Source organism: Pipistrellus hanaki, assembly GCF_964339955.1.
Source record: "Pipistrellus hanaki genome assembly, chromosome: 2".
NCBI classification, from domain to species: Eukaryota; Metazoa; Chordata; class Mammalia; order Chiroptera; family Vespertilionidae; genus Pipistrellus; species Pipistrellus hanaki.
In genome coordinates this window covers 30,073,967-30,218,145 of record NC_140504.1, presented here as the reverse complement: position 1 = coordinate 30,218,145, position 144,179 = coordinate 30,073,967, and the positions used below count along the sequence as shown (strand labels likewise).

The 144,179-nt window shown below is 40.1% G+C and overlaps 2 protein-coding genes across 9 annotated transcripts in view; one reads left to right on the top strand and one right to left on the bottom strand.

The window, feature by feature from the left end:
• ECT2 (epithelial cell transforming 2) overlaps window positions 1-49,555 on the bottom strand; it is a 54,383-nt gene extending 4,828 nt beyond the window's left edge. For 2 of the 8 annotated variants that reach the window (XM_084873336.1, XM_084873332.1), the window contains exons 1-24: window positions 49,434-49,555; window positions 47,170-47,318; window positions 46,410-46,489; window positions 46,213-46,305; window positions 44,221-44,403; window positions 43,050-43,139; window positions 41,393-41,500; window positions 39,433-39,506; window positions 36,399-36,529; window positions 35,913-36,028; window positions 35,752-35,814; window positions 33,578-33,800; window positions 30,499-30,635; window positions 25,879-25,998; window positions 24,883-24,951; window positions 21,853-21,963; window positions 21,183-21,279; window positions 19,285-19,366; window positions 15,758-15,836; window positions 15,475-15,594; window positions 11,496-11,634; window positions 10,259-10,413; window positions 3,080-3,187; window positions 1,797-1,943 (exon numbers count right to left, since the gene is read on the bottom strand). In XM_084873336.1, coding sequence (XP_084729462.1) covers window positions 1,797-1,943; window positions 3,080-3,187; window positions 10,259-10,413; window positions 11,496-11,634; window positions 15,475-15,594; window positions 15,758-15,836; window positions 19,285-19,366; window positions 21,183-21,279; window positions 21,853-21,963; window positions 24,883-24,951; window positions 25,879-25,998; window positions 30,499-30,635; window positions 33,578-33,800; window positions 35,752-35,814; window positions 35,913-36,028; window positions 36,399-36,529; window positions 39,433-39,506; window positions 41,393-41,500; window positions 43,050-43,139; window positions 44,221-44,403; window positions 46,213-46,305; window positions 46,410-46,489; window positions 47,170-47,296 — 2,652 coding nt within the window. In that variant the 5' untranslated portion in view covers window positions 47,297-47,318; window positions 49,434-49,555. The remainder of the gene's footprint in view (window positions 1-1,796; window positions 1,944-3,079; window positions 3,188-10,258; window positions 10,414-11,495; window positions 11,635-15,474; window positions 15,595-15,757; window positions 15,837-19,284; window positions 19,367-21,182; window positions 21,280-21,852; window positions 21,964-24,882; window positions 24,952-25,878; window positions 25,999-30,498; window positions 30,636-33,577; window positions 33,801-35,751; window positions 35,815-35,912; window positions 36,029-36,398; window positions 36,530-39,432; window positions 39,507-41,392; window positions 41,501-43,049; window positions 43,140-44,220; window positions 44,404-46,212; window positions 46,306-46,409; window positions 46,490-47,169; window positions 47,319-49,433) is intronic. The other 6 variants (XM_084873337.1, XM_084873333.1, XM_084873338.1 and 3 more) reach the window with 3 other exon arrangements.
• A 21,414-nt stretch (window positions 49,556-70,969) lies between these two features.
• On the top strand, window positions 70,970-141,170 carry NCEH1 (neutral cholesterol ester hydrolase 1). Its single transcript, XM_084874170.1, has 5 exons — window positions 70,970-71,246; window positions 115,926-116,154; window positions 118,511-118,580; window positions 130,872-131,043; window positions 136,014-141,170. The coding sequence occupies exons 1-5, from the start codon at window positions 71,109-71,111 to the stop codon at window positions 136,629-136,631; spliced, it is 1,227 nt and encodes a 408-aa protein (XP_084730296.1). The 5' UTR covers window positions 70,970-71,108; the 3' UTR covers window positions 136,632-141,170.
• The last annotated feature ends 3,009 nt before the right edge of the window (window positions 141,171-144,179 follow it).

The window sequence follows — 144,179 nt, the reverse complement described above, 5'->3', positions numbered from 1 at the left end:
AAGAGTTTTTTAAGGAAAGCAAGAAAGCCAATGTGGCTGAAATAGGGGGTGTGTGTGGCAGGGAGAGACATGCATTAAAGGAAAGGGTGGAGGAACAGAGTATGCCTGCCTTGGAGAGGTCTGATAGTCTAAGGATGTGGGGAGATAAATGAGGGCTGGGAACAACATGGGTTCTCTCTAACAGCCATGGGTAGGGTGAAAGAGGATGGGATGAAGGAAGCAAAATAAAAATTAAAAAATACTAGAGCTCACACTGTGTGCCAAGGACTAATCAAAGCACTTTGTGTAAATTAACTTATTTAATCCTTACAACTGCTACTTTAGATTCATTTTACAGATAGTGAAATTGAAACAGAGAGCTTTAAAAATGTATCAAAAGCCATAGAGCTAGTAAATAGCAGAGTTGGGATATGATCATATGAGTTCTAGAGTTCATGCTCTTAGCTACTACTCAAAATGCCTCTCATTATGTAATCACATCATATAAGAAAATGTATGTGTGTGTGTGTGTACTTAGTCCTTACAATAACACCATAAAGTACTGTTATTAATCTCTTTTCCCTCATCTGCAAAAAAGTGGAGACAAGAGAACAAGAAACTTGCTAAAGGACACATAATTGAGTAACAGTCACTTGCTTTTATTAACTTTAGTAGGTTAATAATTTTATAATTATACATCACTCATATTTCTAATGACAACAATAAATGTTAGAAATGTCCTTAATATTTATTGTCTAACTAGAGGTCCAGTGCATGAAATTTCTGCACAGGAGGGATAGTCCCCTCAGCCCAGCCTGCACCCTCTCCAATCCGGGACCCCTCAAAGCATGTCTGACTACTGGTTTAGGACCAGTCCCTGGGATATCTCTCTAACAATCCTGGACTGCTGGCTCCTAATTGCTCACCAGCCTGTCTGCCTGATCACCCTAACTGCCCCCCTGCCAGCCTGAATGCCCTCAATGCCTCTACATGCTGGCCTGGTTGCCCTTAACTGCTCCCCTCCCCCACCGGCCTGGTCACCCCTTACTACTCCCTCCCCCCACAGCTGGTCTGGTTGCCCCCAACTACACCCCTCCTCCTGGCTTGGTCACCCATAACTGCCTCTCCCCACCAGCCTGGTTGCCCCTCATGGTCCCCTCTGCTGGCCTGATCGCCCCCACGCAGCCTGCTTGTTCAGTCATGTGGTCATCCCTCACTAGCCACCTGCCAACATGGTTTTAGGCAGCCGTCTTATGGGGGTGTCACGGTCAATTTGCATAGTACCTCTTTATTATATAGGATACTTCAGACACCATTGGGAATTCGTATTTTTCAGAACACATTTAAAAATATACATATGAACTCAGAACACATATCATCCTTTGAAGTCTACAGTTTCAGAAATTATATTCTTCTCATCACAGAAGTAAAAAGAATAAAACTCAGTCTATGTTATAACATTGCTGAGACCCATGTGTATAAACAGAACCATTGCTATTTATGTTAGTAAAGTGAGAGGCCAGATTGAAACACGCTTTTTTCTTTAGAGACTTTAGAACATGTCTCAATATGAATAAAATTTATTAAGTAAACTACATATTAAGTTTGTCTCTATAAACTACTTATTAAGTATGTCTCTATTTCTAGTTCATTAAAGTGATGTTTTCTCAGTTATCTTTACCTAACAAAATATGTTAGAAGTTAAGAAGTATTTTAAAAAAAGAGATATTAGATTTCCATCTTTAAAATTGGCAAATACCATACCAACTTCCATAAGTGGGAATAAGTCATTAGTCCATCAAATCAAAGTCACTTACTGCTAATGATGATGTGCTAGACATACGACTCATTACGTGCTTGTCATTGCTAAGAGGACTTCTTCCCTCCACTGAACTTTGGGATGTCATAAGAGCCCTTCGTAGAACTCTTCTTGGAGTTTTGGAGAAAGAGAATGCTCTTGTAACCTAGAATTTTAAGAAGTTACAATTAAGCCTAGAGAAGTTTAATATAACTAATCAGAACAATTATACATAAACAAAGCTAAATACACATCAAAAGTTTTTGTACAAATAGTATTATCATAGATTTAGAATCTCTTTGGACAAAACACTGAGAAAATGTAGTACAGTAATAGTCCTCACTCAACATTGTGGTCCTCAATATGTTCTACAACTTTAAGTGAAATGACATATAATAAAACCAATTTTATCAGAGGCTAATTGATATAAACAAGAGTTAATTTCCTATAGCATTCTCATTAACATTATAATGAAACAATGCTGAACATTATTTAAAGACCTGCTGTATACTCTCATTCTTAGAACAGGACAGTCAAATGGGAGAAAAAAAGTGCAAGGATAAACCTGGCATGGGAGACAAGAAACGTGGCTTTTTGGTGTCTGATTCCACTAAAATTTAGTTGTGAGATCTTTAACCCAAAGCCACTTGAACCTCAATTTCCTTTTTGAAGAAGTGAAGGAGTTAATTTGACTCCCCATTTAACATATTTATTTACCATATATCAAACATGCTAACCGTGGGAGATATAAAGATGACTAAAAAAAGTGCAAAGCTTCCCTTCAAAAGCAAAAACCTGTAAATCTAGCAATAGACTATGGCTGCAAATTTCACCTAGACTATTAATATACCTTCTTTTCTATTTTAAAAAGGCTCAATATTCTTATGTAGTCCTCAATAAGGTAAATAGGGAAGTTATCTCTGATTAAGTAGGGAAGTTATATCCAGCGTTATATTGTGTGGTCAGGGTCTCTGTCGTGTGCCCTTTGCTGAACAATATCTGAGGAGATATTCAAGATGAATGCACACAAACCTACATCTACAACACCATCAATACATTTCTACTGAAGGAGAGTTCATAGAAGTATCACTATAAAAAGAATATGAAGGTAACAGTTTGTTATAATTACTGTGCCAAAGAATTCACTAAACTAAAACTATTATCTCTGTGGGCCATTTCCTAAGCCCTCAAACTAACTTTGTTTGATAGACTACCTTTACACTCGTGTTTCTGGCAATATTTTAATGTAGTCTAAAAAATACTTTTTGGAGATATGTTAAATAATAATGCCAGGGGACTCACCCTTTTTGATGTCTTTTTTATTGCTCTAGATGCTCTACTCAATGTACTATCCATATCTTTTGTATTTACTTCAAAGGTTTCTGGATCAGCAGTGTAAATAAGATTTTCCTGTTCAAAAAATAAACATTTTTATTATTTTTAAAATAAAATTTTAGAAATATACAACTGTTTTTTAAAAAATCAAACCTTTAAGTTCTTATCTTCATATGGGAGTATATATATATAAAAGAACCTACTCAAGGTTTATGACATACTTGACATCATTTCTATTCTAAAATGTATTAATTGAAGGATAGTGAAAAACAAACACTCAGTAAATAAAAAAATCCATTGCAAGGACAATGGAGACCAAACCAACTGGAAATCCTATGTAATAAAGACGAATATGCAAATTGACCGAAGGGCAAAATGGTCACTATGATGCACACTGCCTATAAGGGGTCAGACGCTCAATGCAGGGGCTGCCCCCTGGTGGTCAATGTGCTTCCACAAGGGGAGTGCTGCTCAGCCAGAAACCAGGCTCACAGTTGGCAAGTGCAGTAGTGGTGGCCTCTCCTGCTTCTGCAGCAGCATTAAATATGTCTGACTGACTGCTTATGCCCACTCCTCATGAACCTAAGCCATCAGTCAGATACCCCTTGAGGGTTCCCGAACTGAGAGAGGGCATAGGCCAGGCTGAGGAGCCCCTCCCCATCCACAAGTGCATGAATTATGTGCACCAAGCCTCTAGTATATATATAAAATCTTACTAGCAACCCTAAAACTAGTAAGTTAGAAATTTAGCATAATTTATATGTTTAAGAATAATGTTTGCTATAAAATCTGTATCACAAAAATTAATTTAATTAGAAAAACCAAATCCACCCTGCTTTCTCTATCAGAAAAAAAGACCCTCTCTTTTCAACTCGATCTACTTGCTAAATGACTCAGTTGCTTAATCTAATCATACTCAGGTAATTTATAATTATCAGTATCTTTTAAAAACAATTTTTTTCTGATTTTTTTTTTAATCACATCATAAAATGTTTGGGGGAGAATTTTAAAATAAAATTACCCATAAATACTACTAAACGTCTATTTATATTTTGGTATATTCCTTATAGATAGTTTCCTACATGCATAAAATACTTTATTGTAACAAAATTGGAATCATAGTTTCCTTTAAAATAGGTTTTATTTGTTCCTTATAAGGCTATTCCTAGATTTATACTAAAATTTTCTAAATGTATACCAAATCTTACTGGAAAGGGGGCAAGGATCTTCTTTATTTCCTACTTTCTAGTTGGTTACTGCTGGCAAAGATGAAAACTATTGATATGTATGCATTTATATTTATTTGGCTACTTAACTCTGTTATAAGTGCTAGTAGTTTTCAATTGGTTCTTGCTAATTATATAGATAATCATGTGAAAAATAACTCTGAATAGTTAACACCTCTTGCCAATCCATGAAAAACAAAGCACTCAGGACTATGATTTAAGGTCTGGCTAACTCTGAGTCTCTCAACATCCCCACTCACATACTTCTTCCAGGTTTTGCATTATTAAGATTTCCTATACACAGGAGATGGGATCACATTTCCTAAAATGCTGTACATATGGCATCATAAACTAAGCAAAGCATTAACTTTAGTTTTATGAACTTAATTTTGTTTTCATTTCATTCAATTTTTAAGTTTAATTTCATTTCAATTTGATTTCATCCAATGAATAATATAATGAAAATCTATCTCATAGTAGGGTTTACATGGTCCTAGACATAGACACAAATTCAGAAAAAGTTTTGACACAGAACCATTTTTTTCCATTATGTCTCATTTTTAAACTATAAGGTAATGTACCAATCATTACTCTGAATTGGTCAACAAGTGACATTGTTTTATAACTGATAGCTAAAAAAATCCAATCAAATTGTCAAAAAGCATTTGGAAATAGTAAGAGAATTAATTTAATAAAAATGATGGGTTACAAAATTAACATACATACATCAAATATTTACCCATATAGAAAAACAACAAAAACAGCTAAACTTACTCACTTATGATAGTATCTAGTATCATTGTGTCCCCTTCCTTAGTCTGTGCCACAGGGATTTCCTCAAACTTTGTAATCATGTTTATAGCTTAGAGTATCTGATTTGGTCAAATTAAAATGATACCAATAACAGGCATTTATATTAACAACTTACTATGAATGGCTAATAACCAGCAGAATAATAATAATTTTAAATAGAAGTTATATTAACTCCGGCATAAATATTATTGGCTCAGAAGCAAAAACTCTTCTTGAATGTTATATCTTCAATTTATTCCTCATGTATTTAGAAATTCTAGTTTCATAATATTGAATATTAATATTGAATGAATACTGTTATTAATAAATAATTAATGATAAAAGTACTGAATGGTAGCATAAGACAATTAATTATCAAGTTACTTCTAAGCTATTCAAATTGGGGGAGGGGAATGTATCATTGCTTAAATTCATTACTACCGTAGAAATATACTTTTGACATTAGAGGTTAGAAATCTATAATGGCTTCAGCAAAGCCACCATCCAACCTCAGGTGATATATAAGCCTTAAGAGTATAGTGTGGACAACGAAATTAAAGGTTACATATTGGCAAGAGACTAAAAAGAAATACCTAAATATTCTGAGAAAAAAATTTTCAACAAATTAAAACTTTAACCTTTAAATTTGGAATAATAGAATATGTTATGGGACATGAGAAGAAAAACTATGGAGAGTTTTAACCCAGAATAAGAATACCCAGAATCTAATGTTAACTTTATGCTCTTACCCTTAGTTTTCACATGTAAAATAATGGTATTAGATTACATGTTCTTTCAGCCTGAAAATTTTAATTCTCTTTTTAAATTTAAATTCTTCATTGTTTAAAGTATTATATAAGTTTCCCTGAAAATTTGAAATCTTAAGGCATTTACAAATGGGCATGACAAATGAAATAAGTCTAGAATAAAATAGTTATACTTATTTTACTCTTAATTATTTAAGTTCCAATTATTTAGGGCACCAATGAATACATAATAAATAGAACAGAAACTATTGATTCAAAGAATCAGATATTTTTATTGCTTACATCTTTTGTATACACACACACACACACACAAATATTTAAAAGTACTTTCTCTTCAGCATGGCAAATGTTCTCAAATGGTAACACACTGACTCAGGACTTTTTAAAAATTTACTCTCTGCAGTATTTTAAATGTGAGAAATATCTCAACTGAAGTCAATATGTGAATTTACAGACATATTTCTTAGTAACAAAATGTGACAACTTGAAAAACATTCTCTTTAAGACAGTATAAATCAGTACATAGTTAAATGTTTGCTGCCATCTTGTGGCTAATTTTACTTTATGAAATTTGTTTCATTAGTTGTTTATATACAAACTAGAGGCCTGGTGCACAAAATTCATGCATGGGAGATGGGTATCCCTTCAGCCCAGTCTGCATCCTCTTGCAATCCGGGACCCTTCAGGGGACATCCCTCTCACAATCTGGGATGCTGCATGCACCAGTGACCATACATTTCATACAGGTGAAAGGCATCTTGCTGTTGTATGGGCAGCCACATTTTTTTTGCCCTGATATAAAGTAGTACATAACATGATCTTTCTGAGGCAGTAGTACCATTTTCCCCATTTTATGGGTGGAAAAATTGAAGCAATAAAAATGAATTGGCTTTGTCACACAGTTGTGTCAGAATCGGGGCTGACCACAAAATGTGCAAGCCAGAGTCCATGCATGTCATCGCTGCATCATCTTGTTTTTTCAGTGTTAGAGTAGCCTTGACATGCTTTAATTTTTAAACCTAAGACACTGTTCCTCTAGGCCTAGAAGGCAATCAGGGCAATCTGTGGGGCATCCGACAGGCGGCGGAGTGATCAGGAGGGGCCTCTGCTGGCGCCTGCTTTGGCTGGCAGCCTGGCAATGCCCAATGGCTGGTCCTGCCTCCCAGTTGTAGCTGCTGGTCATCTGCCCCCTGGTAGTGCCTGTCACAGCGACTGCTCATTCTGCTGTTCAATCAATTTGCATATTAGAGTTTTATTATATAAAACTAGAGGCCTGATACACGGATTTGTGCACTGTGTGGTCCCTTGGCCTGGCCTGTGGCCTCTAGCATCTGGGACGCCTCGGGAGATGTCGGATAGCCGGTTTCAGCCTGATCCCCACAGGCCTGATCCAGACAGGAGGGAGCAGATCCTATGAGTTGAGTGTCTGTCCCCCATGGTCAGCGTGCGTCAAAGTGACTGGTCGACTGATCATTCGGTCGCTTAGGCTTTTATATATACTAGAGGCCCAGTGCACGAAATTTGTGCATAGGTAGGGTTCCTAGGTCTGCCGGCAATCAAGGCCAATCGGGGCCTTCCAGCTGCCAACTGGGGCCTTCCTTTGTTCTGTGCCGCCCCTTGGTGATCAGCACACATCATAGTGAGCAAACTGCTGGTTTCCCAGTCAATCTCCCGAAGGGGACATATTACATATTAGCCTTTTATATATACTAGAGGCCCGGTGCACAAAATTACGAGCACTTCGGGGATGGGGGGATCCCTCAGCCGGGCCTGCACCCTCTTGCAGTCCAGGAGCCCTCAGGGGATGTCCAACTGCTGGCTTAGACCCACTCCCTAAGGGAGCAGTTGGACATCCTTAACACTGCCTCGGAGGCAGGAGAGGCTCCCACCATTTGCCAGCCGTGCGTCCAGCTTCTGGCTGAGTGGAGTTCCCCTGTAAGAGTGCACTGACCACAGGGGGCAACTCCTGGTGCATTGAGCATCTTCCCCCTAGTGGTCAGTGTGCGTCATAGCGACCAATCACTCTGCCATTCGGTGGATTTGCATATTTATTATATAGGATAGATTCTAGGATTATTAGCTATCTTGTAGCTGGTAATTCAATAGATTTCAAGAAAATTTTTCCATTAACTGTTAATGCTTCAGTTTTATAGTTATAAATTTAAAAAGGACTGCTTAAGCCATCTACTCTGACATCTTGATAAATGAAAGAGTAATTTCTAAAATAGGCAAGCACAATAAAGCAAGGATACGTATTTTATATGAATACCTAGATCTAAGAAAAAAAATTCTTCCATATAATGAGCGATTTTGTAAACTCTGTAATAAAAACTGTCTCCATCATTTTTCTAGCCAACATTGTTTTATGCATTAACATTGCATTACTTCTATAAACCATTTTGTGGAACAAACATCCTTTATTTGCAACATATTTTTGGCCTATAGAAATGTTCAAAAGCAAAAAATAGTTTATTTACTGTTCTAAACATTTAGGTAGGACTTTCTAGGCATGTATTATCTACTTTATAAACAATAATAATTATACCACAATATCTTTCATAAGAAGACTTAACTATGATAAAATAAACATTTTTCTGTCACAGGAATGTCCAAGCAATGTCAGTTACAGTACTTCTGTACTGAAAAGGGTCATCTATCAATACATTATCTTCGTATCATTTGTATGTGTTTTATAATTTGAGAACATATGCCATGTTGAAGAGAAGGTATTTTTAAATATATATACAAAAGATGCAAAAGACAAAAAAAATCTGATTCTTTGAAACAGTAGTTTCTGTCCTTCTAATATATATTCATTGGTGCCCTAAATAATTGGAGCTTAAATAATTAAGAGTAGAATAAGTATAATTATTTTATTCTAGACTAATTTCATTTGTCATACCCATTTGTAAATGACTTAAGAATTAAAATTTTCAGGCTGAAATAACATTTAATCTATTATCATTATTTTACATGTGAAAACTAAGGCCAAGAGCATAAAGCTAACATTAGATTCCAGGTATCCTTATTCTTGTAACTTTCCATAGTTTTTCTCATTATGGATGTGATGTCTCATGTTCTGTTATTTCAAATTTAAAGATTAAAGTTTTAATTTGTTAAAAAAATTTTTCTCAGAATACTTAGGTATGTATTTTTGGTCTCTTTCCAACTTGTAACCTTTAATTGTGTTGTCCATACTCTTAAGGCTCATACATCACCTGAAGTCAGATGGTAGTTTTGCTGAAACCATTAGATTTTTTTAATCTCCAATATAAAAAATAATTCTATTAACAAATGAATTTTTTTAATTAACATGTTATTTGTGCAAAAATGATGGTCTATATCTATAGCATGTCTCACCATTAATCATGAAGAAAGTAAATTACCTTTTATAGGACCTACATTTTATCCAAGAGCTACTATAGGCTACCTGAATTCTGATAGTTGTCTAACTTTAATAATTTGAATTTCTCATGTATCTTTACATTAATCTATATAGGGTGAAAATAATCACATATTCTATATGTATTTATTCACAATTCACATTTGATTTAAGAGGCTGTACTGAGAAAACTGGATTGGCTACATGCCTGATAGGAAACACAACTTGCTTTATCTCATTATTGCTAGCAGTTAGATAAGGGAACAGCAGAACAGAATACCCTCTATTTTATAAGAGCCAGGCCTAAGAGCTTCCATGAAAATCACAGGGTACAAGTCCCAAAAGTCTCACCCAATCAAAGCCAGAGAAGTTATAAGGTTAAAAGGGCCTTTCCAAATAAAATTGAGTGTTTTATGTATCTATACTTTTAAAATATCTTTTCCAAAACAATTTATTAAGCCAGCTTTCCTTAATACACACAAAACTAAAACTCTCTTATAATCACAATTAGCAATTAACAAGTTATTAGAAATCTACAGCTTTAGCTTGAATGTACTGCCATGGAGTTTTAACTCTTCATAATAAACTAGAGGCCTGGTACATGAAAATTGATGCACTGGACGGGGGAGTTCACATCCCAGCGAGGGAGCCCTCAGGGGCAGGAGGTGACCTAGCAATCAGGGGAAGGCGACGCCCCATGACACTTCTGCTGTTGCCACTGCCAACAGTGCAAGTCTCAGCCGCCCCGGTTACCTGAGCCTCGGGCAGCTCTGGGCAACTAGGAAGCCACCATCCAAAACTTGTCTGCACCTCAGGCTGGCCTTGGGTAGCTAAGGGGCTGAGGAGCCTGGGTGCTGTGGGCACCACCATCTTTGAAGGCAGGGCAGTCAATTAGCATGTTCCCTCCTTATTGGCTGTGGGCACCGCCATCTTTCCAACAGTGTGAGGGTCAATTAGCATATTGGGATTAAGAACTTACAGCATCCGCCTTACAAATGGTGTTGGCTACATGTCGACATAGCATCTTGAGCCAGTTTTCTTTTGGAAGTTCCTCTGATGTCATCTGGAAACTGAGCAGCACATTTGCCTGCTCTGTTGGTGGCCTCACGAGCAAAGCAAAAGCATTATGGCAATCTAGGGTTCCAGAATTAAAAACAATATGTGTTATTCTTGGAAAATGATAGATTTATGCAAGTTTAGGTACCTCAGATCAACAACATTCCAATGAAATGAATGATCTTTTCTCCACCCTTCCCACTCCCTCTATTTTTAATTGGACAAAGATTATCACTGTTTTACAGTGAAACATAAGAAAGAACTGTAACAGTACCATATAAAGAACCAACAATAATAATTTGACATTACATAAACAGTATTTTCCATGATATTTAATATTTTATATGATGGAGTTTTAAACAATTAGAGTGTATAATTACTTAGTATCCTAGAATTTGAGTATTAAAATGAAATGGCATTGTAAGAATAATTTAAAAACTCAACCTATTTAAATCAAGTTTAAAGAAATAAATTTTCAAATATTAAAATTGTTACAAAATGTTTTTTAGAATCTAGTTTAAACAATGAAGTCTTCCATTATTAGAATCCAAAAATATGGAAATATTTTAAATAAATGTAATACATAACCCATAATTCAAATTTGACAATAAAGATAGCAATATAAATTACTATTTAAATTTTCTTTGTTTTTATTAACTCAAAGCCTTTCATCATGAGAGGATGGGATCATTAATGGAACCAGCTTACATTGTAAAAACCATGCCTACCACTCAAAATATGACCATAAAGATATATCACTAGTGCCAGTTAAATGATACTATTTTAAGTATAAACTTTTGGCGATTTCAGGCCTTCAGGGATACCTCCCTTACACTATCCAAGTTGAGGGAGAAGGCTTCCCTTAATACACATTTAACTCCATGCCAAGACTAGCACAGTTACTTAGGATGTATTTACTCATGCACATCATTCCTGGTCATTTCCTAACTGTATCCTTAAGAATGCTGCCAATGGCAACAAGGATACAGAGTACAGATGATTTCTTTTGAATTCTGAAGAAATAAAATATTTTGGTGTGGGAATAGGCTAGATTAGGGAACATAGCACTTTCATTTAAAAAAAATAAATAAGGGAGTTAAACAAATCCGCAATGAGTATGAACTATTTTTATTTAACAAAAGTTTATCCAATAAGCATACCTTCTGTCTCTCTTATGTCCAGCACTTTCTTAATTTGAGAAAGAGGCATTAGATGAATATGCTTAAGAGAAGCTGGGGGTCGGGTCTGACCATGAGGACTCCTAAAAGTGCCAATAACTTTGTGGCGTTTCCTTGCTATCTGATTACAGAAAAACAAAAGTCATTATAAGTAATATGAATAAAAACAAAGACGAAATACTTAAAAATAAAATGCACTAATCACATAAATATATATGCAGCTCATTCCAGAATTACTATGGGATAAAAAATTCATACATATACTTATATAACAGATATGCTCATGTTTATCTAAGAGTTCAAAGATCAGGAAATTTTAGATTTACACAAAAAATCCTAGAGGTATGAAAAAACTTAGAAGCATTGTGAGAACTAATAGGATCAAAGAACTGAGGAATTTTCTTGAGTTAGGAAGGAAAATAGTTACTCTGGGACCTCTATATTAGGTATAAAAGATAACTGATATCAGTTTAAGAGCAGAATTCGTAATTATCTCAGATCCTGGGAATAAATAACACAGAAATGGTTCTGCCTCTCATATTTTCATATCATCAAGAAAGGAGACAGTTAAAAAAGTAACTAAACAAATAAATTAAACAAATGGTACAAATTATAAACTCAAGGTGCTACTTAAGACATAATTTTACCTAAACTGGGGATTCCTGCAAAAGAAAGAGGTAAATAACATTGGAAAAACCAGGGGCAAAATCAGAAAGGACCCTGTAATTCATGAGATACTTGAGTTCTGTGAATTTTATAAGGACTTTAAATTTATTGTTTTCATTTCGACGAAAGCCTGGTATGTTATTTAGCTTTTTTTAAAAGAACATCTCTTTGAGGTAATAATCATCAACTGGAAGACATCCACACAAAATGTCTTAGATTAGGTTACTCAATGAATTGAGGTTAACTGGTCACCATCATGAATATGACAAAGTACGGCTGAAAAATATATCTACTTAAGTGTTAGCTAATTAGAAAAGACGAAAAGGCCGTCAGTACATATTCATACTAAAGCAAAAGTATGACTCAGACCTATATAAAATATTAAGTTAATTTACCTTAATGTAGTGAAAATAAGCAATAAAAACAAATATTTTCACTAATATTTAAATATACATTAAATTAACTTGGTTAAGCAGAATAAATATAATTTTAAGGTTTTTTTAAAAAGGAAAAACAATGACAAGTGTTAATACTTTTTGTTGTTGTTGATCATCACTTGGGGATATTTTTCCATTGATTTTTAGAGAGAGTGGAAGGAAGGAGAAGAGAGAGAGAGAGAAACATTGATACCGTCAATTGGTTGCCTTCTACTTATGCTCCAACCCCGAGGAGACCAAGCCTGAACCAAGGTATGTACCCTTGACAGGAATTGAACCTAGACCCTTCAGTCCAAGGGTCCACGCTCTACCCACTGAACAAAACTACCTAGGGCGCAAGTATTAATATTAATGACACTTATGCTAGTACATAAAGGTAAAAATCTCAAAACAAATAAAATATAAAAAGAAAAGTGTATTCTTAAATACTATATTAATTTAGTTTCAGTAAAACATCAACCATATTTAAGAGAAGTCAATATAGATTTTATCCATTTTAATTGTTTCTAACTTTTATCTTATTCTTCATTCCATATCTGCTAGGAGGTTTGGTTATCTGTTTGTGAATTTGGTTTTTCGGTTAATTTTAGAGGTAGCGGAGAAGAAGCCAGAGAGGGGAGGGAGGGAGGGAGGAAGAGAGAGAAGGAAACATTAATTTGTTGTTCCACTTATTTATGCATTCATTAGTTGATTCTTTTATGTGCCCTGATTGGGGAGGGGGCGTGATAGAGGGGGGAAGAAGAATGGAGTCAAACCACAACCTTGGCATATTGAGATGACAATTTAACCACAGAGCTATCTGGTCAGGACTGTTTGGTGTTTTTTTCAAATAAGCTAAAGAATGGAGAGTTTAGGATTATAAATCTTATAACTCCAAATTTAATGTTAGAAATAGTACTGTTTCAATCACTATGATTCTGAGACAGGAAAGCTAAGAGAGAGTAGAATAAAAAGTCACTGGTGAATGAAATGAGAGGCTAGGGTATATTACATAACCGACCAGAAACTACAGGGAATGACAAATGGCAAGAATTAAAGTGGAAGGTGAGTCAATGAGCCAATTATAGAATACTTCAAGGAATTTGAAGGGGATGTAAGATCAAAATATTAAAGTTAACTACAACTCTCTCAGGATTAAGGGAATAAAACCCAGAATGGGTTAGTTGGGAAGTAAAGATAACCTAACCAATTAGATGAATGGAGCCATTGGCCAGGGGACTTCAATAGGAAAAATCCTAAAAAAAAAAAAAAAAAAAAAAAAAAAAATTTAATAGGACCTAACAGAGAACTGAGCAACTATGGACAGACAGTAAAATTCCATAATGCCTACTGGGTAAAATATGATTTATCTGCCTCATGATTTTTTATTATAACTTTCTCAGTTCTGGGTATGGTCAGTTGTGTATAGTATTTTCAGTGTCGTCATTTTGTGTTTTGTAACATTCCTAAACAAATGAAAATATTATTTTTCACTAATCTCACAACAAAACTCTGCATTTAGCACATTTTGGTGACTGGGCATGATTTATTCTCTAACAGTTTTCTGTGTTTTATAACAATATACATGATACAAGAGCACAACACTAGAAGACACGTAAAAAAGGAAAAAAGGAAGAGATACTGACTTTTTTTTTTTTTTTTTTTTTTAAGGAAACCCATCAAATCACTTTAATGAAAGCAACAGGTAGATACCAAATAACAGAAATGTCAAATTAGTCTTCTGAATTAATATGTTATATCAAAATGAATAGCTTTATCTCCTGAGACAAAGGAAAATACACTCCTTTATATCCCACATTAGGCTATTTTAATGTGTGAAAGTACACTATTAATAGAATGAAAGAAAAGAGTTGAAAAAGCACCCCTAGCTGGTTTGGCTCAGTGGCTAGAGTATCAGCCTGCAGACTGAAGGATCCTTGGTTCAATTCCAGTCAAGGGCACATGCTAGGGTTGTGGGCTCAAGCCCCTGTAGGGGACATGCAGGAGGCAGCCAATCAATGATTCTCCCTCTCCCTTTCTCTCTGAAATCAATAAAAATATGTTTAAAAAAAAAGAAAAAAGCACACAAATATAATTCTGTTTGTCTATAAGAATAATATGGGAGAAAAAAATTTAACTTAGATGAAGATTTTAGAATCAATGCACATCATGTGATATAATGACCACTCATTTAACCCTGATGACTTAAGGAGAATCAGGAAACCATAATTCATGATATTACACAATCAATTTATCTCTTTTCAACAAAATACTTATTTCTTTACTTAAATTTCAAAGTAAACTCATAGCTAGTATGTCATACATCTCTTATAAATATACATAGAAATAAGATGTTCCGCCAAAACCGGTTTAGCTCAGTGGATAGAGCATCGGCCTGTGGACTAAAGGGTCCCAGGTTCGATTCCGGTCAAGGGCATGTACCTTGGTTGCAGGCATATCCCCAGTGGGGGGTATGTAAGAGGCAGCTGATCGATGTTTCTCTCTCATCGATGTTTCTAACTCTCTCTCTCTCTTCCTCTTTGTAAAAAATCAATAAAATATATTTTAAAAAAAGAAAAAGAGAAGAAATAAGATGTTCCTAAAATTCTTTGACTTAGGCATTTATTTGTATGGAAATAAACTAAATTTTTATTCTGACTTAAATTTGAAGTCATGAAAATTTATCATACTTCTTAATATTAGGTCTTCTAAAAGCATTCCATTAATAAAAAGTATTAAATCAACAACCGGTCTTATTAAAAAAGTGTGATTATTTAATTTTAGTTAAAGTTACTTATAATACTTTAATCAAAGCTTGGTTTTAAACATTCCAGGAAGTCATATAAATCAGTATTATATTATATTAAGTACAACTTTACCTCCAGGCAGTCATTGAAGAGAAAGAGGGTTACTTGTTCTCCTCTGTCACAGGGGTGCTCGCCTAGAGAAATTGTTTCAACTCGTTGGATTAAGCTTCGGTGAGAAGATAAAAGATTAGCCTGTGTAGATTGAGAATATTAATAGATCATTTGGGATCAAAGACTTTTTTAAGCTGTAATTTAAAAGAAAGTGGTGTCAAGATTTTTTCTATATTAAAAATTATAGAATCTAAATAACAAGAAAGAGAAAATAAATTTATAATTATCAAAGATGAATACTTACTGGGCACCCATCTACTTCATAAACAACATCAAAAATTTGCTTTTGCGCTTCAGTTTTTCTCTTATCCTCATTAATATGCCTGAAAAATTAATGAGGTTATTTTTAAAACTTTAAAAGCTTAGTGGAACTTAGTTGGTCCCTGGTTAAAAAAACAAAAACAATAACCCAACCGGCAGGGCTCAGTGGTTGTGCATCAACTTATGAAAGAGGAGGTCACGTTTCAATTCTCAGTCAGGGTACATGCCCAAGGTTGCAGGCTAGAACCCATGTGGAGAGTGCAGGAGGCAGCTGATCAATAATTCTCTCTCATCACTGATGTTCTATCCCCCCCTTCCTCTCTGAAATCAATAAAAATATAGTTTTTAAAAAATTCAAAATAAGAAACTTTAAATTTTAAAAAAAGTAGACAAAAGATTTGAATATACATATCACAAAGAAGATAATATGAATGGCAAATAAGCACATAAAAAAATGCTAACCATCATTTGACATTAGGCAATATGCAAGTTAAACCTAAAATAAGATATTTCACTATACATCTATTAGAATTTCACAAATTAAAATAACTACTCATATTGAGCATTGGTAAAAACTTAAAGCCACAGTGTTCAACATACACTGCTGGTGGGAATGCAAAGTAATACAATCACTTTGGAAACAGTTGGGTGAAATTTTTTAAAACTTATATGACCTAGCCATTCCTACTTCTAGGTATTTTTTATCCAGAAGAAATGAAAGTATATGTCCATATAAAAATGTATTCACAGATGTTCATAGCTGCTTTGTTATAGACAAACACTGAAAACAATCAAAATATCCACCAACACATGAACTAATAAATGTGGTATACTCATACAACAGAAAACAATAAAAGAAAATGAACTATTGATATAAGCAACAATAAGGACTAATCTAAAAATAATTATGCTGAATAAAAAAAAGCCTGACTAAAATATAGGCAATTTGATTTTATTTAGATAAAATCCTAGAAAATGCAAATTATACTAATAAAAATAAGAATAGTTGTTGCCTCAGAATGGGCCGGAGAGGGAGGAAAAGGGATTACTATCAAAGGCTATGAATAAACTTAGCAGAAATGTTCCTTAACTTGATTGTAGTGATGGTTTATTGGAATATGAATATATATATATATATATATATATATATATATATATATATAACATTTTTAAAAAAACCTTTATTAAACGTGTATAATTTGCTAAGAAAAATGTACTGAAAACTACTAAAACATAGATCTTTTACAAATTAATGTTTATAAGATAAATATATGTAATTAATGGTGTTAGAATCCAATTTTAGGGTTTTGTTTGTTTGTTTTGCTTAAATAGCAAGGATTAGTTAATTGGTGCTCTCTCATTATTTCCTTTATCTTACAGATTATAGTTGTTTCAATCAACCACAATATTAGTAAGCACTTAATCCCTATGCTAAATATTCAAGAATCCTAAGAATTCAAGTGTGGTTAAATTCTGTAAGGTTTACAAATCAGTATCACAACTCAACATTAAAATTGCAGCTTCTTTAGTTCAATATCTATTGAAAACCTATGAGCAAGCAATTTAGGGTAGTGATATATTAGAAAGATCTGTAAATTCTGAGAAAGCTTAAATAAAATGTTAAAAAAGAAATCTTAATCACCAGTCATCAATTTGGCTCATTATTCCTAAAGCAGCCTACTTTACATTACTCCAAAGGAGGCAACAGGTCAAATGACAAGTCTACTCCTTAGTTAGGTTACTTTATAATCTTTGTTTACCAAAATACATTATATGTAAATACTAAATAGCATATGCTATCATCACTAAACAGGCAAATAGGCCAAGTAACAACCTCTCAGCTTTTCTCTTTTGTGAAAATATGTTAACACTGACTGCCTACTTCAAAGAGTGGTTGAAAGAATCAAGGTAAGTAATGACAGAATTTGTTAAACCATGAAGTGTTTAAAAAACTATCATCCTAGCTGATAAACATATAAAATATGAATGTAAGCAAAAAAAAAAAAAAAATAGCATGCCTAAAACTATCCATAGCAACAGAAACTCTTTAATTTAAGCATTATTTTACTGCTGAGCTCTCACTCTTACAGCTAATAAAGTTCCTTGCTAAGCATGCCTTTGCAAGTTTTGTTTTTTTTTAATATGTTTTTTTCTTATTGTTACTTTAATTTTTTGTAGAGAGACAGGGAGAGAAACATCAGCTGGCTCCTGCAAGACCCCTACTAAGGATCAAGCCCATAACCCAGGCAAGTGCCTTGACTGGGAATTGAAACAGTAACCTCTCAATACATGGGATGACAACCAACCAACTAAGCAAAACTGGCCAGGGTATTTTCAAGTATTTTAAGAAACTACTAGTGGCCCAGTGCACAAAATTCATGCACATTAAAAGGGAATTAGAGGAAATATTTTAATATTGCCGTTTGCCCTTTCTCTATAATACAAGTGTCATAGGTGAAAGAAAATTAGTCAAATGTGTATGAAAATTGAAAATGTCCCTCCTGTAAGAGTCTCGGGCGTGCCACGAGACTGAGCAATTGCCACCCACCCACACATACCTCGAAATCTCATGAGTCCTAGACCCAGCCAGCCCCATCCCCGTCAATCCCCGCAGGGCAAGGGGCGCAACCTCAGGTCCACCCCCTCCCCCCAACAAGTGCCAGGAGGGGGGGTGGGGGGAAGACAGCCTCAGGTCCCCCATCAAGCCCCAAGGGGCAGAGAGTATGGCCTCAGGTCCCATGGTAGAGCCTCAGGTCCCCTAGACCTGGCACAAGGGTATGAGGGTGTGAGGGCATGATGACCATTTGCCTATTACCTCTTTATTATATAGGATTTCAGATTGAAACACCTCATGAAATCTCAGAAATATTTTAATTAAATCTATTAAATATGTTGAAATGTAAAGTCCAAAGAGTTGAAGTGCCCTCACCCTCCATGAGTCAAAGCAATACCAACACAGTTTTAAGTTGTGATCATAACAGTCAGGAAAGATCATTTCTGATCAGAACTATGTCTACAAGTTTAACAATCAAGGCCCCAAGGCAATTTCACTGAGTTTACACTTTTCATACATCTCCAACCAACCCCAATAATTTAATTCCTTAAAATTCAAGGTAAGAAGCCAAAAGCCAAATGTAAAGTGAAAAAAGTATTATAAATCTTTTTTATTTCACCATGGTCAAATTCCCAAGTTACATTTGGGCAATTTATATGAATATGAACACAAAGAACAAACTATGATTAGAGAAAATGGCTATTAGTAAATTATAACATTTTCAAATTTGTAAACCACTGTTACGCTCTGTACATATTAGTTTAATACCCTAAGAAATGTTTTTGATTAATAAATGTATTCTTATAATACTTTCTCATCATTTTAATGTGTAACTACAGTATTAGAAAAATAACAACCAATATTTGTTATTTTTCTCTCCATTTACGATTCTAATTGTTCTATCAATTCTATTCTAAATCCAAGGAACAATAAAAACATGGAAATAATGCACTTACGTCATTACTTCCTTTAGTGATCCAATAGCTTTTTCTAGAGTGTCTTTGTCAGGATTTTCTTCAGCTGTATGTTTCTTAAGATCTGTAATGATAAAATGTTTTTTCCATGATTAACAAAAATTCAATAGTTTTCCATCTAAGATTTAATTAAAAAAAAACACCATCCATCTTAACAGACATAAACTAATAATTTTTAAAGATAATATCCAACCTTTACCTTAAGAGTTCTCTTCCTACACATCTGTTAAGATTCCCACATTTTTTTCTTATTTACTAAACTTCCAGAATAATATGTGACCCATTATTTCACAGCTATCTCAATTTCCTTCTAATAAAGTTTGAGAACTGCTAGATTCCTTAAACTCCCTCCATGAATGAAAACACTTGGTCCTCATTATATAGCTGTATTTCACACTGGAGTCCATGAGTCCATCACAGAGAGCCTTTGATGTCCTTAGAGCAGGTTTTGTTCAACTTACGGGTTAATGAGATACCTAAGCCTTGATTGTTCATACCCAGGTTGCTCATAATGTTCCATATGCTGTATTCACCTAATGATTCCCTAGTACTACACCCACTTTATCTTTAAAATGGATTGATAGAAGAAAATCTTAGAAATCATGATCATTTTATTTATTTACTTATTTTTTTAAATCAAGTTCATTTTAGTCATGACACCATTTAATGGATTTCTATTAAGTATTAATGAAGATAAGCAAAAAAATATTACACTGCTTTGATTGCACATATATTCTCTTTATAATCTATAAAATATGACAGCCTTCAAAGGCTAGAAAATAATTTTATATGCTAGTAATTCTAAACTACATTAGATAAAACAAAAATTTATCATTTTTTCTAGTTACTACTATAATTCATGTTAACTAAAATATTTAAAGAAAAAAATAGCCAGGACCGGGTTTGGCTCAGTGGATAGAGCGTCGGCCTGCGGACTGAAAGGTCCTGGGTTCAATTCCGGTCAGGGGCATGTACCTTGGTTGCGGGCACATCCCCAGTGGGGGGTGTGCAGGAGGCAGCTGGTCGATGTTTCTCTCTCATCGACGTTTCTAACTCTCTGTCCCTCTCAATTCCTCTCTGTGTAAAATCAATACAATATATTAAAAAAAAAAATAGATTAAATAGTAAAAAAAATCAGCTTCCTTGCCAGCTACACATACTACTGTACTTAAGGTTTGAGAATCAAAATGCTTTTTCACAGACTTATTCCTATTAGTAATGTAATTTTCATACATAAATTTTAAAAATAATGTAAAAATTGACACTATCCTAAAAATATTCACTTAAGAGTAAGCTAAATGTAAAGGCATAGCCATAAGCTTATCTTTTACTGCAAGCAAAATTTATTCAAAAAAATTAACTCTTCGCTATAAAACTCCCTTCCATTGATATCTATAGTTTACTTTCCAAAACTAAATGAGTATTTCAAGTGTTCTGCACAATCTAAGAAAAAATTGGACATAAGACCAAATATACCAAATTTTACTAACACTCAAAAAAGAACCAAATAGAGACATAGGAATCATCTCTTGCCTTGGGATTTCTGTGGGTGAATGGTGTGTTTACATGAATGACACACCAAGAAATTAATTGCATTAATGACACACTAAGAAAGTTAAGGAGACTTTTAGTGGAAAGATAAAAAGTTCAATACTAGTCAATATAATTAATATCAGAATAAATAAAGCATTCTAGGCCAGATTAAATTTTTGTAGCAGTAGTGATTAAGATTATCCATAAAGATATTTTCTATGTAAAAGATATAAACTTTAATGTTAAAAATGTAAGAAAATTTGAAAACAAAAAGAGTTTCAAAGTTTTTAAAACAAAACAATTCTATAAAAACACCCAAATGGTCTAAAAAATGATCAGACAAGTACCATTTAAAAGTAACGCAACACTAGGTAACCTCTGTACTGGTCGGATGAGAAGTTCAACAAGGCTTTGCCGTCCACATTCTGGTTTAGCTTGATTGATCTGAAAAGAATTAATTTATTCAACAATTTTTAAAAATGGTTTTGCAAACATTAGACACACTACATTTATCAATTACACCTCATCATTAGTGCCCTAACAGCTAACAGGAAAGCTGGGGTGGCAATGTACTCTGGTAGATTACTGTGGTTGAAATGACCTCCTGGCCAGCCAAGGGTTAATTAACATCTTAACCAGAAAGTGAATTACTCTACACACTACTATATAATCCTTCTTAAATTAATCTTAAAAAAAACTTTAAAATATTGTGTTGATTAGATAAACAGAATAAGGCAGTGGTAAGGCAGGGGTAGGGGGGTGGGGGTAGGGGTGGGGAGGGGACTGCAAGGGAGAGGGGAGGGGGAAGAATCATAAAAGGCAAACAGAATTCCCCTAGAAATAGTTTAGGTATTTGAGAACTGAAACATGTATAACTTTTTTTAAAAAAAACACCATAAACAACATTCTCATTTACTTAGCTGCCTCTTACATTAATTTATTTTTACTAAAAGCATAATTTTAATGAATTCCTTCAGAAATTATTTTCAGATTTTTATTTGAAAGACTGTACATTACCTTCAGAAAAGCATGAAATCTTGGTTTCTGTTTTTCACATTTAATAATTGTTTCCTTGCTCATTTCAAAGAAGTTAACAAAAGGAGGGTAGGTTTTTACTAAGTCTTTTGCCTAGAAAGAAGAAAGAAAAAACACACACATTGATTTGTAATACCTTTCATCCTTAGACAATAAAACTTGAAGTCGAATGATCAAGTCACAATCTGACAGAGTGCAAAAGTGTGTAAGTTTCTTCTCATGTTAAATATAAAAATTTATAAGTGAGTTAACTGCTAAATAAAATGCATCAATTGGTACGCCTGCCTGAAAAGTAAACACCATAAAAAAACAAAAGTATAGCCGGGACCGGTTTGGCTCAGTGGATAGAGCATTGGCCTGCGGACTGAAAGGTCCCGGGTTCGATTCCGGGCAAGGGCATGTACCTTGGTTGCGGGCACATCCCCAGTAGGGGGTGTGCAGGAGGCATCTGATCGATGATTCTCTCTCATCGATGTTTCTAACTCTCTATTCCTCTCTCTTCCTCTCTGTGAAAAATCAATAAAATATATTTAAAAAAAAAAAAAAAAAAAGTATGTTAAAACTTGTACTGATATAAACATAACAAGTTTAAAACCTATAAATTTATTCACGACAAAGGAGGGGAAAAAAAAAAAACAATGGAGAAAGGAGTTTCTGGGAAAACGTGACAGCCACATGGCAAAAGAATGAAACTAGACCATTTTCTTATACACAAAAATTAATTCAAAAAAGACCTGTAACTATAAAATTCCTAGAAGAAAACATAGGAGGTTAAACTCCTTGACAAGGGTCTTAGGAATGTTTTTGAGGATTTGACTCCACAGGCAAGGAAAACAAAAGAAAAGATAAATAAATGGGACTATATCAAACTAAAAGGCTTCTGCACAGTAAAGGAAAACATCATCAAAATGAAAAGGCAACTTACTGAATGGAAGATATTTGACAATAATATATCCAATAAGGGATTAATATCCAAAACGCATAAAAAGACATACAACTCAACATTAAAAAAAAAGAACCTGATTAAAAAAAGGGAGAAGGGGCCACAGGAGGATATGAATACACATTTTCCCAAAAAAAACATACAAAGGCCAACAGGCACATGGAAAGATGTTTAACATTACTAAATATTATGAAGGTGCAAGCCAAAGCTACAATGAGAGATCACCTCACACCTGTTAGAATAATTATTATCAAAAAGATAAGAAATAACAAGTGTTGGAAAGGATGTGAAGAAAAGAGAACTCCATACGCTATCTGTGGAATTAAGTGGTACAGCCACTATAAAAACCAGTATGAAGATTTCTCAAAAAATTAAGACTAGAACTACCATATGATTCAGCAATTCCACTTGTGGGTATTTATCCAAAGAATTCGAAAATACTAATTCAAAAAGATATACATGCCCCTATGTCCACTGCTGCATTATTTACAATAATGAAGATGTGGAAACAACTTGTGTCTATCAATGGATGAATAGATAAAGAAGATGTGTGTATGTGTGTGTGTGTGTGTGTGTGTGTGTATTCCCCCAAAAAAATGTATACACACACTTTGAATAATTATAAGACAGTGTTTATTAAAATACATTTCATTTTCAAAATTCAGCTATTAGCTGTTAAAGTGTGAGACACCCTCTATATATAGTGGAATATTATTCAGCCATTAAAAATGAAATCTTGCCGGGACCGGGTTTGGCTCAGTGGATAGAGCGTCGGCCTGCAGACTAAAAGGTCCCGGGTTCGATTCCGGTCAAGGGCATGTACCTTGGTTGTGGGCACATCCCCAGTAGGGGGTGTGCAAGAGGCAGCTGATCGATGATTCTCTCTCATCGATGATTCTCTCTCATCGATGTTTCTAACTCTCTATCCTCTCTCTCTTCCTCTCTGTGAAAAATCAATAAAATATATTATAAAAAAAAAAAAAAATGAAATCTTACCAATTGTAATAACGAAGATGAAACCTGAGGGTAAAACGCTAAGTGAAATAAGTCAGAATGATAAAGACAACATATGATTTCACTCAAATGTGTAATCTTTTTTAAAAAGAGAGAAATGAACAAAATAAACAAAATCATACATTCAGGGAACAGATCAGTAGTTATCAAAGTGGAAGGGAGTTCAGGGGTGAGTAAAAGAGGGGGAGGGGTCAATTTCATGGTGATATAATAACTAGACTTTTGGTCATCACTCTGTAAGTGTATACAGATGCTAAATTATGTTGTAGACCAGAAACTTATATAATCAAAAAAAGTCTGCAAGTTCAGAATATACTAATTAGAATTGATCTATGCAGAACCTAAGAACATGCTATTATTTATGGAAGGATCTAAACCACCATTAAAAGATTAACTATATTAGCCAAAAATGCAAACAAGGAAAGAAAAAATGCCTTGGTTAATTGAGGAGACTAAAAGGTATCAAAAGGCATGTAGAATAATTTGCATATTTGGAATTCTCAAGCAAGCACACACACAAAAAAAATCTGAGCGATTATATGTTAAGAATGGAAGTTAGAAGGCTTCAGAAAACGAAAGTAAATGTGCCAGAACCCAAGGCACTGAAACTTACAATTATATTCAAAAACACTAAAAAAAAAATGTATAAATCCTATTCATATCCTCTCATTCAAAATGAATTTACTTTATTTTAAAAAACTTAAGTTATTTTAAAAAAAAAGTATTATGTAGAGCAGACAAAATGACAGCAAGTAATATCAACTAAGGAAAAATAAAAATGAAAACTCAGTTCAAGAAAATTTCAGACAAATCATTAATCTATGGCCATTTGTGAAGGGCAAATAACCTGATATATAATAAAATAATTATAGCACAGTACTACAGTGTTCCTAATTATGACCTTGAGCTATTGAAAGTATTAAGTTTTATATTTAACAAACACAATGATGTCAAAGTTTTAAAAGCTCTCACATTTAAGCAGGTAACTCATTTCCTGCCAATCCTTTGTGATATTTAATCTGAAAATTAGGAAAAAAAAGAAATATAATACTTACATATTTAAGAAAGATGTCACCAATGCTTTTGCTTTCATCCCAATTAACAATAAGGTCTTCAAGATCATCCTAAAAAAAAAAAAAATAATACAAATTAAGACATTTAAAATTGCACTTGACAATCTCTTAAATATCTTTTAACATTTTCAAGATAGTCATTTTGAAAAAAAAGATAGTCATTTTGAAGGTACTTTACACAGTATGTTCCCTTGGATATTTCAGTTTCCAATAACTGAAATATCCAAGGATTTTGATAAAATATAAAATAGAAGTATTTGATAAATTGCATTTTATTAACTTATAGATCTTTTATATTTTTATTTATAATGTACAGTAATATCAAAAGTTAATATATTTTCTTGAACCATTTATAATTCAGCTTAATCTTTTTCCTGCAAGATGGGATAAACATTAATATGGGTAATTTTGAGAAAACTGATAAATTCAATTCAAGAACCACACAGAAAATATAAGAAGAAATAAACCTAAACGACTTTTAGAGCTCAGCTAGTCCTCCCCAAACTTACTTTACTATGATTGATTGGTACCTGGAAATCATGGATCCTTCATTTAAAATAAAAAATCATTAAAAAGAAAATAGGATTGTCTTATATGATTTTAGCATTTATCTAACTATAGAGAATTGAATGAAATAAACTCTAAGTCCCTTCCAGTTTCACAGTTTTTCAAACAAACTGAAGCAAAACATAAACATAGAGCAGAGGAACAGTAGAAAAATAACACTAGCAACTACATTTCTCTATCGAAGACTTTATGAGGCCTTAATTCCTTATTTTCAGGATGAATTCAAATTTTTAAAAAATACAAGCAAACAACAAACATTAACAATGCATTGCATCAAAGAACAAATCTGAAGGAATAAGTGAAAAATTTTAGATACAAAATTTATTTAGCTCATCAGAAGTACCTGAAAAATCATAATAAACATATACATAAAAAAAAGAATTATTACAAGCCTAACATATAAAAATTTACCTTTATCTTGGTGTGCACATCAAAAATATCTGGGATACTACCAAAAATAGTCTTAATCTCTTCTGGGGCAAGGATAGGCCCACCACGTTGTCCTTCTTCTTCCAAAGGTACCTGAAATAACTAAAAGGTAAAAAAAAAAAAAATAGTAGTTTCAGTAGAATGTGGGGAGGGGAGAAGGAGTGAAACTAACACAAAGTGATAAAGGGGAGATGAAAAGTTGATGAAAAAGAAAAAAGATATAAAAATACTTCTCTAAATTTGAGGCCTTTTTTCTAACATTTTCTATTCTACTTTATCTTATTTATTTATACGGATTTGTGCACCAGTGGGGTCCCTCAGCCTGGCCTATGGGGATCAGTGGACCTCCGCACCGCCGCAGCCCGGCCTTACCCACCAACTCATCGATCCAGCACAGCAAGTAGTGCACGAAGCAACAGCAGGCGGGGAGGAGCCGGAGCCCGGGCACAGGCGGGACACCATACTGCTCCTGCTCATCCTAGCCCCACTGTGCCTGCCACCGCCGCTCAGTAGGCTTGCTGCCACTCTGCAGCAGTCTCCACGCACCCATCCTGGGGCGATACCAGCACACCCATGACTGTACGGCCTCCACTTGTCATTGCAGCCTTGCTCCTCTTGAGAAAGCCGGCTGGTGCCGAGTCAGTCTGGATGCCCTCCTGACCCCCGTCCAGATGGGGAAGGGCACGCAGGGGGAGTGTCCATGGGAGAGGCTTAAGCCACAGGTGCACTTGCCAGCCATGAGCCCGGCATCAGGCACCAGTAGGTCAGCTGAGGGGTGCTCCCACTGTGGGAGTGTACTGATCACCAGGAAGCAGCTCCTGCATTGAGCATCTGACCCCTGGTGGTCAGTGCACATCATAGTAACCAGTCAATCAGTCCTTTGGTCGCTTAGGCTATTATACAATATATATAGACTAGAGGCCTAATGCACAAATTTGTGCACTAGTGAGATCTGGCCAGCCCCGCCCCCTGGTCCAACTCCCGGTTGAGGGGACAATTTGCATATTATCCTTTTATTATATAGGATCTGTGTATATGTTTATATATGCTCTTGTAATAAAATGTTCTGTTAGCATCTAATAAAACTTTTATCACAAGGATGTGGAGAAAAGGAACTCTCGAACAATGTTGTTGGGAACGCAGACTAGTGCAGCCATTGTGGAGAACAGTATGGAATTTCCTTAAAAAACTAAAAATGAAACTCCCATTTGACCCAGTGATCTCACTTCTAGAAATATAACCCAAGAAACTAAAAACACCAATCAGAAAGGATATATGCATCCCTATGTTCATAGCAGCACAATTTCCTAATTTACAAATAGCTAAGATTTGGAAACAGCTTAAATGCTCATCAGCAGATGAGTAGATTAGAAAACTGGTACATCTACACAATGGAATACTATGTTGCTGTAAAAAGGAAGGAATTCCTACCATTTGCAACAGCATGAATGGAGCTGGAAGTAAAATAAGTCAGTCAGAGAAAGATAAATATCACATGATCTCACTCATTCACAGGTTATAATGAACAACATAAACTGATGAACAAAAACAGATCCAGCCGGGACCGGTTTGGCTCAGTGGATAGAGCGTCGGCTGGGGACTGAAGGGTCCCGGGTTCGATTCCGGTCAGGGGCATGTACCTTGGTTGCGGGCACATCCCCAGTGGGGGGTGTGCAAGAGGCAGCTGATCGATGACTCTCTCTCATCGATGTTTCTGACTCTCTATCTCTCTCTCCCTTCCTCTCTGTACAAAATCAATAAAATATATTTAAAAAAAAAAAAAACTACAGCAAGACATAGGGGAGTATTGTTGATAAAATTAAGAGACAAGAGACAGTAGGATCTGCCACTTAAAAGGTGTTAAGTCAAAAGTAATTTATACTACCTTAAACTCTAATCCCTAGACCAGCGATCCGCAAACCACGGCTCACAAGCCACATGCGGCTTTTTGGCCCCTTGAAGTGTTCTAATGCCACTTCTTCAAAACAGACTCGCCCAGGCCAAAAACCAACTTCTCTGCGCATGGGCCACGAAGTTTCAATTGCTATGTATGCGTGCACCCAATCGTGGTATTTTGTGGAAGAGCCAAACTCAAGGGGCCAAAGAGCCACATGTGGCTGGCAAGCCGTGGTTTGCCAACCACTGCCCTAGACTATTCTCAATACCTTGAACATACATCTTCAATCATCTATATTATTTGCGAAATCTCAAATACACTGCCCACTGATATTCTTTGCATGTCCCAATCAGGCTCATACTTTAAAATTCAACTCAATTTTTTTCTTATGCTTTTTTCAATGTTCAACCTATCAAAAATTCCAACCCAACACTTTCCTAAGCTGGAAGAGGAATAAAACAAACCTCGCAAATCTCCAAATTATCGTAAATATCCCCCCTACACACACCATGATGTATATAACCTCCCGTTTGATATTACATTTTGGTATCTATATTCTATCTTCTCCCCTTTCAGTCTAACTCCTTTAAAATAAAAATGCTCTTTAACTCTTGACACAATATTAACTTATAATTTTATTATTAATTTTTATAATATTCTGGAATAGTTATCTTATTCTATATTATATTATATATTCTGGATATTTACTTAATTTGGAGGCTATGTTAAAATTTACTCCAAATTCAATATCAAAAAACAAAAAAGATTCTGAATACAAGCCAAAAAAAAAAAAAAATACATCAGTCCTAAAATAAAACTTCAAGAAAACACTATCATGAATTTAGATCTTAATATTTTAATATGTTTTTATTGATTTTAGAAAGAGAAAAGGAAAGAGAAAGAAGCACTGATGTGAGAAACATTGATCGGCTGCCTCCTACATGCCTCCTACTGGGAACTGAGCATGCAACCCTGGAATGTGCCCTGACCTGGAATCAAACTTCTGATCTTTTGTAGCTTTGGGCAAAGTTCATCCAACTGAGCCACATAGGCCAGGGCTAGACCATAATCTTTTAAATAAAAGATTAGGTGAGCCCTGACTGGTTTGGCTCAGTGGATAAAGCGCCTGAGATTGAAGGTTCAATTCCAGTCAAGGGCATGCGCCTTGGCTGCGGGCACATCCCCAGTGGGGGTCGTACAGGAGACAGCTGATAGATGTTTCTCTCTCATCGATGTTTCTAATTCTCTATCTCTATCCCTTCCTCTCTGTAAAAAACTCAATAAAATATTTTTTTTTTTTTAAAAAAGATTAGGTGAGTTTATACTAAGCATAGTGGTATGAAATTTTGTATGCAGTTTAATAATTTCAAGGGCTCTTTAAAGAGGAGTTCTGGAAAATGTAATTGATATGCAAATTAGAATTCTGAAACTCCAGTGCATTTACCATGGCTTGAAAGAATTTACATTTCTAGTTAATAAATACTACCACAGTAGAAGGAAAGTGTATGCCAAAAGGATACTCAACTACATTTTGGCTAACAGAAAGTCATCCAGGATGTTATTTCCCTTGCGGAAGAGAAAAGATTACTTAAAACAAGTAAAGTTTAATACAGCTGAGGTCTCATGAAACCATGACTACTACTAAACAAATTAACTGTGAAGGATAATCTCTCCACTACTACACCAAGAAATTTCCATTTCTTATCACTATCATTTTTCTATTCAAAGATAAATTTGATAGTATTAACTTCATTTTCCTGACAAACTATTTCTGTCATTACCTAAAACAAATTTATTCCTTCTTTCTACAGATTCCAAAAAAAGTCCTATTATTATGTCTTCCAGAACCTTGAATTTCAGTTTATTCCTTAATACTTTCTTCAATCTCATATTACAATGATTCATTAGAATTATTTTTTCTACAGAAATAACTTCATAGTACATTTTAATAGTGGTAAGCAAGGAGTTAACATTTATTTATGTCTAACCATTGTGAAGTTTAAGATAATTTAACATATGAAAGGATTTTTTTCTTTAAAGTACTGACATTCAGCCGAAACCAGTTTGGCTCAATGGATAGAGCCTGGGCTTGGGGACTGAGAGGTCCCGGGTTCGATTCTGGTCAAGGGCATGTGCCTTGATTGCGGGCATATCCCTGGTGGGGGGTGTGCAAGAGGCAGCTGATCGATGACTCTCTCTCATTGATGTTTCTAGCTCTCTCTCTCTTTCCCTTCCTCTCTGTACAAAATCAATAAAAATATAATTAAAAAAAAAAAGTATGGACATTCGTATTGTTACACTTTGTTGCTATGGCTTTTTTCCACATATATACAGCACTACTTAAAGCAATGACTCTAAATACACACTTTCAGAAAAAGTTATCTCCAACTTCCAAATATAAACATACAGTATCTTGACAAGGAATCTGCAAAGTTCTGAATTAAACTTGGTCCCTCTATGATCATCTAATCGGGATCCTTCTCTCTTTAAAGTCACTCTAAAATAAGGTGCTATTTCTGCATGAATAAAAATTACCATTACAGTTATGGCATTTCCCTAAGAGCAGTTTTTGTCACACATTTTCATTTTTAATATCTATGTTCAAATTCTATGCCTATGTAATTTTCTTCTAAGAAATAACATCTCTTAGATTTTTTTAATATAGAAACACTGTAACAGAAATCATTTTGCAACCAAACTCTTACCTGAATAATTGTGGCCAATATATTTACATAATTACTTTCAGTCTGATAGAGTTCTTTTGCAACTTGCCACCTGGCTGACTGCTTTGAAGGAACCGGAGTGGAATTTTTAGAAGACTTAGTACAAGATTTAGGTGTGTCTAAGAGGTAAAAAAGGAGGAAAGATTAAAAATGCAGGCCAGATATAAGTATTAAACATTACCTAGATTTAACAGAAAAAGGTAAGCATACTAATTCTTATAAATGCATACTAACTCTTATAAATACACCACCAAATAGATTTTCATTACGGTAAAATTTCCTCATAAGATGAGGCCAGAGGAAAAAAATTGTCAAAAATATCAATGACTCCAAATTGACAGACTTTTTACTAAATAGATGGCCTGTACTCTTAAAAAATGCCAAGGTCATTAAAAACAAAGACTGAGGAACTCTACCAGATTGGAAGATACTAAAGAAATACAACATAACCTGTGATCCCCCGAGACCAGTTTGGCTCAATGGATAGAGTGTCGGCTTGAGGTCTGAAGGGTTCCGGGTTCGATTCCAGTCAAGGGCATGTACCTTGGTTGCGGGCATATCCCCAGTAGGGGGTGTGCAAGAGGCAGCTGATCGATGACTCTCTCTCATCGATGTTTCTAACTCTCTATCTCTCTCCCTTCTTCTCTGTACAAAATCAATAAAATAAATTAAAAAAAAAAAAAAAAAAAAACATAACCTGTGATCCTGGAATAGATCCTAGACCAGAAAACAACAAAAAAAAGATCTCTTTTGCTAAAAAGATATTAATGGAACAACTGATAAAAATTGAAGGTCTGTGGGATAGATCAGTGTTTTTCAACCTTTTTTGGGCAAAGGCACACTTGTTTCATGAAAAAAATCACGAGGCACACCACCATTAGAAAATGTTAAAAAATTTAACTCTGTGCCTATATTGACTATATATAAAGTAATTCTCTTGAATAGGAATCAAATAAACACAAAGAAAGTATTTTATAATTACTTTATTATGAAATATTAAGTAAACAAAATAGTGAAAAATTATAAAATTCTTGTCTTTGTCTGCACCTACGGCACACCAGGCAACATCTCGCGGCACACTAGTGGTTGAAAAACGCTGGGATAGATCATAGCATTAAGGTTAATTTCCTAATTACAAAATACAAAAAAATCTCCCTATATTTTAAGAAATATAAATTTAAGTGTTAGACATAAAGGCACAACATATCTGCCATGTGCTCTCAAACATTAAAAATATGTGTGGAGACAGACAGAAAGAGAGAATGAATGAGTGAATATTAAAGCAAATATAGCAGAATATTTCCATGAGAAATTTGAGTAGAAAATATATGGGAATGTTTATAGTATATTTGCAATATTTTTGAAATTATTTCAAAATAAAAAGCTTAAATAATAAAATAAAAAGCAACATATAGAAACATTTAAGTTAAAAAAGGAGGAAAAGGTTATGATTACACTCTTCATATATATGTAAAAAGCCTCCCTCAAAAAATACCCAACATCAACTGCAAATTCATCGTTAGTTCAAAGTATCTTAATATAAAACATCTAGTCTAACCCAAAGTGCAGGGAGGATGCATTCATATATTTTATATGTATTTCAAGAAAAATTAAAATAAACTTTATAAAAGCTTAAAATACATTTTCTTACTATCATGATTAGAATATTTCAACAGTATATACAGAATCTCCTAAAAGAAAGTAGAATGTTCCTCAGCTATGGATGTAGTAAAAATATTCAAAGAACAACAAAGATAGTGTGACTGAAGCTTAAAGAGTATCACTGGAAAGCATGATATCACATGAGGTCTGAGGTAGATAAGGAAGGATTACATAGGAACTTGAGTTATAGTAATACAAAGCCACTCAATGAGTTTAAGCAGAGTGGCATAATCTAATTCAGCAATTAGAAAGGTTGGCGTCTGCTGATCTAATTTATATAATTTTAGAGACCACTGTTAAATGCTAATGTAGAAAGAAAAAATGGATATAAAGAGACCACTGCAGTTGTCTCACAGAGATCTTTTCTACAGAAAAAGTTGACAAAATATGGCAAAGTAATAGTGTTGAGAATGGTAAAGAGAATCAAAGTTCTAATTTTATAATGTTATGTTTAAGATGCGGACAAGGAGGCATGAAGTAGGCAGTTGGAGAGGGAAGACAACAAATTTTGGGGTCATCAACATATAAATGTTGTTAAAGCCATGGAATTAAATGAGATCGTTTAGGAAAAACAAAAAGAAAAGAAACATCATAGGCATAACACTCAACATCCAGAGTGAGAGTGAAGCTGGGCAAAGGAGAATGAGAAATGTACATAAGCCAAGATTAAAAAAAAAAAAAAAAAAAAAATGAGTCCAGAATCGAATACTATTGATTGTATAGAAACTGTCATCTCTCTAGCAAGATCCAATGTCACAGTAGAGAGGCTGACGTTAAACTGGAATGGGTTGAAAAGACCATGAAAAGCAGGAAATAAGATAGTGTTGATTAAGGTAATTATTTGAAGAGTACTCATGTGAAAGGAAAGAGAAAAAGGGACTAATAAATGGAGAGTGCCACAAGATCAAGGGGAGGTTTTGATTGTTATCAACTCTAGAAGACACAACATTATAGTAAGCTGACTAAAAAATAAAAATTGATGATCAGCAGAGAACTCATTGTAGCTTTCCTATATCAGTTGAGAACAAAGTAAACTCAGCCTCCTCTGACTTCATTATACCCATTTTCCCCATAATACACATATAATTTTATTTAGCTAGTGCTAAGAATGCTCTTTGAATGGTTCCATCACTTTCTGTGTGACCCTTAATGAGTTATTTCTCTGACCTCAGCCTAGTCATCCATAAAATAGGATAAATGAAATCTATCTTATAAATACAAAAAATATACAAAAGCAGTTAGCATATAGTAAACAATCATTAAATAGAAGCATTTTCATGTGCCTTTTCTCAATTAGAACAAAAAGTAATTAAAGGCAGAGCCTTTCATATTCAATATAAGCAAAGATTTAACTATAGCTTAACAATATTTTTAAAGATAAATTTTAAATGTGAATTACCTCCATAGTTAATGCTAGACTCTGGTGTGTTGGAGATATCTAGAAGTGACCCTATAGAAAGGGAATGTTCAGCTGATGGGCGCTTACGGGGAGGGAAAGGTGACAAGTCTGTGTCTCTTGAAAGCTGAGCAAGCGTCTCTTTTAAACGACGTCTTTTGCGATTGCTGTTTGGAGTACTTAGAGAAAGCAGTGACACTGATTTCTTGAGCTCAGGTGTATTAGCCTGCAACCAAAAGCACAAAATCTCAATTTCACTTCCATGGCTCTTTACTGAGACAGGAACAAAAGAAAAATATATTTTAGTCTGACAAAACCTGGATTTTGCACAATAATTTTACAACTATATACTCTGTCAGGCAATTCAGAAGCTTCATAAAACATAATAGTCAAGGGACACTGTAATTGTCTAAGCCCTAGCACCTCATTCCTTTTCTTCACAGCTCTATCACCATTACATATTCGTCTGTAACCTTGTTTACTATCTATTCCCCATTAGGCCATAAACTCCAGGAGAGCAGGTGCTATTCACATTTTGTGCACTGTATCTCTAGCATTTAGCACAGTGCTGGACATAGAGCTCTCCAACATTTGTCAAACACCACGAGATTTTAAAAGCTCTCTCTCAGTATCTAAAGCATTTTAACTTTATGTTAAGAACCTAACATTGAGAAGAGAACACAACATAGTATTTACCTGTTTAAACCCATACCACATCTTCAGTATTCTATTCAAAATTATTAACTCCCAAACTGAAGTAAATCTTCCTGTAAAACCTCTTCTATAGCTTTATGCCACATTTTGGTGAATGATACCACTCTTCACCAAGATCCAGCATGGAGGCTGGATTTTCCTTGCCTACATTCTACTACTACAATCACTGTTTTTAACAACATCTTCCCCCTTAATGTTAAATGTCTCCCAATATTTATAGGAGTGATTTTCAACTGGTGTGCTGCAAGAATTTTTAAACACACAATACCCATCTATTTAGTCTGGGGCACTGGCCTCATTTCCTTTACTGTCCAATAAAAAAATGACTACAGTCAACATAAGAATAGCATCCAGTGGGAATGAATGAAAATTATAAGTACTTTTTGTCAGATTGGCAAAAAATATATTTTCTTATATATTGCAGAATTTTAGTAATTAGTTCACGTGTGCCATGAAGTAAAAAAGGTTAAAAGTTGCTGACTTATAGGATAAAATTTAAACCTCTTCAATATATTAAAAACTTCTTAATTCTGCCTACCGTGTAAGCTTCATCTGTTGGCCTTCTTTCTCACATTTTTTTTCTAAAGCCATACTACGATACGTGCCATTTTAACATATTGTACTTCCAAGCTTTCATACCACTCCCGCCTGTGTTCTAGCTTGACTGTCCTTACCAGGTTAGCCTAGTAAATTGGCTGAACACTTCTTTGCTCTTTTCAATCCTACCCAAGTTCCTCAGAATGAGGCTAGCTAAATACATTATTCAATTATGGCATATATAATCATGTACTATAACTGTTTGCATATCTATCTTTCCCTTACAGTTCTAAGTTTCTAAAGATAGGGATATTAGTGTTCATAATAATACCACCAATTATTAGTACAGAATCCTACATAATAAAGGCTAATATGCAAATTGACCAAGCAGTGGAACAACCAGTCGTTATGATGCGCATTGACCACCAGGAGGCAGACACTCAAAGTAAGAGCTGCCCCCTGGTGGCCAGTGCGCTCCCACAGGCGGAGCGCTGCTCAGCGGGAAGGCAGGCTCATGGCTGATGAGTGCAGCGGCAGTAGCAAGAGCCTCTCCCTCCTCTTCAGCAGTGCTAAGGATATCTAACTAAGGATGGGGATGCGCGCCTAAGCCGTCAGGCGGACATCCACTGAGGGCTCCTGGACTGTGAGAGGGCACAGGTTGGGCTGAAGACAACCCCCACCGAAGTGAAAGAATTTTGTGCACTGGGCCTCTAGTGACATAAGATTTCAACAATATACATTACAATGAGTGGTTTTACCTAAATAGACATAGACAACTACTCCAATTGTTCTCAAACTCCTAAACATGATGTAACAGATGACTTGTATGCTAATTATACCATGCTCTTTTTGGATAGAAAGTGCCATCTTTATAAAATCAAATTCAAAGAACAAATAACTAAGACACATTTTTTTAGAAAACATACCTTTTCATATAAATACATAGTTTCTCCAGCCCGGGCATCCATTTGAATGCTTCCCCAGAACCACTAGGTGAGAAAAAGAACATTTTAATTAAGAATTCACATTATCAGAAATGCCAATTGTAATAGTTTTAGAAAACCAATCGCATTTTTTAATTACTTGCCTCTTGCTTGACAACATAAAGTTTCTTTGAAGGTTCAAATGGAAGTTCTTTTACTGTACTCTCTTCAACTATAAGGTGAGTGCACCTTTCATCTCCAACCTCTAAATAGCCACCTCCTAAAGAAAAAAAGCATACAAACATATAAATAAGGCAAACTACCTTCAAACACAAATCAATTTTCTTTCTTAGAGAGAGGAAGGGAGAAAAAGAGGAAGAAGAGGAAGAAGAGGAAGAGAGAAAGAGAAAAACATCAACTGGTTATCTCCCATACCCACCCCAATTGGGGACAGAATACAAAACTTCAGCATATTTCCTGACCAGGAATCTAACCCATGACACTGAAGCAGAATGATGCTCCAACCAATGGAACCACTCTGCGAGGCCAAACCCAAAAAATTTTTAAGAGGTATATTCACCAGGAAGTCATTAGGCAGGAGTGGGGAATAAAATATATATGTAAAGCTTTTAAATTATGCCAAATTCTACCTTGCATTTCAGTCATTTCTTCCATATTGGTTTTCTCTTCATCTGAAAATCCCAAGAAACTTAAAATGCAATCCTGAAATGGAGGAACTTTAAATTCATTTCTAAAGTCATCAGCTGATGCACAGAAATCCCTAAAAAAGAAAGAATCAAGTCAAAGATTTGGAATACAAAGAGTCAAAGGACACTCCTCTGGAGAAGCAAGAAGAGATTCCAAAAAGTTGAAGATAATGTAAGAAGTCTCTGAGACAACTTCAAGCATACCAACATCAGAATTATGGGGGTGCTAGAAGAAGAGAGAAAGCAAGACACTGAAAACTTATTTGAAGAAATACTGACCGAAAACTTCCCCCACCTGGTGAAAGAAATAGACTTATAAGTCCAAGAAGCACAAAGAACCCCAAACAAAAGGAATCCAAAGAGGACCACACCAAGACACATCTAATTAAAATGACAAAAGAAAAAGACAAAGAGAGAATCTTACAAGCAGCAAGAGAAAAACAGTTTACCTACAAGGGGCACCCATACTATTATCAGCTGATTTCTCAACAGAAACTATGCAGGCCAGATGGGAGTGGCAAGAAATATTTAAAATGATGAATAGCAAGAACCTACAACCAAGATTAATTACCCAGCAAAGTTCTCATTCAGAATTGAAGGGCAGATAAAGAGCTTCACAGATAAGAAAAAGCTAAGAGTTCATCACCACCAAAACAGTATTATACGAAATGCTGAAAGGTATTCTGTAAGAAGAGGAAGAAGAAAAAAGTAAAGATAAAAATTATGAACAACAAATACATATCTATCAACAAGTGAATCTAAAAGTCAAGTGAATTAGAAAAAGCAACCAATATAATACCTTAATAAAAAAAATGAAAAAAAAATTATTAAAAAATTTTACAAAAAAAAAAGTCAAGTGAATTAAATATCTGAGGAACAGAAAAAACTGGTGAATATAACAGAATCAGGGCATAGATGGGAGTGGATTGATAATTCTCAGGTGTCTGTATGGGGGGTACGGGAAGAGACAGGTCAAAAATCGTACATCTATGAATGAGGAGGGGGGAGAGATAAGGGCAGAGGATGGGATAGGAACCTAGTGGTAGGGAGCTATGGGGGAGAAACAATTATAATAATCTGAACAATAAAAATTTATTGTTAAAAAATAAATTTAGAAAAAGTAATTACATAATAATGAACAAAATATATATATATACACATATATATTCTTCTAAAACAGCTTAACTTAAATTCAACAAATTAGATACATGAATATCTAATGCTCAAGGTTTTAGCATAATCCATTTATTGAAAATATTTTACATCAGATCCTGAAATATTAACAAAACTTTAACATTTTAATAACAAAAGCTAAAAAATATATTTTTATGTGTCCTCGTGTTATCCTGAATTAAATTCTGACAAAATTTGATCATGGGTAATTTTTACAAGATTCAAATTCCTGCTCTGTACATGAAATTTTGTGTGTGCTAGGGGTTCTAATTTCATTAAATATTAAGTAATAAAGAAGCACAACAGCAAGGAATTACAAGGTTGTAAAGCTTAAAAAGATTATGAATTGCAATTACCACTTAAAATGTACTCAGAAAAACATAAAATAAGGAAAAACACGATCTAAATATCCATTAAGCTATCCTATATAATTCCTATATAATAAAAAAATAATATGCAAATTGACCATCACTCCAACACACAAGATGGCCAACCCCATGTGGACACAATATGCCACAAGATGGCCTGCAGCGAAGGGCACTTGGGAGAGACTGCAAGGGAGGGCAGTTAGGGGTGACCGGGCTGGCAGGAGAAGACAGTTGGGGGCGACGAGGCCCTCAGGGGAGGGAAGTTGGGGTGAACCAGGCCTACAGGGGAGGGAAGTGGGAGGAATAAGGCCTGCAGGGGAGGACAGTTGGGGGGAGACCAGGCCAATAGGGGAGGGCAGTTAGGGGTGTCTGGGTCAGCGGGGGGGGGGGGAGCAGTTAGGGGCAACCAGGCCAGCAAAAGAGGGCAGTTAGGGGTGAACAGGCTGACAAGGGAGGGCAGTTAGGGGAGACCGGGCCACCAAGCAAGGGCAGTTGGAGGTGACCAGGCCTGCAGGGGAGGACAGTTATGGATGACCAGGTCAGCAGAAGAGGGCAGTTAGGGGTGACAAGGCCAGCAGGAAAGGGCAGTTGGAGGCAACCAGGACTGCAGGGGAGGACAGTTGGGCAATCAGGCTGGCAGGGGAGAATAGCAGGGGAGCTGTTAGGCATTGATCAGGCTGGCAGGGGAGTAGTTATGAGGTGATCAGGTTGGCAGGCAGAAGCAGTTAGGGGCAATCAGGCAGGCCAGCAGGTGAGCGGTTGGGAGCCAGTAGTCCTGGATTGTGTGAGGGATGTCCGACTGCCCGTTTATGCCTGATCCCTGCTGGGAACGAGCCTAAACGGGCAGTTGGACATCCCTCAAGGGGTCCCAGATTGGAGAGGGTGCAGGCTGGGCTCAGGGAAAGACACACACACACCTGTGCACGAATTTCGTGCACTGGGCCTCTAGTTACCTAATAATTTTAAAATATTTATGATAATCAAAATCATTTCTCAGATGTCTTCCAATTTTCAATATTTCATAATTTTTAAAATATATTTATATTGATTTCAGAGAGAGGGAGAAAGGGAAAGAGAGAATATTTCAGAGAAAGGGAGAGAGAGAATATCAATGATAACAGAAAGTCATTGATTGGCTGCCTCCTGCATGCCCCTTTACTGGGGATCAAGCCCACAACCTGGGCATGTGCCCTGACCAGGAATCATACCATGTCACTCTTGTTCATTGGTTGACTCTGAACAATTGAGCCACACTAGCCAGCCATAACTTTTTTTTTTTTTTATAACTTCACTCTCCCTAACCTTTATTCCCCAAGCTACCCCAAGACTGAGTTCGTTTTCTTCTATATTAGTTATGAATTTAGGGTTGAAGCACATGGGATTACCTTTATAACATTTAATTCACATAATGAACTACTGAATTTTTAAACACTTACTGTTCATTCCGCCTTTCCCAAGCTCTATAAATCCATTCTGGCTTCATAATTGGAGTACCCAGGCTCACAGCAATCTAAAAATATAACATTAAACTATCAATTTTTACTTAAAATAACTGCATTCACGGAAGTTCCAAGCAATTACATGCATACTTTTTTGCAGTTTTAGATCATTGTTCATCTACTTTGTAACATAATATAAAGAAAAATTAACAGAAAAAAAACTCAATCATACAACTTAGGTTAAAACAAATCCCATGATGTGCAAACCATTTCCTTATTTTACTAGTACTTTAAATAAATGTGTCTCTGAAGTTGATGAAATTCACCTTTATTATAGTTCATTTCTCCTTTCATGTTTACTTCTTTCAAGAACTGACCCCCAAGACAGCATTACAGAAGAAAACATCTGTTTAACTAAAAACTTCAGTAGGAATTAGAAAGTAGGAATTCCCTGGAATTAACTGAAATTAACACTTGCTACATAAATAATAAATACACTGATGGAGGGTTGGAACAGAGATAACATCTCACTAACATAGATATTAAAGTATAATCTCAACTAAGATTTTAATCCTGCCGAAACTGGTTTGGCTCAGTGGTAGAGCGTTGGTCTGCGGACTGAAAGGTCCCAGGTTCGATTCCGGTCAAGGGCATGTACATTGGTAGGGGGTGTGCGAGAGGCAGCTGGTCAATGTTTCTCTCTCGACATTTCTAGCTCTCTATCTCTCTCCCTTCCTCTCTGTAAAAAATCAATAAAATGTATTTTTTTAAAAAGATTTTAATCCTAATAAAGATACTTTCTCGTTTTAATATTAAATCTTAGGAGCATTTTATAAAAACACTCGAGGCCAGGCACACAAAACTCTGCATGGGTATGATCCTTAGGGGTGGCCTGTGACCAGGGCCATCTTCCCTGGCCGCCCGCAGCCAGCCCCAGCCCTGGACCCCACTGCCACCCACCCCAGTTCCCCATTCACCATCGGGCAGTCGGAACCGATGGCCAGCAGAAAAGGATGAGAGGTCGGACATTCCCACTTGCTCGCCAGCCTCACCCCCACCACAGCAGGTGGCCCTGTGTATGTGGGCGACTGGAAGGACAGGTGTCTTGGCCTGGCATCACCTGTGTCCCCTGCCACCCACCCCCAGTTCCATTAGGCAATCGGAGCCTGCCAGCCGGGGAAAGGGACCAAAAGGTGGATCAATGTGCCTCATAGTGACTGGTCAAGCGGTCATTCTGGTCATTCAGCCATTAGGGTCAATATGCATATTATCCTTTTATTATATAGGATAGCTCTGCTCTGTTCTTATAAAGATCACTTCGGTAAGAGTGAAATATGTATATATCTCTCTCCTCACTTCCCAACTTCCCTCATTTACTAATGCTCATAGTAACCTTTGCAAATAGGATTCATCTGCCTAAAATATTACCCATCAACAAACCTCCAAAATCCCACTCATCTTTGAGTTCCATTGCCACCTTAAAACCTGAGAGTATACTTCTATGATTTAAAATTTTGTGTTCTAGCCAGTTCAGTGCTGAGCATCAACTCCAGAACCAAAGGGTCAGGGGTTCTATTCCAGGTCAAGGACACATACCTGGGTTGCAGGTTCGATTCCTGGCCCTGTTGGGGCTCACGCAGCAAACAAATGATATGTCTTTTCCTATCCCCTCTACTCTCTCTAAAAATCAATGGAAAATTATCCTCTACTGAGAATTAAAAATAAATATATAAAAAAATAAAATGCTTAAAAAAAGAAAGGAAAAAAATATCCTCGGTGAGGATTAACAACAAAACACAGGGTTTGAAAAAAGAAAAAATGTTACTACAAGTACATAAAGCAAAAATTAAATTTCTAAACTTCAATAAATTATAGAACATAGATGGCACTGTTGTTATCAAATCTAATCCTGAATCATGCAATCCTGAAATACACAAAAATACCCAAGTTTACATACCCTGAATTTTTCTCCTTGTGTACAATTTGCCACCAAATGTGTTACTTTGGAATTAAAGTCTTTTCGAATAACTCCACCCATGTGATGGACCAATGTTACCAATCTGACCTCAAAAGAAAAATTAAGCAACATTAGCTTTATAATTAATTTAAATAAAATTTTAAACTATGTTTACAACTTATTGAGCAATAACTGAATACTTTATTTCATAATGTACATATAGGAATATTTATAAAGGTATAAACTTTACAACAAAAAAATTAAAAGATTGATGTTTTACTGGCACAAAACTATATAATGACTAGAGGCCCAATGCATGAATTGGTGCACCAGTGGGGTCCCTCAGTCTGGCCTGCAGGATCGGGCCGAAACCGGCTCTCGGACATCCCCTAAGGGATTCTGGATTACGAGGGCGAAGGCCAGTTTGAGGGCTCCAGGGTGTGTCCAGCCCATCTCATTTAGTCCCAATCAGCCAAACCTCAGCAGCAAGCTAACCTACCAGTTGGAGCTTCTGACCCTGGTGGTTAGTGCACATCATAGTGGCTGGTCGACAAGTCGACTATTTGCCCCCTGGTAGTCACGCCAGTCATAGTGAGAGGGTGAGCAGCCTTAGCATATCATTAGCATATTATGCTTTGATTATTTGAACAGCCAACCAGAGGACCAGACACTTAGCTTCTTAGGCTTTTATTATATAAAATAAGCTAATAAAGATGATCACACAAAACTTAGTTAATTAAGCTTTCACAGCTAAAAATATTGCATTTTTTATAACACGAGGTTATATCATACCAAGATTCTTCCCACAAAATTAGAGTAATCCTCCGTTACCTCCAGCATAGAAACTTACAAATCAAAGAAGCTTCTATGATCTTGGCTATTGTGCTTCAGTAGTTAAGTGTTGACCTATGAACCAAGAGGTCAGGGCACGTGCCTGGGTTGCAGGCTCAATCCCCAGTAGAGAGCATGCAGAAAGCAGCCAATCAATGATTCTCTCTCATCATTGATATTTCTATCTTTCTCTCCCTCTCCCTTCCTCTCTGAAATCAATTATTTCCTTTTTTTGAAAGAAAAAAAAAAAAAAAAGCCCTATCCAGTTTGGCTCAGTGGATAGAAGATCCCAGGTTTGATTCTGGTCAAGGGCTTGATCCCTGATCCCCAATACATATGGTTGGGAGGCATGGGTGGGAGGCAACCAATCAATGTTTCTCTCTCCTTGTCTCTCTCCCTCCCTTCCACTTTCTCTAGAAATCAATGGAAAAGTAGCCTCAGGTGAGTATTAACAAAACAAATTTAAAAAAAAAAGAAAAAGTTTCTGTGTATTCTTCAGGGCAGTAAGAATACTTTAAGGCTGAATTTGTGTAACATCAACAACAAAAAAAATTGCACTATGTGCACAAAAATTTCAAATAATGTGGCCAATAGGATACTGAAAAGACAGTTTAAACTGATTAGACAGTTACTAATTTTTCTGTTAATTCATACGCTAGCCATCCTAGACAAAATATTTGGGATTTTTTTTACAAGGCTCTTCAGAATATTTCTTCATAAAATTTGAAACTGGTATAGACATAGTAATTTCTCCTCCAAAACTTTGAAAATAAAACCAGAATACATTATCAAAAAGTACCAATTTAGAACATTTTGAAATACTTACTAGTTCTTCTTTCTTCCTGAATCCAGTAAAGCATAGTACTAGATTCATCATGCTTGTACAATAGAGTGGACGACATGAAAATGGCAAAGGCTGAAGAATAATTTTAAATCTGTGAGCTTTCTTTATAGTAGAAATGGAATATATCTTTCTCAAGTTAAACATATCTGCCCTCTTATCAATCAACTATCCCAATCCAAAGATTTAGCTGCATTTTTCAATATGTAATAAAAATAGCAAAAAAATTGCTAGTTTCAAAATAAAATTTCCTCAATTTCCAAATCATAATTGATACACATAATCTAAGCACACTTTATGATTTGCAAATTAAACACAAATATATTCAAACCTTTAGTTAAATGTACTTTGTCACATATAAAATGTTATCAATAAACAAAATTTCTGACCCCATACAATACTGTAAATGCTTCCAATTAAAGTTAAAACAAGTCAAATATTTATAAATACTAGGTATATAACATATAATTGAGCCAAATATGCTTCCAATTTTTGAGCTACAAACATGGAGGTAATCAGTAAATATTTTAACCAATTTAAACATATATATATATGTGTGTGTATATATATATATATATACACACACACAGACACACAGACACACACACACACACACATATATATACGTCAGAATAAGAATATACAGATATTTAACAGTTAATGTGTGTATATTTAATTTTGGGCTCTAAAATTTTTATTACGCTTCTGCAAGCAACATTTCTCAACCAAAACAGAGAATTAAAGATTGCCATATGCTTCATACTAGTATCTATAACAAAAACGCAATGACTTAAGCAATTTTAAGCTAATAAGACAAGTTTTAGAATGGCAAAACATAGCAATAAAACAAAATAGGGACTAACTCTGCTACAACTCTTATACATATATCATATATATATATATATATATATATATATATATATATATATATATAGGGTTTTTATTGCCTAACTTGCAAAAGTCTTAAATTTTCACTACTGAAAATTACAATAGAAAAAAAACAAACAAACAAAAGGACTATATACTAGCTACTACTATTCCTATTCTAAATATTTCATACTTTCAACAATTAACCGAATTTCCTACTTCACCATTTTCGCAACATTCATTAATAAAAATTTAACCTGGAAAAGTCATAATAAATGTATATTCTTACCTCTCCTTTTTGTGCACAGTTTAATACTACTGGTGGTCCAATAACTCTACAATCAGTCTTGTATAACTCAGTAAAGACAGGATCCTGGAAGTCCATGACTATAAATACATTTTCAAATTCTGGAGAATCCAAACTTTCATATTCTTCTACTGATTCCATCTTTACAAAGGGCACTTTAATTTCCTTGATTTTTTTTCATGTAGTTATAGAAATAAAACGTATTATAAAATTAATTCATATAACTCTCTAATGGTACAAATTCAATACCAAAACTTTAATTTTATATTTGTTGAAAACTTGTTTTAAATCATACCATAATGAACATTATATTCAAGAGTGAACAGTCATTTCTTTAGTTGCTGACTTGCATTTGTGTATGTGTATATATATATATATATATATATATATATACATCTACATTAAGATCTTAAATTTTGAAGATTTCTCTTATAAAGACCTAAGTTTTGACTTAACTTAATAGTTATTATAAATCATCTTATATGCATATAAAATAAAAATGAAATTAAACACACATTTTGACAGTAGGATGCATTAAGATATCCACTACTGTTTTTTCTTCTAACCAAGAAAATGATGTCATACATATGGTTCCTTCTTGTACAAATAAGTCTTTAGAAAAAATAGAAAACTTGAGATCTTCCAAAAGGGTATAGATTAACGTAAGCATTTCAGTATATATGAGGAAAATAAGAGAAAGATGTGAACTATGTAGGCAGTTACAGCATGGCAAGGAGGTATAAAGAAGCAAGTTACTGTTTACCACTTTATGTACATCTATAAAAAAGAATGAAGATATTTAAGTACCTATATGACTCCCATGTAACAAAACAAAAAAAGAGAGAACCATTTAAAGGAAAATTCTGAATGGTTAAATGATGTGAGCTTTCTTTTGCAGTTTGGTATAATGGGTTGAATCATGTATCCCCAAGATTCATGTTGAAACTAACCTCCTTATACCCTAAAATGTGAATGTATATTTGATGAAAGGGTCTTTTAAGAGATAATTAAGGTAGCCAAAACCGGTTTGGCTCTATGGATAGAGCATCGGCCTGGGGACTGAAAGGTCCCAGGTTTGATTCCGGTCAAGGGCATGTACCTTAGTCGCAGGCACATCCCCGGTGGGGGGTGTGCAAGAGGCAGCTGATTGATGATTCTCTCTCATCAATGTTTCTAACTCTCTATCCCTCTCTCTTCCTCTCTGTGAAAAACTAATAAAATATATATTAAAAAAAAAAAAGAGAGAGAGATAATTAAGGAAAAATGAGGTAAATGGGTGAGCCCTAATCCAATCTGTCTTGTGTCCTTATAAGAGGAGAAAATCTGGTGGGGCACACAACAGAGACAGCAGGGATGTGCATACACAGAAGAAAGGTTATGTGAAGACAGCAAGAAAGTGGCGGCTGCCTCCAAGGCAAGGAGGAAGGCCTCAATAGAAGCCAAATCCACTAATACCTTGCTCTTGGGTTCCTAGACCTAGGAACTATGAGAAAATATGTTTCTGTTGTTTAAGCCACCCAGTGTGTGGTATTTTGTATGGCAGCCCTCACAAACTATTACAGATGGTACAGAGAATTAAATATATTTCATACGCTGAGGCGAAGTCCCTAATGACTGTCAATAATTATTATTTATAATTTGGAAATAAAGCAAGAATTTAGAATAAATATCAAGCTAATGAGAAAAAAGATAAAAGAATTTAGAGAAAAGTATCCAGATCTTTGGAAATTCATGATATGCCATTTAAATTTACAATGACAAATTATAAGGATTCCATTATTTGCAATAGATGCAATAGTTTGGGGTTTCAGAAACACCAAAATTTTAGAAATAAATTTAAAATGGTTTCTATTTATCTAGTTTCAGAGTGCACAATATACCCTGCACCTAATTTAGGTCGTCACCATACGTGAAATATAAGAATACAATCAAGGGAAGTGCAGCATGCCACATGCAATGAAATGCTGAACCTACCATATTAACAACACTTTTTATTAATTTTTCATCCGATTTTCCAGGGCAACTTTCTTTTATCTTTATAACTGGTACATCCATTATTTTAATAGTCTGTGGAAAAGAGACTTAAGTATGAGATTAAAACTAAAAATTACTTATATCCTAATGGAAGAAAAACAGCCTTTTTAAAAAGTTAAAAACTTAAAACTCCATACCTTTAAGGCTTTTATAAGTTCTTCTTGTTTTCCAGCTTCTTGAACCAATACCACTCTTGTTTCAACCTGAGGCATTTCTTCTATTAAAATTAAAATGTTTAAATATATTTATCAGGAATTAACATCAAAATCCGTAGTTCCTATTCCCATTTTTTGTTATATCTACTATATTTCCCATCTTTCTGATCATAATATTCTCTAAAATTGAAATTACTTATTCCCAGCTTATTAAAAAATATTTTGACCACATTCCATTTTAAGGAAGAGAACATATATACAAACATCTACACTCCTCCTAACCAAAGAAAGCATTCCGTATCTTGTACAATCATCTTCATCAACAGTGCACTCAAATTTAGGAAAGACTCATTTACATAGTGAGGTAAGGGAAGAAGTCTTTTCACCTAACCAGACATAACTGAATACAATCTAGCTAACACTGTTGCAGCTGGATGGCCCTCACATACAGAAAAAGCCGTATCCAATATGACTTCCCCTTCAAGGTTGGGAAGCATTAATCCATACAATAAAAAGTGTAAGGGGGGGGGGGGGTTACTGAGGGTTAGGGGACAGGAGAGATCTATAATACTTTCAACAATAAAGGTAATTTTTTTTAAATCTATGTAGTGTAAAGATTGTCAACAAATGTTTACTGAATACATGTACTCTAACTTAGCAGTGTTACAGTTAAATGATAACAAGTCTCTAGTCAATAAGGTTAGTATTAAAATAGTGATTTGCAGTTTTAAAGCACATTTACCTTCAACATACAAAGTTGGTCCATTAAGTAAGTTGTCCTTAGAAGTTTCAGTGACTTTAGAATCAAAAATGGAAGAGTCTGCCAAGCTTGTCCTCCCAGCACACGTTAGTACACTATTGTCAGCCATTGCTTGTACTCTTCTAAGTTCACTAAAAAAGAATAAATTCGAATAAGGATACATGAAACAAACAGGATCTTTGGGCAAACTCTGCTTTTATACTAGTGTTTATAAAAAGCATCAGCAAAAGGAAAAAAAAAAAGTTTTTAAGTAAATAAAAATAGCCCTAACTGGTTTGGCTCAGTGGATAGAGCGTCGGCCTGCGGACTAAAAGGTCCTGAGTTTGATTCCAGTCACGGGCATGTATCTTGGTTGCCTGGCTGCTGGTGCATCCCCAGTAGGAGGTGTGCAAGAGGCAGCTGATGGATATTTCTCTCTCATCGATGTTTCTAGCTCTCTATCCCTCTCTCTTCCTCTCTGTAAAAAATCAATAAAAAATATTTTCAAAAAAAATAATAAAAAATAAAAGGATAAAAAGCATCAGCACCCATTTTTCTTAATAATATATTGAACCAAAGAAAGTTCACTCAACGAATCTGAACCTCTGTTCTCCTCTTCTATAACATAAATACACCAGTACCTGACTCAGTAGACTATGTTACAAATAATCAAAAGTACCAGGGGGGTCAAGGTTTGATTCCAGCACATGCACTATACCAGCAGGGGGCGCTGCAAGAAGCAGCCGATTCTCATCAGTGATGTTTTTCTCTCCCTTCTTCTCAGAAAACAATAAAAATATGTATTTTGCCAAAACCAGCTTGGCTCAGTGGATAGAGCGTCAGCCTGCGGACTGAAAGGTCCCAGGTTCGATTCAAGTCAAGGGCATGTACCTTGGTTGCAGGCACATCCCCAGTAGGGGGTGTGCAAGAGGCAGCTGATTGATGATTCTCTCATCGATGTTTCTAACTCTCTATCCCTCTCTTCCCTTCTGTAAAAAAAAAAAAAAAAAAAAAAAAAAAAAAAAAAAAAAAATCAATAAAATATATTAAAAATAATAAATAAATAAAATTGCTCTAAAAATAATTTTTTTAAAAAAAATGTTATTTTTTTTTAAATTGTCGTTTAACCAAAATATTCACTTTCGGTTTCTTTTTCGTATTGAGGCAATCATCTTTCCGGGTGGGGGAGCTAAATGCAATACCGGGGTATGTCATTGGTGTAACTGGCAACTTTAATAATACTGAGACCATTACAGAACACATCATGATGAACAAGGTTTATTTAACCCTTAAATGTGTGGCAGGCAGTGCTCTAACGCCTTTTTGCTTGTGTTTATTTAGTATGGACAACAATCCCAAGAGGCGGGTACGGTTATTGTTTCCAGCTGATAAAGAAGCCTAGAACAACAAAAAAAGAAACCCATAACAGAAAGGTTAAGTAACTTCCCCACCCCCCCCCCAGGTCACAACGTTAGTGGTAAACCTGGGGTTCAAAGCCGGGCTCACCCGAGACTGCGCTCTTAACCACTGAGCCACACACATCTGCCCCGAAGAGGACCAGGTTGGGGTTGGGGTTGGGGATGGGGGCGCGGTAGAGGGGAGGCGGATGGGGCGGGATGGGGGGCTGGCGTTTTCTGCAGAAACTAAACTGCCCACCGATGGGCCGGCCATGCACTATATACCAGTAGGGGGCGCTGCAAGAAGCAGCCGATCAATGATTCTCATCAGTGATGTTTCTCTTTCTCCCTTCCTCTCTGAAAACAATAAAAATATAGTATATGTATTTTTTTTTAAATTGTCATGGAACCAGAATATTCACTTTCGGTTTCTTTTTTTGTTTTGAGGCAATCATCTTTTTTTTTTTGGAGGAATCCTGGAGCGAAACCACTGCGTCCGAGATGAGAGCACCGAGGGGGGAGGGCCGGGCCCGCCGCCGCCGCGGAGGCCGGGGAGCCCGGCCACGGCCCCTTCCCACCCCGCTCCCTCCCTCCCTGCCTCCCTCCCTCCCCCCACGGGCTCTCCGGGGAGAAACAGCCGGCCTGGGGAGCGGCGGCGAAGACACAGCCACCCGGCGGGCCTCGGCTCCCACCCCCGCGCCCGCCCGCCCGCCCGGCGCCGGGAGAGCGGCGGTGCAGGTCCCCGACCCGGACCCGGGACCCGGCAGCGGCGCCCGGAACTGGCGGTCCCGGGGCGGGGCCGCCGGACCTCTGCCCACGGCTCCGGGCCGCGAGCGCACGCCCACTCCCCGCTCACACCGGAGGCCTCACCGCTCTCACAAAGCGCCCTCCTGCCGGCGCCGCTGCTTCACACGCCGGCTCCGTCCACCGTTACCGCCATTCCTCCTCGCAGGAGGCAGCCACTGCCGATTCAAAAAGCGAGCCGCTCTCTCCCTAAAAGCCATGCCGATTGGCGCGTGGTGTCAGCCCCTTCCCCATAGGCTGGCGCCTCCGGAGGGGCGGGGGTTGGCCGCGGCCCTCCGCCCCTGATTGGTGGAGCCTGTGTTTCAAATGAACCCAACGTCTCCGACGCCGCCGGGGGACGTCAGAGGTTTTGGAGAGAAGTGCCCGGATGTGGCCAGCAGGTGGCGGTGGTGCGTCCTGGGCGCCTTGGGGAGTAGCAGGTGTGTCTGTGGCAACAGCTTTGTTTACTCTGTAAACAGCCGGTTTCCTGGGGAAAGTTAGAGCGTTTCTGCCTCTCCTACAGCTTTTTTTTTCCTCCTAGAGCCACCAAATCCTCTAAAGCAGTGGTCAGCAAACTGCGGCTCAAGAGCCACATGCGGCTCTTTGGCCCCTTGAGTGTGGCTCATCCACAAAATACCACGGCCTGGGCGTTAGATGTTTAAGTTTAAAAAAATGTGGCTCTCAAAAGAAATTTCAGTCATTGTACTGTTGATATTTGGCTCTGATGACTAATGAGTTTGCCGACCACTGCGGAGTCTAAAGGAAATCAGTGCTTCCATAGGTGCGCCCCCTCCCCCCCAACCCCACCCCCACCCCCACCCCTCTACCCGGACTGATGGTGATAGTCTGGAAGTTTTCTGCCCGAAGGCTTTCTGCTCTGGCTGTTGGGCTGAAAGTGCGTGCAGCAGGGACCAGGACAGGATACCTGCAGGTGCATTTTTTAAATCAGCAGCCCTCTTTCTTTAAACCCTGATGTAAAGCACTGGACTCCGGTCTAGGGAATTTCGTGGGTGATTAGAATAAGTTCCCTAATGTGTCCTGGGCTTTTATTTTCTTAATATAATCTTCCATTTGAACAAATGTAAGAATATGTCTGGAGATTCTGGAATCTCCTTGGAACCAAAGTAAATTCCTTCCTGATGCCTTGTCCCCACTCCCACCGTGAGATCTCTTGTTACTTTCTTTTAAAGTCTAGCAAAAAATTTTGTCGTTTTAACAGTAATAACTATTGTTATTATGAAACCAGAGATTGACAAAACCGGTTTGGCTCAGTGAATAGAGCGTCGGCCTGCAGACTCAAGGATCCCAGGTTCGATTCTGGTCAAGGGCATGTACGTTGGCAGCTGATCAATGATTCTCTCTCATCGATGTTTCTCTCTATCCCTCTCTCTTCCTCTCTGTAAAAAATCAATATATATATATATATATATATATATATATATATATATATATATATATTTTTTTTTTTTTTTTTTTTAATGAAACGAGAGATTGTTTTCGCATGTTATTTTCTTCATTCTCTGAATACAATACCCTATCTCAGTGGTCAGCAGACTCATTAGTCAACAGAGCCAAATATCAACAGTACGATTGAAATTTCTTTTGAGAGCCAAATTTTTTAAACTTAAACTTCTTCTAACGCCCCTTGTTCAAAATAGACTTGCCCAGGCCGTGGTATTTTGTGGAAGAGCCACACTCAAGGGGCCAAAGAGCCGCAGTTTGCCGACCACGGCCCTATCTAATACTTTATCTTAAGAAAAGTACGCCTTCCCCAGGTGGGTTTTGCATGGTTCCTACCTAATCACTGACTTACACAAAAGAAAGGGGAATCCCATTCAGAGGAAGAAGACTTACTTTTGTTACCAATGAGAGGAGGAACCCTGGACTCTTATCTTCTGGAGGAAAAGATTTCAATCTAGAGACAAAGTGTAGAAGAAAAAAAAAAGCAAACAAGAATGTATTGACCGCAGCAAAAATAGACTCAGGTGAGGGAAACTAGGAAGGGCATAGAAGCTGCAGAGGAGCCTAGGCTGGACTGCCATAGGTCCCTGGGAAGTCAGAGGAGAGGGGGCCTTTGCTCCCCTGGGGGCATATCTCATGGGATCCCTTAGAGCAGGTGTCGGCAACCTATGGCTCCAGAGCCTCATGCGGCTCTTTTGAAGCTTTACCTCGGCTCAGACAACTTGCAAGCCTGTGTGAAAATGAAGGTAACGTCTTACAGCCCTGATGTGCTGACACTGTGCACTGAGGTTCAGGAGCAAAAATCCCATTAACCAGGTAAATTAAATATTTTAATTAGCTATTAATTTGCAAAAAATATATTTTACATTGTTAAGTGAAAAAGTCCTTTTTTTCTTCAGATTGACAGCTAACTGCAGGATCTGGTATATAGCATTAAGGTAAGAAACAATATATGCAGTGTTATATTTGTTTTAAATGTCGCAATGGTTTTGCGGCTCCCAGGTTTTTTTTTTTTTTTCCTTCGGAAACGGGTCCAAGTGGCTCTTTATGTCTTAAAGGTTGCAGACCTCTGCCTTAGAGGTTAGGGGATATGTGCGATATAGGGGGAGAGGTTCCTGCGTGCTCCCTGAAGGGAGAGTGCCCTGGGACCCTATTTTCAGGGGTTTTAAATGCGGGGCATGTAAGGGAGCTTTTAGGGGCAGATCAATAGAATATTCATCAGCTTCAGGCTGATGTACCAAAATAAGATTTAGTCTCTTAATTTGTCTGTCCTTGGATGTGGTTGGCAAACACCACTTAATTGGATTTCTGTTATCTGTCTCCCTGAATAGGGTGATTTAAGCTATTTATCCTCTGTTTGGGGAGAAATGCAGACCATTTATTCTATTAAAGAAATCTTTATTGCTGAAAGTATTACATATGTCCGTCAAACTGTTTACTCTTAAGTGTCCTTGGTTGAAGAAAGATAGGATTTACTAGGTGGCTGCAAACTGCTATTTAACTATCTGTCTTGGTTTTCCTACTTATTCCCCTGCTATTTAACTATCTGTCTTGGTTTTCCTACTTATTCCCCTCGTCCTAGCTTCTTACTATTCCATAACACTTTTAAATGGAACACTTTTGGCCCTAGCTGGTTTGGCTCAATGGATAGAGCGTAAGCTGGTGGACTGAAGTGTCCGGGTTCAGTTCCAATCAAGGGCACATGCCTGGGTTGCAGCCTCAGTCCCCAGTATGGGGTGTGCAGGAGGCAGCCAAGATGGATGGAATCAATAAAAATTAAAAAAAGAAAAAGAAAAAATTGAGCACTTCCAAATATCTCAAACAAGTCATGGGGATTTACAATATTTTCTAATTTTGTCAGGACACCTTAGAATATCTAAGAAGTTTATTATGCAATACACAAAAATGAGTGAAGCAGTCTAGTTATTATTGATTTCCCTGTTTATAATTGAAGACTATTTGCAGTCTGCCCTTCATTATAAGCCGGGATAACCGTTGTGGCAAAAGAAAAGAAAAACAATAATTGAAGTTTCACTTTGGAATGTGCTTGCATTCTTAAACGAGGGTGTGCCCAACATTCCAAAACTTCTCATCACTCTGGTTTGGCTCAGTGGATTTAGAGCTTCGCAGAGGACTGAAGGGTCCTGGGTTCAATTTTGGTCAAGGGCACATACCTCGGTTGATATCTTCAGGTCAGGATTAACCACAACAACAACAAAGTCAAAAATTCTCATCACTGAAAAGGCTGCTCTTAGACAGGTTTTGCATCCAAACCTAATGACTGAGCACATAGTATCACTGCACAAGTTGTATGCTAGCTTAACAAAAGTTCTGCTTGATTCCTCTAAACTTTAGAGTCTAGGGATGAGTGTCGGTTTGACTGCCAAATAAACAGGCAGTGCAATCTTATAACATTTCCAAGCCATCTAACCTCAAGCAAGTTACTTAACTTCTGTGCCTGTTCGTCTGTGTATAAAATGGCATGTTCGTACTGACTCATACGTTGTTGTGAGGATTAAAAGAGTTCACGTGTGGCCCGGCAGGTGTGGCTTGGTGGTTGAACATCAGTTTATGAGCCAGGAGGTCACGGTTCGATTTCTAGTCAGGGCACATGCCTGGGTTGCAGGCTCAATCCCCAGTAGGGGGCATGATGCTTCTATCTCTCCCTCTCTCTTCCTCTCTGAAATCATTAAATATATATATATATTTTTAAAAAGAGTTAATGTGTATAATTAGAGCATACTCTGGAACATAAGCATTCAGTAATGTTAACTATTGATGTCACTACTACTTTACTACTGCTGTTCTCTCAAGCTGAGACCCTGTAACCTTTATATATACATATATATATATATATATATATATATATATATATATATTATTGATTTTTTACAGAGAGGAAGGGAGAGAGATAGAGAGGTAGAAACGTCGTTGAGAAACATCGACCAGCTGCCTCTTGCACACCCCCTACCGGGGATGTGCCCGCAACCAATGTACATGCCCTTGACCAGAATCGAACCTGGGACCTTTCAGTCCGCAGACCGACGCTCTACCACTGAGCCAAACCGGCTTCGGCAAGAGACCCTTTAACCTTCTAATGGCACCGATGGTTCTCTCCATTGCCTTCTCACCCCTGTCCATAGGAGCTATGGTAGCAACGTTTCTGTTCCCTTTGCCTCACCTTACTCCAGCCCCAAGGCATCCTCTCCCCACCTGCCTACCCCCATCAGACCAATCTTGATGCAGAGAAGACTTCCATTGCATCCTTTTCCTACCAGAAGGTGGACAGTCCTGGTTCTCAAATCTAATCTCGCTCTTCTCTTTTAGGGGAACGGCTTGTGTACTCAAGCTCTATCTTGTCTAGCAGACTTGGCTCTTTTCCTGGTGCTCTTGTCCAGGCCGCTGTCCCTTTCCGAGGCAGGTCCTAGCTAAGATCCCTTCTGTTAAATGCTACGCTCCTTCTCCAGGACCCTCCAGTGGAAATACAGTCATTGAATTCATATGTCAAGGGGACAAAACTGTTTAAAGTCTAAGCTAGCTAGGTAGATAGATAAATGAAGATGAGAAGTTCCTTGAAAGAATAAACCATTCAGTAAATTCTCAGTGTCGTCCACAACTCCTGAATGAACAGATTTCAGACAAAAAATACTAAAGGAATCGAACTGAATTTCAGTACTTAGTATACTGAAGTGTGTGACATACTTCCCCAAGCTATAAAATAATTTCTGAGGTGGGGAAAACAAAATGTAAAAGATTGAATTACTGACATTATTCCTTTGGAGGATCAATTTCCCCACCTCCATCGCTGAACTGAGTGACAGACAGGCTGGGACCATCTTTCCTGACTTCCCTCTCACACTTGCTCTTCTTCCAGTTTATTTCCTCCTCTTTATTCATAGTTTCTTTCTTTCCTTCCCTCCGTCCCCATCCATCTCCATCTTCTTTCTTTTATCTATAATCCTTCAGGGCAGCAGAGAATGGAGCATGGGAAAGTTAGTTTGGGGCTATGGACTATCTTTCTCCACCCACCCTCAGTCACAAGTGTGCACACTGCCTGTGCAATCACTCTTCAAATCAGAGTGCACAAGATTTCTCACTTTCTAGTGTGTTTGAATCTACTAATATATCTGAAAAATTATTAAGTTTGCTACAATAAATGGACAACTTTGTTGTAATGGTCTTTGTTTTTATTATGTAAAATTATGATTAAATATATTGTCTAATGTTATTTCTAAATATGAAATGTTATATTATCAACCAATATAATAGTATCTATTTTATAATAATTTTAAATGTCTTAAAGGATTAAATGTATTATTGTAACTAAATATTAACACTATAGTGACTCATAGATTTCACATAATTGTTTTTTTCCCCTCTATCACCATTCTTAACCCCTCAAGACATTTAGGAAGTACATAGCCATATATAATGCCACATTAGATACAATTACAAAGATTCAATTCTAAGAATTTATCACCTAAGATTTTTATTCTAAAATGCTTAATGAATAGCCATGGAATTCTTTTCTATCTTGAAATTATTAACATTTTTCCAATTAAAATGTCATATTTCCAAGTTGGTTAAAATGTAGCATCTTCTAACCTGTCATCTCTGCCTGAAAAACAAGCTTCAGAAATTATAATCACTTTGAGCCAAACGAAGCTATTTTATACACTTCAATAGCCAGTAATTAAGATATGAATCATTGCTTTATTCATATGAATCAATGGGCTATAAATCACTTGACATAGATTTACAAGACTGTACAAATTTAGCACTTTAGGTTTCACAAATAGAATTCACTTTCCTTGATGGAACAAGAGTTTTCCAAATGTGATGAGGCCATTACTTCAAATTATCTAATTTGATTAGTAAAATTTTAGATGTGGAAAAAGATCTTAGCTCATTAGTCTCATTCATTTTACAAATGAGTTTTACTAAGGCTAGCAACAGAGAGGTTATAGTCCTTTTCCAAGGTCAGGTTACTAGTTAGTGGCAAAACCAAGATCAAAAGTTTCATTTTCATTAATCAATTCTGTCTTTTTATTAAAGATATTAATATCTATATTTTACATTATACTTATAAAAGTACCAAGATATTTATTCATAATGCTTATTTTTTTACCTTTGAAATCACTAAAATGCTTTCAGTTTTCTAAGAGCCTTGTTGATCTTGTTCACCAATGTATTTCCAGCACCTAGCAACGGTTCCTGGTACATAATGTGTTCTCAAGAGTCTTTGAATAGCATTGTAATTGATCTCCAAGAATCTATATCTCCTTTTAATCCATTCTCCAGCCTGCATTCAAAGTGACATTATGCAAATCCTAATTCATCATATCACCACCTGCCTGGTCTGACTATCTACATTTCCAGCTTCATTCTGTCTCTCTCTCTCTCTCTCTCTCTCTCAATATGTAACACTTCACAAATTTGCATGTCATCCTTGCTTAGGGGCCATGCTAATCATCTCTGTATCGTTCCAATTTTAGTATATGTGCTGCTGAAGCAAGCACCACTTTTTCTTGAGTTCTCTACCTGATTCCCTTGTCAAGGATTTTCACACGTGCTCTTCTTTTTACCAGTCTCTCTGATTCCCACTCCTTTAACCTATAGTAGACAACTTCTACTCATCCTCTAGCATTTTTTCATTTACTACTCCTAGGAAGGTCTTTTCTAACTACCCACACTATCAAAACTGCCATTATACAATACCCAGCACCATGAGTATTTCTTTTTGGTACTCATCAAAGATGTGATTACTGGATTAATGTTTATCTCCTCCACTATATAAACTAGTTGAAAATAGGGAAAACGTCTTTTTATCAAACATTCCTTCCACAGTGCCTAACACATAGAAGGTACTCAATTAAATATTTGTTGGAATACAATTGAATACATTAATGAATGAATTAACTTATTTTTATTATAATACTAGAGGCCCGGAGCATGAAATTCGTGCCCGGGTAGGGTCCCTAGGCCTGATTGGCAGTCAGGGTCAATTGGGGCCTTCCAGCTGCCAGCCAGGGCATTCCTTTCTGTTGCTGTCCAGGGCTTCCCTTCCCTGGCTGCCAGCTGCCAGCCAGGTCCTTCCTTCATGCCATGGTGGTCAGCACACGTCATAGCAAGTGATCCAACTCCTGGTCTCCCAGTCTCCCAGTTGAACTCTTTAACTGCTCCCCTGATGGTCTGATTGCCCCTAACTGCCCTCTCCTGCCGGCTGATCGCCCTTAACCGCCTCTGCCTCAGCCCCTGCCACAATGGCTTTGTCTGGAAGGATGTCTGGTCTAGTTAACAGATTACCCTTTTATTAGTATAGACTAGAAACTCAATGCATGAAATTTGTGAAAGGGGCTTGGCCCTCAGCCATGGCGGCTTGCCTCAGCTCTCACAGCCCCTGCTTCGTCTGGTCTAATTAGCATGTTATGCTTTTATTATTATGGATAATATCAGTGGTGCTTTGCCCGAAGATACTAAAGCTCGGCTGGTGTGGCTCAGTGATTGAACATTGACCTAGGAACCAAGAACTTACTGGTTCAATTCCTGGTCAGGGCACATGCCTGGGTTATGGGCTTGATCCCTAGGGTGGGGCATGCAGGAGGCAGCTGATCAATGATTCTTTTTCATCATTGATGTTTCTATTTCTCTCTCCTCCCCTCCTCTCTGAAATCAATAAAAAAAATATATATATATATATATATATATATATTTATATATATTTATATATATTTATATATATATAAATATATATATATATATATATATATATATTTTTTTTTTTTTTTTTTTTTTAATTTAGAGCTGAAATCAGTTTGGCTCAATGGATAGAGCATCAGCCTACAGACTGAAAGGTCCCAGGTTTGATTCTGGTCAAGGGCATGTACCTTGGTTGCGGGCACATCCCTGGTGGGGAGTGTGCAAGAGACAGCTGATTGATGTTTCTCTCTCATCGATGTTTCTAATTCTCTATCTCTCTTCCTCTCTGTGAAAAATCAATAAAATATATATTTTTTTAAAATTTAGAGATACAAAAGAAAGTTTCTATTATTTTACTTCTTTCTAACCCATTATTTACAGTATGACTTAAAAAAATGAATGGCATATTTTAAAAATTAGTAAATTTAAAGAAGGATAAAATAATTTACATCTTTGACATTTGCATAAATTATCCAAGAGTTGAATGATTCTTGTACCATAGTTAGTCTAGCTAAGAGCAGAAGAAAGTTAAGGTTAATGTTCCTAAACAGATTCAGTTAAGACTTACCACTGTTTATGAACATAGACAATTGCCCATATCAAAAATTTAGTTTTCTTACAGTCTACACTTTCATGCATTATTCACTGATACTCTTTAATTGCTTTTTCCTCACGACCAACTGACTTACAAACATTTGGGATGTCCCAAAGTTATACTGCCTGCCAGTTTAATTTTGACTACAACTTTATTTTTGTAGAGTAGTATTTGCTAAGACAACAATTTGAATACTTTGCTTGTCCTTAGCCATATTTATGTTGCTGCTGTTTAAATGAATGAAAAAATGTAATTTCTAGTGCCGTTGATATAAAAATGACAAGTCATCAAAAAAAAAAATGTGGCTAGTTGACCTCAATTGTAATCCTATTTAACAAAAAGCAGATTAACTGAAGGTTGAATAACAAAAGGAAAAAAATCACATAGAAGAAACAATAAAAATGCATTGGGGAAGATATTTAAAAGATAAGATACAGTGTTGCAAATGATATTCCATTGCATAATTCAACTCTATGTAAATCCTATACATAGAAAACAATTGTCTGTACAAAAATATGCAATATGTTCTTACATAAATATTGGAGAAGATTATTTATCCTCCCTTCTACTTTTGGAACACGTTCCAAATTTTCTATCATGAGTGTTTTCCTGGCTGTTGCACATTCAACTCTATTAATAGTCTGGTTTCACCTTTAAGGTTGTCTGTGAACAGATGTTTACTATAAAATTATTTAGACTTTGCTGTTTGAGAATTTTCATAAAATGTTGGAGGAAAATTTGATAAAAAAAATTTATTTTAAAATGAGAGTATCAAAGAAATGTAAATGATGCTAACTGGATATTTGATGATATTAAGTAATTATTACATTTATACTTGGTTATAATCTTTAAAAAGATCTTACTATTTACTTATTTATTTTTAAAATATATTTTTATTGATTTCAGAGAGGAAGGGAGAAGAAAGTGATAGAAATATTAATGATGAGAGAGAATCGTTGATCATCTGCCTCCTGCACACCCTCCCCTGGTGATCAAGCCTGCAACCCGGGCATGTGCCCTGACTGGGAATCAAACCAGACTCTTGAGACCCTTGCTAAGTTTTTCTTTCGTTGTTCCAAATTTTATTTATATTTTACTCATGTAGTTGTCTTAATGGACTTCCCAATTCTTATCTTTTTTCCTACAGTTATGATATATTGGCCCTGATATATCATAACTGTAGGAAATTACTTTCCATAAATTCTGGGACAGAAATAAAGCAAAGGAGTGACCATTTACTGCAGGAATTCATAATTTATGGGATATGAGCTCAAGTTAATGTGGTTCAAAAGAAATTTTAAACCCATGATGACTGAAGGACTAAAATTCTAACAAGCATAAGGGACCAAGTAAACAGTGTGTGAGCTGATAAAGACCAGACAGGCAAAGAAATTGCATGTTTTATTTTATTTTTATTTTTATTTTTTTAAAAATATATATTTTATTGATTTTGTACAGAGAGGAAGGTAGAGAGATAGAGAGTTAGAAACATTGATGAGAGAGTGTCATCAATCAGCTGGCTCTTGCACACCCCCTACTGGGGATATGCCCGCAACCAAGGTACATGCCCCTGACCGGAATCGAACCAGGGACCCTTCAGTCCCCAAGCCAACGCTCTATCCATTGAGCCAAACCGGTCTTGGCAGAAATTGCATGTTTTAGACAACAAAAGTAAATCACAGGAAACCTAAATTGGAGGCAATTGTACAATTCCAAAAGTTCTTAACCTTTGCCTTATAGCGAATGAACTAATAGGTATCCTATGAAGTATTTTGTGAGTTTCTGTGAGGATTATATGAAATATTGGTGCTTAGGATAGTGACACATGAAAAACACTCAATATTTAGTAGTATTCCTAATAATGCTAATTAGTATTAACATTATTCGTATTATTTCTTTGTCATACATTTATTAGGTACCTGTTATATACCAAGCACCATGCTAGGCACTGGAGATTATTGGAACTCTGGAACATATTGATGTGGCCTTTGACCTCATAGAGATCAGAGTTTAGTGAGCTCTATCTAGAGTCTAGACAATTTCAAACTCTCCCAATTCCCATCCTTTTTTGTTGTTGTGTTGTTGTTGTTATAACTGGAGTTCATAAAGCCATCCATAACAAAGAGGTAATTTTATCTTAATATGTGTAAAATAAAAAACATTTTCCTAATACTACTAACATGAAAGTTGTGATGCTTGATATAGTCACTGCTGTGGAGGGGAAAAAAAACTAATGCTTTATCTCTTATTACTTTTACCTTCACACACAGTTGAACTTATTTTATAGAGGCTATTAAAATATTAGGCTATTTTCTCCTTCATTAAACATAATTTCCTTTAATTTTTCATTAACATTTTGCATGCTTCCCTTTTTAAAGATTAAATGGAGCTGTTTTGGGTAATCTAGGGTTGAGATGTTTATCAATATTTTCAACTTACATTGTTTTATTTTCCTAATTGAAATCTTTTTTCCTTTTCTTTCTTTCCTTTCCTTTCCTTTTCCTTTTCCTTTTCCTTTTCCTTTCTTTTGCCTGAATGTGACTGACCAAGAAGTTGATATGTATTAAATGAATACACTTGAGTACACCAATGTGAAATTAAAAGCCAAGAATATCTATACTAATAATAGGGGAATAAGCAAATTGTCCAGGATACCATCATAGTAACAGTAACAACCAAATAGCAGGCTGTGTGGGGTGACCAGGCTGGCAGGGGGGCAGTTGGGGGCAACCAGGCCAGCAGAGGGGGCAGTTAGGGGCTATCAGGCTGGCAGGCAGAGGCAGTTATGGATGATCAGGCTGGCGGGGAAGGCAGTTAGGGGTGATCAGGCAGGCATGCAGGTGAGCAGTTAGGAGCCAGTGGTCCCAGATGTGAGAGGGATGTCCAACTGCCGGTTTAGGCTTGATCTCTAGCAGTCAGACATCCCCCGAGGGGTCCTGGATTAGAGAAGGTGCGGGCTGGTTTCAGCCCCCCCCCCTGCACAAATTTGGTGCACCGGGCCTCTAGTGTTATCATATAATAGGTATCTCTAGACAGCACTTCTATATTGTTTGATTTTTTAGATTGTGAACAAGGATTACTGTTATAATTTAAAACTATGAAAATAGAACACCCCCAATTGTGTCATTTTCTTTGCTAAACCTTTCACTTCCTATTAATTACCAATAACATACATTCAAGAAATTTCCCATGAATATTAAGTGTTTTATCAACTCTCCCCTAATCAGAAAGAAGAAATATGGTTTTATGCTATGAAAATAAGGAACATAAATTAAGAGGCCCACTTCCTGAAAAGTTTTGGAACACCTTAAGGGAGAAACCACAATAATATATTTGTTTACAATTTTACAATTAGAAATTAAATCATCTACCCAGAAACTTTACAAGTAGTAGTATAAATATAAAAACAACAACAAAACACAACTTGAGGTTCCAGTCTATTAATCTATTCCATTATCTTGTTAGAACTTTAATGAATATATTTACTACCTTAGGTTCCAAGAGAAAAATTGAATATGTGTGTAACAAGATTATTACAAGGAAGAGAATTTTTTAGAAAAATAACAAAACACCTTTGTACCATCTTGATGAACAAGCTCTGAATTGATTTCTTATACATACTTAAAATCCCTCATGACAGACAAGTTTTTATTATTGTGCACAGTTCCTATTCCTTTTCGTTTCTTTATTTTTATTTTTTTAAATATACTTTATTGATTTTTTTCAGAGAGGAAAGTGGAGGGATAGAGAGTTAGAAACATCGATGAGAGAGAAACATCAATCAGCTGCCTCCTGCACACCCTATTGGGGATGTGCCCACAACCAATACATGGTACATGCCCTTGACCAGAATCAAACCCGGGACCCTTCAATCCACAGGCCGACACTCTATCCACTGAGCCAAACCAGTCAGGGCCCTTTTTGTTTCTTTTAAATATATTTTTACTGATTTCAGAGAGGAAGAGAGAGGAGAGAGAGATAGACATATCAATGATGAAAGAGAACCATTGATGGCTGCCTCTGGCATGCTCCACACTGGGGATTGAGCCCATAACCTAGATATGTGCCCTGACCAGGAATCTAACCATGACCTCCTAGTTCATAGCTCAACACTCAACCACTGAGCCATGCTGGCTGGGCACAGTTCCTCTTCTTGAACCAGGAAAGGGGAATTTAAGCAGACAATTTACTTCCCAGGCCATAGAAACGAAGGGTCAGATTCTAGTTCATTGTCTTTGGCTGCTACCACATGACAGGGCTTTACTTCCTCCTGCTTCACATGATAGTCCTTTTTATATCTCCTCTCACATGTGGGCATATTCTGCCAGAAGCCAAGGATTCCACTGTGGTATCCCTTTCCCTTGAATACTGAATAGCTCAGGCTAAATCAAAGTGCACTTGGCTTTTACTACATTTGCAAAGGATGTGAATCTGCTTCATAATACTGGATCCAAAAACACATCATTTTTCGTTAGTGTCCTAAATTAGACTTATCTGCTGTTGGGGAGCACATGAGACTTTGGTTGGAAAGTTTGTAAGGCGGACATTCCGAGAAAAGGGAAGTGTGTGAAAGGCCGCCTGCCCTATTTATCAGAATTCTGGACTTAGGGGAGTGCTGAAAGCGGTGCCCCTACTTATTCCTTGGCCTTTCCAAACAAGTCTGTGCACATAGACATGCTAGGAGGGGGGAGGGGTTATTGGAATCCTTATGCTTAAGTCTTTGGGTGCCCTTGCTTAAAGGACACTACAAGCACATGTGTCCTCCCAAGATTACTTACCCCACTGATTGTGTCTTAAAGATAAACTTATCTCAAACTGCTGCTACAATAAAAGCCTAACGAGGCAGGTAATTGAGGCTGTCTGGTTCCTTTAGCCAGGAAGTCCCTTAGCCCTCTCTTTCCCAGCAAATGTTGTGTTGGAGTAATCCATTCATCTGTCAATCAAGATCTGCTGGTCAGCCCAGGCAGTCTGCCTAAACATGGTACTCATCAGAATTGGTGGGAAATCTAACCCACCTTGTTAAGTTAATTAGGGCAGACAGGCTCTACTCCTCTCTAAGATCATAAACAATCTGGATCATCAAAAGTAATCCAGAAACATCAATGATGAGAGAGAATCATTGATTGGCTGCCTCCTGCCTGCCCCCTACTGGTAATCAAGTCTGTAATCTGGGCATTTGCCCTTAACCAGAATCAAACTTAGCAAAATCAGTCTGCAAGCTGATGTTCTATCCACTGAACCAAATCAGCTAGGACTCATCATTGATGTTTCTATCTCTCTCTCTCTCTCCCTTCCTCTCTGAAATCAATACAATTTTTTTTTTTTTTTAAGTAATCCAGAAAATTTGGGGGAAAGAATTCTGGTCTTCAGTCCATTCTGAATACCTATCAGGTGTTAATTATTGAGGTCTTCATGAATTATTTGCAAGTAGGCTTCTCTACTCCTTTCATGCTACAGTTGAACAAGAATACCTTTTATTTCTGTCAATCATGACATTCCCCAAAATCAGTCCTCAGACATTCCCAAACTACCCCTACTTAGCAGCTGGCCCAGAGAGCTGTGTGGGAGTGGGTCTGGTATCCTCATTACCCTCAGAATTGCCTTCACAATGTTTCAGGAAAAAGGCACTAGAAGTCAGACCAGAACCCATCTTTACCTCAAAGGACTGGTCTTTAGCTCTCCCTCTCCTTCTTCCCTCCTCCAGTGATTCTGAAATGCAAAATGGCTATCTTCCTGTAGTACTGATAGGATGGTCAATGTCATGAAGTTTTTCCTGGAAAGGAACTCTCACTCCTACATGTACTTTGTTTAATGCTACTTTATTACATGAATTGTTTAAACATGAGTTATTATGAGGTACTAAATCAAATTAAATTTCAACATTATTTACTTACTGAGACACTGAAATATATCAAAATTTCATAATTATTAGTTAAAAATCAGAAGTCTGATATATCATATTTTTAATATATATACATTTATCAAACTAAAAAACACAAATTATATAGATTACAGAACTTATTATTACTTTTATTTCTTCTTCAAGTATTTAAAAAAGTATTAATGCTATAGATTTATTTTTTTGTTATTTCTATACTATTCTCATTATTAGTTCTCAATCCTCTTAGGGATTATCTTCCTAGGGTACAGAAATATTAAATACTTTGAGGATATAGTACCAAATAAAAACTCCCCAGAAAACATCAATCCAAGGTGTCAGCATTTTAGGCCAGGTTGTAACTTTTAAATTTCAGCTGCTCATCTCCAGGCTGTACTTCCCTTTTGTACCTATTCTTTTGTGGTCAAGATGACAATGTGAAACTTACAGTAAGGTATTTTGGACAGAGCAGAGTCAGTAAGAACAACAGGAGAATAAATCATGGACTATTAGAGCTAGAGAACACCTTAAAAACAGTCTCTGCTATTTCATTTTCTAAATAGGGAACACGAGAAGGAAGAGGAAGCAGATCCTGGTGGCAAGGATTGGCCTTTGTAATAGTTCATGAATCATGCTTCTATAGACCTGAACAAGGGTGATAGCAATAAAAAAGAAGACAAGTGTGAGAGCCAGGTTAAGCAAAACTGAAGGCTTTCTAGTGACTGATTAAATGTAGGAGAATAATATAAAGCTAGGTAGACATGCAAGTTTATATAATCTACAGCATGCTATAGGGAATTGGTTTTACAGCAAAGTATAGTTTATTTCCAGCAGAGCTTAACTTGTTTCTCAAGGCAATAAAATTAGTAGAGCCACTGAATGGAGGCACTGCCCTTGAACAATGCTATCGGATATCCTCAACAGAACTGGTTATCAAATTCATTTTTCTTCATACTGTGCAATAACTTTAGGTGTTTTAAAACAGTGCTACTCAAAGTGTGATGTGTAGATCAGAACCAGTCTATAAACTATTCTAAGTTCCCAATGAGATAAGTACAGAAATTACAAGTAATATTTAGAAACTTGAATCGCTTGCTGTGACATCCAAGTGGATGATCACAGGGTAACGTAATAAAAATGCTGGCCTGAAAGAATTGAAAAATAACCTCACCAAGGACAGTTTGAGAAGCCCTGTTTTCAAAGACAAGAAAACATATTTATAATACATGAAGTTATAAAAGCAGGTAATAAAACTTTATAGTGTATGGAACCCCTTTTATAAATATATACATTTATCTATAGTAAAAGTGGAAATATATTGAGAAAAAGATTAAATAACATAATGTGTAAAAAATACTTAGAATACTGCCTGATACAGAGAAACACTCAAGAGGTGTTTGTGACAATGATGATAATGATGACAACACAGAAGACAACGATGCTGGGACCTCTGCAGTTTCCAGTCCTATTCTTGCTGTTCGATAACCAGCAAGGATTTTCATTTTATTCCAAAGCTGCTACTGCCACCACTGTGCTTACTATTTTGTGTGGGGGTTTTCTTGCTGCTGGTGCGGACCCCAGCCCAGAAGTCTCTACATTGTCATTGTGTCATTCCAAATACACAGTCATCATTAGTCATGGGTTCTTCCCATGGCCCCCAACCCTCGTGGCTCTTTCTCTTTTGGGTCAGTTTCAACAGGTATCAACAGGCTATTAAGCTTACCAAGAAACCTCCCACTACCTTTGGTTGCTCAATAATCAAAATGCATAGAGTTGCTTGTGAAGGTCAGCTTACTTCTTTCCTTATCTAAATTTATAAAAGAAAACAATGAGTTTTATAAAACCCTACCATTTACAGAGGAAGAAGCTAGGTGGAAGAGGCCCACAGACCACATGGTTGGGCTATAATTGAATTGGGACTAGTTGCTAATGCTCTTTCTCATACCCCTCATTGTCTTTCACAACTCTATTCTGCAATTCTACAAGTTCCTAGAGATGCCTGCATTGTGTTTATTTTGTCTTCTTGGAAAATATATAAATATCAGGTTCGGTATATATTTTTGTTTTGTGCATTCACTAATTTAAATTCTGGAAGTGCAGTGGTGTGGACCTATACATGGAGAGAAAGGGTGAGAAAGAACAAATGCAACTAAGTGTGGTTCCTGTGTATCTAATAGATGTGCCTACCACTGGCCAGCCTCTGCCCTCAGGAATTCACAAATACCTGTATTAATGAGCTGGTTTTACAGAATGTTAAAATCCATTATAGCCGGGACCAGTTTGGCTCAGTGGATAGAGCATCGGCCTGCCGACTGAAAGGTCTCAGGTTCCATTCTGGGCAAGGGCATGTATTTTGGTTGCGGGCACATCCCCAGTAGGGGGTATGCAAGAGGCAGCTGATGGATGATTCTCTCTCATCGATGTTTCTAACTCTCTATCCCTCTCTTTTCCTCTCTGTGAAAAATCAATAAAATATATTTTAAAAAAAATTAAAATACCAAAAGAATGAATTGGGGAAATATGCTTAAATAAATAAATAAATAAATACCATTATAACTGTGAGTTCCCAAATGGTTGTATCAGGGCTTTCAGTTACAAACGACAGAATTAACTCATTCTAGCTAGTTTTAACAGAAAAGGCTGATTCTCAGAGGCTAGTGCTGCTTGGAGCAGTATCCAAAGCCACCATGAGACCACCCCCAGTGCCTCTGGAAACAATGAGTACAGACACTAACACCAGCCTTCACCTCTTATGCCACGAAGAACTCCATGACTCTCAACAGGACTCTGCATAGTCTCTTCTTCCACTTGATGATTTTTTGAGTCAAAGGTCTCCAGGAGTGCTGCTAATGACAGAATCCAGGGCACATGCTGGGTGGTCTGGGATGCGGGAGAGACTGGAAAGTTGACATTTATAGCTTCCAACTTTCAGACCTGGGTTTCACATGTGGGAAACTACCAACATTTAGGAAGAGTGGTCAGCCCTGACCAGGTGGCTCAGTTGGCTAGAGCTTCATCCCAATATGCCAAGCTTGCAGGTTTGATCTCTGGTGAGGGCACAAGTATCAACCAATGAATGCATAAATAATTGGATAATAAATTGATGTCTCTCTCTCTCTCTCTCTCTCTCTCTCTCTCTCTCACAATAAAAAAAAAAAAAAAATTAAATAAAGGAATAAAAGATTAAAAAAAAAAGATTGCTGCCGGGACCGGTTTGGCTCAATGGATAGAGCGTCGGCTTGGGGACTGAAGGGCCCCGGGTTCGATTCCGGTCAAGGGCATGTACCTTGGTTGCGGGCATATCCCCAGTAGGGGGTGTGCAAGAGGCAGCTGATCGATGACTCTCTCTCATTGATGTTTCTAACTCTCTATCTCTCTTCCTTCCTCTCTGTACAAAAATCAATAAAATATATATATTAAAAAAAAAAAAAAGATTGCTGAGTGGTCCCCCATATTTCTCATAAATAGCAGTGCTTTTGGACTAGATGAACCGAGTTTTGTTCCTGTAAATTAAAAAAAAAAAAAAGTTTTTCAAAAGATTTCAGGAGGACACAGATATAACAAATGCCCACTATGGTACTCATATCAAGTTTTCTTTAAAATAATGTTCCTTTCATAGGCCCCAAAACTTATCCTACATAATAAAAGCCTAATATGCAAATTGACCTAGCAGCTGAATGACTGGTGGAATCACTGGTCGCTATGATGTGCGCTGACCACAAGGGGGCAGATGCTTAACGCAGGAGCCGTCCCCAGCCCGTAGGCCCCAGGCCAGCCAAGAGAGTGTCAGCGGGAGCCCCCCTGATTGCCCCGCTGGTTGCCCCACAGAGGGAGGTGACTGGCAGTGGCAGCAGGGGGAGGGACCGGTGAATGGGCAGTGCTAGGCCAGTCAAGGAAGTGCCAGTGGGAGCCCCCAGTTGTCCCACTGGTCACCTCACAGATCTGCCCTGATTGCTGGCCAGTCCTAGGGACCCTACTCATGCACAGATTTCGTGCACAGGCCTCTGGTTCACTATAAAGCATATGAAGAATCAGATGATTCACTTTTTTTTTTTTTTCACTTTTTATTTAAAAAAATATTCTTATTGATTTCAGAGAGGAAGGGAAAGGGAGAAAGAGATAGAAACATCAATAATGAGAGAGATTCATCAATTGGCTGCCTCCTCTTCACCCCACACTGGGGATTGAGCCCACAACCTGGGCATGTGCCCTGACTGGGAATCTTCTGGTTCATAAGTCAATGTTCAACCATTGAGCCACGCCTGTGAGGTAGATGATTCACCTTTTGAACAAAATGAAATAAGTGAATATTTCTGGGGAGTTAGTTTAAAACTTTCCTTTTTATGTTTTCCCTCCAACACTTCCTTTTTATCTCCTATTTTTACCTACTCTTCCTCTTTTTTTCCCTTGTCTTTTTCTGAATCTATGATTCCTCTAAATGTACTTATTGATAATTGGTATAAATGACATTTTCATTAAATTTGAAAAAAGTATTGAGTTAATTTACCAATGCTTCCTAATATTCATTCATTAAAAATATTTGGTAAGCACCTACTATGTGTCAGGCCACTAGGGATATGGCAGTGAATAAAACAGACAAACATCTTTCTTTTTAATAGGTGTAGTAAGAATTTTAAATTACTTCAAGATCTTACAAAAAAGTAAGCAATGAAGTAGGATGACGTTTAATAAGAGAAAAGCAAAATTAGCAGTAAATAATTCAATTTTCAACAACAATATATCTTTAATGTTGAGTTTCTCCATTTTGTTATAAATTCTGGCAGTTATGATAATCTACAACCTGGCTAAAATGAAAGGTTAGTCTAAAAATTCAGGAGGTATCTTGCTCAACTTGGAATGTGCAGGAAATATGTCCTTTTTGGCATGTCAAGAGCCCCCATAGCAAACTTTGATTAGAGAGTTGGCTTGGTTCTTATCAACTCGGTTTAGGCCTTGAGGACAACAAAACATATGAACTTGGAAAGGCTAGCAAAGGGAAATATTTTACAACAAAAGTAGAGCTTTATTGAAAGTGCCCTTTTAAATATGTTTAGCTCTGGTTGTAGTTCTGGATTCCAGTGCTTTTTAGGGCTCCATTGACCAACTAAGAATTTTTTTCAGGTGGCATTTCCCCATTTATTAATATTTTTTAGTATAGACTCATGTATTTTTTATTTCATTCGATTGTTTAAAATCCATCATTATTATTCATTTTGATGTTAAAAATCACCCCAACTTTAAGCATTGGGAGAAATTAAAGCTGTTACTTGAGTCCTTTTGACCAGTCCCCTTCATTAAAAAAAAAAAAAATTATATATATATATATATATATATATATTTATTGATTTTTTTACAGAGAGGAAGGGAGAGGGAAAGAGAGTTAGAAACATGGATCAGCTGCCTCTTGCACACCTCCTACTGGGGATGTGCCCGCAACCAAGGTACATGCCCTTGACTGGAATCAAACCTGGGACCCTTCAGTCGGCAGGCCGATGCTCTATCCACTGAGCCAAACCGGCCAGGGCCTCTTCATTTTTTAAGCACTTCTTTATTGTCTAGCACAAAGGACCAATCTTGTATTTTATCGACGAGAGAGAGAGAGAGAGAGAGAGAGAGAGAGAGAGAGAGAGAGAGAGAGGGTGGGGGAGACAAACACAGAGAAGCATTGGTTGTGATCAAGCCCCCAACCTGGGTATGTGCCTTGACCAGAATGAATCGAACCCTCGACCATACACTGGAAGACGCTCCCACTGAACCACAAGGGCCAGGCCTGGAGAGTGGGATTTAGAAATCAAGACTTAGGTGCTAGAACTATTACTGGCTTGTCACTGCTTGCACTATAAGAATTTGTAATTATCTGCCTTCACCATATAGCTAGAATTTCTTTCTTTTCTTTTTTTTTTTTTTTTTTTAAACAAACATAATCCTAAGGTTTATTTATCAAATTTCATCAGTGGAGACTTAGAACAACTTTAAAATAAGGGCAGTTCATTATATTGGCATACTTGGCAATAATATAAGTACAGAAACTTTTTTTTTTTAAAGACTTTTAAAAGGGGGCAACACTGGTCAGCATTTGGTACATGAATATAGTAGCACGTCTACTGAAAAATCTTCCTATACATCATTAAATTTTGGAGGTAATTAATGTAGCTTGAAAGGTGTTCATTTTAGAATGTTAGAGGCAAAAGGGGCCTTATCAAGAACAGAAAAGTTTCAATTTTTTTTGTATGTGGTTCAGAATACAATTTACAACACAACTGGCTTATGTTACAATAAGTAAATTCTACTTCAGGCTCTGGTGTATGTGGGGCATTAAACCTGATTAAACTTTTATATGACAAAATCCCAATGTTTCTCTTAATAAATGGTTTATCGATATTGTCGATGTAGTCTAATCATCCAAGAAAAAGTAGTTTCCACTCTTCTTTTGTTCTACATCCTTTTAAAAAAAAAAAAAAAATATATATATATATATATTTTATTGATTTTACACAGAGAGGAATTGAGAGGGATAGAGAGTTAGAAATGTCAATGAGAGAGATACATCGACCAGCTGCCTCTTGCACACCCCCTACTGGGGATGTGCCCGCAACCAAGGTATGTGCCCTTGACCGGAATCGAACCCGGGACCCCTCAGTCCGCAGGCCGACGCTCTGTCCACTGAGCCAAACCGCTTCGGCTTATTCTACATCCTTAATGGAATTGAGTATAGCTAGAATTTCATTCCATTGCAAGACAGTGGATTTTTCTCTCTCTCGGTCTCTCCATGTTGAGTCAGCAAGGCTTTGGACAAACCGCATTTCAGCTTTCCATTTTTGAGAACCTTCAGGGAGGGGGCAGCCCTCGGCCACGGGCGTGCAATACACACCTGTGTCCTCCGGAGGCCGCTGTGCTGCGCCCAGAGCAGCCTCGGCCGCCGCTGCCTCCAACCTGGGAGCGCGTGCACTTTGCAAGGACACCGAGGGGGGGGGCACGCCCGCGCTCCCACTTCCTCCCGGCGCCGCCTCCGATTGGCTCCGGGGCCCCTATAAGAAGCCAGTGGAGGAGCCGCTGGCCCCGGCACAAACTTGCAGGAGGTCTCGGTCATCCTCGTCCGCCCGCAGACAGCCGGCCCCGGGGGTGGAGGATGAGGACGTCCTGCGTGGTGCTCACCGCCCTGGTGGCGCTGGCCGCCTATTACGTCTACATCCCCCTGCCCGGCTCCCTGTCCGACCCCTGGAAGCTGATGCTGCTGGACGCGACTTTCCGGGGCGCCCAGCAAGTGGTGAGCACCGCAGCCCGGCGCTGCCTCCCCCCCCTCCCTCCTCTTCAGTGGCTTTGGAAGGGGAAGCAAAATTTCCGGACCGTGTCCCCTGAGGATTGCATGTTTTTCTAACGCAGTGAGGCAGTGGCTTTTTTTTTTTTTTTAAGGTGGTTCCTTATGGCATTTTTTCGGGGTCTTGCATTCGCCTCCTTCCTAGCGGCGGGGCAAAGCAGAAGGTGAAATTCTTGCACGGAATCTGACAACTGTTTAACCCTTCGTCGGACCCACGCAGCCCCCCTCTTTCTGGGTTTGCAAAGTCAAAAGTCTTTCGCCCTACGCCGGCTTGCCGGGCAGACTGAGAGGGGTGGCGGGTTCGATTCTGGTCAAGGGCATGTCCCTCCGTGGCAGGCTCGATACCTCTGTTCGGGGCGCCTGCGGGAGGCACTCTCACATCCATGTTTCTGTCTCTGCCTCTTTCCCCCTCCTTGCCACTCTCTCTGAACATCAATGGGATCAACAACAACAAAAATCTTTTCAGCGTTTTCTAAACCTCTCCCCCATTTCATTCTCCGAAAGGGGCCGGCAGAGAGCGATTGAGATGTTTTTAGGACAGCTCTGGATAAAACCGGCTCTCCTTTCCAGCCTGGCAGCCACCTTAAAAGCAGAAGCCCCAACCAACATCCCCAGGCTGTGGAGCTCTCCGTTCTGGGGGCCAGCAGTCTGGGCTCCTCTGAGCACTTGAGGAACCGCTCAGATCTCCCATTTCTTGCGTGGCATGTATCAGCTCAGCCCGAGGAAGAAGGCCAGGGGGCCTGGCTGGCTGCAGGAGAGGCTTGGAGGCCAGCAGCCCGTGTTTGCATCATGCATTTGTTTCCTGCCTGCTCTGCAGCATGTATTTGCTGTCCTTGGCTGTGGAGGAGATAACCTTTGCCTGAGCCAGAGTATCCTGGCTTGCCCTGGCAGAGTAAGCCATTTCTTTCTACTGGATCATGGCTGTCTATTCCTCCCCCCAAAAAAAACAAAAACCAAAACAAAAACCCATAAAAAACAAACAAACAGGAAAATATTACTCTCTCTGCTTTATTTTAAGGTAAGAGGCATTATTCTTAGTGCCAGAGACTCTAAAACCTAAACTAGCATCTGCAGCCAAGGCTGAGCCCTATGATTGTACAGCATTTCTGAGCAGCTTGCTCTATCTCAGCTCCTAACCTTCCTCCAAAATCAAGTTTCCTCTTTTCCCACAACCTTAGGCTTTAATCTCAGGCTATGCTTGTTAACTCTTTTTTCTTTCTTTTTTTTTTACGAATGACTAGAGAAAGAAGTGGAGGGTGGGAATCATGGCTTTCCCTAATATTCCTTATCCTTCTCCATCCTCATTGTGTGTAGGATTCCATAGTCTCTGAAGCTTTGTCGTATCAAAAAGCTCCTTTACTAGCATATTCCTAGTAGGCATTTGCTTCTCTTGAGTCCAGCCACCTTCTTCACACCCCCCCCCCCCCCCAAGTTCCTGTTGTCTCCTGGGAAGTGTCTGTGAAGCTGCAGATCCTCTTCCTTCCCTCCTGCCCCCTAGAATGGTAAGGAATGTCCACCCCATTCTCCAGCATTGAGTTCACGAAAGGCAGTCTTCATGGAGGAAGCCCTGCAATCCCTCTTTTCCTTCAGAAATTATGGGATTTGGGAGTCACATCCTTCAAGGATTCTGGGGTACAATGGTATTTACCTGGAGTGGGTTAAATAGTCTTTAGGAAATTGCAGATAGTAAGTAAGAGAAAATGGTGACCAAGAAGAAGAATAAGAAAAAGAGGGGATGGGGATGGGGGAGGGGTGGGGAAATGAAACTTCTATGTTGGCCACAGAGATCAATTTTAGTTTTCAGGTCACCAAAGAAGTCTTCCCCAGCATACATAATCTGGGAAAAGCCAGGTTGCAAGAAAAAGCCATTTTTCCCCCAACGAGGCTACCAACCCATTAAGGTCAAGGCCTTTGCACCCTATGGTCCTGGACAGAATGTGCCCCTCGCTGGTGCCTGGGAATGATCACGTATGTCATGCCAGGCCCCAGATATCGATGAAGCAGCCAAGTATCCTCACCTAGCGCTGTAGCTTGGGACTGGCTTGGCACAGAAGTGGCTCCCGTCACTCGGAATTGTGAAATAAAAAAATCGTTCAGACCACTTGGAAGCCTCTGATGCCCAGAAAAGCAATTTTCCAGTATAGTTTCAGATTGTCCTGGGGAAGGACAAATGTGGCTTCTTGACACATTGTAAATAGTAAGAGCATGCGTGTTCGAGTCCTGCCTTCTTCCCCAAGCACATCCCGGCCAGACCCCTTACTGATGGCGAGGCCAGGCAATTCCCTAGCCTGCTCTGATCCTCCGCTCTCCCTGCAAACCAGAGCTAACCTTGTCATGTTGTTGTGAGGTTTGGTAATGTTCCTTAAAGGCCTGGAAATTGTAGTTACTCTTTTAAGAGTTGTCCCGTAGGTCTGCTTCAGCTTGTGGAGATTCCCCAATCTGTGGGACTGCCTAACTGTGTTGAAACAATAAAACAAATGTAGACTGGAAGTAATTGAAACCTGGGGAGCTACCACAGACATTCCATGGCATAAAGCTTGTTACCCAAGTAATTGTAGAGATGATTGATCCAGGACAGAAGCAACGGAAGCTACTTCCTAACACAGCAGACTCATGCCTCCCCATCCAGAAGAACACAAATACTAATTTTTATTCTGTTGTCACTGGCAAATGCTTCGCCCCTCAAGCCGCTCTTACCTCCTTTGTTTTGTGCAGAAGAATTATGTTTATTGTACTTTTCTTCCTTGGAGTCCTCCGAGATTACCTAAGAAGCAGCCACTTGGGATTTTTCTCTAAGTCATCTCACGCACAGCTGCTACAGTAGATTTCATCTGGGGAGCTTTAAAAAATCCCGATGCCCCCAAGTCACACCTTATACCAACTTTATTTAGAATTTCTGGGAGGTGAGACCCAGGCATCAGTGTTTTTAAAAGTTCCCCATGTGATTCCAAAGTACAGCATCGTTTGAAAAATAAAATGCACTGCAGATGTAGATAATGTATTTTCCCCAAACTGCTCAAGTTACGCTGCACATCTGTTGCTGGGAATGAGCCTCTCATATTAGCATGGATTAGTCTCTACCAGATTAGTTGGTTGATATTTTGGCGCTAAGAGTCTAAAGGGATAAAATCCTAGCAAGGCAAATTTCAGTGTTACAGCAGAGCCATCAATAAGACTTGAGCTGTGGGAAAGCAGGTCTGGGAAGGCAGGGAAGAGAGGTTTAGATAAAGCTTGGGCATCAGAAAACTAGAGGGACAAAAGAATGGTTTCGGGAGGTTCCCATACTGATTTCAAACTGCTGTGCAAGCTAAGAGTTTAAAACCGTGTTCGGCAAACTGCGGCTCGGGAGCCACATGTGGCTCTTTGGCCCCTTGAGTGTGGCTTTTCCAGAAAATACCACAACCTGGGCGAGTCTATTATGAAGAAGTGACGGTAGAAGAAGTTTAAGTTTAAAAAAATTTGGCTCTCAAAAGAAATCTCTGTCATTGTACTGTTGATATTTGGCTCTGTTGACTAATGAGTTTGCCGACTTCATTAGAGCATTATCCCAATAGACCAAGGTTTCGGGCTTGATCTCCAGTCAGGACACATATAAGAAGCAACCAAATGAATGCATCGCAGGGGTCCTCAAACTTTTTAAAGTGGGGGCCAGATCACGGTCCCTCAGAGAGCTGGAGGGCCGGACTATATGAACTACTAATTCCTACTGTAACACCTCGGCTGCGCTCACTGCCCAAAAAACCTGGCGGGCCGGATCAGACTCCTTTGCGGGCCGCATGTGGCCCGCGGGCTGTAGTTTGAAGACCCCTGAATTATAAGTGGAACAACAAATTGATGTTTCTCTCTTTCCCAAATCAATATACCGTATTTTTCGGACCATAAGACGCACTTTTTTCCCCCCAGAAGTGGGGGGAAAAAGTCCCTGCGTCTTATGGTCCAAATATAGCCTATACATATACTGTAAAAAAAAAGTTTTTTACTTGCCCGGCTCTGTGTGGTCTCTGTGTGCTTGCCCAGCTCTAAAATGGTTCTAAATGCTGCTGTTTACTTTACAGGGTTTATTACATGTGTTTATGACTGTGATGTTGGGTTTTAATGCACATAAAATATTTTAGAACACTATTTGTTTCAGAATCTTTTTTTCTTCATTTCCCTTCTCTAAAAACTGGTGCGTCTTATGGTCCGAAAAATACGGTGTGTGTGTGTGTGTGTGTGTGTGTGTGTGTGTGTATGTATAGAAAAAGCAGAAGGATATAATTTAAAATATAGGGGTTTGGGGGGGGGGTCATAAGGTTATAGATTCTAGTTTTCCTACAATGATCATGTAATATAATAAATTAAAGCTTTTGTAATAAGTTTTGATGTGGAATTGATGTGCCTATGTATATTAATGCGAACAAGTTTTTTAGTAATTATTCTATGAAGAAAATCAAGTGTTTTTTGTTTGTTTGTTTTGTTTTTATTTATTTTTATTTTTATTTTATTTAAAAAAATATATTTTATTGATTTTATACAGAGAGGAAGGGAGAGAGATAGAGAGTTAGAAACATCGATGAGAGAGAGTCATCGATCAGCTGCCTCTTGCACACCCCCTACTGGGGATATGCCCGCAACCAAGGTACATACCCTTGTCCGGAATCGAATCCGGGACCCTTCAGTCCCCAAGCCGACGCTCTATCCATTGAGCCAAACAGGTCCCGGCTGTTTGTTTGTTTTTAAAGGTTATCCCAGTGGCCTGCTCGATGCTCAGTCACCTAGCTGTAACGCAGGTGGAAAGCTCACTGTGTGGAGTTTTAGGGAGATGCTAAAATGACCTCTAAGAAACTGCAGCCTAGGACTAGCCCTGTTAACATTCAGCCATTAAAAAGGTAGGAGCTGACAGGTGTTACAGAAGAGGTACAGTTATAGAAACTCAGAGGAAGTTTAGAAAGGCGGTAAGATGGTGAATAAAGTTAATAATGGCTCTAAAGGGAGTTCAGAGTAAGAGTTTAACTTTTTTTTTTTTTTTTTTTTAATCTTGGTCATCTCTTCACTTATATGAGTTGTGAGTTTCTGATAGCATGTAGAAGAGGTTGTTGAGATTGATATTTCTACTGAACATCCTCCGTCTTTCTTATGGATGTCAGTGCTTTTGGACTAGTTGAGCAAGTTTTTATTGTCTTGTAAAATGTCCCCAAATCGTTGAAATCTAAAGTGATCTTACCTGAATATTCTGAGCATGAGGTGGTTGTGGTTTAGGTGACAGCTCAGCTGGATGTCTTGTAGAGCTTCAACTTGCTAACTTTTTTCATAACCATTCATGCATGAACAGGTATGTTTGCTGATGATAGGTAGATTTAACCTGAAAATAATAGTAAATAACAAGTTTGTCTACCGCCTTCTATACATGCCATGATACATATTTCTTCAAGTAAGTTAGAGAGTTCACCAGTCACAGATTTTTTTTAGCTTATATAGTGGGATTTTTCTTTAAATATCTCTATAGAGAGGCCTTAAGAATAGCTTTGGGGCGATATTTATTCAGCTTTAGTTCTGACAGATCAGCAATCTGATTAGTCTTTGGTGGATCCAATCAAACATTAAGGTCGGATTGATTCAGCTACCAGGTGTGTTAGATAATGCTACCGGGTGTGTTACCAGGTGTGTTAGATAAATAATTTATAGTTTTTCTTTTTCTTTTTTCCTAGAACTTGGCAAATATTGTCCCAAGCACAGAAATGCTATTATTACTACTTTATTTAATGGTACATTCCATTTCTAACAAGTGGAGTGAGCTTGATCTATGACATTTCTGTGAGATGTGAAAGTGTAATAATCATTCTTAAATGTTCCATTAATGCACACTTACTTATTTTAAAATAGTGATGTTTACTTTTACTGCCAAATGAAACTACGTGAGAGAGGTCTACCACTTATTTTCTCCTTCATTTTATCTTTCATTGTTTCCAAAATAAAATTAAAATTCTACCATTAAGAAGTCATCAGATATTCAATGAATAGTAACTGAACACCAGTGCCCGGGAGTGAGTGGCAAAAGGAAAATAAAGAAGACACATACTTAATCTTAAAAAGTTTACAGTCAACTGAAAGGGAGATAAACTTATTGAAATTATAGAGCGGGGGACTTGAATGACCGAAGGAGCGTTATGATAGAGGTATTTATGGTTTGCTACAAGGGCCTTAAAAAGGATATCTAATGTAGGCCTGGGCATTGGGGAGTTTCCTTTCACATTGACATCTAATCTGAGTTATCAAGGTTAATGTTTACGGTAAAAGTAGCTAACATCTATTAGGGATATATAGTGAGCATTTACTGTGTGCCAGATACTGACCTGCATGCTTTGCAAACAATTCATTTAGTCTACGCTCTAATTCTATGAGGCAGGTGGGGTTTTTTTGCTTTTGTTTTGAGGAATTATTTTCTGGTTTACTGACGCATCAAAATGAAATGTATGACTTTGGAAAAGACCTGTAAAAGCCTGAAGTGTGAACAGTGCCTCTGCTTAGCAGCCATTAGGATCTCTGGGTCAGCCCAAACCGGTTTTGCTCAGTGGATAGAGCGTGGGCCTGTGGACTGAAGGGTCCCGGGTTCGATTCCAGTCAAGGGCATGTACCTTGATTGCGGGCACATCTCCAGTAGGGGGTGTGCAGGAGGCAGCTGATTGATGTTTCTCATCGATGTTTCTGTCTTATCTCTCTCCCTACCACTCTGTAAAAAATCAATAAAAATATAACAAAACAAAACAAAAACAAAAAAAAGAAAGAAAGAAATAAAAAGATCTCTGAGTCAGAAAGGAATTTAGGTTTTATCTAGACCAAGGGTGGGGAACATTTTTTTCTCTCAAGGGCCATTTGGATTTAGAACATCATTTGAGGGCCATACAAAATTATCAACTTAAAAATCAGCTTGGTCTATTTGGTCAAACATTGAATTAACTCACCCCTAATGTCTTGGTAGGGGTAGACCAACTGATTTCTGGGGCCTTAGTTGGTCCGAAGGTTGTGGGTTATTGTTAAGCTGATTTCTGGGGCCTTATATGGCCCATGGGCTAGACGTTCCCCACCTTTTATCTAAACCAACCCATTTTCTGTGGTTTCACCTGACCTCCCTTGTCTGCCCTTAGAAGCCCAGCTGAGAAGACTGAGGCCTCTAGCAAGGGTTATGACAAAGAGGTGGATGTTCTTGTTTTCTTTATCTTCCAAAGGAGGAAACTGAAATGCAAAGAACAGGCTCAAGGAGATAGTTTATAAGAGGGGAAGTCATGATTCACCTCCAGCTTGTCCTATTTTGAGCTCAGGAGCTTGATCATAGTCCTAGAAGCCTTTCCTGAGGAGCCAGCTGAGTGAAGGAGGCGGGGAGGAGAGGAGAGAGGAGAAAGGAGGGTGAAAAGGGCACACCAGCCAGAAGGGACTTCCCCAAGGAGAGAGGGCGATCCAGCTAGGGGACTACATGTGGTTAGGTTGGCTGGAGCATGAAGCTCAAAGAAGTCGGCGAGATGCAGGAAGGAAGCACAGGTTAGATAATGAAGGGCTTTGTGGGCCAAGAAAGGGGCCACTGAGAGATTTTTAGTGGGAAAACCACATGATCAAATCTGTGCTTTAGAACAGTCTCTGTCAGCGGCGGTGGAGAGACTAGAGTATAAAAAATCAAGTGGAGGTGAGAGACCGCCTAGGAAGCAATCCAGGTGAGAGGTGAGAGCGTGAGCCAATGAAGTGGGGCTGATTTGGAGGGAAGCTTGCTGGTGGAGGGGATAGGACGAGTGAGGGAAGAAAGGAGTCAAAGACGACTCCTGGCACAGGCTCTGGAGTAACTGAGTAAATGGTGGTAATGACTCTCATTTAGGGAAAGGAGCAGGCCTGAGGGTTAAGAGAGCTTAGATATTGTTTTGAAGTATCTGTGGGACTGATCCAAGGATAGCAACTTAGAAATAGCTTACATATATACAAAGCCAGAGTTCAGGGAGAGAGAGAAATTGAGAGAGAGAGTTGGTCTGGAGACAGGAACTTGGGAGTGGTCAGTGGTGTACGTAGGTAGTGGTGTACGTAGTGGGAATGGATGTGTATGAAGTGAGAGTAGGATTGGGGGATAGCAGTGGCTAGAGGAAAAGGAGGCTAGCCCTGAGAGAAATGAGACCCTAAAGAACCCACTTTTTTATGATACCTTACATTTATATAGAGCTCCAGGTTCTTACAAAGGGTTTCACGTAGATCATCTCATTTTATTTTTGTAATAAACTAGGGGCCCAGAGCAGGAATTAGTGCACCTTGAAAGGAATTGTGGGCTGCAAGGCTGCGATGGGCACAGGGGCGGGTCTCAGCCCATCCTCCATGCCCCCTGCCTTGGCCTCCATCCCCTGTCTGCTGGCAGCTCCGCTCCCGCCGCAGCCTCCACCACCACCACCACCACCACCACCACCACCATGGCTCCCAAGTGCTGAGAGTGCTGGCCCTGCTTGCACCAGCTGATGGTATGAAGAGATTGGGGCCGGTGCCAGCAGGAGGTGTGAGCTGGGTCAGTGGGTGCAAGAGGCATCTGCTGTCCCAATCGCCCCTCAGGAACAGGTGGAGGTAGAGAAGCCCTCAGGGACGATTGGGGCTGGCAGCCACTGCTCGCACCTGCTGATGGTGCCGAGCGATTGGCACCGGTAGCTGGTGCCAGTGGGCCTTTGCTGACTGAGTTGGCTGTCAGCCTCTATCGCCCTTCAGGAGCAGGGGAAGGCGGAGAAGCCCTGAAGGGCAATTGGGCCAACACGGGGCACTGGCACCACCAGAGGCTCGCCCCGATGATTGCAACCGGCACTCGCCTTGATCTGGCGACCCCGCTCACCTGCTCCACCATCTGCTGCACCATATTCCGTGCTCTGCCACCTGTTGCCGACATCTGCCATGTCCTGTGGATACCCCCTGGTGGTCAGTGCACGTCATAGCGACCGATTGTCCGGTTGTTCTGCCGTTCAGTCTATTTGCATAGTAGCCTTTTATTGTATAGGACACATGTGTCAAACACAAGGCCTGCGGGCCAAATCCAGCCCGCCAGGCCTTGCAATGTGGCCCGCACCGCGCTGTCATCACTGCACTCCTCTGTCAGTTTATGACATTGTCAGTTTATGACTGTTCAGTAAACCATTCGGCCCGCGATTTAGGCTGGATTTTAGATTTTGGCCCCTTCTCTGATTGAGTTCGACACCCCTAGTATAGGATAACTGGTTGGCATTAGTTATTTCCATTCATCAGGTGAGAAAGGACCATTGATACCCCTAAGTTTACATCATTAGCTATACTGGCGAAATACGGATTGGAATCAAGGAGTGAGGGAAGAAAGGAGTCAAAGACGACTCCTGGCACAGGCTCTGGAGTAACTGAGTAAATGGTGGTAATGACTCTCATTTAGGGAAAGGAGCAGGCCTGAGGGTTAAGAGAGCTTAGATATTGTTTTGAAGTATCTGTGGGACTGATCCAAGGATAGCAACTTAGAAATAGCTTACATATATACAAAGCCAGAGTTCAGGGAGAGAGAGAAATTGAGAGAGAGAGTTGGTCTGGAGACAGGAACTTGGGAGTGGTCAGTGGTGTACGTAGGTAGTGGTGTACGTAGTGGGAATGGATGTGTATGAAGTGAGAGTAGGATTGGGGGATAGCAGTGGCTAGAGGAAAAGGAGGCTAGCCCTGAGAGAAATGAGACCCTAAAGAACCCACTTTTTTATGATACCTTACATTTGTATAGAGCTCCAGGTTCTTACAAAGGGTTTCACGTAGATCATCTCATTTTATTTTTGTAATAAACTAGGGGTCCAGAGCAGGAATTAGTGCACCTTGAAAGGAATTGTGGGCTGCAAAGCTGTGATGGGCACAGGGGCAGGTCTCAGCCCATCCTCCATGCCCCCTCCTGGCACCTCCCGCCTTGGCCCCCAGTCCCCTGTCTGCTGGTAGCCCTGCTCCCGCCACAGCCTCCACCACCACCACCACCACCACCACCACCACCACCACCACAGCTCCCAAGTGCTGAGAGTGCTGGCCCTGCTTGCACCAGCTGATGGTATGAAGAGATTGGGGCCGGTGCCAGCAGGAGGTGTGAGCTGGGTCAGTGGGTGCAAGAGGCATCTGCTGTCCCAATCGCCCCTCAGGAACAGGTGGAGGTAGAGAAGCCCTCAGGGACGATTGGGGCTGGCAGCCACTGCTCGCACCTGCTGATGGTGCCGAGCGATTGGCACCGGCAGCTGGTGCCAGTGGGCCTTTGCTGACTGAGTTGGCTGTCAGCCTCTATCGCCCTTCAGGAGCAGGGGAAGATGGAGAAGCTCTGAAGGGCAATTGGGCCGACACGGGGCACTGGCAACAGGTGGGAGGGGGACCAGCACCACCAGAGGCTCGCCCCGATGATAGCGACTGGCACCCGCCTTGATCTGGCGACCCCGCTCACCTGCTCCACCATCCGCTGCACCATATTCTGTGCTCTGCCACCTGTTGCCGACACCTGCCATGTCCCATGCATACCCCCTGGTGGTCAGTGCACGTCACAGCGACAGGTTGTCCGGTTGTTCTGCCGTTCAGTCTATTTGCATAGTAGCCTTTTATTGTATAGGATAACTGGTTGGCATTAGTTATTTCCATTCGTCAGGTGAGAAAGGACCATTGATACTCCTAAGTTTACATCATTAGCTAAATACTGGCGAAATACGGATTGGAATCAAGGTTCCTAGACTTCTAGTTTCGCCTCTAACTTCTGGGCCAGGCTGACCCGAAAAGAAGACCTCTAGGATGGATTTGCACCTTTTTGTCCATGGTGCAGTCCTCTGACAGGCACTGCGTGGCCGTGGCCACGCATACGGGAATGCATGATCACTTTACAGTCACTGGTGCACTGTATCCCGACCTTTTATGGAGCCCCAGACCCCACAGGGAAATTAATCTACACCATTCTTTTTTCATGCCATAGACTTGATTATATTTTTTAAAATATATTTTATTGATTTTTTTTACAGAGAGGAAGAGAGAGAGAGAGAGAGAGTTAGAAACATCGACGAGAGAGAAACACTGATCAGCTGCCTCCCGCACACCCCTCATTGGGGACGTCCCTGCAACTAAGGCACATGCCCCTGACCGGAATCGAACCCAGGACCCCTCAGTCTGCAGGCCAATGCTCTATCCACTGAACCAAACCGGTTTCGGCTGATTACATTTTTAAAGTGTGTCAGGGGAAACAGAGGGAAATAATGGAGGGAGATCTATATGGGTTTGAATGACAGAATTCATAAGACTTATAAAGAGAATTATACAATGGTTCTCCAACAGAATGCCAACTCTGATAAATTTGAATAGTTATACAACATGGTTTTAGGTTTTCACTTTTATAAAACCCTCAACCAATATCTGTGGCCCACCTGTAAACCATTCATAACATACCCGGTAGGAATCTCTTCTATAGTTTACTGTTAGTGCTACTAAATGTAGAGAGATAATCCCTAAGTAATATATACCTAGGTAGCTATATAATTAATAAATTGTCCAAACCAGGCCATTTTTTTTTAGAGTGATAGGGCCTGCTATTAATAACCATGCCAAGACAACTGTTTTAAGCCAGAATTACACCTAGACAAATCTGGACAGGTGCTTGGCCTACATTTATTTGGTTTGCAAACATTCAGCAGCATCATGTCTGATTTGTAGAATGATCCTTGTGTTTTCTGTTCTGCTCAAACCTGACTGCTAACCCTCCCATGGACACCCTCCGCCCTTACCCCCTGACTTGCTTTCCCCCAGGTAGTGGCAGGATAAAAGGACTGCATTCCTTAGCTGGCACCGAGGGCTGGTCCAACCTGGAAGTCACATTCTGCTGAGTCTAGCCTCACGGTGTTCCCAGGCCTGTCGGTGTACCTGACACCTTTCCTCCTCTGCCCCCTCTGCCCCACATGCCCTCCCACTCTCTGTCTTACTTTGGCCAACATTCCCCACATCTTCCAATGCGTCCTGGAAAATCATCTCTTTCGGAAACAACCCCCTTATCTGCAGTCAGCTTTTTTATTTTTAATCTTATTGTTGAAAGTGTTACATATATCTTCTTTTTCCCCCCACTGACCCTTTTTAGCAACCTCTTCCTCTCCCTCGCACCCCCCCCCCCCATGCCTCAGGCCTTCACCACCCTATTGTCTGTGTCCTTGGGTTATGCATATATGTATACAAGTTCTTTGGTTGATCTCTCCCTGCCCACCTACCCACCCACCCCTGTCTTCCCTCTGAGATTCCACAGAGTTCCATGCTTCTATGTCTCTGGATCTATTTTGTTCATCACTTTATTTTGTTCATTAGATTCCACATATGAGTGAGATCATGGGACCAGTCAGCGTTTACCTCTCCCCTTTACATGCTGATAGCGTTTTGTTTCTCTTTTCTTCCTTCCTTCCTTCCTTCCTTCCTTCCTTCCTTCCTTCCTTCCTTCCTTCCTTCCTTTCTTTCTTTTTTTTTAAATTTTTATAAGAATTTATTTGAGCCAAACTGGTAACATATGCCTGGGAGCAAGATGGCAAATGTGCCCTGTGTTTCGTGTTTCTTTTAGGGCCCTTGTATGTTTCTCTCTTTCTGTTGATAGGTACAAAGTCCCCACCAAATCATAAACTTTCTCACCTATCATGGACGTAATTTCTCTCTTACTGCGTCAGGTGTTTCTTTTTTGCTTTGCTTTGCTTTGCTTTGGTTTGAAGATCACTGGCCACAGAGAACACAGGAATTCACGGCTCCACTTTCTGTCTCCTGTGTTACTCCATTCGCCCCGAGAGGCACCCTGGTGCTTCTGACTTTGAACTTCTCTAAAAATGGCTTTTTGTTGTCCCTTTGCAACTTCTTTGCAAGCCCCACTGCTTTCTGGCTTCTGACTTCCTCAATATTTTTGCAGATGATGCTTTTCTCAAATTCGTAGTGAATTACGAGCCTGCTCTAGCTAAATGATAATTAGAATTACAGGCCATCTCCTTAAAAGACTGCTGGTCAATCCCCACATTCATTTCACATCGTTCTACCTTTCTCTTTTCCTCCTGAGTGGCTAATGGACGGATGCTCCATAAGAAACTTATTTGACCTGACCCTCTTCTGTGCTGCCTGTCCCTGCTCTGGGACTACAGTTACCTTTTCTTTGTTCTGAAGTCTGCTTTTCTAAAGTACAAGTTGTTTATCTCTCTCTTCCTAGTTTATGCATCAGATAAAGATAAGGCCACTCTGTCCCAAGGCTCCAGTCATTTCCATTTCAGGACACAGTTCTTCCTTGTCAGTGAGAAGCAAGTCCAGAGCACCAGTAGTCCCCGTGTTCTCGACTGTCTTAGGAAGGCAACTCAGTTCTGCTTTTAGAAGATTATTTGCTTTTATTTATTTTTATTTATTTATTTTTTTAAAATATATTTTATTGGCTCTACCACTGAGCCAAACCCGGTTTCGGCTATTTTTATTTTATTTTAAATGTATTTTATTGATTTTTTACAGAGAGGAAGAGAGAGGGATAGAGAGTTAGAAACATCGATGAGAGAAAATCATCAATCAGCTGCCTCTTGCACACTCTCTACTGGGGATGTGCCCGCAACCAAGGTACATGCCCTTGACCTGAATCGAATCCGGGACCTTTCAGTCCGCAGGCTGATGCTCTATTCACTGAGCCAAACCGGTTTCGGCAAGATTATTTGCTTTCAATAGAATAAGTTTTCTGGCAGATAATAATGAATCCATTTACTGGATAATAAATATAACCACCTTGCAAAATAGTCATCAATGTTCTCATTTAACAGAAGCTCAGCAAGAGTAAGTGACTGGTTCACAGACACATGACCACCTAGGGAGGAGGCAATCTCCACAGGACACCAGTGCCTTTTGAACTATGTTCTACTGTTTCCTATCAGGATTGTGCAATCTCCCCTCCTCCCTTCCCACTCCACCTCTGAAATATTTTGTACCAGTTGTGTATTCTACATTAAGAGGGTGCAGGAAAAAGAAAAGAAAAGAAATATATATTAAAAAAAAAAAAAAGAACAGAAAGAAATAAAGAAAAAGAAAGCATCACGCAGGAAAGGAATGTATTATGTATTTACAAATTTTAATTCTGGAGGATTAATCGCTTCTCGGCCTTTTGGCTAAGATCAAGTGTAATTCTGGAGGATTATTTTTGTTGCTGTTGTTAATCTTCACCTGAGGATATTTTCCATTAATTTTCAGAGAGAGTAGAAAGGAGGGCAAGAGGCAGAGAGAAACATCGATGTGAGAAAGAGACATAGCATCCTGCACTAGTTCAACCAGGGCCTGGGATTGAGCCCACAACCTTCGAGGTACAGGCCCTTAACCAGTTCGAACCCCGGGACCCTTCAGTCTGAGTGCCGACGCTCTATCCACTGAGCCAAACTGGCTAGGGCTCTGGAGGATTTTGATGTATATTACACATTGTAAAAGATTCCAGGGTTAAAGAGACTTGGAAATGCTGAGTTAAACAAAGTTCATTGGGATTTGTTTTTAAACTGTAAATGTTTCAGAATTCCTACTATACTGACATGTATTTTGAGTCTTAGAGAGAGAATATATAGCGAGTCCAAACTTAATTGACTGTCGGTCTTCATTTTACAAAGGAGTTCATAATAATGATGGTATATTTATCAAATTTGGGGGACCGTTTTCATAGTGTTAAAGAGCATACATTTGGGGATCAAGGAGACCTGGTTTCAAATCTCGAGGCTCTGAACCATGCTCGCTGTGTGACCTCGAAGAGTATTTCACCTATGAGTTTGTTTCCTTATCTACATAGTCGTGATATTTAGCCCATAAAGTTATTTGAAGTTTGTATGAGTAACGTGTATAAAGCTTTATTGTTTGTCACCATTATCATGCATTAGTTAATAAGTAAAGCACTTGAAATAGTACCTGGCACATAAGACATATATTCCTTTCAGATCTGCTTTTGGCAATTGTCTACAGTATTCTCCAACAGTAATATGCTGGTTTTTATTCTTTTATTTTCACCATTATTCTTGGCAGTCTGCTACTGCTCTCAGGTTTGTGGAATTCTGTATAGGTATAAATCTAACCTGTTGGCTAGGCTACTGGATTGAAATTCTGGGTTTAGCACTTAGTAGTTGTGAGACTAGTTGGGCAAGTTAGTTAAGCTCTCTGAACTTCAGTTTAGTTTCCCTATCTATTAAAGTGGGATAATGATAGAGCTTCTCTCAAGGCTCATTATGTGAATTAAATGTGATTGTGGATACAAAATTCTTAGCACAGTGCTTTGTGTATAGCAAGAACTAAAAACCAAACCTCTTCCTATGGTTAAAATTTCAAGTGCTTGGGCTGATGTTCTAATAGATGTATAAGACATTGCCATCAGCAGCAGCATCACTAATTCATACTGTTCTAATCATTTTGCAAACATATTACCTCAGTCTTTATAATACCCCTGTGAGGTAAGTGCTATTATTATTCCAATATTGTAAATGAAGAATTTCAGGCACAAAGAGGGGTTAAGTAACTTGCCCAAGTCCCACACCCAGAGCAAGAGTTGTCCTTCAAGCAGTTTGGTGGAATTAGTGCTCTGAAAGCTGGAGAAATTGTATGTGTTTAGACAGTCACTGTCTTATATCAAACATCTCTACTGGGCTCTGCCAAGGTATGAATTTGTTTTAGAAATTATGAGTTACCTGAGAAAGAGTTCCTTAGTTAGAGTTGGTGACATGACATTTTTTTTAAATATATAAAGTGTTTTATTGGACTTCTGCCCTAATGGTGGCTAAAAGGCCTATCAGCTCTGCATGCTGGTGGATCCCTCAATGTATCAGACAAAAAAGTGTATTCCTAGGCAACTGGCCCTTTTATATGTCAGCATCTTGATTTGTAGCCTGTTTGTTGGAATGATTTCAAGGATTCCTTACAAAACTAACATTTTGACTTAGGCAGTGTGGATATTGAGCTCTCATTTTCCATGGGAAATAGCTCTAAATATATTTTACAGCTCGTGATTAAAACCTGAGATGGAGGTCACTGGTGGACATTATTGATATATTAAATATATTAAATTATACATACCTATATAAAGTTTTTTTAATTTTTTATTATTTTTTTAAACATTTTAATGTCAGGCTAAGAAATTTAGATTTTATTTATTTATTTATTTTAATATATTTTATTGATTTTTTTACAGAGAGAAGAGAGGGATAGAGAGCTAGAAACATCGATGAGAGAGAAACATCCACCAGCTGCCTCTTGCACACCCCCTACTGGGGATGTGCCTGCAACCAATGTACATGCCCTTGACCGGAATCAAACCCAGGACCTTTCAGTCCGCAGACCAACTCTCTACCACTGAGCCAAACCGGTTTCGGCTAATAATTTAGTACATTAAAAACAAACAAAAAAACCAAGGGGAATAAAAAAGTAAAGAAACTCCCCTTCCCCAAATAATTAAATTTCTGTTGGTTGGCTCATCTAAATGGAAATATATTTTAAAATCTGGACCATAGCCAGTTTGTGTCAGCGGATAGAGCATCAACCTGTAGACCAAAGAGTTCCAGGTTTTTGTTTTTTAGTTTTATTTTACTTGGCTGGAGCCCAATCTTATTTTAATCTTTTTTTTTGGGGGGGTGGGGTGGAAGTTAGAGATACTTTTATAAAACCATAACAATCATCTTAGCTGGTTTAGCTCAGTGGATAGAGCATTGGCCTGCAGACTGAAGGGTCCAATGTTCGATTCCGGTTAAGAGCACATGCCCAGGTTGCAGGCTCTGTCCCTGGTAGGGGGCATACAAGAGGCAGCACGGATCAATGATTCTCATCATTGATGTCTCTCTCACTCCCTCTCCCTTCCTCTCTGAAATCAATAAATGTATATATATTAAAAAACAAAAAAACCATAACAATCACATTTTGGATACAATTTTAAATGTAATTTTACTTGAATTTCACAAAAGAAAAAGAGAAGTTGATAGGATTGCTGATTCATATAAATATTTCCTCTAGACGAGAGATACTTCCCCTAAAAATCCCTTCAATATTTAAAAAACAAAGCAAAAAACTGTGAGAATAGTAAAGGTTGAAGTCATTATGATTTTTTCCAAGGACAGTTTTTCATTTTTGTTTGTGTAGACTGACTTCTGGCGGTGAAAGATGAGTCTGTTGGCCCAGCCACACGGGCATGAACACGCAGTTCTGAAAACACAGCAACCAATCGCTGTGTTTCTCTCACATCAGTGTTTCTCCCTCTCTCTTCTGCCCTCCCTAAAGAACAAAGGGAAAATATCCTTGAATGAAGATTAACAAAAAGTAATAAAACAAAACAAAATAAAATCTGGACTCTTAAGAGTCTTAAGTAGCTTTTCCTGCATGCTTCAAAATGAGGTTCACATCAATGAATATTAAACTTGCTCCATTGCAGCCTGATGCTTTTAATTCTATAGTTAGCAGTGTACCACTGAAATGCTATACTTTGCTCAAGGACAGTGGGCCACTATCTTACAGGACACTCCATGTGCCAGAGTTGAGTCTTAGCAGCCACAGAAGCTCCTACTGCACAAAGCCAATAACTTGTCAGTCTTATTTCTTCTTATAGCCCATTAAAATTGCATTATTCTGCAACTTAAATGAAGATGTATCTTAGATGGAAATAAAAAACATTGTTAATTGGTTATGTCTACAGGAGGAAACTGTTTAGAAGTGATTTTTCAATTACTCTAAAAACATTAGCATGCTTTCTTTATTGCATAAAAATATATATTTGAGAAAATTATAGACTTTTAACTGCTTAAAGAGTTGGACTTCATTTGGGATGTCTTTATGTCTGTATGCCATTCTCTCCCTCCCCACCCAACCCCATTTTTTTTTTCTTTCCGTTTTTAGGTTTAAGGGAGTGGCAGGCAACCATGGGTAGTAGCATTTTTAAGTTCTATACACCAATGATCCTTGAAGTTGTCGCAGTAAAGATCGGTTCCTGTGGTTTTCTGATCACGTGGAAGAACCAGTTTACTTGCGGTCATTTTGTGAACATGGAAGTGAGGCTTAAATAAATGTATAATGTTGTCTTCCGTTACATCTCTTCCTGTTTCTGTTCATGGAGGAAAGTCATGCTTTATTCATTCTCTAAAATACAGACGTATGTTCAGCAGGCATGTATCGGTCACCTGGAATGTGCCGGACCCCACAGAGACCTGGAGGTACTCACATTCTAGTTTGGAAAGTCCAAGAAGTAGAGAATTCCAAAAAATCCCGCTGAGTGCTGTGGTTTGTGGTCCGTAGTAGGCGCCATGGGAGCCCAGCCCGGGAAGCCCCTGGAGTCTAGGGAACTCGGGCCCAGGGAGGGACCCAGAGGAAGTGCTGGCTGAGCTGACTGAAAGGACAAAAAGAAACACAACAGACAGGCAGCGAAGGAAGGGCATTTCAGGAAGAGAAAACAGCAGGTGCAAGATTGTGGGGTGAGAGAATATGGCCCATCCAGGAAATTACTACTGTGTTTTCTGACCAGTAGAAAATAAAAATTTGAAGGAGATCTTCACATAACTGATGGGTGGGTGGAGCTAACCCCAGCCTTGTTTTGTTAAAATGTATTTCACCATTTTAATGATGGTAACTTTAAGTAAGCTAATAGGATTATGAAAGCCCACAACCATTGTTTGATACTGGTATTTCAAGAATTAGCACTATTTGGCAAATTAAGTTTTAAACTTCTTATGAAAAATATTCCGTTATAACCCACCAGAGTGGCAGTTATATTTTGGCGGCCAAATATGTCATTTGATTGTTTGGTTTCAGTAGCTTTTGGTCTGAAACACAAACTGAAGTCAGTCTTTCCTTGCTGCGCCCCACATGCTCTGCCTCAGAGAGTCATTCCTTGTTGAAAGCTGGACACAAGCACTGCAGTTGTTGGCAGCCATGGCGCCTGAGTGAGTCAGGAACTCCTTGCATGTTTGTCAAAGGGGTTGGGTCTTGGGCTGGGGAATATGACCTCTTGTTTTAACCACCCAGTCTGGTTTCCCTCTCACCTCTATTTTCCTCTCTCCCTCCACCCTGTTCTTTCCCTCCACAGAACACGCTGCCATTCATGATGGTCTGTTTGCTTAATTACTCCAAGTAATTTGTCTCCCAAAGTAATTCTGTCTCCCCTGCCACGCTGGAAGCTGTGTGAGGGGAGGGAGCAGGTCTGTGGCCTTCACCCCTGTGGACCCAGCTCCTAAAAGTACCTGGCACACTCCACCAGAGTGCTTACGTGTTCCCTTCTGTTTGTAATGGAGCATGTGCCATTTTAATGCAGGTATTCCCCTACTACCAGAAACTGAGACCATTTAGGTACTTGCTATTAATAAATGATGTCACAGTGAACATATTTGTATATGTAATTTTTGTGTGTGTTCAAGATTTTTCCTCAAAACTAGAACTACTGGATCAGAGTATAAATATATTTGCAGGTCCTTATTTCCAAGTTATTCTCTTATTTATATGGTTAATAATAGTGTGAGAGAATGCGAATTGCTATAATACCCAACTATAAGTAGTTCACTTCCTTGTATCCTTGTGGGTGAAGGAGACAGCTTGGACTTTCTTTCATATTTATATCATACTAGAGGCCCATGCATGAAGATTCATGCAAGAATGGCCCTTCCTTCCTCTGGCTGAAGGCACTGCTTTCACTCCAGCTGGAGCTGCCTTTTCCCTCTAGCCTGGAGCTGCCTTTCCACCTTCCCATGCTGCCCAGAGGCCCGGAGTGGTTGGGGTGCTGTGGAAGGCCTGCTATGTATGCAAATTAACCCACCAGCTTTGCTGGGTTAATTTGCATACTCACTCCTGATTGGCTGGTGGGCATCACGAATGTATGGTTAATTTTCATCTTACTCTTTTATTAGTGTACATTATATTCTCTGTGACATATTTCCCTTTAATCTTTATCCTAACACAAACAAAATTAATAATCTCAGAAAAATGAATCTTTATTCTTCATTTCTTTCTTTTTATTCCTAAGTTGTTATAAGCACCTCTGACAAGAAGTCTCAGTAGATAGAACATTAGCCTGTAGACTGAAGGGTTCCAGGTTTGATTCTGGTCAAGGGCACATGCCCAGGTTACAGGCTCGATCCTCAGTAGGGGCCATGCAGGAGGCAGCCGATCAATGATTCTCTCTCATCATTGATTTTTCTATCTCTCTTCCTCTCTGAAATCATTAAAAATATATTTTAAAAAATAAAATTAAATTAAATTAAAAATAAAAGAAACAATTGCATCAGCCATTGCCATTGCTCTTTAATTAAACTGTTTCTGCACATCACCATAATTCAAAATGTAAAACAAATAAAACAAAAAAAAATCAAATATTCTGATTTCATGTCTTAATTTTGTTTATTATTGTCCAGATTTTGGGATAGAATACTGTCAATCATGCATATAGTTTGTATGAAAAAAAAAAGTGATTTAACTTTCAAACAGCTAGCTTGAGAGCCAGAGATTGACCTATAGATATGTTATTTTTGGCTGACACTATATATTAAAAAATTTAAAGTTCATTGCCAATACTTAAAATCTCAGATCTCTTACATAATAATCTGGGTTTTCTGCTTTAAAAAGTCAGATCATCTGGCAACATGGGGCCAGAATTTCCGCATCATGCAGTCACCTGGGAGAGCAGCGCCCACCAGACCCTCCTGTGCTTAGGAGGCATTAGTGGAAACATTGTTAGGCACTGGGCATTCCCACGTCTTTCCTGCCTCCCAGCCACTGACCCTCACTGTCTCCTACCCCAGGACAGAGGGGTGACCCGCCAAGGCATTATGTACCTGCTTCCTACCCATTTTATACAAATGGACAGGGTAGGGGGTTAAGGGGAGGAGGAGGAGGAGCTTCTCAGGAAGGGGATTCCCTGGAACCACACCCCTGCCCTCCTTCTGGACCTGACCTCTCAGAGCTCAGGGCCTGACCCTGCCCCCAGCAGATTTGCAGAAACACTCTGTCCTCCCCAACTTTCTTCTTTATAGCCTAAAGGCATGGTGGGCGTAGTTGCTTCTCCATGGATTTTATTTGATAAGAACCCAGCGAAGTCACTTAGCAACTGAGCTGCTCAGACTTCATCAGGGACAGCTTCACCATACTTGGCTTTGATAGCAAAGCAATCTTAACTCTTTTACTTTTTAAAAATAGATTTTTATTGATTTCAGACAGGAAGGGAGAGGGAAAGAGATAGAAACATCAATGATGAGAGAGAATCATTGATCTCTGCCTCTATTGGGGATCGATCCCGCAACCCAGGCGGGTGTCCTTGACCAGAATCGAACCTGGGACCCTTCAGTCCTCAGGCTGAAATTCTAGCCACTGAGCCAAGCCAGCTAGGGCAAGCAATCCTATATATATATATTTTTTAATATATTTTATTGATTTTTTTTACAGAGGAAGAGGGAGGGACAGAGAGTCAGAAACATTGATGAGAGAGAGTCATCGATCAGCTGCCTCTTGCACAGCTTCTACTGGGGATGGGCCCGCAACCAAGGTACATGCCCTTACCAGAATCGAACCCGGGACCTTTCAGTCTGCAGGCTGACGCTCTATCCACTGAGCCAAACAGGTTTCGGCCAAGGAATCCTATTTTTAAAGACTTGATTTTTGTCATAAACAAGTGGATTGCAATCATATCAAACAAACATTTTTAAATAAAGTATTTCTTCATTTCTACTAATGCAACTCTACCTTAACGCTTATGTTGTATAATCTACACTAATAACAGGGTATATGCTAATAAGACCGGACATCTTCTGGACATCTATCTGGATGTCCTTCCACACAAAGCCATGGTGGTGGGGGCTGAGGCAGTGGTGGTTAGTGGTGACAAGGATGGCAGGGGAGGGCAGTTAGGGGCAATCAGGCCGGCAAGCAGGTGAGCAGTTAGGAGCCAGTAGTCCCAAATTGCAAGACAGATGTTCTACTGCCAGTTTAGGCCTGATCCCACAGGGGTCAAACATCCCCTGAGGGGTTTCAGATTAGAGAGATTTCAGGCTGGGCTGAGGGATCTGCACCCTGTGCACAAATTTCTTGCCCCAGGCCTCTAGTTATAAAATATGCACAGAAGCAAGCTGGTAGGAATGCACATGCTTAGGAATTGTGAGCAGGCCTGTTTGCTTGGATAAAGGAGCTGTTCCGGAGTATGGGCTGCCACTCATCAGTGAAACTATCTGACCTCCATCCTTTTAATTCTCACCATCATTGTCCATTCACTTCACAATTATTCTGGAAATGCCCTAACACAAAGACAGCAGCTTGTGCAAACACTGGCCCTTTGTGCAAACCATGTTTCCCACTGTCTTAAAGCTCCTTTGTGTTACCTCTTCCTAGCTCTCCCCCCTCCTCACTTCCCAGGAAAAAAATGCAAAGGAACTGACTCTTGGCATGATAGGATCTCTAGAGTCATCTGGGGAACTTGGAAAACATGAAAAGGAAGCAGGGAGAGGATGGAAGGGCAGTTTGGCATGCACCATCAAATCTTTGGAGGGGTCCAGGGTCACCCAACCTTTTGGCCTCAAGACTGTGGCCCTCCTCAGAACAGTCTCACCCTCAAATCGCCTCCAGGACACATTGCTCTGGGCTTGTTCCTCTAGGGTGGGAACCCCTTTCACCTCCCGGGTGGTCCAGGGTTCAGGTTCTGGAGAAGGCCACACACAAATGAAAAAAGACTAGAAAAGTATTAGTTTGGGAATATTGGAGGCCAGGTGGGACTACTCATTGCTCTGGCCTTGCTATCCCTTTTATTTATTTGAGTCTATGGGATACACCCATAACCCTTAGGCAGGAAACGCCAGTAACACATTTACGTAAGACTAACAGAGGTGGGTGCTGCTTCAGCTAACAATGTTTCAACTGAACTGTGAGTGGTTAGAGCAATTAAGGTTGTTGACCAGCCTTCCGCGTTTCCTGTCCACATCTTTCTGTTAGTGAGACAATGATTGGTTTCTGCCACTCTAGTTCCTTGGAACCCCTGAGAAAGATCCTAAGGATGGCTTTGCATGCCAATCTATGCCCAGTGTTTATTGTTACACAGATGTTGTACCCAGCATAGTCCTATGTCCTGATTGGAGGTAACATCAAGCTGAAATAATAAAGCCCATCATCCACTCTTCTTCCCTTTCCCTTAGGCGTACACTGTGTGAACATTTGTAGTCCATCTCGGGGCTGACTGTTGCACATTGGGTGTGCTGAAGACCAGAAAGCATTGGGTCTAGTTGAGGAGAAATAATACTTTGCGTGTAGGCCCTGGCCTAGGACTCAGAGCTGGATTGGAGTTCTGGCTCTGACTCCCACATAAAGCAGGATCTTGTTAAGTGATTCAAATGCAGATTCAGTTTTTTGTTTTTTTAAATATATTTTATTGATTTTTTACAGAAAGGAAGGGAGAGAGATAGAGAGTTAGAAACGTCGATGAGAGAGAATCATCAACCAGCTGCCTTCTGCACACTCCCCACTGGGATGTGCTCACAACCAATGTACATGCCCCTGACCGGAATGGAACCTGGGACCTTTCAGTCTGCAGACCGACGCTCTACCACTGAGCCAAACCGGTTTCGGCCAGATCTAGTTTTGATTTGTAGACCAAGGGAGCTGGGCTAGGCACAGTCTTCCTAAACCAGTTTTAAGGGAATTTAATAGGTGTGAAAAGATGAAAGACTGAGCCGAATAAAATAAATTCCTGTTTTACTCCTGGGGCTTGTCATTGTCTTTAAAAAGCTGATGTGGCCCTGGCTGGTTTTCTCAGTGCTTAGAACACAGGCCCAGGAACCAAAGTGTCCCGGGTTCAATTCCAGGTCCTGGGCACATACCTTGGTTGCCGGCTTGATCCCCATCCCTGGTCAAAGGTTTGAATGGGAGGCAACCAATTGATGTGTCTCTCTCACATAGAGGTTTCTCTATCCCCAACTCCCTCTTTCTAAAATAATTCAATGGAAAGAAATATCCTTGGATGAGGATTAAAAAAAATAAAAAGCTGGCGTGCCCTTTGAACTTCTGATAGGCAGTATTTCCCAAGCTTAGTTGATCACACGATTAGAGCCTTTCACTGTTCTCTGTGCAAAATCACCTCCTCAAACTGCTGTTCCATGGAACACAGCTTGGGAAAAGCTGCTTTGTAGTTTAATATTGTAAGCATGTGAAAAGGCAACAAAAAGCCTAGAAAGCCAGGGATATTAGAGAGAGCTCGGGAATCAGGTCAGCAGGTAGTGCGGATTTAGAACAATGTTGTTGAAACATGGATGTTCTGGCTGTAGGTTGGGGAGGCAGCTGGAATAATGCTGTTGAAACAATGCTGTTGAAACATGGATGTTCTGGCTGTAGGTTGGGGAGGCAGTTGGAAGTGTTACCCAATGGGGTCTGAGCCCGACCTGGTCTGCCTTGGGCTGGCCTGGAGCGTGTGGGTTCTTGGCTTCGTGCAGGAAAGATTTCACAACGTGAGTCTAGGTGATTTTGAGAGTGCATTTAGTAAAGCTGGGGACAGTGAAACAGAAGAAGGCCTTAGAGTAAAAGAAGTGACTGGAAAGAGCCTAGGTCAGAGCTTGGCTGCGTGAACTCATTGAGAAGTGAAAGTTACAGTGATAGAAGTAAGTTAGGTCAGGGCTGCTTAGAGAAAAAGGGGGATCTTGGAGACAGGTTCAGGGGGTTAGCCTGGGACAAGCTCCTATTGCCCGCTGCTCCCCTGGTTTCAAGGAGACCCTTAGAGTTTAGGGAAAAGAAAGTAAAAAAATCCACATCTAAGAAAAGGCTTGGGCATGCTCGATAGAGAGAGCCCACTGGGTCCTTTATCTTGAGGCTTCTATCTCCCCTCTGTTGTGGGAATCCTAGGGGAGGTCTCAAGGGAAGGCCTGCAACATCATATTCATTAGTTGTCCTCCAATTTGTTGATTTATCAAAATGAGTGTATAGAAGGGTCAGGGTCATTCTCTGGTGAGTTTCATCTCTAAAGAATGTCATTGTCCGAAACCGGTTTGGCTCAGCAGTAGAGCGTCGGTCTGCGGACTGAAAGGTCCTAGGTTCGATTCTGGTCAAGGGCATGTACGTTGGTTGCGGGCACATCCCCGGTAGCGGGTGTGCAAGAGGCAGCTGGTCGGTGTTTCTCTCTCATCGATGTTTCTAGCTCTCTATCTCTCTCCCTTCCTCTCTGTAAAAAATCAATAAAATATATTTTAAAAAAAGAAAAAAAGAAAAAAAAAGAATGTCATTGAAGAGGGGACTGGGTGGGAGGTAGGTCTGCCTCTACATGGTCTAAAATGTGTAAACCATTTGCTCCTAAGTGTCCTTGGTTAGGGAAGCTAAGACCTTGTGATTCACCTGGTGTCTGTAAATTGCTCATATTGTTTGGCTTTGTTTCGTGATTTTTGTCTGTTTCCCTCATTTCACTTCCCAAAGAGTTTTCCTAGCTTCTTACTATCCTGCCTAGAATAGAGGAATTAAAATAACAACAACAACAACAGCAGCAGCAGCAGCAAAATAACACTAATAAGTCTAGAACTAACCCATTTTGCTATGAAGGGGGAGAGATGAACCGTGCAGGGGTCTTCAAACTACGGCCCGCGGGCCACATGCGGCCCGCAGAGGAGTCTGATCCGGCCCGCCAGGTTTTTTGGGCAGTGAGCGCAGCCGAGGTGTTACAGTAGGAATTAGTAGTTCATATAGTCCGGCCCTCCAGCTCTCTGAGGGACCGTGATCTGGCCCCCACTTTAAAAAGTTTGAGGACCCCTGCGTTAGGGTCACAGAAACTTCCTGAGATAAATTGAAACGTTTTTCCATGGAGCTGTCGTGAAAGGACCTGGAACTGGGGCTGCAGACCTGCATTCCAGTCCAAACATGTCAGTGACTGGGTGGTGTGGGGCTGGTCACCTTACCTCTCTGGCATCAGTTTTCTCGGTTTGTAAAGAAGAGAGTCTATGTACCTGTGGGCTCTTTAGGTTTTAGGATTGCACAACTTTGTTTGCATCCAGTGTACGTTAGTCAGGATTGAGTTTTTCACCAAGGGGTTTGGCGAGGAAAGGTGTCTGAAGAAATGAGAGCTGAGACCTAGATGAGAGGGAATTAGGTCAGAGAGGCTCCTTTACATGCTCCGTGGGGATGGATCTTGACTGGTTCTCTCTGAGACCAAGTCCTGGCTGCTGGGAGTTCTCTACAGACTAGACGGTATCTATTCACACAGACTAGATGGTATCTGTTCAGTTGGCTTCTTAGGTTTAATGTGGCTTAAATTCCCACCTAAACCCACAAGACATCTGAACTAGATTGAGTAGTCATTACATCTACTAAGAAATATATTTACTTTAACTTTCACCCAGATTTATGGTTTGTTTTTTTTGTTTTGTTTTTGTGCCTAGATAATTGCACGTTAGTGACCGTTTCCAATTTTTGTTTATATGTAGTCTTGCAGCATTTTCTAGATTCGATTTTCTTTTGAGTAGTTGCTAAGGTAAAATTAGTTGTAGTGATCTCATAATTACCAGACATGGTAATGTATGTCTTGGTAAATAGTTTCAAATATATGGAAAGCAGCAGTGTGTTTTCAAGCATTATAAATATATACTTCTTTTTTAAATATATTTTATTGATTTTTGTACAGAGAGGAAGGGAGAGAGATAGAGAGTTAGAAACATCGATGAGAGAGAGTCATCGATCAGCTGCAAGTTAGGTACATGCCCTTGACCGGAATCGAACCCGGGACCCTTCAGTCTCCAAGTCGATGCTCTATCCATTGAGCCAAACCAGTTTTGGCCATAAATATATACTTCTAAGTGTGATTACGGACACTCATTCATTCCACAAGGGCTTGGTGCACACATACTGTACACCAGGCAATGTGCTAAGTGGTAGGGATGAAGCAGTGAAAAAATGCATTGTCGTTATCCTATGGTGTCTATCTTCAGAGAATTGTCTTTGTAAACATTCTCTCCCTCGTTCACTTTTATATAATATAATGACTAGAGCCCCGGTGCACGAATTTGTGCTTGGGTGGAGTCCCTCAAGGTGGCCTATGGAGATCGGTCCCAAGCTTGAGCCCCCAGTCCCCCAGCCCCATAGCCCCGCCTGGCACCCTGCCTTGGCCTGGTGCCACCCCCTCACCTGCTCCACCATCCTGCCTATAGAGCAATTGCCCTGCCCATCACCATCTTCATGGTGCCTTGGCCTGGCACCGCCCACTCACCTGCTATGCTATCTCACCACAGTCCCACTCTTGTCAGGGCCCATCCGGGCCAGCAGTGCCTCCCCTGCTGCTTGCTGCCAGTGCCATGTTGCTGATGCCCGCCATGTTCCACACTGCCCGCTAGTGGTCAGCACATGTCATAGTGAGCAGGCGAACTCCTGGTCTCCCAGTTGAACTATTGGTTGAACAACTGCCCGAGTTTGCATATTAGGCTTTTGTTATATAGGATTCTATTCAAGTTATAAAAGAACAATAAAGTGGTAACTTTCAGTGAAGCTTCACAGAAAGGAAATGTGCTTTATCACCTGATATATCTATTGACCTAAAAATAGAAGGCCAAAGTGAGAGGCAACAGCATTTATTTGAGATAAAAAAAATAATAGCGCCTGGTTGGTGTGGATCAGAGGTTGAGCATCAACCTATGAACCAGAAGGTCATGGTTTGATTCCCAGTCAGGTTGTGGGCTGAATCCCCAGTAGGGGCCATACAAGAGGCAACCCATCAATGATTCTCTTTTATTTTTAATTTAATTTAATTTTATTGTTTAAAGTATTACAAATAGTAGTACATATGTCTCCTTTTTTTTCCTCATTGACCTCCCCCCGGCCTCCCCTACTCCTCCACATGCCCTCACCACCCCCCCACCCCCCACCCCAGTGTCTTGCATCCATTGGTTATGCTTCTATGCATGCATACAAGTCCTACGGTTAATCTCTTACCTCCCCAACCCTCCCCTGCCTTCCTGCTGTTAGTTTCTTATTAATATTTCTATCTCCCTTCCTCTCTAAAATCAATAAATATATATATATGAATTATTTATATATGAATTATATGTACATGAATAGCTATTCAGGAAGCTCTGATTCAGGCAGAAACATGGATAGTGATAGGATTAGAAGGCAAAGGCAAGGGGTATTTGAGGAAAAAGGGAAGGGAACAATTACATCAGTGAAGGAAGGCATTTCCATAAGTGCAGATAAGCTGATATAGAGATGCTAATCTAAAGAGGCTTTAAAATTTTCAGTCTGGTAGTCATATCTGCTTTCTTATCTTTGCAAATGATTGTACCGGACACTGTGTTGCTTTAGGCCCAGTCCAAAGGTTGTTTTGCTTTGTTTTAACATTTCAAATGTTAAAATGTACATGACATAAAATGTGCAAGACGGTTTCCCTGGATGGCAGCTCAGACTCCATTTTAAGGTGGCTCTGTTTATGTTATCACTAGAAGTCCGGTGCATGCCGGTACGGTCCCTAGGCCTGGCCTGTGATCGGAATCATCTTCCCTGCTGCCAGCAGGCCACATCCCCCCCCCCCCCCCCCCAACTGTTCGCCATCAGGTGATTGGAGCCTGCTGTGGGGCAGGGAGGGGTGCACTTCATAGCGACTGGTCAAGTGGTCGTTCTGGTTGTTCTGCTGTTTGGTTGATTTGCATATTACTCATATATATATATATATATATATATATATATATATATGTGTGTGTGTGTGTGTGTGTGTGTGTGTGTGTGTGTTTAAATATATATTTTTATTTTTTAAATATAATTTTTATTGATTTTTTTTTTTTACACATAGAGGAAGGGAGAGGGATAGAAAGTCAGAAACATTGATGAGAGAGAAACATCAATCAGCCGCCTCTTGCACATCCTCTTCCGGGGATGTGCCCGCAACCAAGGTACATGCCCTTGACTGGAATCAAACCTGGGACCCTTGAGTCTGCAGGCCGACGCTCTATCCACTGAGCCAAACTGGTTTCGGCTAAATATATATTTTTATTGATTTCAGAAAGGAAGGGAGAGAGAGATTAGAAACATCAATGATGAGAATCATGGATTGGCTGCCGCCTGCATGTCCGCAACCTGGGCATGTGCCCTTGATCAGAATCAAACCCGGGAACTTTCAGTCTGACTCCTTATCCACTGAACCAAACCAGCAGGGCTATATTATTTTTTTATATATCCAATACATAGTATGAGAGGAGGCCAATGTTTACTAATGCTAAGTTTTATTAACAGCACAGTGGGAAATAACCTTATACTTATGTTTCTTTTTAAATCACTGGCTCACACACAATACAAAACCCACAAAGAAACTGAGCCTTTACATGATAAAGTTTTCTTACTGGAAATTCTTTTTTTTTTTTTTTTTTTTTTTTTTTAATATATTTTATTGATTTTGTACAGAGAGGAAGGGAGAGAGAGAGTTAGAAACATTGATGAGAGAGAGTCATCAATCAGCTGCCTCTTGCACACCCCCTACTGGGGATATGCCCGCAACCAAGGTACATGCCCTTGACCGGAATCGAACCCGGGACCTTTCAGTCTCCAACGACGCTCTATCCATTGAGCCAAACCGGTCCCGGCATCTTACTGGAAATTCTTAATTGCTATTATATATGTCTATGAGCAAGCAGTAAAACTTAACCATGCACCATTTAATATTTATTCAGCAAAAGTAATAAAGGCACAACTAATGCAAACAACTAATGCAAGCAGTACAAGCAGTAATGTTCTTATTGCCAACACAGGCTTCCTCAAACCCACCTCTCTTGTCTGACGTGTAAAGCTGATGATCTCTAGGTTATAAAACAGCATTTTTCTAGGCTTCTGCTTTCTCTGCACTAGGGAATTTCAGGGCTAGCGGAACTAAGGAATTAAGTACTGAGAATATGTTCAGTTTTGATTTTCATGTGTAGTGTGATAGTATGATGAACGGGTCTCAAAATGGAAATCTTTGTATCTACTTGACAGTCATTATAAGCCTCAATTTCCCATCCTCTCAGAAGAGATCATGAGAAAAAAAATTAGTCTCAGGTTTAACTCTTCTTTACACTACACATGATGGGTGTGTAGCTAAGTGCTGGAGACAGTGAATAGTAAAAACTAATCATTTACTAACCTAGTTATTGTGCCAAACTCATTTTGTCTTTTCAGTTGGGGTTTATCCCTTTTGGTGGAACCAGACTTTTGCTTCTCTGAGTTTTGTACTGGGGATGAGGGGTGGGTGATGGAGTAGATGTTCTTAGAAAGTGTCATAAAGAAGGAGCAGGGTGGAGGGGGAGCATCTGTAATACTTTCAACAGTGAAGATTAAAAAGCAAAAAAAATAAAGTATCATAAAGACTAGATTTAAGTAATCAAATTAAGATTACTTAAACACATTGAAATACAGTGCCAACCCTATTTCTCTCAGGGCCAAGTAGTTCATCCGAACTTTCCAGCAGGCCTTTCTCTTCTCTACCTTGTAAGTTACCATACTTTGTTCCCTTTTGGAATGTGGTCTCTCATTTTTCTCATTTTTTTTTTCCTGGCAAATTATTATTATTTAAAAATATATATATATTTTATTGATTTTTTTACAGAGAGGAAGAGAGAGGGATAGAGAGTTAGAAACATCGATGAGAGCCAAAACCGGTTTGGCTCAGTGGATAGAGCATCGGTCTGCAGACTGACTGGAAGGTCCCAGGTTCGATTCCGGTCAAGGGCATGTACATTGGTTGCGGGCACATCCCCAGTGGGGGGTGTGCAGGAGGCAGCTGGTTGATGATTCTCTCTCATCGACGTTTCTAACTCTTTATCCCTCTCCCTTCCTCTCTGTAAAAAATCAATAAAATATATTTTTTTAAAAATCAGAGAATCTGAATAGCTCTATAACCATTAAATTTAAAAAGAAAAAAAAAAAAAAGAAGAAGAAGAAGGAGAAGGAGAAGGAGAAGGAGAAGGGGAGAAGGGGAGAAGGGGAGAAGGGGAGAAGGGGAGAAGGGGAGAAGGGGAGAAGGGGAGAAGGAGAAACATCGAGGTACATGCCCTTGACCGGAATCGAACCCGGGATCCTTCAGCCAAACCGGTTTCGGCAAATTATTATTTGCTTCTAGAGACCCAGCTCAAATATCACCCATGCTGTGAACATGTTGCTAACTCCTCTGAACAGAAATTGTTACTTCTTTCTCTGTGTATGTCTCAGGACTATTTTCCTGCTATTGCCGTGCAGCTTATCTATCCACCTTATATACTGTCACTGAAGGATGAAGCCCATCTTTTTATTTCTGCTTGTCTCTATACCAGTTGCGGTGTCTGATACACAAGTAACACAAATGTTTGTTGGACAAGTGGGTAAAAAATATATATGGACTCTTTTCCTTGTGATGGGCTATCTAACCTATGAATTCACAACAGTTGGCTATCTAACCTCTAACTATAGCCAATATAGTTATCTGCTGTATAGATATTTTGATTTAGACTTAATGTTAGACCTTAAACACATTCAGTCTACCACAAAACATCTAAACAAGAATGTGAGATGTGTTGATTGCTTCCATTTCCTGAGTGTGTTAAATCAGAATCCTCTCCTGGGCTAGATTTAGAACCTCTGTTGTTAGCGACCTCCAGATCCTATGGCTGCAGCCTGCCTTCCTTCCTGAGCCTCTGGGATGGCTGGACCATCATCTATATCATCTATCTCTGTCTCTCTCTCTGTCTCTCTCTCTCTCTCTCTTTTATTTTTTTAAATATATATATATATATATATATATATATATATATATATATATATATATATATATATTTTAAATATATTTTATTGATTTTTTTACAGAGAGGAAGGGAGAGAGATAGAGAGCTAGAAACGTCGAAGAGAGAGAAACATCGACCAACTGCCTCTTGCGCACCCTCTACTGGGGATGTGCCCGGAGCCAACGTACATGCCCCTGACTGGAACCTGGGACCTTTCAGTCCGCAGAACGACGCTCTACGACTGAGCCAAACCGGTCCCGGCCCGTCATCTCTCTTAAGGCCTCAGGCTAAGGAGTGATGGAAACTTCTGGCTGTAGAAATTCTAACTGTTGTAAAGCCACGGGCTTTGGTACTAAAGCCAGTTTTCTTAGGCCCTGTTGACAGAGGCAATCTGGTCCTGTGGACCGGCCCAGCAGATCTGCTGGCACCTGTCCTGCTGGTAGGGAAAATGACCTACTTCCCTTCCCCACCCCGATGTTAAACCTTTTCCTCTGAAGGGCTTGAAACCCGTGTGATGGGAGAGGCTCAGCATGAAAGAATGGTCGGGTTAGTGATTTCATGCTGAGCTCTGAGTAATGGCCTTCCGAGCGATGGGGCAGTCAGCCGGGTCCTGGTGCCCACTCTGTCACTTGGAGCTTATGATCCTGGGCAAGGCATTTCGTTAGCTTCAAGTGAGCATAAAACGAGTGTAATATCAGCTCTTCCTCTTCCACAGGTTCTTTGGGATTGAAACAAGGGAAAGTTCCAACGGTCATAAACTGTAAAGCATTGTACAAAAGAGCCATTCTTGTGCTTCTTAAAATTGATTATGCATTTTATACTGCATGCATTCATTTATTATAATCACATTAGGAAGGTACACAGAGGTGTCTTCACTTAGCATAACTCATCTGACTCTGGCTCTTCCGACATCTGTAGGTGTCTATAAAAATCATTTGCCGGTGACTTTCGGAGTTTACCTGCCACTTAAGAAACCATTTCTCGAAGGTCACATCTCATTTGCTGCTTCCTGCACTTTACATGAAGAGGAAGGGTAATCTCCAATCTGGAGAAGCCTGTAGAACGAACACACTTGAGGAGTCAGGCAGAGGGCGGGAGTGGGCAGGCTCTGAGTTGCCAGCTAGCCGAAGGAAGCTTGGGAGGTTTGTTGAGGACTTGAATTCCTTTGTGCTGCCTTGAGTCAGCTGCTATCTGGAACTCTCCAGTGAAAACAAAATGCTGCTTGTCCTGGCGACTGAGGGAGCCATTTAGCAGTGGCCCCAGGAAGGACATTTGTTTATGACCAGCTCTGTCTGAGGCACTGGAAAACAATTGATTGCCAAGACTCAGGCCTTATCCCACGGAGCTTACAATCTAGTTACTGCTATTATAGGTAACACAGGTGTGGGTAAGAAAGAACTCAAATTAATGTTTTAAAGTCTCATTTCAGCTGTCATGTGCATGTGTCTGGAAGGAGAAAGTGAGATGGAATAGAACCGAGAAAGGGGTGAGAGAGAAAAGGCCCAGAGAAGGCTTGAGAGAGAAATGTGCTGCTGAGGAAGAGCTGGAGGAAAGGAATAGAGGTGGGAGGGGGAGGAGAGAGGGGGAGCAGGTGTCTCCTGGGCCCAGAGTGGTCAAGGCTAGAGCTATGGCTGCTGACCCTGAGGGAGCCATGTATTTTCCACGAGCCTCAGTTTCCCCTTATGTAAATATGGGAAATTACATATGCGTTCCAAATGTAACATCTTACAGTTTTATGATATATACCAGAGGCCCAATGCATGAAATTGGTGCAAGGGGCTCAGCCCTCGCAGCCCCAGCTGCCTCAACGGGTCCTCACAGCCTCTCCCAGCCCTGGCTTCATCTGGAAGGTCGTTCTGCTGTTCGGTCTAATTAGCATGATAGCTCTTTTTTATATAGGATAGATTTGAGAGTAAATCGACTGGTGAGTGGCAGTAGAGGGTGATGGTTAAGGTTTCTGGAACCAGAATGCTTCTGTTCAAACCCAGCCCACTCCTTTCTGCCTGTGTGACCTTGGGCAAGTCACTGGACACTGTTGGTCCGAGATACCTCCACACTAAGAACACTGGCTGGCAGACAGCACATGTCAGTATGTCTGAGCTATTATTAGATCCTGGACACGTCTTGACAATATGCAAGGCTTTTGGAACTAAGCAAGTACTTTATCTTCTGTGTGATAGTAAAAAAACAAACAGGTTTAGGAACTGGAAAGAAATATGCTTATCCTTTTGTGCTCCCCCAGATTGAATTGGGAGGGAGAGAACACACCGAAGGCTTTGGGGTAAAGGGATTAGGGTGTCGGATCCCTCTGAGCTCTCTCCTTTCTCTGTTCTAGTTTACCTTGTTCACTGAGTGGTGATGAGGCTTTTCTTTGTAGCTTGTAATGAAATCCTTGGGTACAGAACTAAACAAATTTGAAATTCTATAGTGGAGTAATCTCCTCTGAGAACCCTACTGTGCTTCCCAGGTTGTCTTAACAGTTCCCCTCAGTGCCTTGCTATATGGACCAGAGTGCTGTTATGCCCCCACACAACTCTTTTGGTCCCTGCCTACTCTCAGAGTGTGGGAGAGAAGGTTTCTTTAACCCAAACAGTGTTGAGTAAAAGAAATAAGGGACTAAGGGCAGGTCTAGGAAGGGTGCCTAACCAGATGGGAACCTACCCAAGTCCTGAGCGATGATCTTGCCAGTTCAGGGCCTCCAGAGAGAGGAGGCAACAGCAGGGGATTTGGATTTACTTCTCACGTGTGTCCTTTTTCCCTCTGGGACCCTGAAGCCCAGAGAACGTGGGAACTGTGCCCAGGTCATGTAGCCGATAAATGACAGAGCCAGGACTTGGCCTTGGTCTCTGTGCAAGTTCTGGGCTCTTTCTTCTCCCTCCTATTTCCTTTACCCTTTCTAACCTTGTTTGAAGAATTTAAGGCAGGATAATGAAAAGTGATTCTTCACAACCTTTTCTTCGGAGGAAGCCTGGAAAGATGGGTGTTTATATCACTTAGAGGGCTCTGCTCCCTTGAAGTCCTTGTGTGGCGAGCCGGCAGGGCTTATGGCATACCCAGCCCCATGTTGAGTGCCATATGTGCCGAGCCAGCTCAGCCAGGTACGGTGAGCCTGAGAGGGAGTGGTGAAGGATTGAGAAAAGACAGACAAGAGAATGAAAGCTGGGTCTGGGTGGGACGCTGTCTTCTCGGATGGAGAGCCAGAAATAGCGCCACAGCCTATAAAGCGTCTTTTTATTTTATAGGCAGATTCCATGAGGCAAAGTAAGGGCGCGATCCAGATGTTTACAATGCTCCAGTCTACTCAATTACATGCACCTGAACTCATCAAGCCCACATCACTCAGGCACGTGGGACCACGTGTTCAGACCATAGGCTATAGTTGTGCTGGGAGGGCTCTGCCTTCCACGCTGGGACTTGCACGTGGCCATGAGAGGACTGTGCCCTCTCATTAGTCGGAGGCTTGAACCTGTCCAAACACTGTAGCTGCTCTCCACATCCTTGTATCTCTCTCAGCTCAGGGCATGCAGCCAGTGAGTCAGCATGGCTCCCAGTGGATGTGAGAGTGACCTTGCCAGTCCCCACAGCTAAGCTGAGATAGCCTTTATTCTATGACAGCCTGAGTGCTATGAAGGCCTTACATAAGCAAATAAAAAGAGCATTATGAGAACGGATATCCTAAGTTCTATGCCGGGAAGGCTTTAAAAAGCACTCTAACGTAGTTATGATGATCACCCTCATTTTGCAGGTGGAGAAACAGAGGCAGAGAGAGGTTTGGTGACTTGCCTGGAATCACCCAACTAGTCAAGTGTCAGAGCCAAGATTGGACCTTGGCCGACTTACTTCCAAGTCTACACCCTAAACTAGTATGTAGTGCTCTGGATGGGCAGAGGAAGTGGTGAAGTGGAGAGACAATGGAGTGCTAGGAGGGGAAGGGTGAAGGGGGTGGTTCGGGGAAAACTTGCTTTGTAGCTCTTGCTAATTTCCATGATGTAAGTACTCCGCTTTCAAGCTGCTGACCTGATGTTAGCTGACTTGTAGATGTCAACAGTTGATTTTTGAGACCTGGAAAGAGGTAGTTCCAGCACTCCACTGAAGGCCATTGCCAACAAAAACAGCAGATATAGGACAAAATAAAGTTATGCAAGTTATACTTGAGTACATGTGACTCTAGAGAACTGGAGTGAGTACAAGGGTTGGGGTTGGAACCGGAGCGTGGTATCAGCTTGGAATGTCAAGTGCAGTGTGTTTATTTTTTTCTGTAGGAAACTGGAAGTCAATGGAAGTTTTTAAGTAGCCAGGTAATGTGAGCATAGTCTTTAGGGTAAGAACTCTGATAAGCAGGAAACATCAGGTTATAGAGTTCAGGTTAGCAGGCAAACACAGGAAATGATGAGCATATAATCAAGGCAGAGTTGGGGGGGTTGGAGGCTGGGGGTAGAACAAGATTCAGGAATTGTTGGCAGGTGGAATTGAAACAGCTGGCTGATTGATTGGATGTCATGTGAGGGAGAGAAGGAGCTGAAGAAAATACAGGTGTCCTCTGCTGTGCCATTTTGCTTTTACGAAAGGCCTACATTAGTACCTGTTTTCACTAACCCAAAGGAAAGTTTTCATTTTTATGAAAAATGGTAAAAAGCAAAAGCAGCATTCAGCGTTTGTTTTGCAGCGAGCCCTCATGGAGCTAGCACACCCCCCAAGCAGTGAGAGTGGCACCCCAGGAGTTACACTCAGTATCTTAGCATCAAGCCACCATCGCTTTGTACTGTGCCTGTGAGCATCTGGGCCTTTTCCTGATTTATATTGTGTATCCATTAGCAAAATGTGTCCTGAGGTATTATTAGGAAAGCCTAAGGGAGCTTGTAAGGCTGTTACACTTAGCGTAAAACTGGACTAAAAATATGTCCCCATTTAAATTCATGGTGATTGCTTCTTCGCTTCATGCCATTTCAGCTACTGGAAGCTTCCATAGGATGTTCTACTTTCACATAGCAGGAGAAACCTGTAGAAGGATTGTTCCCAGCTTGAAAATTAGAATTATGGTCAGATCATGAATAAAGAATGGAGTTGCTAAGTGGGGGGTGGAGAAGAGAGGGTAGAACATGTTCATTTCCAAGAGCTTTTAGGGTACATCAAGCATGTCAAACTCATGGCCGAAGGCCGCACAACATGCTTGGGCTAGATCCTGGAGATGGTTGGAAATAGGCACCTGCAGCTTAAGAACCACTGATCGGGAACTGGGGAGAGAAATCTGGAAGTCAGCAGCATATGGACAGAGGTGGTAGCCATTCCATTTAATAGGCTGCTAGTTAGTATGCACTTCCTATTTGCTAGGCATTGTGCTGTAGAAGTACATTGGTTTCCTCAGGGAAAGCAGGAGCTGTGCAGTTAAATAAAATTAAAAAATGGGACCTTGAGGAGCACCAGCAGGAGAGGAAGAAATAATCAATAAAAGACCCCCCCCCCCCCCAAAAAAAAAAGAGGTATTAACTATTACTATGGCACGAGAAAACAAGACTGGAGAAGTTAAGGGGAAGAGAGTTTCAAGAAAGAGCAAGCTGTTAGATGCTTGCAGTGAGGCCAAGCAGTGGCAGAGGGGTGATGGAGCCATTGATGAACCTCATAAGACAATGGGGTCGGAGGTATCCGACCGGAAGTCAGATTGTAATGAGTTGCCTTCAAAGAGGGCAGCCTTTGAAAAGTCGCTTGTTTTTAGGGTAAAGACAGAACTGATCTCAACGGAAAGCACGTTCTCTTTAGAGGTAAATGTTCTCAGCTTTTCTGCCTACCAACTTTAATCTCACCTGCCATTGCCTCCCAAGGCCAACCCTTTTATCTGTCTCCAGAACCTACCTCCCCCTCCTTCCTCCGGGGTCTCACTTCAGTTATTTATTTTTCTCTTCTGGAACCTTTGTCTCTGCTTGTTTGCAGGCTCTTTCCCTACCAGCATGTTCAACGTCCATCTTTCAAAAAAGGTTTTCTGGTTTTCTTTACTTTTCCCTTGTCCTACTGCCTTCTCTACAACAGTGAAAGTACTCCTCCATATTCACCATGGGTATTTCTTCACTCCCACTCATTCTGCAACCCATCACAGCTGGTATCTCCGACTTGACTGTCCACATTGGGTTCACCGATGATCTCATAACCCCAGTGTCAACACCAACGGCCTGCTTGGCCTCCCCGCAGGCATTTAACAACTGGTTCTTTCTTGAAACTCTTTTTTTTAAAATTGATTTTACACAGAGAGGAATTGAAAGGGATAGAGAGTTAGAAACGTCGATGAGAGAGAAACATTGACCAGCTGCCTCCTGCACATCCCCCACTGGGGATGTGTCTGCAACCAAGGTACATGCCCTTGACCGGAATCGAACCCGGGGCCTTTCAGTCCCCAGGCCGACGCTCTATCCACTGAGCCAAACCGGTCTTGGCAGTCTTTCTTGAAACTTTCTTCCAGCTTCTTGTTTCTCTTTGCCATACGAATCATTAACGCCTCCTCTCCTGTCCACTGTCCCTTTAAATGATGCTGTTCCCAAAGGTTTCCTATTTTATTTTGTTCAGCTTTACAATTCCTGCTTTCCTAGAGCACATTGACTTCCCCTCTCCAGTGGAATTTACCATATTGCTAAAAGTGGAAAATGGTGATCAGATAGCCGGAGTCAGGTTGGATTAGAGAGCCGGCCCCAAGCAAGTGAAGGCATGGTTTTTAATTTTTCTAATCTGGGTAGGAATTGGAAAGAGGACTTCGATGTCTTCCTGTTCTCACTGGAGGAGGGTGGTGCTGAACACTTGTAAAGCAAAGTGTGGGCAGGGGGCAGAAGTTGAAGTGTGGAACGCCTGTCCCCCACACAAATATCTGTGTGCCTTTCCTCCCCTTTCCTCCTTCTCCCAATTACTGATCATTCATTAAAACTCAGTTCAACTCAGCTAAGACTGTCTTCAGGCAGCCTCTTCACACAGCCTCTGTCTCTTCTCTCCTAGGCTGGCTCACATACCTTTCTACTTTAAGGTGTACATCTCTATTTTTGAAGTTTCTACTTCATATCATAATCGTCTATTGTGTCTATTATGTTCCCACTTTCAGGGCCTGTGAAACTTTCCCCTTGCCCCGGGAGTCCTGGCTGGTTAAATAATTCAAGTCACATACTGCAGCCTAAAAGGGAGAAAATAAAATGTTCACACATGTGCATGGGGAATTCACATAAGCATGAAATTCCAAAGATTTTCAAAATGAGGTCTATATGCCATTTTGAACTAAGGAGGGGGAGGTAGGCAATTCATAGGGAGATGAGAAAAAGCAAACTTTTGGTAAACAAATTTTTATAGGGCCACCCAGAAACAATGAGACACAAAGAGGAATCTAGAACAGATTTTTGCTTGGATTCTCCCTGTCTGCTACACGTAATTCATGCATGCTAAGGTGACTATGTTAAGGTTCCCTTCCTGAAACAGATTTTTTGTTTGTTTGCTTCTTTTTTGTTTTTAATCTGAATCTCTTATTCAGATAAGAGAAAGAAGAAAAAGGAGGGGGGGAAAAACAATCAACTTGAGTTTGCTGGGCTTTAATTTTATATTCAGCTTGAAATAATCTGTATGGCAGGGTAGCATGTTCTGAGGACACTCCCTCCTGGCCTCCCCACCACCTTTAATGTTTCTGGGAAATAGGCCCTTGTGCTTTAAAAGTTCATCCTGTACCCACAATGCTTTAGACCAGTCATGACCAAATGGGTGCTTAATAAGTGGTGGTTGTGTGAATTAGCTGGCTTGATTTACTCAGTGATTCTCAACATTGTGATGTATTGAAATCTCATAGAGAGCTGAAAAAATACCGATGCCTTTGGCCACACTCTCCGAGATGATAATTTAATAGGAGTGGGATGGGGACTCAGGCACTGGTAAGTTTTAAAACTTTCAGATGAAGCTAATATGCTGCCAGCTTTGAGAACCATCAGATTAAATGAATAAAGTAATATACTAGTGCCTGCTATATGCCAGATGTTTCAATAAAATTTTCACAACTAATGGCCTGCTTGGTCTCTCTGGAAGCCAGGCTGTGATGGGTTGTGAAATGAAAGGAGATAAAATTTGTTAACACACAGAAAAAGCGCAGGCTCAGAATGATGTAATAAGTTTGCATAAATCACAAAGTTGGTAGGAAGCTGTGGGGGACCCTATTCAGAGTACACCGGATGCTCAAGGCCACCCTGAGCATGGGAATCCTGATCAAAATGTTCAAGGTTGAGTTGCTATCACAGGTGCACAGCAAGGCCACAACTATTGCACTGTACATAGCACAAGCGTGTCCTTCTATAACCCAAAATAGTGAGTTCACATTTCGGAAAGAAATCTCTTTTGTCTAAGTAGTACAAAGCTGTCACTGACCAACCAGAGGCAGCTGCTCTTATGTGGGGCTGTATTATGGGGAAGAGGTATTACTGACCAGCAGGCTGCTGCTGTGGGTACAGATGTAGGAAAGATGTATTGTTACCTCACTGGTGTATAGAGACTTTACTTTAGAGGACTGTTTTGTCTAGTGGCTCCTTGTTAGCAATGACTGCATGGCCACTGGCTTCTACAATAAAGACTCTCCTATATACCTACAACTTCTCATGACTTCTCCATCAAATACCCGGTGTCCAGTCTCTGGCAGAGGAGCGGAGTTCCAACGGAAGCAGAGCCAGGCTCTGACTCTGTGGCCTTGCATTGCCTTTTCAGCTTCCCTCCAGTGGTGGGGAACTCATCCAGTCTCATCCATTGTCTCAGAGGTGGCGCAGTAGCCAACTGGCTGACGTGTGACAATTGGAGAAATGTTGTATTAGCTGTGCTCTACTTCCAAGAATGAGGTTGGATGGGAATCAGTCCTGCAAGGGAATGTCTGTGTCACAACTACTCGGTCTTTCATATTTGTAAGACATCTGTGCCTTTTCTTTCTGGGCTGCTAACCCAATCTTGCCTCCAGGTCACTTTTCTCTGGAGCATAGCCATTCCAGTAGCTAGTTGGGCAACGCTTTCCACTTCCTTTTAATTTCTGAAATGAGCCTATATATCTAATTTTCCTTTCCAAGTCACCTGCAGTTTCTTTTTTCTTTAAGATTCTGATGCTGATCTTTGATGCTTGCAACACTGTTCTCCTTCGGCAAGTCCTAAATGATATATACTTATTACAAAGAGATCTAAAAAAAAAAAAAATCAGCATTTTTGAAGAACTTTATAATACCTCAGATTCACTAGAAGATATGCTGGAATCTTACAAGTTAACTTAAACATAAATTATACGTTAGCTTAAAGTTGCTAATGGCCAGCCCTGGCCAGGTGGCTCAGTTGGTTGGAGTGTCGTCCCTCGCGCTAAAGGGTTTTGGGTTTGATACCAGTCAGGCCACATACAGGGAGCAACCCATCTACCTAACTGTTCCATTGGCTTTGCATGGAGCAGTTCTGAAATGCATGTTATCTTACCTTCCCTGAGTGTTCTGCCCGTGCTCTCCATTTCTCGTACTCCAGGTGAAAACCCTGGGCATCTGTGAATCTTTTCTCTGTGTCCCTCTACCCCACCTACCTGCCTCACAGCCCCTCCTCTCTGTGAGCAGTTGCCAAGGCCCATCAACTATGACTCAGTGATTCTTCTGATGTTCCCACCCTGTGTTCTCCAGGGGCAGACCCTCATTTTCTCTCCTGCAAACAGCCACCTGGCTCTTACAGCAGTTGCCTTTGCCTCCAGTCTCTTCCCTTAAGCCACCCTATTGTGAATACACTTCAGCTGCATAGTTCTTCCTGAAGGATAATCTTATAACAACAGTAAAACAGGGTCCCACAATCTTTGTAGTTTTACCATTGAACACTAACTAAGGTCTACACTTGAGAGCATTTACTCTGCCAGCAGCTTTCCTGCTGCACTTCCAGTCAGACCGGATCGGATCGTCCTCTCTGCCAGAAGTTGCTGCTGGTGGCCCTTAGTCCAGATTTGGCCTGCAGGCATGTTTTGTTTGGTTCCCAACTTAAAAAATTAACCTGAATCGATGCTTTAAAATCAAAGGAATTTTCTTCAGAGTTAAAGTCTCAAAGAAAGTACAGGAGACTGTGAAAGCTTCAGAAAAGATGGGAATTTGGGGAAAGGGAGGGAATCAGACAAGACTTAAGTTCTTACCTATTTAAGTTCTTAGTACATCTTTTACCCACCTTTTTAATATATATACTGTATATATACTAACATATTATAGATATATGTTAGTATATATACAGTATATATACACATATATGTATACATAATGTATTTCATATAGGAAGGGACAGGGAGAGAGAGATAGAAACATTAATGATGAGAATCATTAATCAGCTGCTTCCTGCATGTCCCACACTGGGGATCGAGCCTCAATCCGGGCATGTACCCTGATCTGGAATAGAACCGTGACTTCCTGGTTCATAGGTTAACACTTAACCACGGAGCCATGCAGGCTGGCTACTCCCCTTTCAGAGGTTAATCATGACCATAGATTTTCATACAGATAAATGGTCCATGAAAATTTGTTTTTCTATAATAGGCAGAAGTAAAGCAGGATTTAGAGAAGATAATTTAAAAACTGACAGAATGAAATGACGATCACTGAAAAAGGTGGAGAACCACTGACTTAGAATACAGTCTTTGAATCTAGGAAATGAGGCAATAGAAGCTCTAAGCATTTAATGTGGTTGGCTCTTGTTGAAAGTTGACCACGTGTGTGGGTATCAGTGTATTGTGGCTCTTCCCCAGCCTCCCGTCCCTTTTGACATAAGCATACAAATGAGCTTTTTAGAGATAATTATTTTACATCTCTTTAACCTGAAATAATTTTAGAACTTGATCATCCTCATCATCCTACTTACAAATGTACATGGGGGAAGGGGGGACAGTTTTCTCAGTTTTTCTAGAAAATTTGCACTACCTGTCTCCCCCTAGGCTGACCCCAGAAGATGCAGCGACCTTCTGGATCAGAAGTATAATACTAACATTAACCATATAAGGCTTAGTGTGTACCAGCCACTATTCTAGGTATTTTTTGTGTGTTTTTTGTTTGTTTTTCTTTTTATGAACAACGGCTAGTGGATTTAGAATACAGTGCTTTCTAACTCTTTTCATGGCAGGCATATGTATTCAATAATAATATTTATATGGGACACTGGGATAATGGGCTCAGGAGTTTGGCTGCCCAGGGGCTGAGGGGTTCTGGGTGACAGTACATGGGTACTCTCTTCTCTGTGCGCCATGCACACTGTGCTGGGAAGCTGTGTGATGGGGTACAGCAGACTTTTTCTAATGCCGGGGTGATATCCAGCATCTAGAAGGGTTCAGGAATCTGGAGAAGGTGCTGCGTGTAAATTATCTCCAGGGCTCTTTTTATTCCCACATTTTGCCCTATAGCAATATATATATATATATATATATATCAAAGGTAAGTTTGATATACAGTAGGCATTGTCAGGTTGGGGGAAATGCCCTCAGCTGTCTGGTAACAGGTAATAATATGTGCAGATCTTTAGGTTTGGGGAAATGCTTTGGGCTAGTCCAATAGGCAATAACATGTATTCAGCCCTGCTGAATATAGAAGCCCATCAACCTTTTGAAGAATTCTTTTTTTGTTGGTTTGTTTAAATTTCTTTATTGATTAAGGTATCATATATTTGTCTTCATTCCCCTTTCCCCCATTCCCATGCCACACCCCTCCCCACGCATGCTCTCACCCCCCTGTTGTCCTTGACCACTGGTTAGGCTCATATGCATGCACACAAGTCCTTTGGTTGATCTCTCCTCTTTATCCCCACCCTCCCTTACCCTCTACCCTCCCTTTGAGGTCTGACAGTCTGATCCCTGCCTTTTTGAGGACTTCTTGCATTTATTATGACATGCTGGAATTAGCCTCCGGCACTAGTCCTGATTTCTGCTGGTAGCATTGCTTCCTGGATCTTAGGATGGCATTACATATTTTGCATATCATCAGTGTTACAGAAGGGCACTGTTAACTCTCCAGCTGCTCCCCCTCCGGCAGCAGCAATTAAGAGCAGCTTGGAGAAAGTTCATACACACGTGCTTGACTAGTTTCCAATCACTCAGACACCTCTGAGCCTCTTGTACCGGTCTCTGCTGCTTCCAAATCTCTGTCTGTGAAACACAGCGAGTAAGTCCTGTAGGGAGGTCAGTTTCCCAAGTGCACTCAATAGGAAGAGCCTGTATAAGAGGTGAAGAGAGGAGTGCAATCCATGAGGTCTTTGCTGAGGGGATGACTTGGGTCTCTTCTCTCCATACTCCTTCTTCATCCAAATAACTTTCTGTGAACATTTAATGTGGAACTCGGTGCCCTCAAGGCTCAGAGGGGAAGTGAGGGTGCTGTACGTTCTACATTCTTGGCACATTGCTGAAAAGATCCTGTTGTGATCCAGGTTTAGCTTGCTTCTAAATGCCAGGGTTGCAGTCGACTCTGCTCTTCCCTCTCACACCTTATTCCTTTCCCCTACTCTCAGACAGACTTAAATATGTAAGTTAAAAATAGAGTAAATAGAAGACTTTCCTCTTATTTGCATTTAAATAAGGTATTTTTTTTCTCCACTCCTATGCTTTTGAACTGTGACGTGCTGATGGAAGAAAAAACAAAAAGGACTGAATCCTGGAATTCATGAGTTCCAGGTTTTAGTCCTGGAACTGCCACTTACCCATCTAAATGGGCAAGTTTGTTTCATTTCTTCGCCTTTGTGACAAGAGGGGACTGAGGATACCTGTCCCAGTCCCCTCTCAGGGCTGATTTTGAAAAATCAAAGGGGAATCTAAGGCATGAAAACAGTATGTAAGCTCCAAAAGCAATTTGGTAAATGCAGTTTGTTACCGTATTAAACGTGGCAGCAAGTCCTTGTAAGAATTCAGATACTGAGCGCTGGTGAGTGTGGCTCTGGGGATGACAAAATTAACCGGTGCTCTCTCTCCCTCTGTCTCCTCTCCCTCATCCTGCAGAGTAACCTGGTGCACTACCTGGGCCTGACCCATCACCTGCTCGCACTGAACTTTATCATCGGTTCTTTCGGCAAGAAAAGCGCATGGTCCTCGGCTCGGATGAACGTGACGGACACGGACTTTGACGGCGTGGAAGTCAGGGTGTTCGAAGGCCCCGCCAAGCCACAAGAGCCCCTGAAACGCGGTGTTGTTTATATTCACGGGGGAGGCTGGGCCTTGGCGAGCGCAAGTAAGTCCTGGGCCTCTGAAGGTCCTTTGGGGTTGCGGTTGGCCCTGGGAGAGAGGTGTGTGTGTAATTGAGTCTGACTTTCTCATTGGGTAAAGAGAGGGGGGCCATTTGACTTGGTCCCTGTGGGCAGTTCCAATTGCTCATAATTATCCCAGCAGAAGCATTAGTGGTGTGTCCTTTTCATGCTTGAAAGTGTCCTGGTTTGGATGATTACACCCTGCATAAAGGTTTTTGCCTATTTGCTTATTGGTTTGTTAATTAAGGTAGACTCTTTTGCCAAAACTGGTTTGGCTCAGTAGATAGAGCATTGGCCTGCGGACTGAAGGGTCCCAGGTTCGATTCCAGTCAAGGGCATGTACCTTGGTTGCGGGCATATTCCCAGTAGGGGGTGTGCAAGAGGCAGCAGATCGATGTCTTTCTCTCATGGATGTTTCTAACTCTATCCCTCTCCCTTCCTTTCTGTAAAAAAATCAATAAAAATATATTTAAAAAAAGGTAGGCTGTTTTGAAAATATTTCCTGGGACCTAAATCCTAGACTAACCTAATACAAAGTGCTGGCAGCAGCTTTCTGCACCCAAATAAGGTGGGATTTCGTTGGGCCGGAAGATGGGGGGAATGGTCGGCAGCTCTTTTGGCAGCTTGTGTTTTGAAGACCCCTTTCTATGAAATGGAACGGGTATTCCCGAATGCCCGTGTTAACTCATCTGCATTTCATCTGCTCATGAAACCAAGGGTGGAAATATAAAAGCATGCCACCGTGAAAGGGAAGTGCTCTGACGGAGTTCAAGAATATTCTGTTTTGTGTAGAATTACGAGATCGAAATGGCACGCTGCCAGGTGGAGCAGAGGGCAGAATGCAAACCGGGAAGGAAGTGAGGGCCTTATCTCCACCTGCGATTTTCATGGAGCCACTTCCTCATCTTCAGCCCGGAGCTTTGGCCTCTAGTTCTAGTTTGCTTGTTTGTTTTGTTTTAATAACATATTTTTTTCTAATGAGGGGAAAGCCAAAAGCTCTTTATAGTAATCTCGTTTCATTGAACTCCATATTCATATTTTATTCTTTAATCGTTGATTTGTTGGCATTTTCTTTTTCTTAAATATATTGTATTGATTTTTATTTTTTTTTTTACAGAGAGGAAGGGAGAGGAATAGAGAGTTAGAAACATTGACGAGAGAGAAACATCGATCAGCTGCCTCCTGCACACCTTCTACTGGGGATGTGCCCACAACCAAGGTGCATACCCTTGACTGGAATCAACCTGAGACCTTTCAGTCCGCAGGCTGACACTCTACCCACTGAGCAACCAGTCAGGGCTATTGACGTTTTCAAGAGACATTTACTGAGCCATGTGCATTTGCCCAGGACTGAGAGGTTTCCTGAAGGGCAGGGCTTCCGGTACAAAAACTCAAACAGTTGCATGCAGACCTGTACCTGTGGTCACTCTAATGAGTGCTAGGTGATGGGATATAAAAATGAATGAAACAGAATTCTAGAAAAGAGTGAGTCTGTACCGTTGGACACTTGTCAGGTGAGGCATTCCTCTGGAGGCCAGGAATGGTGTCGATTATAAGAGCCAACCTGGTCTTTTTCATACTAATTTTAACTGATCACTATTGTCAGAGGAAGCACTAGGCTGAGGGAGGTGTGTAGATGGTTATGTTGTTATTAACCTTCTGATTCTAAGTCTGCCTTGGAAAAAGCCTATGGGTAAGGTGATGTTTTGGCTTTTTGTTGGCACAATCTGCTCTTAATATATTGGGAGAATAGCTAAGGAATTGATTTTTTTTTTTTTTTTTTTTTTTTTACATATAATAGTAAAATTGCTTCTGTCACTGCAAGTCTTTGGATTCTCTTTCTAAGAACTGCTAAGAGTTCTTAAAATTTTAGTTTGTTATGTGTTGATTTAAACAAAATACCACATTCTACAAATTGGTGATTTTCCCGAATTGCAGCAAATGCGGGTGTTAAAGAGAAAATTTTTATGGTTCTCAGGAGAAAACTGCTTATTGCTGTGATTTTTGGAAAGGCATACATTTGAAGAGCTGCAAAATCAGAATGAATTTGGTGCATTTCATAGAGTCCATTATGAAACAAATGTCTAGTTAATTAAAAACACATTCAAAGGCAATCTAATATAGATTCCCTGTTAATTTATAGCAATTGCATTTTAACAGAAACCAATTTAAATTCTGCATTTGTATACGTAACTATATTAAGGAGATATATGGTCACATTTGCTTTTTATTGTTAATAACTTAAGTCCACGTCTAAAAGGGATTCACAATTAGCAGAATTTAAGGATAGACAGTATTAGATAACTTGTTTAATAGTGATTTCTCCTTTGTTTCCTTTAGGAATAAGATATTATGATGAACTGTGTACAGCAATGGCTGAGGAGTTGAATGCTGTCATTGTCTCCATTGAGTAAGTAATTAATACTAGTTATAGAAAAAAAAAATTTAAGAAAGGCTCCTCAATAACTATGTAGTTACTTTATTTTAAAAGTGATAAAATAAAGGCTCAGAGAGGTGAGGTGACTTTCCCAAGGTTACACAAAATGATTTCACTTATAACTTAGAATTTCTCGCTTTATAATGCCTCAACTTATTATTATTATTTTTTTTAATTTCAGTTTTGGAAACTTCTGGAAAAGAAATTAATTAAAATTGAGAGGTATATACAGTTAGTTATCTATAGCATATAAGCTTGATTACTTGCTTTTTATTTTTGTTTTTTTATTGATTTCAAAGAGAAAGCAAGAACGAGAGAGATAGAAACATCAGTGATGAGAGAGAATCATTGATTGGCCGCCTCCTGCACACCCTACACTGGGAATTGAGCCGGCAACCTGGACGTGTGCCCCGATAGAACTGTGACCTCCTGGTTCATAGGTAGACGCTCAACCATTGAGCCATGCTGGTTGGGCTGATTACTGCTTTTTTAAAACTAAAAACCAATCAGCAGTTTGAGAAAATCTCTCCTGCAACCAAGAGTTGTAATAGTGATTCTCTTGGAGTCAGGTTCTGTAAGTCAGACCTTGTGAACAGTAATGAGTGCAACGAATCTTCCTCAATTTAGTTATTATTATTAATAGTAGTGATGTTAGTATTTATTTTTTGAGTTGCTCCTACCAGTTATGTATTAGCCATCTTTCTGGGGAAATAAGCAGAATGGGGATGTTTATCACAGATGTGGGGACACTGATAATACAACACCATGGTACCTCTTCTGTGGCGGACCTGGTGCCGGTGCTATTGCACACCTGTCTCTCCTCGTTTCCATCTTTTTCTCATGTCACCCTTTCAGCTAGGCCTCCCTGACACCCTATTTAAAATTGTAACCCTTCATTTATATAGATTTCTAGTAAATGTGGGCTCATCTATAGTAATAGAAAAAAGAGCTGGGACAGGTTTGGCTCAGCGTCGGCCTTCGGACTGAAAGGTCCCGGGTTCGATTCCGGTCAAGGGCATGTACCTTGGTTGTGGGCACATCCTCAGTAGGGAGGTGTGCAAGAGGCAGCTGATCGATGATTCTCATCGATGTTTCTAACTCTCTATCCCTCTCTCTTCCTCTCTGTGAAAAATCAATAAAATATATTTAAAAAAAAATAAAAAGAACAGTGGTGGCTTGGGGACAGATTGGGGAAACGGATGGTGGAAGGGATAGGTCACAAAGGGACAGGAGGAAACTTTGAAGGGTGAGGGACATGCTTATTATCTTGATTGTGGTGGTGGTTTCAAGGGTGTATACGTATGTAAAAATCTACCAAATTGTACATTTTAAATATGTGTACTGTGTACTTTATTTTATGTCAGCTATACCCCCAAAGAGCTGTAAAAACACTTAAAAATGTAACCTGATAGTAAGTAAAAATGTCAATAAATAATGAAAATTTCAGATGCAGACATAACTCTACCTACCAGTTCTTTCCCCTACTATCACAGTATAGAACTGCATTTTATATATATATATATATATATATATATATATATATATATATATATATATATATATATATATATAAAATTGCAATCCACTTTTCTTCTGCTTTGTTTTTCTCCAAAACTGTCAACATCTGACAGATTGTAAATTAAACTTAAACTTATTATGTAGTTACTATACTGAATGGAAGCGGACTGTGTAAATTTCATTAAGGCAGAGATTTGGGGGATTTTTTTTGCTGCTTTTGTTCACTGCCTGAAATTATTCTTGGCAGGGAGTGGGCATTCAATAAATATTTGTGGGATGAATGAATAGAGTCTTGCTTAATTCTCATATAAATCATCCAGATAAGTATTTTGATATTTTCCTCACGGATGAAGAAATTGATGCCCGGGAAGTTAAGTAACCTGCATGAGGTCCCATAGCTAGCTAGTCACAGTGCTGGAGTGGGGCACTGAGCCAGGCCAGACTGGTCTGAGGCCCAGCATCAAGCCAGTACTGAGGAAGCTGATAATGCTCATAACGATGTGACAATGTCACAGTAACGATGTGACATATGTCACAACACCATCAGCCACTCTCCATGCCCTGAGCTTATCCAGCTCCCCCGGACCCTCTACCTCTTTCTTTTCTTTTCTTTTCTTTTCTTTTCTTTTCTTTTCTTTTCTTTTCTTTTCTTTTCTTTTCTTTTCTTTTCTTTTCTTTTCTTTTCTTCTTTCTTTCTTTCTTTCTTTCTTTCTTTCTTTCTTTCTTTCTTTCTTTTAAAATATATTTTTATTGATTTCAGAGAGAGGAAGGGAGAGGGAGAGAGAGAGAGAAACATCCATAATGAGAGAAAATCATGGATCAGCTGCCTCCTGCACGCCCCCCACTAGGGATCGAGCCCACAACCCGGGCATGTGCCCTTGACCGGGAATCGAACCCAGGACCCTTCTTTCTGTAGCCCAACGCCCTATCCACTGAGCCACACCGCCAGGGCCCCTCTACCTCTTTCTGCCACCAGATTTCCCTCCTTGCCCCCAATCCAGATCTGAGAGAATCCTTTCTTCTGCAGCCCTTGGGAGGGCTGGTCTCCCTGACCCTGTGCCCAGAAGCCTTGGAGCCGTAAGGAGTGGCGCCGTGGCTGCTTCCTCAGCAGACTGGCCTCTCGGTGAGGCCTCCCATATCACACTCCAGGGACCTCAGGGAAGTGTTTAATGCGGGAACCTTTACTGAAGTGATGATTATGTCATCTGGCCCGGGCAGCTCGCCAGAGGAAACCAGGGCTGTGTAAGCCGCTGAGCCCCAGGACGGAGCGAGGTCCCACAGCTCGGTGCTGGGGAACCAGCCTGGAGCCCCTTCCGTGGTTTCCTGCGCAGCCCCAGCTCCTCCAGGCCTGGGGGGAGGAGGGAAGTTGGCCCTGCTTCACTTGGCACCGTGAGGATCCTCCACCCAGGCCTCTCCCTCCAGGGCTTCAGTATAAGCGGCTGGCGGCCTGCCTGCCTTCATTCTTCTGACATGCCCTCCCCCACCTGTCAGCATCTGGGTTAAGGAAAACAGGTGTTCTCAGGCTAATCATAAAACACACTGGGGTGGATGAGATTTTTTTAAGATTTTTTTTAAAGAACCAAAAGATAGAGGGACCACTTGTATTTTTGACTTCCCATAGGGTCTAATGTAGCTTCCAGAGTTATTAGCCGGGAGGCATCGCAGCCTGAGGGCCATGATCCTTACTCATGACTGCATGACCTCAGGCAAGTCATTTAACCTCTTGTGCAAAGCAGGGTGTGTGTGTGTTAGGATTCTTTTGTGTGTGTCTCACCCGTGAGCTGCTGGGACAGAAATCCTGCCTTCTTTCCGTTGGGTCCCCATCACCCAGGGCACGGCTTAGCACGTGTATGTGAAGCAAATACGCTCTGAGTTGTGTTAATGACTTCAGAGAGTTGTCAGGAGAATCATTTTGGATTGTTGAGATAGAAGGGCTTCAGCTACCCAAAGGGACAGTCGGGAGGATTAGTGCTGGAACACAGAATGGAAAGGCCCAGCTGACAAATTGATTTACCAACACGTGTTTGGAACTCTCAGCACTTTTCTTCTTCTCAGACATAATGAGCTAAGATGCTTGGGATCCAGGCCAACCAGCCCACAAAGACCTGCATAACCTATGCTCTAGTTGAGGGATAGCCAATATCATATGATCTGGGAAGTATCGTCGGGCTTGAAGACATATTTTCTCTCACTGCTGTATCTTTCCTCTTTTCTTTCATCCTGTAAACATCTGAATTCGTATTATGTGCCAGTTTCTGTGTTAAATTCCGGTGGCATACAGTGTGAGTTAGACATCATTTCTGCCCCCACGAATCTAGGTGAGAAAATAAAATCTAGGTGAGAAAATAACCTTGAACAAGTCATGCTAAATGACAAGAGATGTGAAGCAGAAGGTAGGTAGGTAGTAAGGGAGGAATCTAGTAGGTAAGATCTTACCCAGTTTGCAGGGTCAGAAAAGGTGTCATAAAGTCATCTTTGAATCAAGGTCCTGGGGATGAGTAAAACCTAGTAAACAGTGAGTTGGTCCTGGAGGTACAAAGTGATGTCATGAGAGGACTTGGGAGGAAGGGCATTTAGGGAATAAAACAGGAGAGAAGACACACAAGAGGGACTCAGACTTCTGACATGATGAAGGAAAAGAAGAATTAAGGGTGGGTGATCCTGAGAGTTTCCCATTCCATCTTCTTCAGCAGGAATGCTGTCGAGATAGCTGCTCCCTTATCTTCAAGGCCCACGGGAGTGGTGATGGGGTCACAGCTGCCTTCACAGGCGTGAGGCCTGGGGGTAGGTTTACCCTGAGGAAGCTGGTAGGCCAGGGCTGGGGGCCCCCCTACTGACCACAGGATCCCCTCGCAGGAGGAGAGAGAGCAACAGGAGTTGGAACTGCGCAGTTCATGTTCCTGGCACTGGCTCAAGGTTCTGGAGAAGCAGATAAAGGCCCCGAGGGATGAAAACAACAGGCTGGGCCTTCTACTCTGTAGCTTCTGCAACACTACACTATTTTACATACCAGTTGCCCAATACGTATTCATTAAGTAAATGAAAAAGTTTACCTTTTAGACTTATAATACCAAGGATACATGGATGTAGCCTCACTTTATATGATCTAGGAAGGTCCTATTTGATATCCATGAACTTATTTTTGTAACGTTCACTGCAGTTTAGCTGTAATGTGGTATCTTTCTTTAAAAATGGTATCTATTTATCTATGGTTTATATAATAAGACACAATACCAGTACCATGGAAAAGGGGGGGAAAGGAAGATTTCATTTCTTTTTTTTTTTAGAAGATAAAATGTAAGCTAACAGAGTATATTGTTACATTCTATTTAATACATTTTATGTAATCCTATGAGTTCTATTAAGTTCTGGAAAGCACTTACTCATGTTGCTTTCTTGGGTGAGGAAAACAGTTTCAAGTTGTGTTTTGCTTTCAATGAAACCTTTACTGTACTCATACATTCCCCACTTTAGATGGTGATTTCTTCCCATTCCATCAGATGTCAGGTGGCAGTAACAGAACCATAAAAAACAAAAACAAAACAAAACAAAACACACACACACAAAAAAACCCAAAAAAACAAACAAACAAAAAACAAACAAACAAACAAAAAACAGGAAAAAGGCTTCTTGGAAGAAGTAGGTCCTTTCAATCTCTTCCCTATCATTAACTTGATGAATCCCCTTTTTAGTCACTTCACTCAAGTCTTTCGGCTTTGTTTTCTACTATCAAAAACCCACCGGTTTCTCTTTTGTGGTTTTGGTGTTTTTAGAATTTCTGGGGGAGGCGAGGATGAGACTGGAGCTTTACAAAAAGCCTGACTGCGGCTGCAGAGCACCTGGGACTGCACACCACAGGGGGTCTGGGAGCTGGTTTACCCACGCCTGAACCCTAGAGCTAAGTTTAGCTTCTGAAATGACAGAGAAAAGAGGCCAGAGGGACCTGGCACGAGCCTGCTTGCACTTCTGTAGCCACCTGGGGGAGTGCGCTGGCTCCCTATTTACCTCTGAGGGGAAAGGGGAGGTTTGCATCTGAATGGGAGGAGGCAGAGAGATAAAGGCGGAGAGTCTGGGGAGCTCCCTGCTGTGTAGGGAGATAGGACTCCAGAAGTCTTAGTTGGTGAAGGGAGCATCAGAGAATCGCATCCCTGGAATGGATCCCAGTTCTGGGGCAGCATCCTGACCTGTCAGTTCTTGTGGATGCCAGTCTTACCCAGTCAGCCAAGCCTTTGCTAACCCCAGCTCTCCCTTGGCCAAGGACCGTAACTATATCAGAGCTCCATCCAGGGGCCAGTTTTGAGAGTAGAACCAGAAAGGAGGACCCTTCCTCAATCTTGACGCACAAACCACATTTTCAGAATGAAAATATAAATGATCCAGTATTCCCAGTGCTTCCACATTTGCAGTTTTAGTGTAGGTTCTTTTAATGAAAAGGAAGCTTCTCCCTGTTAGGGGAATGGACTTTCTCTGGAGAGTTTTCTCACGGAGAGCATAATACGGATGCAATTATTGATCTGTTGAAGATACCTTCTCTATGAATGAGAATAGTAAGCTCTTTAAAAAATATTTTTTTAAATTGATTTCAAAGAGAGTGGGAGAAGGAGAGATAGAAACATTTTCTCAAAATTAATGATGAGAGAATTATCGATAGGCTGCCTCCAACACACCCTCCTACTGGGGATGGAGCCTGAAACCCAGGCATCTGCCCTGACCGGGAATCGAACCCTGACTGCCAGGTTTATAGCTCAACCACTGAGCCACACTGTTCAGGTGAATAGTAATCTTTCTGTATTCTCAAGATGAATCCGTAGAGCTCCTCTTGGGGGATATGAAAAGGAGGGGGAAAAAGAAGAAAAAAGGAATGAGATTTAATCTCACTCCTGCCGGATCTCCTAGGTGTATGATTTCATTCTCGAATGTCACGGGTACCTTTCACCTAACTGGCTGCCCATGGAGAGCACTGGGCGTCCTTGTCTGCAGTGGAAGGCTGTACACAGTGTTTCCAGGCTGGGCGATTGGAGGGAGAATGCGCCACAGTGTCACTAGGACAATGGTGACATTCAGGGCTTCAGCCTCCGCAGGCTTGTAGCCGCTTACATCTCCCTTCCACTGCGGGAACTCCGGGGCTTGTGTGCCGTAACCAGCCTTTGACGTAAGGAGCAACTTGTCAGGCGTTCTGAGCACTCGCCCCTCTCCCTGCCCCTTAATAAAGTGGTGCTGCCGAAACCGGTTTGGCTCAGTGGATAGAGCATCGGCCTGCGGACTGAGAGGTCTCAGGTTCGATTCCGGTCAAGGGCATATATTGTACCTTGGTTGCAGGCACATCCCCAGTGGGAGGTGTGCAGGAGGCAGCTGATCGATGATTCTCTTTCATCAATGTTTCTAACTCTCTATCCCTCTCTCTTCCTCTATTAAAACTTTATATATATATATATATATATATATATATATATATATATATATATATATATATATTTGACTTTTTACAGCGAGGAAGGGAGAAGGATAGAGAGCTAGAAACATCGATGAGAGAGAAATATCAACCAGCTGCCTCCTGCACACCCCCTCCTGGGACCATCCGCAGACCCACGCTCTATCCACTGAGCCAAACCGGTGTTTCGGCTGTCATCTTGACTTTCCATCTGCTTCCAGAGAAGCCTGCGTTAAGACCTGTCCTCGGGGAGACTTGTAGGGCTTCCTTGAAATGAGACTTAAAGGATCGGAACGTTGGATGATGCATTGCTGGGTGGGTGTGGTGGGCATCGGGGATGGAGAGAGGGATCAATGTACTGGGACCCGGCTCAGAGAAGAGTCTCCATGTGGCTGGACTCGGAACCTTGGCTGCACATTAGACTTGCCTGGGGGACTTTTTCTTCAAATATAGATATATGCTGGGCTCCGCACCAGAGCAGACGAATTGGAATGTTTTGTAGAGGGGCTCAGTGTTTTTGTAAAGTCCCCCGGGTTACCCCGCAGTGCATGCGGAGTTTGAAACTGAGCTATGCAGGGAACACAGGAAGCGGAGTCCTTGGCGATGTCCCAGACGGGTAGGTGGGTGAGGAACACTCTCTGTTTTTATGTCGTTACAGCCATATGGCTTCTTACTTTTCTCACCACAGAGGGTGTTATACGGAAAAGAAGTAAATCTTTAAAATTGTATTGGGAGGAGAGAAAAGTATGTTACTAAAGACTGTCAACACAAGAAACATCCAAACCTGCGGAGAGTTTTTACAAGCGTTGATTGGAGCCAAAACTGATGGCAGTTGCCAGGAAGCAAGATGTCCGATGCTCCAGAGTGTCAGGTTCCTTTTATGCATTTGGAATTAAGGAGGAAAGATAAGGAAGAGGGCTGGAAGGAGGGAGAAAGCAAGGCCTGGTTAGATTACAGGTCAGTTAACAAGATTATGTGCTGTTTTGAGGGTGGTTACACCTTCCAGGGCTCCTCTCTGGCCTCTCAAAGGTGAGTTAACCTAAGTGCACGGGAACAATGGGCTGGGCAGGCTTAAAAACTAAAGAAGTTCTATGCCTGGGGCATCACTACTCCATGACTTGCCCAGTTAGGGATTTATGATCCTATATAATAAAAGCATACTGTGCAAATTGTCCCCTTGACCTGGACTTCATCCGGGGAGTTCGACCAGGGGACAGGGCTGGCTGGGGGAAGGGAATGAGGCCCTCGCCGGTGGGTGACGGTGGTGGCCGACAGCTGCTAGGGACCCTACCAGTGTAGGAATTTTGCGCACTAGGCCTCTAGTTTATTATAACATCCCTTTTCATCCACAAGATGTATCATGTGCCCCGACACTGTGCTTGGTGGTTTATTTTGAGAATATTGCAAATCCATTGAAATCATGAGAGATGTTCTAGGATGTCAGAAATCTACACTTTATATATAAATAAATGACATCAATTTACACACACACACACACACACACACACACACACACACACACACACATATATATATATATATATATATATATATATATATATATATGTAAATTGATTTCAGAGAGGAGGAGAAGAGAGAGAAATATCAATGATGAGAGAGAATCATTGATCATTGCCTCCTGCATGCCCCACACTGGGGATCTAGCCTGCAACCAGGGCCCTGACTGGGAATCAAACCATGACTTCCTGGTTCATAGGTCAACATTTAATTAACCACTGAGCCATGCCAGACCGGCAGAAATCTACACTTCTGAGAACTTACTGCTTTGGTAAGGTAACGAGAGCACACACGCACATAAGTAAAAGCCTGTGAGTGTTGAAGAGAATACATTTTAAAAGGGGGAATACGACACACATGGGTTTTGAAATCTGTGCATTCAGATCACAGCTTGGCCACCTACTAGCTGTTGTAGACAAGTGACCCTTCCTCCTTGAGCCTCCCATGTTCATCCTTCACCCCACAGGTTTGCTCTGAGATTTGAGTGAAACACGCCCACACAGCACTTGGTGAGGTGCTTGCCTATCAGGAACAACATGACTCGTATAGAGTGTATACATTTATTAACTTGATTAAACCACATCCCTGAGTATATATACAGTAAGGTTTGTTCTGGTGGGAGGCGTGCACAGTAGTAGATAGGCAAACGCTGGCATTGCAGAGTCATCCATCCCAGCAGTGAGTTGGGGAAATTGAGACTCTTATTGCTAGAATTCATCAAGCTTTTAGTCAAGATCTATAATTAAAATAAAAAAATAAATAAATAAATAAAGGGCAGAATCCTCTCAGTACTTTGTAGGGACATAGATTTGAACCAAAACAGGCAATAAATATATTTACACATGCTTTCTTTGGCCACACCGCTCATAAATGTCCTCCTGGTTCTCAGTTTCCTGTGTCTGGATACAAGAGAACTTTTGTTATGCTCCTCTGGTCCATTTCAAGTTCCTTTGAAGGCTCATCTTACACAAGGTGACCTCAGCAATATCTAGTTTCACTGTAGTCCCCAGTCTGTGCAAATAGTGTCCCTTCTTGTTGAATAAAATTAGAGAATGCTTCCAGCTTGAACAAAGGTAAAGGGAAGGGTGGGGAAATAGGTTTTTATGGGTGCTAGGAAGACTTTATCATAACCTATCCAAGCATGTTTAACCTGAACCAGTTGCTAACTGGCTGATAAGATTTGAGATAATAGCATTTTTTTTTTTTTTAAGGCTAACCCAGTGGTCGGCAAACTCATTAGTCAACAGAGCCAAATATCAACAGTACAACGATTGAAATTTCTTTTGAGAGCCAAATTTTTTAAACTTCTTCTAACGCCACTTCAAGATAGACTCGCCCAGGCTGTGGTATTTTGTGGAAGAGCCACACTCAAGGGGCCAAAGAGCCGCATGTGGCTCGAGAGCTGCAGTTTGCTGACCACGAGGCTAACCCATTTTCTCTTTATTCAAAATCACTAGGACTTTTTGTGAAACATCTGAAAATTGAATTCATGTGAGTGTGTTAGTAGGATATGTTCTGACTTCTTGGGTCACCAGGAAAATAGTTTATCATGATATATGGAATCTTACTGAGACCAAATAGCCTTTATTTTCACAACTTGAGTAATAAAGTGCATTTGTGTTTATTTCACTGAAATAATTAAGAATTCAGCTATAATACTGGAGTTAAAATTGAGACCGCTTCCCAGAATCATGTGAGATGTCTCCACCTAGTGGACAAAATGATGTCATTATATTTCTTTAACCAGTTATTATCAATGGAATGCTTGCTATAGCAGTAGCTTTAAGACTAATGAAAATCAACTAGAGAAAAAACAGAACAAAACATTTTGGATATTACTTAATCACTACAGATATAGACAGTAAGAAATAAATCAGAAAACCTAATTTATGTGTTATAAATAAGGCAATCACCAAGGGAATTTCTTATTGCACTTAGAGTTGTTTAATGTAGTTATTCCTGAATGACCAAATCTACATTTCTATTTGTCAAACTATTTCACAAATATTTGTCCATTTGACTATCTACACTGAATGTGAGGATATTTAGTTAAATAGTTGGATTTTACCAGTATATGGGGAAATAAATGGGCTTATATAGAGTAGCTTAGGAAAAATTAGTTTCTGAAAATAAGAATGCTAATTTGAAAGGGAAATCAAAAGATCTGAGTTCTTAACTATTAGATTTTTTAAAAATGTATCTTTATTGTTGAAAGTATCACAGATGTCCCCTTTTTGTTGTTGTTGTTTTTTCCCATTGACCTCCTCCTCCCTACACCCACTCATCCTGTGCCTTCATCACACTGTTGTCTGTGTCCATGGGCTATGCATATATGCATATAATAAAGTATACAATTTTAATTAAGTGGTTTCTAGTCTACCTTGTTTTGATGTGTTAGACTTACTCACAAATTCATAACTTGTCTGTGCCTCAGTGTTTCTATTTGCAAAATGAAGGCATATTAATACTTACAAATGATTTACTGGATGGATGATTATGTGCCTAGTACTGTGGTCGGCAAACTGCGGCTTGCGAGCCACATGCGGCTCTTTGGCCCCTTGAGTGTGGCTCTTCCACAAAATACCACGGCCTGGGCGAGTCTATTTTGAAGAAGTTTAAGTTTAAAAAACTTGACTCTCAAAAGGAATTTCAATCGTAGTACTGTTGATAATTGGCTCTGTTGACTAAAGAGTTTGCTGACCACTGGCCTAGCACATTGATAGATACAGGAGACACAATGATGAACAAAACACAGTCCCTGGTATCAGAGAACACACTCTTTAGAGGAATACATAAAGAAATCATTTCAGGATGAGACAATAACAGTAATATACCCCAGCACATAGAAGCATCAAGGAATAGTAGCCAGCTCGGCCCCAGAAGCAAGAGGAGTTAATACTAGTCAAGGAAGGCTGCCCAGAGGCGGCCAAACTCTAAAGTAAGGATTAAAGGATGAGTGAGAATTAAGGAGCCAGGCAGGAGGGTGGAGACTGAGAGGATTCTCCAAATGAGACTACCAAATAAGGATTTGTAAGGTGGCATGGGGCATTTGACAAAAACAGGGTTTTGGAAGACTCTTAAAGCAATATGAATGCACAGAGTAGAAATGGAAAGGTACTCTGATCTTGCAAAGAGGGGCAGTAGGAGAAGCCCAGAGGTGTCTCAGAGGACCTGCCCTGGCCGGCTGGCAGTTTGGCTTCCTTTTAGCTGGCTGACAGCTGGCACTTTAGTTTAAGCCTTCCAGAGTGTGAATGTGCTGCTTGTAATGTCAGACTGGTACAACCTCTTCAGAGGAGTACGGTTTTACTACATTTAACAAGCGTATCATGAAGGTTCCCATATGGACTCATTAAACACGACCGGTGAAGTGGTTAATGCTGCTGAGTCACCTTTTAAACCAGAGGTGTGGTGAATGGGATGCTGACTTCCAGAATAAAATCCCAAATCCACTGTGGTTCTATCCATAGCTGAATAATAGGCAGCTGCCTTTTACTTTGAAGTTTTGTTTCTGCATTGATAGTGGTGGTGTTTGGGTTTGCTGGTTGGTATTAAAAAAACACAAAAGGAGGAGGAGGAGGAGGAGGAGGAGGAGGAGGAGGAGGAGGATTATTGATAACATAAAATCATTACATTTTAAAACTAAGTGTTTGATTTGCAAGAAAATGAATGGTTTATTTTTATGTTCAATTCCTTACCTATTTATTTCTGGCATTAAAAGAACCAGTGTCTCCTTGAACTTCAAATGGCCTTAAAGACTCAGTGATGTCCTTAAATGAATACAACTTTTGTCTTCACAGATACAGGCTCGTTCCAAAGGTTTATTTTCCTGAGCAAGTTCACGATGTTGTACGTGCCACGAAGTACTTCATGCAGCCGGAGGTCTTACAGAAGTACTCGGTGGACCCAGGCAGAATTGGCGTTTCTGGCGACAGCGCTGGTGGGAATTTGGCCGCTGCCCTGGGCCAACAGGTAACAGACTGCTCTGAGATGATGGCAGGAGGAGGGTGCATAGTAACATCCAAAAGACTAACACCCCCCATTACACATGGCAGAGGCTCAGCCAGGTGTGCTGACTACTGTGTGACCAGGTTACTCAGAGGGCTGGACCTGGAGAGCTCAGGGTTTTCTTTCTTATTTTTACTTTTATAAAAATGAGTATTAACTCTCTGCTGTCTTTTCACTCGGAGGTACCTCATTAAATCAGATATTGATTTTCATTTTCTATTGCCAATACTATTTTTTTTGATAATTTTTTTTATCACATCATTATGTGTTCATGACATTTTTGTTAAAATATTGAAGTGCAGCTTGGCCATTGTGTGGCCCAGTGGTTGAGCATCAACCCATGCACCAGGAGGTGACTAGTTGGATTCCTGGTCAGGGCACATGCCCAGGTCAGAGGGCTTTCTGAAGTAAGAGCGGTCACTGAGAGACATGTCATCTCTGAGTCCGTGTGCAGGCCCTGAGTACAGTCAATACGACAAGAAGCCAATTTTAGAGGCTCTCTTCCCCCCCCCCCCCCCCCCTTGCTCCTCAGCAGATGCATGGAAATTAAGGATCTCCTGCTTCTTTTCCATGTTGGACTTTTAAAGGTAGAAAATTTTAAATTTTTTTCTTAAATTCTGTACAGCCAGCATGGGTCAGTGGTTGAGTGTTAATCTACTACTATGAACCAGGAGGTCATGGTTCAATTCCCAGACAGGGCACAGGCCCTGGTTGCAGGCTGGATCCCCATTGTGGGGAGTGCAGGAGGCAACCAATCATTGATTCTCTCTCATCATTAATGTTTCTATCTCTATTCCCCTTCCTGTCAGAAATCAATAAAAATATATTTTTAAAAACTTAAAAATGTTTTTCCTTAAATTCCAATTGATGAGATTGTTTCCTTACAACTTAGAGCCAATTAAAAAGTGTCTCCCAAATTTTTTTTTAATATCAAAGAAAATATTAAATGGCTCTGCCACTTTATTGATTTTCATTCAGAGAGGAAGGGAGAGAGACAGTTAGAAACATCGATGAGAGAGAGTCATTGATCAGCTGCCTCTTGCACACCCCCTACTGGGGATATGCCCGCAACCAAGGTACATGCCCTTGACCGGAATTGAACCCGGGACCCTTCAGTCCCCAAGCCGACACTTTATCCATTGAGCCAAACCAGTCCCGGCCGCTCTGCCACTTTAAATGTAGAAATAGATTTGAGCTTTACCTGGTTAAATTCTCTGAAAACAAAATCTGGGGCAGCTGTATAAACTCAACGATAAGTGCATTTTCTTCCTAGTAGGGATTTGACAAGAGACAGATTCTGAGCCATCCTGCATTAAATGACAGCAGGCTGGAGGGCGGGAGGAAGAAGTAAGAGGGGATCTGGTACAGAGCCTCAGGCCCAGTCCAGCAGAAGACTGCTCACATTCCTGAACGGATGCTGAGACATTGAATCAGCTTCCAGGTGGTGATTTAAGATATAATAAACAGCCGATCACCAGGCACGACTGCACTCTGCCTATGCGTGAACTCTCCAGATTGGGGACCACCACGGTACCGGAGCAGGAACTATTTCTTCCTGAGGCACGATCACCTATCCTAGAACTTCCCCCCTGCTTCCCCTTCCCTGCCCTCCATCTATGTCCAGTGTAAATTCTTTCAAGCAACGTATGTTTTCTTCCTGGAACCCATTGCATAAAAGAGCCCTGTCAGCCCGGCTGGTGTGGCTCAGTAGTTGAGCACCAACCTATGAACCAGGAGGTCGCGGTTCGGTTCCTGGTTGAGGCTCGCCCAGGGTGGGGCGTGCAGGAGGAAGCCGATCAGTGATTCCCTCTCGTCATTGATGTTTCTCTCTCTCCCTTCCTCTCTGAAATAAAAGGAAAAAAGACCCCTGGCAGCTCCAGGACAGCGGACACCTTTGTGTTTCCCACCTAGGCCTGCAGCTGGAGTTCAGACTGTGTGTCCAGGATGTGGGCCTTTCTCCGCTAGCTCATGACTTTGTAAACCTTCTCTTCCAGAGAAGTTTTTGGCTGCAAAGGCTTTTGTTTAACCGTATCAAATAGCTTACAAATGGCATCTCTGTCTTCTCACCTCCAAATTTGGGGGCTATTTTCAAGTAGCCTCTGCCTTTTCATTTGTGGGATACCTTGATTTCCTCCCCTTTGCTGTAATTAAAAAACTGGCTTCTCCCCTTGGCATTGGCAGGTTTGCTATCCGTGAGTCCAAATGTTGTCAGAAGGCCTGGTGCACTGGGAGGCTTTCAAACCAGACAGAACTGGGAGGGTATCCAGGCTCCCTTTGGGAGCTGTGGGGCTCTAGGCAAGTCCTTTAACCTCTCTGAGCCTCGGGAACATGAGAATTATATTGTCTGATTGCGGGGCTATTGCCAGGACTTAGAAAATGTCCTTATACAATTCTGGGCACGTATTCATGGCACTATTTTCTGATCTATTCCTCTCACTTTCCCAGAGCAGTTCCATCTTCCCCGGGGATGGGATTTTAAAGGCCGGTGTGAAACACGGCCTGAACTAACTCCACGCAGTCTGAACTAACTCCAGCTGTAGGCCTAGATGGGAAACACAAACATGTCCACTGTCCTAAAGTTGCCTGGAAGATTGATGAGTTGCCCACAGTGAGCTAATGCGCTGTCTTTTAGGTGTTGCCTGAAAAATCAGTCATTTGAGACACTAGAATCACAACATGAGGCAATGCATTCTCATTTGGGGGAGGAATGGGGGAACTGAGATTTGCTGAGGTGAGGGGCTCCTTCCCCTCCCATTTTGACCTCACTCTGGGGCACGTGCTCATTAAGCAGAGTGGAGAGTACATGGCCAGCACCATGTAAAATCTCACTCTCCCCAGCATGACGGCTGAGTGCTCAGTGAGGAGACAGACGGAGGCCCTGTGAAAACACTGGATTCCTGTCATCTGTTCATTTTCTGCCTTTCGCCTTTGGAAGGGTCAGACTTGTCTCTTCTCCCTAAGAAGCCATTGCTTTTTGGGCCTTGCAGGGAAAACAAAACTAAACAAGGTTCACACATTATCCATCCACAATACCCAGTAAGGATGAGCTGAGTGCCAGAGGATAGATACAAGTAACATGTTAATGCTGTGGTCTTGATCTGGCATCTAGCAATCTGGAGAAGGGCTGTGCATAGATTAAATAGGAATCTAGAGATGAAATTTAATTTTGAAAGGCATATTGGGGGAGGCAGAGGAGCTTGGCTGAAGAAACCAAGTTCTCCTTGTCTCAGGACCTCTTGTTTTTTATTAACACAATTTGTCCTAAGGCAAGGTGGAGATATACACTTCAAAGGGGGGTAAGGTTTTGTACAGAATCCATTGTCAGAATGGGGAATTGCCTTCGGCTGTTCAGGTGTTTGGCCAACAGGTGGCAATAGCATGTAGATTAAGATGCCCTGAGCTGTCTGGAAGTAAACAACCATCCTTTTCAGGTTTGGGGAAATGCCTTTAGCCATTCCAGCAGGCAATAATAACATATGTGACTCAGCCCTTGTTGAGTCCCCAAGTCCTGTCAATCTTTTGATAATTATGACATGTTGGAATTGGCTTCCGGCAACATGTTAATGAGGGTTTAAAAATGTAAGAGATCATGTACCTTTGCAGTTTTCATTCAAAATTATGAGTTGCAAACGTCATGCCTTTGCTGCTCAGTGTCCAGCAGCTTGATCAGGTGGTAGTGGGGGCTGGTGATTTTTTTTTTTTTTTTTAACTACATTAATACCATGCTTGCTAGAAATTTAACAACTGTATCCTTTTGGCTGATTCAAAGTAACACATTTTTTTTTTTTAAATATATTTTATTGATTTTGTACAGAGAGGAAGGGAGAGAGATTGAAAGCTAGAAACATCGATGAGAGACAGTCATCGATCAGCTGCCTCTTGCACACCCCCTACTGGGGATATGCCCGCAACCAAGGTACATGCCCTTGACCGGAATCGAACCCGGGTCCCTTCAGTCCCCAAGCCGACGCTCTATCCATTGAGCCAAACAGGTCTCGGCCAAAGTAACACATTTTATACGTATCTATAATAATAAAAGCCTAAGCGACCATCAAAACCGAAGGAATGGACGACCAAACAGGCCAGCAGGTGGGGTGACCAGGCCGGCAGAGGGTTAGTGAGGGGCGACCAAATGACTGAGCAGCAGGCTGTGTGGGGAGACTAGGTCTGCAGAGGGGCAAGTGGGGGCAACCAGGCTGGAGGGGGTGGGGGCAAAGGAACAACCAGACCAGCAGAGAGGGGCAGCGAGGGGCGACTAGGCTGGCAGAGGGGGTCAGTTAGGGGTAACCAGGACATCAGGGGGGTAGTTTTGGTGACCAGGATGGTGGGAGGGGCAGTTGGGGGTGACTAGGCCTGGGGGGAGGGGCTGTAATGGGTGACCAGGCCAGCAGGAGGGGGGGGGCAGTTAGGGGTGACTAGGCCATCAGGGGGTGGCAGTTAGGGGTGATCAGGCAGGCAGGCAGGCAGGTAAGCAGTTAGGAGCCAGTGGTCCCAGATTGTGAGAGGGATGTCCGACTGCCCCCTAAGCCAACAGTCAGACTTCCCCCGAGGGGTCCCAGATTGGAGAGCGTGCAGGCTGGGCTGAGTGGACCCCTTACCCCCAGGCATGAGTTTCATGCCCTGGGCCTCTAGTATATATATATATAATTTATATCAGAGAGGAAGGGAGAGGGAGAGAGAGATAGAAACATCAGTGATGAAATAGAATCATCAATCAGCTGCCTCCTGCACACACCTCCCACTGGGGATCGAGCCTTCAACCTGGCCATGTGTCCTGACCAGGAATCGAATCGTGAACTCCTGGTACATACATAGGTTGATGCTCAACCACTGAGCTATGCTGGCAGGGCCCAAATAACACCTTTTTATGGTGTGGTTTCTGTAGAAGGAAGCATGCAAAATAAAGTAATATGTTTGCTTCTTCTCTCCTCCAGTTTAGTCAAGATGCCAACTTGAAAAACAAGCTCAAAGTGCAAGCTTTAATTTATCCAGTCCTCCAACCTTTGGATTTTAACACACCCTCCTATCAGCAAAATGTGAACACCCCGATCCTGCCCCGTTACGTCATGGTGAAGTACTGGCTGGACTACTTCAAAGGCAACCATGACTTTATCCAGGCCATGATCGTGAACAACCACACCTCGCTTGATGTGGAAGAGGCTGCTGCCCTCAGGGCCCGTCTAGACTGGAAGTCCCTCTTGCCCGAGTCCATCACCAAGAACTACCAGCCTGTTGTGCAGGCCACCGGCAACGCCAGGATCGTGCAGGAGATCCCTCAGCTGCTGGATGCCCGTGCTGCCCCACTCATCGCCGACCAGGAGGTCCTGCGGAACCTCCCCAAGACCTATATTCTCACCTGCGAGCACGACGTGCTCAGAGACGACGGGATCATGTACGCAAAGCGCTTGGAGCGCGCGGGCGTGGAGGTGACCCTCGACCACTTCGAGGACGGCTTCCACGGGTGCATGATTTTCACCAGCTGGCCCACCAACTTCTCCGTGGGCATCCGGACTAGGAATAGCTACCTCAGGTGGCTGGATCAAAACCTGTGAAAGAGGAGAGCTTCTGGAATGCTTGTGCCCTTCTTGACCCCCTGCTTTGGAAAGGCGTGTACTTTCGCGTCGACTCGTTTCGCCCTGTTCCCTGTGAATTATGGAATCTCTACTCCCTGCTTTATGTTAATGTAATTTTTAAAAAATGCGTTTGACTAACTAGGCATCTACATCTGGTTCTCCAGGTGGGCCAGTCTCTCTGTTCTTGTTTTAGCCAAACTGCTGTGGATACCCATTGCTGCAGAGAGCAGGACTAGGAGCTAGAAATAGCTGTGGGTCCTGCCTTCATCAAGAAGTTCTTTTTTAGAAGGAACAGGTCCACCTCTGGAGGATACAGGAACCTTTAATGAGTTAGGAAAGCGTGGGCTCTTCTTCAGTGTGCTAGCGTTTACTTAGAGTTCAGAGCACTGTTAAATGCGCGTACTTGAAGGTCAGCGCTGGGTACCCAGTGCCCTCTGTCCTTTGTGGATGGATGGTTTTGTTTGCTATGGGAATTTCGGCAAAAGCGCTCTAGCAAGGACAGGTTTCTCAAATGACGTTCTTCCTTTAGAGTGTTAATTTTATGAGATAGCTATCTATAAAGTCCAGTTGGATTATGATGATACTTGAATGTTACTTTCTACCACTATTATTAGAAAATATAAGGCTGCACGCATTAGATGTTTATACATTGTTGATTTGTTGTTGTTGTTATGCCATCTCCTGGGGGGAGGAAACTTTTGGGACCAAATTTATTTAAATTTGGAATAAATTTCTCATTGTAGAACAAGTAAAAACAAATAAACCGACCTATTGTTTTCATAATGAATACTTCTGACATAAATTATGAAGAGTAGTGCATATATATTTGGCATAGTCAGAAAAAAGGATAGGTTTAATATTAGTTACATTTAGGAAAAAACGTCGGGGAGGGTCTAGTTCAGTGATCAGCAAACCGCGGCTCAAGAGCCACATGCGGCTCTTTGGCCCCTTGAGTGTTCTAACGCCACTTCTTCAAAATAGACTCGCCCAGGCCATGGTATTTTGTAGAAGAGCCATACTCAAGAGGCCAAAGAGCCACATGTGGCTCAAGCGCAGTGGTTTGCCGACTACTGGTCTAGTTTATTCTTGAAAACTCAGTCTTCACTCTCATAGCTTTAAAATGGGGCTATTTTGGTGTATATATAAATATAATGTATTGTTTATTTTTTTAAGTTATTTAATGTTCATATATGTAGCTAGATTCAAGATTTTTCAGAATAAAGTTGGTAGTGGGTATTAAAAATAATATTTTTTAAAAAACTACCTGAGAATTATATCCACATGTTAATTTGGATATAAAAGGTAAAATAGCTATTAATACTACTACTCATTAGGCCTAAGTATTTTGATGTTCTCATGCATATACAAATTAAGGTAATTAGAGATTAGTAAAGTCATCTAAATTGATAGCTTATAGCTTAGGCAAGACACACACTGCTCATTTCTGCTCTCAATGGTCAAAGGAACACTATCTCCTATTCTTCTGGGTGAAGGGCAGACATTGGCACCTGGTGCCTACTCTCTCATCTCCTTCCATCAGGTCTGGAAGTTTTAATAGCCCGAGTTCAACTTGATGTAAAGCCTTCACTGCCAGGGGGAACATCTTGGCATCACAGGGAGCTCCAATTCGGGTGTGAGTTGAGTACCTCTGCTCTCTTTCCTGCCATGCGTGTGTCTCCCCCAGTCCCTGCCTCTTTTGGGGACTTGGGAGAGTAGCAGTCCAGCCAAGTAATGATACAATTTAATAGATTTACCGGGTGGGAAGAAGTAGAACCTTTTACTCATTTGAAAGATGGGCATTTCCCACTTCTGGCAATGAAATAACGAATAAAAATTTGCATAGTTTTTTATCTGTTGTACAAAACAGAAGTAAATGCAACAGTGTGTGTATAAAAATCGTCATACCAATTAGTGTGCTAATGTACTCAGGCAAGTCACTCAGTCACCTTCGGGCCTCTTTTCTCTTTTCCTGTAAAATCAGAGAATTGATTACTTGATCTATGAGGTTTCTTCAAACTATAAATTCCAACCACTTTTGTAAGGCTGACAAACTGTGTGTATTGACTTCTTCTATGGTGTTTTTTTTTGTAGGTCATTTATTCCATATACACAGACACATGCTTCATCACAGCTATTTTTTCTTAAAAATCAGGATTTTAGTTTTTACTCTCTTACAGCCACCCTCCTTGTTTACTATTATGTGTTGTTGTTGTTGCTGTTTTTACAACCTTTGAGGTTATCTACCTCTAATAAAGCAAAGAACATATAATATATGCACAGACTTCCTTAAAACAGCATCTCCTCCCCCTAGGATTATAAGCCAAATCTGGTAGTAATTGTAGACAGCAGATGATTCCAGGTTTCTCAAGGGATCTCTCAGATGGAAAGGGAGTGAAAGAAAAAGGGGTCAAGCACTGTTTCTGATGAAATACTTGAGTTTCATGAAAGCTTTTTTATGTGTGATTTGTCTAATGACTTGCACTGTGTCTCGCCTCAGTCCTCGAAATTCTCCTTGTAATCATCACAGTTGTGAATCAGGATACACAAAACCACTAGACAAAGAGAGGCTATAAAGCAACCAAAAATGTGAGTGCTAAGAACTCTGGGAGCCTACAGACTTTATGTTGAAGGTATTTGGGATTGGGGTGAGTTCATTTTCTTTTAGGGTTTTTTTTTGTTTTGTTTTGTTTTTAAGTTTATGCTTGCAGGTTGATATGTTTTTTTCAATGCTATGGGTTTGTTTTGTTTTCCTATTTTATGAAAAAGTTGCTAACCTTTTTGTAATATTGTTGTTTGTGAAATATGAACATAAATATATGAAGAAAAAAGTCTTGAAGTGTAGCAAAATATAGCGAAGTATAAATTAGTCTTCATGTTTTATCATTGATTTTGTGAAGAATTTAAGACTATTATATAATTATCTTGGTGGATAAACTATTTTATGCATGATCTTCTAACCTTTGACTTTTTGCTTATTTCCCATTGCAAAGGGGAAAGGAAAATTTTATGAAGGATTTTAGCAGCACATCTATTTTATAGGATGAAAATCCATATGGAGGTAGGAAAGTGTATGTCTGTTTTGACTCATGTTTGGAAATAAAATAGCTCCATCTGGTAATGTGCTCTTCGTCTCATTTTCTGGTTCCCAGCTCTCTTTCTGGTTAATGATCACTTACTTAAATTTGTGAGAGAACTTTAGACAAATGGTAGAGAGTGTGCAAAGAAGCCACTATGGGACTTGTCCAAATTTATAAGAAATACCCTTTACAATCAGCAAAGATGCTGATTGGAAAAGATGCTGCAAAACAGATTTCATGGATCAAAGACAAATTGCTATATATATATTGTCAAAATAGTATTGATGACCGATTACTTGTTGTAGGGATCTTTGCTTAATACATGGTTTCCCATAATTTGGAAACTATGGAATGAATGAGATACTTCTGTTACTTGTATGCCACACTGGATTTAAATATTGTGAGGTATGTTTCAGATATCAAACTGTTCTTTCCATCTTTTGTAGTATACTGGATTTTATGAGGGTAGGGAATAACTATTTTTAAATGTTAATGTATGTAATGTAAACATTGTTTAAATGGTCATACAATAAAATATACAGCTGTTTTTTTCAGAAAGCAAATAAGAAAAGGTTATTAAAATATTTCCAATATTTTAATAATTCAAAGTAATTCAACCAAATTTTAAAGAAAAAAAATGGTTTTGATAAAAGGGATAAAGTGAATATTTTCTTTTTTTTTAAATATATATTTTATTGATTTTTTTACAGAGAGGAAGGGAGGGGGATAGAGAGCTAGAAACATCGATGAGAGAGAAACATCAACCAGCTGCCTCCTGCAACCAATGTACATGCCCTTGACCGGAATTGAACCTAGGACCCTTGAGTCCGCAGGCAGATGCTCTATCCACTGAGCCAAACTGGTTTCGGCATATTTTCTTTTTATCCTTCCACAATTCAAGTGCTTTCTGCATTTTTTATTAACAGATACTGAGGTTTTTCCTTTGTTAAATAAACTGTTGCAAACTGCCCTAAAAGAATGACTTATCTAACATATTCTACAATTGTTCTATAGAAGTCAAATTAATAGTTTGAGAAATTTTTTAAAACACATTCTTATTGATTTCAGAGAAGAAGGGATAGGGAGAGAAAGAAAGAAAAATCAGTGTTGAGAGGGAATCATTGATCGGCTGCCTCTTGCATGACCCCTACTGGGAATCGAGCCAGTATCCCGGGCATGTATCCTGACCAAGAATTGAGTGACCACCTGGTTCATAGATCAAAGCTCAACCACTGAACCATACTGCCTGGCAAGAGTTTGAGAAATTTTAAACAGTGAAACCAAGTTCTACTACTTGTAGAATGTTGTCTTCCCTTCTTTCTGTTTTCATTATTTTTAATAGGAAATCAAATTATATTTTCTTTATTCTGGTTAAATTTATGAAGTAAAGAAATAATAAACATGTATTGCTTGATCACAGATTAAAGTTATTTTAAATATTTTACTTTAAAATAAATGATTGACTAAACTAAGCAACACACCCTTCCTGATTTCATTTCCACTATGCTTATACACTGACGTTACTGCCTTCTATACAAAGCCAGTACTTCAATTTGTGTCCTTAATCCAATTCATTAATATCTCATTCAAGGACTTGCTGAAGTACCTCCCCTCTCTACTGCATCTTTAACTCTGAAGACATTCTTCTGTCTTGTGACCAATAGAAGTTAAAAGTGTGCACCTGTGAATGGGGCCCCTGCCCAAGATTTAGATTCATTCATTCACTTTACTCATTCCTTCTTCTTTAAAAAAAAAAAAAAAAAAAAAAAAAAAAATATATATATATATATATATATATATATATATATATATATATATATATATATATTATTGATTTTTCACAGAGAGGAAGGAAGAGGGATAGAGAGCTAGAAACATAGATGAGAGAGAAACATCGATCAGCTGCCTCCTGCACACCCCCCACCGGGGATGTGCCCGCAACCAATGTACATGCCCTTGACCAGAATCGAATCTGGGACCTTTCAGTCCACAGACCGATGCTCTATCCACTGAGCCAAACTGGTTTTGGCTACTCATTCCTTCTTAGCACTATAAATATAGTCAAATCTGTCCAGAAGAATCTCCCTTTTAACCCCTTTATCTTCATTTTGTTTTTCTTTCAATCCAAACAAAACAGTTGCTTGGTTATCTATTGCTGAATAAACATATTCCGGAACTTCTAAGTTAAAACAATAGCCATTCGTTACTGCATGATTCTGGATTTCCTGGGCTTAGTTTGGTGGATCATCTCCTAAATGTAGTGTTCACCTGTGGTCCATTTCCCAGAGCGCTGGTCTGGAGCCTCCACAATGGCTCACTGTGTGACTGGCACTTTGTGTCTGGCTGTGAGCAAAGTGGCTTGGTCCTCCACCTGGCCTATTCTCCTGAAATGGAATTCTAAAAACATGGCATCTGGCCGAAACCAGTTTAGCGTTGGTCTGCAGACTGAAGGGTCCCGGGTTCGATTCCAGTCAAGGGCATGTATCTTCATTGCGGGCATATCCCCAGTGGGGGTTGTGCAGGAGACAGCTGATTGATGTTTCTCTCTCATCAATGTTTCTAGCTCTCTATCCCTCTCTCTTCTTCTCTGTAAAAAAAATGATAAAATACATTAAAAACAACAACAACAACAACAAAAAAACATGGCATCTGAATTTCAAGAAGGAACATTCTAAGTATACAAAAGCAAGAAGTTGTGTATCATCTTAGATGCAAGATTCGAAATTACCCAGCATCATTTCACCATATTCTGTTAGTCAAAGCAAATCACAGGACCAGCCCAGATTCAAGGAATGGTGAAATAGACACCACAGCTTACTGGAAAAAATGGCAATTCCTGACTAGTTATTGATGAGAACAAAATCCTATGCTATCATTGTTTAAATATATCTGAAGATTTGAAGAATCTTCCCCAGGTTACCTCTGGTCCCACACATTTTTAACCTTGTTTTTCCTTCACCTCCCCTCACACTTCTGGTGCAGGATACAATACAATTAGCTTGTATTTCCATACATCTGACTCCCCACTTCAACAGAGTGTGGGCTGGAGTGTTCCTGGAAGTCATTCCTCTGCTGGGTGAAGTCAATAACTTCACTGAAGCAGCTGGAAAACACCTGAAGATACTCCACTTAACTCAAGCTAAACACACTCCAAGTTAAATTTTTCCTTGACTGAATCACAAAAATGCCTACGCCCGCGCAACCCTAACCCCACCCCAAAGCCATCTAACTTGAGAATTGTGATGGAAGAGAAAGTGGACTGGAAAGAGTCCGTGACAGTAACCAATAGCAGTTAAAAGTGCACCTGTGAATGGGGCCCCTGTCCAAGATTTAGATTCATTCATTCATCCTCCCAGATGCCTCTTCTGGGCCATCCTATAGCCCCGCCAGTGCCACAAGCCCCAAACTGAATGCATTACCTTCTCCCCCTGCACTGTCATGGCCTTCTATAGTCTCTGCTTCACTTATTTTACCACCTCCTATCCAGTTACCCAAGCTAAAACTATGACAGCTTACCTCCTAACCCAGTCTTCTAACTCTTAATCAACCCCCAGTGGTTGGCAAACTCATTAGTCAACCGTATAATGACTGAAATTTCTTTTGAGAGCCGAAAACCAACTTTTGCGCATGGGCCACGAAGTTTCAATTGCACTGAACATGCGCTCCCACACGTGGTATTTTGTGTAAGAGGGGCCAAAGAGCTGCATGTGGCTTGCGAGCCGTAGTTTGCTGACGATGGCCCTAGTCTAATCAATTCTACTTCCTACTTTTCAAAATCCTTTCCCTTCTTTCCACCTCTGGACACACTGCTCTAGTTGAGTCTCTTGTCCCTTCTTGCTCAAACAATTGCAATTACTTTCTGAGTAGCTTTCTTATCCCAAGTCCTGTGCCCCTCCCGATGTGGGCTCATATCAGCATCACCTCTGTGACCCCAATGCCTGCCACAGAGCCTCTCACGGAATAAGCACTCATCAATCCTTGCTGAAAACTGCTATCTTGTCACAATGAAGCCATAGTGTTCTTTTTATGACATGTAATATTGTGCCTGAAGCTGTGATATTTGCTTATTTAAAAAATATATATATATTTTATTGATTTTTCACAGAGAGGAAGAGAGAGGGATAGAGAGTAGAAACCGATGAGAGAGAATCACAGATCAGCTGCCTCTTGCACACCCCCTACTGGGGATGTGCCCGCAACCAAGGTACATGCCCTTGCCCGGAATCGAACCCGGGACCTTTCAGTCCGCAGGCCGACGCTCTATCCACTGAGCCAAACCGGTCTCGGCTATATTTGCTTATTTTTATTCTTAACATAAAATCTCATATATTTCCCCCCTTCAGATATATATGTATTTAAACCAATGCATTAAAAACCTCACTTGGCCAACAAATTTTGAAGCCAATTGAATATTTTTTCTTAATTCCTGGCAATCGCCAGCAGAGGGCAC

Excerpts from the sequence above, each read along its gene's own strand:
- NCEH1 (XM_084874170.1), top strand. The coding sequence starts at position 71,109 with ATGAGGACGTCCTGCGTGGTGCTCACCGCCCTGGTGGCGCTGGCCGCC. Across the intron at positions 118,581-130,871 it reads GCTGTCATTGTCTCCATTGA|ATACAGGCTCGTTCCAAAGG; the intron begins GTAAGTAATTAA and ends TTGTCTTCACAG. Across the intron at positions 131,044-136,013 it reads CCGCTGCCCTGGGCCAACAG|TTTAGTCAAGATGCCAACTT; the intron begins GTAACAGACTGC and ends TCTCTCCTCCAG.